The 121896-nt window shown below is 28.6% G+C and overlaps 16 protein-coding genes and 2 long non-coding RNA genes across 25 annotated transcripts; 9 read left to right on the top strand and 9 right to left on the bottom strand.

Moving 5' to 3' along the window:
* Positions 1-1744: 1744 nt before the first annotated feature.
* Positions 1745-10161, bottom strand: Upf1 (Upf1 RNA helicase). Its single transcript, XM_015511646.2, has 16 exons — positions 9477-10161; positions 9279-9392; positions 6689-7011; positions 6033-6620; positions 5768-5927; positions 5495-5689; positions 5351-5439; positions 5025-5283; positions 4750-4963; positions 4457-4683; positions 4150-4383; positions 3826-4093; positions 3542-3709; positions 3037-3197; positions 2783-2968; positions 1745-2705 (listed from the first exon to the last, which is right to left on the bottom strand). Exons 1-16 carry the CDS (start codon positions 9651-9653, stop codon positions 2694-2696), a joined length of 3375 nt encoding a protein of 1124 aa, XP_015367132.2. The 5' UTR covers positions 9654-10161; the 3' UTR covers positions 1745-2693.
* Positions 10162-11683: 1522 nt separating this feature from the next.
* On the bottom strand, positions 11684-14446 carry LOC107163979 (cytoplasmic dynein 1 light intermediate chain 2-like). The gene is made up of 5 exons (XM_015511633.2): positions 14138-14446; positions 13847-14055; positions 13496-13784; positions 13176-13437; positions 11684-12810 (listed from the first exon to the last, which is right to left on the bottom strand). The coding sequence occupies exons 1-5, from the start codon at positions 14139-14141 to the stop codon at positions 12318-12320; spliced, it is 1257 nt and encodes a 418-aa protein (XP_015367119.2). The 5' UTR covers positions 14142-14446; the 3' UTR covers positions 11684-12317.
* A 2254-nt stretch (positions 14447-16700) lies between these two features.
* Positions 16701-19486, bottom strand: LOC149058046 (uncharacterized). Its single transcript, XR_016190587.1, has 3 exons — positions 19344-19486; positions 17257-17357; positions 16701-16838 (listed from the first exon to the last, which is right to left on the bottom strand). It is a non-coding gene; the product is annotated as an uncharacterized LOC149058046 (long non-coding RNA).
* LOC107163985 (uncharacterized) lies at positions 16787-27360 on the top strand. Of its 2 annotated transcripts, XM_015511645.2 has the most exons (15): positions 16787-17194; positions 18255-18440; positions 18560-18772; positions 18872-19685; positions 19775-19894; positions 20064-20187; positions 20627-21000; positions 21079-21299; positions 22009-22131; positions 22198-25104; positions 25308-25433; positions 25499-25679; positions 25758-25942; positions 26020-26160; positions 26973-27360. In XM_015511645.2, exons 1-15 carry the CDS (start codon positions 17180-17182, stop codon positions 27177-27179), a joined length of 5937 nt encoding a protein of 1978 aa, XP_015367131.2. In that variant the 5' UTR covers positions 16787-17179; the 3' UTR covers positions 27180-27360. The 2 variants fall into 2 exon arrangements, with proteins under 2 accessions (XP_015367131.2, XP_089077611.1); XM_089221485.1 differs by lacking the exons at positions 16787-17194; positions 18255-18440; positions 18560-18772 and having other exon boundaries at positions 19551-19685; positions 19758-19894.
* Positions 27361-29261: 1901 nt separating this feature from the next.
* On the top strand, positions 29262-33538 carry LOC107163976 (pre-mRNA splicing factor cwf-19L2). The gene is made up of 9 exons (XM_015511629.2): positions 29262-29469; positions 29547-29756; positions 29818-30510; positions 31572-31838; positions 31935-32000; positions 32098-32292; positions 32353-32469; positions 32553-32891; positions 33351-33538. Exons 1-9 carry the CDS (start codon positions 29410-29412, stop codon positions 33483-33485), a joined length of 2082 nt encoding a protein of 693 aa, XP_015367115.2. The 5' UTR covers positions 29262-29409; the 3' UTR covers positions 33486-33538.
* On the bottom strand, positions 33526-36177 carry Rpn12 (regulatory particle non-ATPase 12). The gene is made up of 7 exons (XM_089219620.1): positions 36017-36177; positions 35807-35938; positions 35003-35075; positions 34467-34569; positions 34206-34398; positions 33933-34118; positions 33526-33857 (listed from the first exon to the last, which is right to left on the bottom strand). The coding sequence occupies exons 2-7, from the start codon at positions 35915-35917 to the stop codon at positions 33720-33722; spliced, it is 804 nt and encodes a 267-aa protein (XP_089075746.1). The 5' UTR covers positions 35918-35938; positions 36017-36177; the 3' UTR covers positions 33526-33719.
* Positions 36178-36420: 243 nt separating this feature from the next.
* Positions 36421-39581, top strand: Polr2F (RNA polymerase II subunit RpII18). Its single transcript, XM_089219619.1, has 4 exons — positions 36421-36584; positions 38603-38669; positions 38873-38964; positions 39230-39581. The coding sequence occupies exons 1-4, from the start codon at positions 36556-36558 to the stop codon at positions 39438-39440; spliced, it is 399 nt and encodes a 132-aa protein (XP_089075745.1). The 5' UTR covers positions 36421-36555; the 3' UTR covers positions 39441-39581.
* A 2527-nt stretch (positions 39582-42108) lies between these two features.
* Positions 42109-51154, bottom strand: e(y)3 (PHD finger protein enhancer of yellow 3). Of its 5 annotated transcripts, none has more exons than XM_089219613.1 (14): positions 50902-51149; positions 50778-50823; positions 47655-50685; positions 47494-47578; positions 47191-47402; positions 47009-47134; positions 46682-46934; positions 46482-46616; positions 46113-46279; positions 45880-46027; positions 45684-45810; positions 45480-45544; positions 45192-45298; positions 42109-42602 (listed from the first exon to the last, which is right to left on the bottom strand). In XM_089219613.1, the coding sequence occupies exons 3-14, from the start codon at positions 50650-50652 to the stop codon at positions 42490-42492; spliced, it is 4536 nt and encodes a 1511-aa protein (XP_089075739.1). In that variant the 5' UTR covers positions 50653-50685; positions 50778-50823; positions 50902-51149; the 3' UTR covers positions 42109-42489. The 5 variants fall into 5 exon arrangements, with proteins under 5 accessions (XP_089075739.1, XP_089075738.1, XP_089075740.1 ...); XM_089219612.1 differs by having other exon boundaries at positions 50782-50823; XM_089219614.1 differs by lacking the exon at positions 45192-45298 and having other exon boundaries at positions 50782-51150.
* Positions 51155-51290: 136 nt separating this feature from the next.
* Positions 51291-54726, top strand: LOC107163960 (eukaryotic translation initiation factor 4E-1B-like). The gene is made up of 5 exons (XM_089219616.1): positions 51291-51452; positions 53442-53644; positions 53816-53993; positions 54091-54233; positions 54534-54726. The coding sequence occupies exons 1-5, from the start codon at positions 51444-51446 to the stop codon at positions 54643-54645; spliced, it is 645 nt and encodes a 214-aa protein (XP_089075742.1). The 5' UTR covers positions 51291-51443; the 3' UTR covers positions 54646-54726.
* Positions 54616-56658, bottom strand: LOC149058044 (uncharacterized). Its single transcript, XR_016190286.1, has 2 exons — positions 56456-56658; positions 54616-54929 (listed from the first exon to the last, which is right to left on the bottom strand). It is a non-coding gene; the product is annotated as an uncharacterized LOC149058044 (long non-coding RNA).
* Positions 56659-56725: 67 nt separating this feature from the next.
* Positions 56726-59526, top strand: LOC107163983 (eukaryotic translation initiation factor 4E-like). Of its 3 annotated transcripts, none has more exons than XM_015511637.2 (5): positions 56726-56978; positions 57122-57302; positions 58562-58724; positions 58789-58922; positions 59005-59526. In XM_015511637.2, exons 2-5 carry the CDS (start codon positions 57142-57144, stop codon positions 59105-59107), a joined length of 561 nt encoding a protein of 186 aa, XP_015367123.1. In that variant the 5' UTR covers positions 56726-56978; positions 57122-57141; the 3' UTR covers positions 59108-59526. The 3 variants fall into 3 exon arrangements, with proteins under 3 accessions (XP_015367123.1, XP_015367122.1, XP_089075743.1); XM_015511636.2 differs by having other exon boundaries at positions 57051-57302; XM_089219617.1 differs by having other exon boundaries at positions 56726-57302.
* Positions 59527-60929: 1403 nt separating this feature from the next.
* On the bottom strand, positions 60930-62248 carry cyp33 (peptidylprolyl isomerase cyclophilin-33). Its single transcript, XM_015511627.2, has 2 exons — positions 61976-62248; positions 60930-61875 (listed from the first exon to the last, which is right to left on the bottom strand). Exons 1-2 carry the CDS (start codon positions 62102-62104, stop codon positions 61108-61110), a joined length of 897 nt encoding a protein of 298 aa, XP_015367113.1. The 5' UTR covers positions 62105-62248; the 3' UTR covers positions 60930-61107.
* Positions 62249-63664: 1416 nt separating this feature from the next.
* Positions 63665-65595, top strand: Bet3 (blocked early in transport 3). The gene is made up of 4 exons (XM_015511628.2): positions 63665-63838; positions 64470-64664; positions 64766-64948; positions 65349-65595. The coding sequence occupies exons 1-4, from the start codon at positions 63800-63802 to the stop codon at positions 65466-65468; spliced, it is 537 nt and encodes a 178-aa protein (XP_015367114.1). The 5' UTR covers positions 63665-63799; the 3' UTR covers positions 65469-65595.
* Positions 65274-85113, bottom strand: barc (RRM1_TatSF1_like and RRM2_TatSF1_like domain-containing protein barc). Its single transcript, XM_089218892.1, has 10 exons — positions 84954-85113; positions 84648-84884; positions 77946-78217; positions 76796-77003; positions 76523-76728; positions 66758-66930; positions 66476-66662; positions 65861-65997; positions 65597-65784; positions 65274-65484 (listed from the first exon to the last, which is right to left on the bottom strand). The coding sequence occupies exons 2-10, from the start codon at positions 84859-84861 to the stop codon at positions 65465-65467; spliced, it is 1605 nt and encodes a 534-aa protein (XP_089075018.1). The 5' UTR covers positions 84862-84884; positions 84954-85113; the 3' UTR covers positions 65274-65464.
* Positions 71019-74935, top strand: LOC149058043 (rheacalcin-2-like). Its single transcript, XM_089218893.1, has 3 exons — positions 71019-71166; positions 71241-71456; positions 74584-74935. The coding sequence occupies exons 1-3, from the start codon at positions 71088-71090 to the stop codon at positions 74838-74840; spliced, it is 552 nt and encodes a 183-aa protein (XP_089075019.1). The 5' UTR covers positions 71019-71087; the 3' UTR covers positions 74841-74935.
* A 6688-nt stretch (positions 85114-91801) lies between the features above and the next one.
* Positions 91802-98383, top strand: LOC107163962 (persulfide dioxygenase ETHE1, mitochondrial). The gene is made up of 8 exons (XM_089218735.1): positions 91802-92310; positions 92534-92689; positions 92766-92910; positions 93006-93191; positions 94699-94881; positions 96516-96632; positions 96706-96788; positions 98115-98383. The coding sequence occupies exons 2-7, from the start codon at positions 92558-92560 to the stop codon at positions 96765-96767; spliced, it is 825 nt and encodes a 274-aa protein (XP_089074861.1). The 5' UTR covers positions 91802-92310; positions 92534-92557; the 3' UTR covers positions 96768-96788; positions 98115-98383.
* Positions 98384-102920: 4537 nt separating this feature from the next.
* LOC107163991 (uncharacterized) lies at positions 102921-107132 on the top strand. Its single transcript, XM_015511652.2, has 5 exons — positions 102921-103763; positions 104353-104515; positions 104835-104949; positions 105329-105435; positions 106658-107132. The coding sequence occupies exons 2-5, from the start codon at positions 104416-104418 to the stop codon at positions 106870-106872; spliced, it is 537 nt and encodes a 178-aa protein (XP_015367138.2). The 5' UTR covers positions 102921-103763; positions 104353-104415; the 3' UTR covers positions 106873-107132.
* On the bottom strand, positions 106914-118795 carry lin-28 (protein lin-28 homolog). The gene is made up of 5 exons (XM_015511651.2): positions 118389-118795; positions 117659-117748; positions 107731-107975; positions 107485-107645; positions 106914-107426 (listed from the first exon to the last, which is right to left on the bottom strand). Exons 2-5 carry the CDS (start codon positions 117711-117713, stop codon positions 107138-107140), a joined length of 750 nt encoding a protein of 249 aa, XP_015367137.1. The 5' UTR covers positions 117714-117748; positions 118389-118795; the 3' UTR covers positions 106914-107137.
* Positions 118796-121896: the final 3101 nt, after the last annotated feature.

Raw genomic sequence — 121896 nt, 5'->3', positions numbered from 1 at the left:
ATCTTATTTTAATTTCAAAACTGAATGTCAACCTCATCTAGAGTTCATTATTTTACATTTGATCAACTGTAAATTGCTTAGAGGTTTTAATTGGAAGTCTAAAAATAATAAAAACCAAACAGTTGCTAAACTTAAGATTTTAAAGAATGTTTGATCCTCATTTCTCTAATTTGTGTATGATTATTAGGTACCTAACTACCTACCTATTATTATGTAACATTATTTTGGGAGTTTTTTAATTACTTTTTTTTATGTTTTATTAGTGTTTAATTATTATTATTTATAGATTATCATTAAACTCTTAAGTACGTAAAATGTAATAATTATATTTATATTATCTATACTATACTTTTATTTAAAATTGTTATTGTCTTAAATTTTAATATTTTAGATCTGTTCCAACCTGTGTTTACTTTTGTTTTAATTTTTGATTATAAAATAATGTATCTATGTGTTTGTTAATTTGTAAAAGTGTAAGATCACAGCCTTTTTAAAATTTATTATCAATAATTTTAGATGGATATGTATGTTTTAAAGTTGTTTTATTTAAAATAAAAATATTTTGCTAGATCCTAAATCAACTATGGTACTATGGTACATAATATTCGAAAATAAAATAACATTATAATATGATTAGCCATTCAGATTTAGCATTGATTAAATATATATGTAATATTCTGTGGATATAGTAAATAACAATATTCAATTTAATTTATATTCTTGGAATTCTTCTTATCGCGGTTTATTGTTATTCTACCGGTTTGTGTATTGTGTACAATTTAGTATTTACCAACGCTATCTATTGTCACATAATCCGTACTAATTTACGGGTTTCCATATTGCGTATAGCTATGGGCTATCTATGTATATTTAATCAATGCCTTAATTTTAAATGGCCTATGATACATTTTAGGTATTTTATTGCTTCAACAACTGTAAGCTTATATTATTATATAGGTAATATTAAATGTAATTATTTAGATATACGTATGAACGGTGTAACATCCATACTAATTATAAAATCAAAACAATTTTGTTCAATTTTTCATAGGTACAATTAAAATTCAATTTTATTCAAAATAAGTCATAACAACCAACCCATAAGATAAGTTACAACGTTTTTGCTAAACATAAAATAAACTTATCACCTAAAATGCGTATAATACACTATTATAATCACATTAATTTATTATAAATGTTTATAACAATAATGTAAATGTATTAGGTACATATCATATATTACATATACCTATCACCAAGTATTATAGAAGTTATCCCCAATAAAAATCTTCATTTACTTTCATAACATTAATTCATTTAAAAATACATCACAAAATGTTATCAATTGATGAATTTTTGAATATATAAATAAAAACCTAAATTGATAAACATTTATATTAATGCTGAATTATGATCTTTTTTTATGCACGAACAACAGTTATATTATAAATGTATAATAATTGAAAGAGAAAAAAAAATTTAATTTTTAACCAAACTTGCTTTAAAATAGGAGAATATTTATGTATCATGAAATTAACTATCAGAGTTTACACTCAATATTTAATATTTATACAATCACCACATAAAATTAATTTCCTTTTGTAAGATTGATTACAAAAGATTTCACTTCATAAAAATTGTGTTAACAACAAATAATCATAAACCTCAGTAATAAATTAGGTAGAGTATGCATTATAATTTAACGTAATTTAGAGAATTCATTTTTTTTATAAAATAAAAAATATTTCATGTATGTTACTTTGACTTAATCATATAATTTTTAGGTGAACCAACAAATAATTGACATCGAAAAATAACATAAAAATAAAATAATTTGAATTGATTACTGATCAATTGACATTTTTAAATAACTCAAGTCAATTCCACAACTGCTTGACATCAAAGTATAATCCCATAATTATGGGATGGAAGATTAGCTCTTAAATACCATGGAAATTAAAAATATACTTTTTCATTTATCTCCAAATAAAGCACAATTTGTTTTGTTATTTTTATAAACATACAAACAAAATAGTCTGCCCATATTTGTTAGTGTTAAAAATTACTGAACACAATTACATTGAACTCAGAAATAAAAATTATTATTATTATTATAAGAAAATGTAGACTAAATTAAAAATTTTATTTTTTTGACATCAAATTTGTGATAAAACTGTTGATACACAATTAAATGTTTGAATAGTTACAGAACTATAATATTTGTTTATTATTGGGTTCATTGTTTTAATTTAAGAACTCCAAATTTTGATAGTAATAGAAAGGCTTGGAACATATCTTTTTGAACTCAAAAAAAAAAAAAGGGCAAGACTGTAAATACATACGTGTCAATAAAAATAAACAAAAAAAAATAAATAAATAAATAAACAAATAAAATAAAATAAATATGTTAAACAAATAACATGCAAAAAACATTGTTTTCTCAAAAACAGTTCAATAGCGTAAATTTTAACATGTATTGTTCACCACATACAATAGTTATATAAAATCAATTGTAAATGTTCATCTAAGCCTTTAGTTTTTTCCCATAAACACTTTATGTGCTAACATTTGTTGGTCATGATGTCTGCATACGACGCTCAATAATAAAAATATTCTTTTTTCTGTTGATATATCAGCACCAACAAGACGTTCCCACGTGCTCATTGGATGTACTTGTCCATTGTAAAATGTTTTCAATATGGTTGCTGTATAATAAAATTAGAATAAAAAATGATCACAAAATAATGATACAATTATCACTGAAAAAGTAGAATTGATTTACCTGAGAGTACAATGTATTTGGTGGATTATAAAATGACGTGACAGTACGGTCACCTTGATATGTTGAATCTTGTGAGAGCAATCCATCCATTTGCGAATGAAACTCACCCATCATGTAACTATCCTGGGATAGATCAGGCTGAGATAGTCCAGGTTGTGAAAGACTGAACCCAGGTTGAGACATGCTCTAAAAAATGCAGTTATACGTTAGAGCACTATAGAATTTTTCGATATTAGACAGTGCAAAATAAATACCTGTGACATGTTTTGACTGTATGGCTGAGAAACATCTTGAGTAATTGCTTGGCTGAGTGGCGAAGCATTGATTCCATTTGATTTTTGATTCTTCTGATTTGGTTTAGACTTCAAACGACCACTAGTCATTGGCAGACGATTGGTGCGTATATTTTGGCGATCTATACAAACATTTATATACAATGAACTAGATGTTAAAATTAGCAATGGATAGGCAAAATATCGGTCCACCATTTTAGGATTTCTAAAGTTAATTAAAGCCAAAGCTACTATACAGTTAAATAAATTTATTTTATACTAATGTTAGTACTAAATTCTCATTGTCATATAAAAATTAAATTATAACACAACACTCAAAGCTAGATCATATTTTGAGCAGTCCAGCCAGATTTTATCTGTTGCTTGGTAACCCATTCATGTCATTACAAGACAAAGATAGGTACAAATAGAATATGAATATTAGTGAATTGAATATATTTAGAAGATACTTATTATATAAACTTACTTTGAACAGATTGTTGATTAAAGAATCTGGGAGCCATTGAATTCATATTCATCACCATGCCAACAGGGATCCCACCAATTTGTGGTTGAGATCTAGAATCTGGTGTGATGAACGTTAATGGATCATGATTACGAGTATATAAATCCAAACCCATTCCAACAGCAGGACCTATGAACACAATATTAAAAAGATTAAAGGTATTAACTATTAACTATTATAAGAAAATAATTTTATAGTTTAAAAGTTCTGAATTTATTATTATAAACATATGATAATAATAGTACCTGGTCCTGGTCTAGGAAAATATTGAGGTGTACCATGATTATTAGGTACATTTCCTTGATTACTACGATCATAAACGCTGCCAGGTATCAAAGCTTCACGAGCATCGTACATATGAGTTGTCATGAAATGTGATCCTGGATTAGCTGCATTCACTAACTGTTTGGGTTTAGACAGTTGAATAAGAGACTCTTTCAAATTATTCAATGGTCCTTCTACCAATACATTATTTGCTTTATAGTAATTCAACAGATGATTCCATAATTGTTGCTAAAATTAATTCTTATCAGTTACAAGGAAAATAATGAGTAAATTATTTTATATACTTTTGATAAAACTTTTGGATTCCCAACAATCAATATTCCATATTTAGCTCTAGTCAGTGCAACATTCAATCGCCTGGGATCGTTGAGAAAACCAATTCCCTGGTGTTCATTGGAACGCACACAAGACATAATAATTAAATCTTTTTCTCGACCCTGAAATGCGTCAACGCTAGCTATTTCGATTTCTTGATATACTTTAGCTGGTAGGGGGGCTTGATATTGCATATATTGTACCTGAAAAAGTATTTTTACAAAATATAAATATTTAATAGATCATTAATAAGCTTATCATATGGGTTTAACTTACCAAGTAGGCACGTTGTCCTTCATATGGTGTGATAATTCCTATTTGATCAGGTTTAACACCACATCTCAAAAATCTAGTGGCAATTTTTTCAACATTAGCAGCTTCTGTTCTATTTAAATATGACGTTCCTGAACCTGCTATTTCTTCTTGGCCTTGTGTCACGTAAAATAACATTGGTTTATCTGCCACCGGCCAGGGAAACTCAATTTTACTTAACTTTCTATCATCTAGATTCACAGGATAATAATAAATTATTACACTGCATACTGTTAATATGAAAAATATGTTATTACCAGCACAAACTCCATTCTGCAATGATCCTTCATAAAAGAAATTTGAAGGGAATCGTGATAGTTCTGGATGCATTCTATACTGAACTTCCAACCGGAATGGACGAATTCCCAAAACTACAAGACGTTCAAAAAGAGATTGACTCAATCCAGCTCTAGCAGCTTTTTTACACATTACCACAGGTCCAAGTTGGCAATGATCTCCAACCAAAATTAACTAAAAATAAAATAATAAATTTAAAATTTAAAAATAAAATAAAATATTATTTTATAATTACCTGTTTTACTCCAAGCACAACCGGTACCATACATTCCGGTTCTGTAGCTTGCATGCTTTCATCTATCAAGATGGAATGAAATTTAAATCGTACTAAACGAGGATCTCCAGCACCAACACAAGTAGTGCAAATTACATCTGCAGCTTTAAGTAATTCTCGTTCAGCTGCTTTCTTCAGAGCACGATATCTCTTTTCATCAGCCATCGACAATTCACCAGTCTCATCTTTCAACTGTTGAAACTTTTGAAGCTCAACATTGCTTTACAAAGAATATAAAATTAGAACATCCAAATTCACAACACTAAAATTATAATAAAATTAATTACCATGACATCTTCCGGACTTGGTTATGAAGAGCTAAAAACGAAACTGGAGAATCAATAGCTTCACGAGATTTTGCACACACACGGACAACCTAAAATAAATTATATTAATAAAAACTTATATCATCTAATACCAAAACTTCATACTTTTAAACCAGTCCTATGAATTTTTTCTGTTAGTTGATCCACTGCAATATTTGAAGGAGCACATACTAACACTGGTCCACCATTAATTTTCACTAATTGATAAACAATTGTAGCGGAAGTCACAGTTTTACCAGTTCCTGGAGGTCCTTGAATTAAAGACAGAGGACGTTGTACAGCATGCTTAACTGCATAAACCTATGATGAACATTAAAATGTAATATTATAGGTATAATCAGAGCAAAAAATTCACATTATCAAGTATTGATTAATTACTTGTGATCTGTTTAAATCTGGTAAGTTTGGTGCCGAGAAATGTTTTGGCATGTGTGACCTGAACATTAAATCATCAAACTCATGTCCAAGCAGTCTATGATATATATATGATGACACTGATGATTCGTCTGTAGCAAATCTTTTCAATGAACACTGCATTCTAAACAATGAAAAATACAAGATTTTATATATACATTATATATTTATTACCATATAAACAATAACTGGCAAATTTTAGCAAGTATTTAATTTCTTCTAAGCTTACCTGTCGAAAGATGTAGATTTCCATATGAAATCTACCACATAATTCGATGTTATTTCAGTTGGTACACCATTGTTAATTTTCAACTCCAAACCAACGTCTTCCCCATAATTGTCAGGTATTTTAATAACATGACCAATTCCAGCCCAAGGATTTTCACCAGTCAATCTCAAACGCAGTTCGTCACCATGCATTAAACGCATATCACCATCAGTCTTTGCTAGATGGAAATAGGCAATAGCCTTTTTATTTAATCCAACATCCCAGCGTACAGTAATGTTTTCTTGAGTCTGGGATTCTTTCAAACGTTTATCATAATCAGCTTCTAATTTTACTAATGGTCCAAAAACGTTTTGATACTGAAATCCATCTTCATATCTGAGCAAAACAATTTGTGGCTCTTCATCTACACCAGGTTTGTCAAGATCATTAATTGTTGCCTCATTATTGTCTTTCCATAGTTCTTCAAGCTTAGCAATTTGAGTAGCACTAACATGTCTAGAACGCAACTGATCAGTTTCATTTGGCACTTTAACAAGCCAAGTCAAAAAACAACGATCAGCAATCAATGGTTTCCATTGTTCTTGATCCCTAATAAGTTGATAATAAATACATTTAAATATTAACTTAGTTTGGTAACATAAAATTATTAGTATTACCAGTTCATATCTTTCAAAGCATTTTGTGTGGAACATGGCTGTCTGCATAACAAAATGACCACAGAGTCTGCTTTGGCAGGTATGAATCCAAGCACAAATACATTTTTTACACCACACGAATAGCACTCCAACACAGTCTCACCTAATGGACCATCTTTATGCAATGTTACCTCTTTATGTTTGGCCCGGACTAAATGATTAATAATATGTGATCCAGAAGTATTCCCACGACCATTACAAAACCATTTCTTGCAAATATTACACATGACTACACATCCAGGATCATGAATACCACAATATTTGCATGCATAATATGGCAATTCCTAAACATTATTAGATAAATATTATTATCAGATTAGGTAATATTATTAGATAGTTACTTATTACTTTGAAATATTTTTTGTTTTCTTAATCTAAGCTAATAATATTAGAAACTCTTGTTTAATTAATACAAAATATATCATATACAGCAAGGCTGGGCATTAACGCGTTAATAAGTTAAAGTTAAGTTAAAAAGTTAAGTTAATTTAACTTTTTAACTTCATAAGTTATTTTTTTTTATGTTTACTAACTTAATTAATAACTTTAGGAGCTTTTGAATTAACTTTTAATTAACTTGAGTTAATTTTACATTTAAACAAGTTAAGTTAATTTAATTTAATTTTGTGAACTATTGTAGGAATACAAATTGCTGGTAGGTACACATTTTATAAGGTTATAAGTATATGCTAACAAAATGTGTACTGTTAGCTTTTGCACACATAAAATAGTAATAGTTCTTTGGTCTAATAACATGAAAAATTTTAGGTACCGATTATTTTAATTTTATCTATAAGCAAACAAGAAACTTTTTTTAACTTAACTTGAATTAAAAAGTTAATATTAAATTTTGGTTAACTCTTAACTTAATTCAATTGATGGAACATTTTGAATTAACTTTTAACAATTAACTTGATTTAGATTTTAATTTAACTTAACTTAACCGAGTTAAAAAAAATCATTAACTTGCCCAGCCTTGATATACAGAGTGTACTAGGAAAGACATAATAGACCTGATAGATGAAATAACTTGTTCTAATTTATATTTTTTTAAATTTTGTTCAATTTTTTTATTTTTTATTCAAAAGACAATTTGTAAATTTAATTTTTAGACAAATCTCAATAGTAAAAACATTTATTTAAGTGAAGACATGAAGTAGTTTATTTTTAAAATATCAATATTTTTGAATAAATTAATTTGAAATGAAATAACTTTTATAAAACTATTCTTTTTGAGAATTTCCTGACATAAGTATATTTCCTAAATTATTTATCATATGTTTAACTAGTATCAAATCTTTTTTTCCATGTATCTCTGTTACACCTGTATATTATACAAAACAATTTTTAAATAATCATCAATAATTCTTATTTTTAAATAGGGCGAATAACTTGTAGGATTTGTATATTGGTTTTATATAGTCACAAAAATAGTAGAAATCAAGACAAATCTGTTTCTTGGTTCCACAGTGCTAGTTGTTAAATATAATTTTGCATATAAATGCTGATCATTATTTTTTTATTTTTAGAGCATATTTCTTCAATTTTATACTTTTTGAGATATATTTTAACTTTATGGGTAATTTAATCAATTGTTTCTCAATAGGTAAATTATATAAATGTATAAATTAAAATACAACCTAATATTAAAATTGTAGCACACGAAACAAATAAAACAAATTCAAAAAAATTATTATTCAGTTAATTAAAATACAAAAAATATTTTAAAAAATGTATTTAGTGACTTTTTTATGGCACAAGTTCTTTATAGTAGAATTTGCTTATAATAATGTAGCACTTTAAATGAGTAATTTTTACAAAATGTATTATTTAGTTCTATATTAAAATGTGATTTTCTGTGAGAATGATAATGAAGTGCATTAGTTATTCATTTGATATTATTTCTAAATTTAATAAATTCCCATACATATATTTTAGTTTAAATTAACATTTTCACTTGTATAATTTAAAAATTAAGTTAAAAGACATTACTCTATTCAAGTTATAATGCATGTTACAGTAAATATCGATGATCAACATCTGCCACCTCGTCCGTTGCCATTAATTGTCAACCAAATATACAATACAGCGACAGAGGAGTAATTGAAAGGTGATGAAGGGGGTAGAACCACCTCAAAACTTTTATTTTTTGCTAAAATTTTATACTTGGTGGGGTAGGTTACTGTATAAAGCTAACAGATTTTGCTAAAAACATATAATCCCCGCCGCCCCCAAACCAAATTCCTAATCACATCACTGTATAGCGATAGCATAATGATCAAACATGAAGCTATATGCACGGAAGCGATTCAATTTTAAGCTGAATAGAGTATAAACAAAACTTTTAAATAAGTATAAAATTAATGTTTACTTCTACACAGCTAATTGGTTCAATTAAATAATATGTAGATAATGATTTTAAACCATGGATAGATTACAGTATATAAAATAACATCAATAAAATCAAGTTTCTTCTGTGTTCAATACTTTAAATTTTTTTAAATACCAATAATAATTTCTCTTAGTTGGTAATAATACTCAAAAATATTACTTTTGTAAAAAACGAATCTTCTTCTTCATCCTCAAACTGCAGTTCACCAATTTTCTTAGTGACTGTAATGACATTAGTGTCATCTTTATCAGTTTTATTGCTCAGCAATTGCATCTGTAAAAAGAAATTTTTAAAAAAAATAAAGCAATTTGTAACAAGATAAAGTTTTTTCATAAATGGGGTGAAAATCGGTCATACTCGATGGTTTGATGATGATGAGTCCAATTGAGACATTGGCGGTTGGCTCTGGGACGGTAATGTGAAGTCGGTAAACTCAAACTCGCTACCCTGGGTATCTGCGCCAATCATATCGCCTTCTTCGGTCTCCAAGAATGTCAAGTTCTGTGAACTCGGTCCATACGTGTCGACACTCATTGTGAATTATTCAGTCGTAGGATAGGTTCAATTTAAATATCGGGGAGAGGTGACCACGAGTTGTGGTTAGGGAAGTAAGGCTGAGGAGCGGAGCTATATGAATCCGGACTTAATAGTTAACATGCCAAACACACTAGGCGCTAAACACAGGGCGAACGCCCCAAGAGTCGCAGACAACACAGCTCACAGGCCACAGGATCGTTTTCGAGTTTTAACTATTCGGAAATTGCGCGCACCGTCAACCGAGGTCGTAGCGAACAAATCGGCGGCAAAACTATTTGAGATAGACACTGCGAAAATAAAAAACTGAATAGATTGAGAACAACGACGCGTTGACAACCCACACGAAATCGAAAATAATAAATAAATAACAATAATAATAATAATAATAATAAAAACACGGCACGAAATCCACAACGGTGAGTTGTATACTTAATACTTATAGTTTATACCTGTGTATCGGCAGGTAACAATATAGCAGCGTTGGAGAAAGAACGATGAAAACACAGCACACGCGCGCTCAAGGACAAAACCACTGATAAAAACCGCCTCATCGACTTCGTGTCTCTCGCGATTCAACTCTTCCACCGGGTACTAGCCGATCATGGAAGAGAAAAACATTATAAAACGCGCGGCGGGCGCGTAAACCACTATTCGGTTCTTTCACTATAATATGGGCTAGAGAACTCGAGTAAAGTAATTTATTGTATTTATTTAATGGTTAATATCGATAACACTCATCATTCAACTTTTATAATACGGTACATTTATTACTTTAAATTATATTTTATTAGCAGAACTATGTGTCTATGTATATTTACCGGTAGGCGGAAAAAAACCCAAACTGAAAAATACACCCCGGAAAAAAACCCACGGAAAAAAAGCCAAAGAAAATAAAAGTGCAATCATTGTAAATTGTAATATTTTATAGGTTAGGGTTTATTTGGGTTTTTTTCCGTTTTTTCCGCGATTCATATTTACCATTTACGTAAACTGCAGCGTCCTAGCATTTTCCTGATTTTTATTTTTATAATAAACAATTCAACAATTGGGACGAAACAACATACGAAAAATTCAAATTTTAAAACAAAACTAATTTTGTTTTTTTTTAGATAAATATTTAATATTGTAAAACCTTTAAATTTGTATTTTCTAAGCATAATAGATAGGTTAGACATTTAAATTGTTCAAATTTATGTATAATATCGCCTATGTATGGTAAAATGTGGGGGGAAATAGTAAGAAAATTTAGATTTTAAAAGATATTCTCAATTATAAATAAGACTATAGACCTACTAATATGTTTAGCTTTGTCTACACAAAAAATTATTCAACCTCACTTCTAAAGAAAACTATATTATTTAAGGCCGTTCTTACAATGTCCGGTCAAGTGTCGGTTAAGACTAACCGGTAGAATTCTATCGGTTAACTCATAATAAATTCTTCCGGTTAGTGTTATCAGGCACTAACCGAGCATTGTAAGAATGACCCTTAGTCATTTAGACAAATAAACACCAATCCTGAAAGCCCACTGACAATAGATTCAGTCTTAATAAAACCTAGTGACCTAAGACTTAAAGGGAAGAGTGTGCAAAATGGTAACTTTAAGGTCTCAAGTGCAGTATATAATAACTAAATCAATTCGCTTTTTCCGAAAATGGTTATCAATAGTGATACATTTTTTAGTTTTTTATTCAATGCACAGTACATGGTATATTATTATTATAAATAACTATGACATAATTAAAGTTTTTATATATGCAGTAGTAGTAATACAGACTTTTTAAAATATAAATTTTTATTTTTTAATAATTCTGCTTATATTTTTATTTTATAATTCTATATAAGTCCGTAAAAATTTAAACAAGGAGGAAACTAAAAATAATTTTTGAATACAATTTTGACATATCCAACTTAAATAATGATAAAAATAATCCAAAATATAAGAAAATCCATTGAAAATAAATAAAAAGTATAGCATACTAACTGATATTTTTTCTTTACAAAGAAAAATGAGGAATCATAGATAATAAGTTTTTGACTAGTGTTATTACCTATAGAAAAAAAATCAAAACAATTTTACATGTCAAAGCAGCTCGTGTCAGCTAAGTCATATACATGCAAGCATGATAAGAACCTTTTTAAGGATATAATTTATATAAAATAAAAATTGGTGAGAAAAAAATTATATTCAGCCCAAAAATAATTATATTGTTAAAATAATATTTATTAAAATTTAAGAACATAAAGTTGCAGTAAAAATATTGGGAAGTAGGTTCATAGAATTTCATATATTCTGTGGTAATGTATACTTTTAAATAAATTTAAGCATATGATATCTCATTAATAAAATAGTTTTAAATAATATTTTTCTTGCTAAAAAAATTGTAATATTAGTATTCTTAACTATACATTTATACATGAAAAATTAAATTGAATACTGATATTACCAAACTGTATTTATATTTTATATTAAAAATTAAAACATAATAATATTATTTTACTAATTATTGTTTATTAAAATATAGAGTTAATATAGGATCCTAATTAAAATCAACTAAAAAAAATAATGGGAAATAAGTAATGAAATGTGTATTAATATGTTGTGTTATGTTAATGTTACAGTTATTTAAAATATTTGGCACGTATATTAATAATAATAATTTATTTTGGAGTACTAGGATCATCATCAATTTGACTTAATTCTGGAGATCCTGTATTATCAACTGGTTTTTTAGAAGGAGTTCTAACTGTTGGGGATTCTTGCTTCTTTTGCAAAAGTGCATTGAAAAAGCTAGCCAAGGCTCTTTCACTACTAGGAGGAGGATTATCTGAAATGCGTTTATTTGCTGATAATGGTTTTGTAAGTTCTATGGATTTCCTGACAACGGGTGTCTGTGGTTGAGTTACATTTTGGTTTAACAGCACAAGTTGTCGGGCCAGAAATGCTTGTTCCTCTTCATCTTGGAGTTCATGTTCTTTGTGTGGTTTTTCATATGGATATGGTATAGCATCACTATAATGCGATTCAGGATTGATTTTTTGCATATTTTCATAAAGCACCTCAATTTTTTTCAAACTATCCCAGCCCGAAGGAACAAACACAGAATCCTTTTCTACGATTAATGCTGGTGTTTTAAATGGAAAACGATAAATTCTGAAAAAATAAATAACTTAAAATGTAAATAAAACATAAGCTGTGAATACACATTGTTTATTTTTATTTTACTTGACTAATAAATTAATTAATAATCACAAATTAATTAACATTTATTTTACTTGTTTTTGTATTAAAAAATAAGGTAATAAATTACGGATGAAAAACAATCATAAGTTAATCAATCTCATACCAATTCAACAGGTGTTATATTTTGATAAGTAAATCATATATACTTAAAAATCAGGATTTTCAATTTATAAAATTAATTAAATAAAAGAGAAAAATATTTATAATAGGGCTATTATTACTTTCGCGACTTGGCTTTTATAAATAAATTAATGTTATATAATATTATATTTTACCTATGCATTAAATATTTATAAAGAAGATCACAGTTTTTATCTTCCATTACAGATACATAGAACAATGCAGCTCCAAATTGTAAACAAAATTTTCGCAAACAACATTGAATGTAATCGAAATGTTCTTCTGAATAGTTATCGATTTCTAAGTTTTTGATGCAATCAGTCATAGTTATAACAACAATTATATCCAATCCAAGATTTTTTGTTAGAACTCCATCATTGAGAAGTCGAACTTTTGTGCTGGATTCATATGACGGATCTAATCATTTAAAAAATACTTGAATACGAATCAAATTTTAATAATATACAATATTTACCATCAAGCAGTGTGTAATCAATGATTCTATCAACACATTTATCTCTGAGATTTTGTGTTTTCTCCATGCTTAAATTTAAACTATCTATATGATCTTGAAGTCTTGCTGACCAGAATTCTAAAGATTCCATAATTTTCCACGGATGCTTTAATGACGCAACCAAAACAATTGTTGTGTCCTCAAAATGTTGTTCATTTAATGCAAACTTCATTAAATATTTTAGAGAACGATCGCCATCTAATGTCCAAACATTTAATTGGGCGTTTTCATCTGTACTGTCATCGCGGACCTAGCAATTCAAATATAATAGAAGCAAATAAATCTGAAATGTAGAAAATAAAACCGTCTTACCTGTATGTATCCATACTCCATACCCCATCCTTGTTTTGAATCTTTTAGACCTTGCAACTTAGTGACTAATGTTGTTTTGCCTGATTTGCTATCACCCAGTAACAACACATTTTTGTTTTCTGGCAATTTTTTTCGACTCTTATTTTGTACATCCAATAGAAGATTATTCCAATGATTTGCATCATTTTCTTCAACTTGAGTGCTAGATTCTTTAATCAATACAATAAGTATAATATTATGTTAAATTTATTTTGTAAACTATCGTTATGCTGCCAAAATTATGAAACTTACCCATATTATATTTGAATGGAATGTGAATACCTAATAATCACCTTACGTAACGTCTAAACTACTCTCAACTGTCTAAACCATTAGGGCCTTAACTAGAATTATAAACAAAGATATGAGAACTGTCGAGAACTGGATAACACATTTAACACAACCTCAATAATTATAACTTTTTAGTTGTTTTTTTTTATCTTAGTGTCGTATCATTAAAAGTCAACGCACAGAATATAAATCCAAGTGATATATTGTGACGTTACGTCTAAACAGTAAATTTATCTCCATAGACGTCCTATGGTTATCCCTGAATAAAGATTCCCGTATATATTTTGTATATTTGTATATTTGCCACTTATCAATTCTGATAAGATAAGCAACCACAATAATGCATACTCTATTGCCTATACATATCTTAAAAGGGTTTTAATAAACATATTATTATGTATTTTTCATATAATATACATAATTCAAAATTCAATACGGATATTAATTAATAACAATAACAATTATCATAGGCGTAGAATGGTGGGGGCTAAGGGGGCTATAGCCCCCCCAGAATTCTACTAAGCCCCCCCAGAAATTTTTGTGTAATAGTTTACTGTCTTATACGTGGGAACTTAAAACATTTTCTATTATTTATTTTGATATCCGAAGAATATTTAATATAATAATTCAAATTTTAAATTATTCATTAATTTATACATTACAATATCATATCGACATTCGACATCAATAACAATAATAATATTTTGTTATATACCTAGATCTATCTTCTATATTATAAATTAATTAATTATAATCATCAGAAGACTATAATGACGTTATCGCCGTTCATCGAAATTTTAAACCTTATAATATAGTAATTAGTAATAATTTCCTATTTAAAATGTTTTTTTTTTAAATATTTAATTCAAATACAAGATATGTATTTGATAATAATATGATGTATGGTATATTATTTATTTATATTTTACTTAATAATGTGCTTCTTTAGTCCTTTTTATATTTTGTTCCTTTATATTTTTCTATAGTTATATTTGTAGAATATAATATATGTTCTGTACCTGAATTCGCATGCAGTTGCGGCAGCGTCGTTGATACCACAAAAAAAAGGCTATAGCCCCCCCCCCCCCCCAAAAAAAAAAAAATCATCACGCTACGCCTATGACAATTATCTATTATTGATATTATGCTATTAAAGTATTAAATATTAATTGTATGGGAAGAAATTAAACAAGTAGGTAATTAAATTGCTTAATCAACATACATTATGCATATTATAATCATATTACGTACGCATCTCATTTCAAAAATAGTTATTAATTATAATAAATATGGTCACTATTATCATTAATCATACATAAAACTATAAAATATAATATAATTATCTTTGAAAAACATAACGCAATGATGCATATTAAAATTTTTTACTATTCTAAAATTACACTGAGTTTAGTGAAAACTATAGATTTAATCTGTACAAAATGATTACAAACATCAAAACCAAAAACATTGTCTATTTTATACACATTTTCATGTTCTGGAATCACTATATTCTGTGTTCTATTGACAACATGTTAACCACTATGTTGCTTTGTTGGGGCCCAAATACGCAAGTCGAAAAGTTGCTTAGAATTATTCCCTAGTAATTACAGGTTATTCAGTGTTCAAACACTTCAAACCATAATCGAGTCATTTTATACTCATCCTCATCCATTGTTAAATATCTAAATAAATATATTTGATACAGGTACTTTTAGATACCTCCTTAGTTCTTAGAAGTTTTTCAAATATAAGGATATAAAATTTCATTCAAGTTATTATAAATATGCATCTATTGTAGTATTGTCCTATTTGAAATAATTTAAAGTTCCATATCTTTTATTTTAGTCGATACAAAAATGCTTAAGAGTCGACAATGGACATGGGAGTGTGTAGCCAGCCGACCACAATATTATGATTGTTATAAGAATAAGATATTATAGTAAGTTATTAATGTTGAATGTTGGGCAACTTGTAAGAAATAATAATTAGCGTTTAAATACAATGAACAGAACAAAACTGTGATAACCGTATTAATATAATTACTAAATACTAATTAGAGGTGGTTTTGGAGACTGGCGAGACTGGAGTAGTCAATACTCCCTCCAGTAAATCAAAAGTCCCTACCTACAGAAAATTTAAGGTGAATTAAAATAAAAGAGCACTTAAACAAGTAATATCAAATAAGTTTAGGCGAGAGGTGAGATTGTTTAAGGCTTTACGGCTTGCGCCTTTATCCTTATTATCATCCACCCAAGATGTAAAGGCACAGTTATTATGCTATTCTAAAAAGTATAAAATGACCGAGTGTCCGAGTTAAAAGCGGGCGCAGTGGGCGCACGCTGAAAAATAATCGAGTGACCGAAATTTTTGGTAAAAACACAACCACGGTTACCTGGGAGCGAGCTCGTCACAATGGCTCACCTCCACCATGGAGGTCACTCGTCTCGGCCAGCAAGGCAGCAAACATGTTGTGAATTTTTAATATGATAAATTGATAACGATTAACGGCCCCCTTCGCCTCGTGCTATCATCGGCATCAGCTGCTGCTGCTGCTGCGGTGGAAGTCGATTTGTTTTTAATAGCAATTTAACGGAATTTCCGTCCGGACGGTGTGACAGACGACGAGACTAATAAATTCCAATTTCCAGTCCGCGCACTGCAACTGCAAACCAGTTACCAGTATTTTAATTGTTGTTATTTACGCCGTCGTTTTATGTTTTATGACTTATGACGATCTCACATGACGACAACGACCGGACCGGCACGGCTGCATCGGAACGAGTTTCGTTCACGATTATTTGAATGCAAGATTAAATAATATTATCATTTTACATTTATCATTATTTTTTTAGTATCATTGTCGTATACGCAGCTACGGTGTTAATTTTTTTTTTAAATTTCGATTTTAATATTTTTTATTTGTTTTTAAATTTTATTTAAACCTCCTTCTTATTATGAGATGAATTTCGCGTGAAACAACCAACATCCTGCTGATCAACCGCAATGGCCAAGTTCGTTGTAAGTATCGTAACCATTTTTTACTCGAGTTTTTCTATATAATTCATATTATATAATCATACCTTGTAACAATGCCAAATGCATTTTATTGTATCTTGGTTCTATTGATCCCACATACAATTTTTTCAATATAAATCCCATTTGATGCGGAATCATATTCCTGCTGTTTAAACAAATTAAAAACAAGTCTCAATTTTTAAAAGCTTATGGATGATAAAAATAGTATCTGTTGAATTATATAATGTTCAAATTGATTGTATTCTTTGTAAAGTTAAGCTAAATTATTTTTATATTTATTATTCAATTAATTTTTAAAAATGATTCATATTTGATACTACCTACTTCTTAAAATAAACTAATAATCTAAAGAACAATTAACATAAATACAATATACATAATATAAATTTGATGATTTCCAGTTAAAAGGGCTAGATGTGTGACATAATAAGTTATTTCTGTACTTTAATGTTCAAAGGTCCAATATATTTATTAAATAGGTAATTTTTAATACTTACGAACAGTAGATTCTATATTGTATTTATAATTCTATAGTTTATGTTAAGCTACTCTATAGAAAATTTATTTTCTCATAACAGTCATAACCATTGATTTCTATACTTCATTAAAAATTACAGTACGTTTAAATTATAATAACTATTGTTTGTAATGTAATAAAATATGTTGAAAATAATCACATTTCATTGTATATCGTCTAATTATAATGAATTCTTGATTACCTGTAATGAGCATCATTATGATCCTAAAGGCCTAAATAAATAAATTAGCCCTAAATAACTAAAATCTTTGGGAAGTACCATTATTTATATCATAATTAATTTTAAACAATATTTACTTTTTTAACAAAAAAATTAGGTGCCTAACTAATTACATGAAATCAAATTAAAAAACATTTAAAATTCTGCACATACCTATATTAATATCAATAATTTATTGAAAAAAAATCACAGATAAATTATGATTTCAAATGATGGCCATGTTCATATTATGTAGATATCTACTTTATTTTATTATAAATTAATTTAAATTTATATTATTTTAGGTTGAATTCTCTCCTCCGGAAAAAATTAAATCAGGGCCATACGATGTTACAGATTCAATCTTAAACTATCGTATGGTATTAGCACCATTTCAAAAACAAACTCAAGTAGAATTCAACAACATCAAATTCAAAGAAATTGCAGTGAGGTTTTTAACAGTTGTCAATCCTCTTGACAGACCTGGACAGGTTAATAATAAATATTGATACTTATCTTAAAATAATTGAATCTACTAATTCTATATTTTTAATTATAATGATAAATATTACCTTCTTAATAATTGCATAAATTTATTAAATAATTACAGTTTGTTTTACCTCCTCCAAGTGATGGTGTTTATTTTGATGTTTATGAATTCACCTTAGAACCTAATTCAGAACGTGAGTTATCAATAACTTGGCAACCATCTCACCATGGAAATATGCGTAAATTAATTAGAATAGAACAAGTCGATAATAATAAAAAATATGATTTTGTTATTTTGGGAAATTGCAATAGTCCTCCATTCAAAAAGTTTAAGGTATGTCTTTAACATATTAGTTCGCAACAGTTAGTTTATGATTGGTGTATTACAAAATTTTTCTAAATTTCTAAATGTTACCATTTAATATATTTCTAGGATGCTAGATCAAAATCAAAAATTTCAAATTTCACTCAAAAGCAATCTAAATTTGGTCTGGAAAAAGCTCGGGAAAAGATACTGCCAAAAAAAACTGAAAATATCAGTTCTAAGAATGAAAAAATTATTCTTGTAAAAAACCCTGCGAATATACCAGAACCCATTAGTGAAGAAACACAGCCTATTAGGCGGCAAACATATTTAGTTGGAGAAAAAGAGAATCTTCCCATTTCAAAAAAGAATATATTAGGTAGGGATACAATACTTAAAAGTCCAGAACGTAGTATTAAACGTCCAGATCAGAGACGTCAAGATCATGTTTTTAATAAACATTTTAATTTAAAGAATCCAAACAATAGTTGTAGCTCAATGAGTGATGATTCACTAGAAAACCCGTCGAACAATATTATCTTGAATATTTCTCAATTAAATGAATTCTGTTTAACACCATTAAAAAGCACTGAGAACTTACTTTCTCCATTCAGTGTCAAGAAACAATTAAATAATTTTGATGGTAGAATGAGTGTTGATGTCACTGATGGACCATTGGATTCTTCTTTATCAAATCCTTCAATGTTTCAACCACAAGATGAGTTGACTGCAGCTTTGACTTATATTCCAGAAAATCAAAAGCCAACTGTGAATCTCTGGGATAAATTTTTAAAATCACCTGAAAATAAATTAACTAACGGTTTTATAAATGATAGATTACCTACTACCAACTCACAACCATTTGTATCTTCGGAAGTTGAATCTATCGACTTTGAACAAAAATGCAAATGGTCACCTACACATCCTGTTCATCGGCGTACAAGTAAAGTTATAAATTATCATAAAATCTATTATAAATAGTAATATTTAAATTTATTAATGTGTCTTTTATTAGTTTTTTTTACGTTACAGTGATTACTTGGAGTGGTACAAATCCAAAAAGACCGTCATTTTCTATTAAGTATTCTTCTCCTTATTATAAATGTAGTCCAAAAACATCAATGACATCTAAGAACAAAGTGAAACAATGCAGTAAGTAAACACTATACATTATTTAGGTTACGGATCAACGATTATGGGTGTGTGTACTTGCTTAAAATCCAATTTATTAAATGATAGATTTATGTTATAGCCTATCCTTGAATAATATTATCTTACTATGTACTGAATAAAACTCATTGAATTATAAACATTGTTAAAGGTACAAATCTACGAACAACACGTTTGAAAACTCCTAAACTAGATAAGTATGATGAATACCTTAAGTGCTTAGCGAATCCACAACTCTTATACCACAATAATGCTGAAGACCCATTTTTAAAAATGTAAGTAAAATCATTAATCTATTATATGTTATGTTCACTACATTACAATAGGATAGAGTATACAATATTTTAAAATGTATGCCTAGTTAATCATTTAAACTGCTTCATTATTTCATTAATTAAATTTTAAATACAGAGATTAAGTTAACACCAAATAGGTTTTTAATATAATTATTATGATTTCAATTTAGAATAATTTGATTAAATTTGACTAGAAATTATTCAACTATAGTGCATTGCATGAATTTCTTTGCATAATTAAATTTAATTCAATCAATAAATGATAAATATCCTTTTTCTTTTTACTATAAATTAATCATTGTATATAGTATTTATTTCAATAATTAATTAAAATACATTATTTCATTACCATTTCATTGATATTATATGGATTAACATTTTCATTGTTTTTGATTAATTAATAATAAATACCATTTAGGTCTGAATATTATGAAGCAGAATGGCTGGACCGACAAGAGTCTGACATGATTCGTTGGTTAAATGCCATGCTCACGCCAACTGAAAAACTGGTAGATGAAGAACAGTCTAGTGACTTAGAGCAAGCAGCTATGGCTTGGGTAGAAGCATCCAAGACATCTCATAAAAATAAACCCATGCAATTTGCCACTCAAAAGGATCTATTTGTTGCACAAATGTACCGGCAATCACCACAACAGTGGAGCGCATTGCGCAAAGCCACGACAAATCTTATTACATCTTCAAATGTAACATCTGTCCTATCAAAATTAACCGTATCAATCGAAAAAGATCTCATTACTTTAAGAGATGATCGTCAAATACATTTGGACTTAAGTGAGATTTGTATATTTATAGTTACCAAGTTTCAAATTTAACTTTTATAATTAAATATAAATATTATTTTCTTTTTAGGTTTAAAGAAAAAAATTATTGATCTGCTTAAATGTTACAATCCATTATGGTTTCGAATTGGTTTGGAAGCTATATATGGTCAAATTGTTCATATAAAACCTGGATCCAATGATTTAGATGGCATTGGCTGGTTTGTTCGTAAAAATCTGTTTAATAACGATTATGTCAAACAGAAATTTACCAAAACCACTGTACTCCAAGTAAACCTGCCTTCATATAATGTAAGAAAAAATATTTGTATCTTCCACTTTTTTTATGCATATATTCTATTGTACTTAAGAAGAAATAAAAAATAAATATTTACAGGTAAAACTAAGTTATCTACAGACTGTCTATTTTTATAAGGCTAATTTATTATTTTTTGTATAAAAATATAATATCTTGCCTTGTATTTTTTAGCTATCTTCTAATAACTTCATGACATTTCAATTTTCAGTATTTTAATTATTTTTTATTATCATGAGTAAGAGCCATTACAACCGATCAGAGATCGGCTACTTGTGAGTTGCATATAGCCCCCATTATAGTATGTCATCTTATGTGGTCCACAATTAAATTTGTATACAAATAAACTAAGATAGTATGGACTGCAAACTAAGATTAAAACATAACTTAATAGTTACTAACTTAAATTAACTAAATTTGATATAATTATACATTTTTATTTGAATTCAACAATGTATATTAAAATGATGTCCAGCAAAAAATGTTATATATAGTTTTTGGCCTTTAGCATCAAAAAGGTTACCAATCCCTGACAACAATTATTGGATTTTTATGTTAACAACGTGTTTATACAGAGATTATGTTTTGTTTTATAAAGTTTTACATTTTATTCCAAATATTTTAAATTGTGAACAGATGGAAATTGTATACAGCATGTCAGCAATTGTTTTGATATTTAATACTATTACTTTTTTTTTACTGTAGGCTGCCATGAAAAAGTTTATTTTAAGAAAGATATTTATGCTCATTTACTTTTTGGACCGTGCTAAAGAGCAACAATTGATCAGACATAATCCGTGCTTGTTCAAAACAGACTCACCATATAAAGTTAGTGATTTGATAATTTTATAAAATCTATTTCAAAAACTAATTGATACTTGTTTTCATTCACAGAGTAGCTATGACTTATTGATGGGATTTTGTGCCGACATGGTAACTGCGCATGGAGACATAGTTCGTCGACTGAGAAGTATTGGTTACAATTTGACACACAAACAAACACATTTGGATGAAGTGAATTATGCAGTTAAGTCTCTAAATGATCTAAGGGATGGTACTAGAATTACTAGGGTTGTGGAAATTTTATTTAAAGGCAATCCTTTGTCACAAAAACTAAGACTTCCGGCTATATCAAAGTTACAAAAAATTCATAATGTTAATTTAGCCTTCACACGGATATCTGAACATATATCCATCGAGGGCAACATAAGTACTCGTGACATTGTGAATGGTCACAGAGAAAAAATTCTATCGTTATTCTGGCAGATTATCTACAAGTATTTAACCCCACGGTACAATAACGCTGCTACGAAAATCCAAAATTGGTGGAGAAATAGCAGTCTGAAACTGGTCATATCCAAAAGAATCCGAGCCAAAACGATTGCCAAGCGTCACTTAGCCGCCTCTAGTATACAAGCTTGCGTTCGAGGCTATTTTACTAGGAAAAAATGGCCTCAATTGCAAGCTGAACTTGTTGAAAACCGTAAGATGTTGCACGCGGCTTCCACTACAATCAAACATTATTTTAAAGAGAAGTTAAAACTATTGACAGAAGAACGAAAACGGTTTATAATTTTAAGGAGAACGGTTGTGTTTGTGCAGAAAAAGTATAGAAACAAAATGGTTATGGTTAAAGAGCAACAGAAATATTTAAAATTGAAACAGTCAGCGATAATCGTCCAAAAGGTGTTTCGAGGATTTTTACTGAGGAAAAACTGGCATGGAATCAAGAACATTCAAATTGCGGAAAAAACGGAACGAATTGCTGCCGTCAATACGATTAAGCGGTTGTTGCGAAAGAACTTGCCACCGACACAAGACCGTTTAACATTTTTGAAGTTAAAACGTACCGTGTTATACATCGAAAGTCGGTACGTTGCAAACAAAATGATGAAACTGCAAACGGAACGTTACACTGCTCTAAAAAGCTCAACGTTATTCGTGCAAAGACTATTTAGGGCCAACGTGGCGATGAAAAAAGAACGGGAAAATTATTTAAAAGCCAAACGGTCGGCTTTGATGGTCCAAAAAGTGTTTCGTGGTTTCGTGACGAGGAAACATTGGCCAGACGCTCGAAACCGTTTGTTGTCGGAAAACGAGAGACGGGTCGGCGCCATAAACACGATCAAGCGGTTGTTACGGAAAAGTCTGCCGCCGACACATGACCGTTTAACATTTTTGAAGTTAAAACGAACCGTGTTGTACACCGAAAGTCGGTACGTTGCAAACAAAATGACGAAACTGCAAAGGGAACGTTACGCCGCTTTAAAAAGCGCTACCGTGTTTGTGCAGAGACGGTTCAGGGCCAACGTGATGGCGGCAAGAGACCGAGAACGCTTTTCGAACTACCAACGGTCGGCCGTGCTGATACAAAAGACGTTCCGGTGTTTCGTGGCCAGAAGGCGTTGGCCGGCGACGCGAGCACGGCTGCTGTTGGAAAAAGAGAGACGCGTCGCGGCCGCGAACACGGTGAAACGAGCGCTGAGGCGGAACCTTCCGACGACCCAAGACCGAGCCGACTTCGTCCGGCTGAGGACCGCAGCTCTATTCGTGCAGCGGGCATGGCGAGCCAAGCATCTGATGATGGTGCAGCGGGAATGGTACACCACATCGCAATACGCCACCGTGTACGTCCAGCGGACGTTTCGGGCGAAGGTCGCTATGAGGTTGGGCCGCCGTGAGTACCTGAAGGCCAAACAGTCGGCGGTGCTCATCCAAAAAGTGTACCGCGGTTACGTGGCCAGGCGTATGTGGCCAGACGTCCGGGACCGGTTGGCCGCTGAACGAACGGAGCGGATCCGGGCCGTCGACGTGATCAAACGGGCCCTGCGACGCTGGTTGCCGTCCACCCGAGACCGTCTGAACTACGAACGGCTGAGACGGTCGGTGGTGGCCGTTCAGAGGCGGTACCGGGCGAACGTCGTTATGCGAACACAGCGTGAAGTGTACCTTATGCTCAGATGCAGCGTGTTGGTGATTCAGCGACAGTTCAGGGCCAACTGCAAAGCGAGACGCGACCGCCACCTGTACATGCGACTCAAGTTCGTCGCTGTCGGACTGCAGGCAGCCGCTCGGGGCCACTTGTTTCGACAGTTGCGGTGGCCAGCACTGATGGTCGAACTGGCCAGCCGTCGCCTGCTGTTGACCCGATGTGCCAACATCGTCAAGCGAACCTTGAAGAGACGGCTGGCCATCGGTGATCGACGACGGTTCCTGGAACTTCGGCGTGCTGCTGTCACAGTCCAGAGTTGGTTCCGCGGTCGTAGGCAAGCCCACGAGTACGCCGAACTGCGTGGCGCCGCCGTGACTGTGCAACAGTGGTTTCGGGCAAACTGGGCTGCAAGACTGCAACGAGCGAAGTACTTGCGCATACGCACTGCGGTGATCGTGCTACAGGCCAACACCAGAGGACATCTGGCACGTGTCAGGTGGCCTGTTGTAAAATGCGGCCTACAAGCGCACAGAGATGTGTTATCCGCGGCCAGCAATACGATCAAAAGGTTTCTGCGCCGGTGCCTGCCAATTACTTGCGAACGTTCAGAGTACTTGCGCCTGAAACAAGCTGTGGTCGCAGTACAGACTCGGTACAGGGCCGTGGTCGCAGCAAGGCGAGGTCGGGGGGAATACCTGCGGCTGAGACAGTGCGCTATCGTGTTACAGAGACGGTACAGGGATCGTAAAGCCATCCGGGCGGCGATCTTGTTGCAGGCGTATGTCCGTGGATGCATAGTCCGCCGCCAGTGGCCGCAACTCAGGCACCAATTGGCAGCCGAACAGAAACTTGAGGCAGACTCAAAATTAGTAAGAGTTCCTTCTTTTGTTGTTTTATTTTTTTTTTCGTATATTGTTTTTTGCAAAACGTAGTCAACTAATTAACTAATCATAGGCGCGAAAAAGGAGGCCAATATAAATATGAGCCTTACCCCCCTCCCCCTAAAAAAAAATAAAATCTCAAACAATGGGACTAGGTAATTAATTATATCATGCTTTTGTGTTATGTGTAGGAGAAATACAAGGCTGCGTCCACTATACAAGCAGCTGTTAGAGGATTTTTAACCCGCCAGAAATTTCCCAGGATCAGAAATGAGCTAATGATAAAGAAACGTGTGTGTGCTGCCACTAAAATACAGGTGTGTTATAGGTATTATATAAATACACAAAGTTCAAAGTTCTAAATTTAGATTGGTTTTTTTAGGCCCTTTGGAGAGGTTACTGTGTTCGAAAAAAATACCAGTGTCGTCGTGATACTATCAGAATGCCCAGAAGAAGTGCCCAGACGTTAGGCAGGAGACACAATGATGTTGTGGACATATTAAAAAAGCAAAAGAGAAATGAATACTCATACAAAGAACTTGCAACAGTCTTTTGGAACTTGGGTGAGTGTGTACTTAAAAGTGTGTTACTCCTAAACCAGTGATCTCTTGTTTATTAAATCCAAATTTTTTGCATTTTAGACACTTGTACGTCGTTATCCAAAGAGCTATGTATGAAAACTGCTGAAGGTGCGATTGTAGATTACATTTTCCGTTTTCTGCAATATTCCAATCAATCACAACCGAGTATTGAAGCCCGTGAACCTGCCATTCGAGTACTCATTAATTTGCTTAGGTACCACGAAACGTCGTGGATCATTTGGACAGTGTGTTAAAATAACTTATTAATTTTATCATGAACATTTAATTAAATAATAGTGAATCATACTTGAATTTGTTTCAGAGAACTGTAAATGCTGACATGGTCAAAGAACTTATCAAAATGATGAAGATGAGCTGTGGAAAGTTTGGTTCAGCAAATAAATTATTTTGTTTGATAGCCACTTTGATATGGATAGTTTTGCAAGACCCCAAAAAGAAACAGGTAAATAATTATACATTCAGTTAACATGCAAACACAATCTTTATTAATCTTGTTAAATTAAAAGAATAATATTTACTATGTATTATATTATATATTATATTATATTATATTATATTATATTATATTTACTATATAATATTTATATGTATGCTTGCATTTTTATAGATATCAACAAGGTGTATTTAATAAATGACCTTTAATCATAGTTTTTTGAAAATTATTATTATATATTAATAAGCAATATTTATTGAAATTAATTTTTTGAAAAACTAAGTTTATATTCTACTTGTGTTTTACTCATATTATATTGATTTTCTGAGGTTTTGACAACCAACCTTGAACCAAAATATTTTTAAAAATAATGAATTATGAACAAGTAATTTATTATAATATAATAAATATTATTAATAATTTTCAAACCAATTTAACTCTTTTTGAGCTATTTATAGCCATGAGAAATTTTTCTGATTTTTTAGTTACACATTTTTAAGTTTTTCTTTTCATAGCTATAACATAGAAATTTCTATAGAAGCTTTTCAACAAGTTATTCTACCTTCATCAAAATAAAAAATTCACAGGAAAGTTATTTTTAATTTTTAATTATATTTATTTCAATGAGATATTTTCGATTTTTATTAATTATTTATATTTGAGTCTCTACTCAAATTTATTTTTCATATTCAATAATTTAATGTCGAATTCAAGTATAACACATCTATTATAATGATATACTCCACAATTACTGTATAGCATAATAGAAGTATAATATACAGATAATACTAGGTAGTAATTTAATTTTTATTGTGTTTTAGTATTTTAAAAGCAATCCAATCGCAGACTTTAAATACATGTTGGAATCACTAAACAGGAGATACAAAACTCACAAAATAGATAAGAAATTAATGGTTTTGCCATCAACACGGCCTACATGGTACATTGGCTCCAAGTGTCAAAAGTGTTTTGAATCTGATCTCTTTGCAACTATTCAGGTCTGCAAAATGTTGAACATTATAAAATAATTGATACTATTTATTTTTTTTACTATTTATTATTAATTATTATTATGTTTAAGATCTTTTATTACTATTAACTGTTGAAACTTTTTAATTGTTTTTTTATTATTTTATAATTTTATCAACTGTGTATTTTATTTTTTTACAATCTTTTGGTGTTTTACCATTAAAAATCACTTTTCTTTATGCCAGCTCATTTATATGATTTTAATGGAATTTTATATACCTACTGTGATTTATTTTTACAATTACATTCAATGATGATCTAAAAAATACCTAAAGATATAGTTCAAATAATTATATGTACCTTATTATGTAAATATAATTGTAAATTTTTTTAAATTCGTGATTTTCCTTTAAAAATCTTAATTTATTTAATTTTTTTATTAATTAATGAGTGTTGTACGATTTACCATAAATTTTGTATAACAATATATTTACAAGTTACAGCCAAAAAATATCCCGTATTTCAAAAAGCAGTTACAAATAAACAAAGATAAAGAAAAAAATATTTTATTTTTGAATTACAAATAGTATGCCATTTTTAATATGGGTACATCTGAAGATTTCTGTGCAAGATTCTTCTAACACTCCTATCAAAAAGTCCCAGGATAGCTGCATGTTTAATTACTAAGATTTCTTATAAGTTTGTCTACCTTTATCAAAAAATAAATTAAATAAATGTCCACCGGAAATTCAAATATTTTAAAAAGTCATAATAATCTATAATATATCAAAATGTCTCCGCTCAGAATTGTTTTTCGTATACAATGATATATCATTGAATTCAAATTTAATTCCATCCATTACAGTAACGTCAGTAACCCACTTGTAACCTACTGTACAGCCGAGCGATATCCACTAATCCACTTTCCTGCTTTTTTTTATTTATTTCTAAGCTCTTATTAAAAGAAAAAAAACAAATATCCGATCAATTACTTGTACTGTCCACTCTAATATACCAACAATTGTAATTGAAATGCATAAAGTTACAAACAAAATAATAATTAATAATTTTAACAAAAACAGACATCGACATAATATAAATTATAACTGGCTTTAGATGTATGGATGTTTATATAATAATATTTATGATAATAACATTATCGACCATCAACAAGGTCCAATCTAACGATTTTATGTGTTACACTGACGACTGATATGTAATACCATTGATTATAAATACTAGTATTTATAATCAATGGTAATACGTTAAACGTTGACAGCACTTTTTATTTTTTTAAGTTGTCTACATCATAAGCCAGGGCTCGTAAGTTCATGCCCTAAAAAATTCCTAAATAAGCATGCATTTATGCACTTAAAATTGGCAAAATATGCTTTGAAATATGCCTTAAAAAGTTAAAAAAATATGCATTTATATTCACTAAATATCTCAAATTATGCACTTAAAAATGCTTACTTAAAATTTTTTTATTTATATTTAATAAATAATAATATTAAAAAAATGTTAATAATATTTACCCATTTAATATGTTAGCTATATAATTTATTGATTTATTTTGCTTCAACATATTGTGGTTATTTATTTATAGACTATAGTGTTTTATAACAAATGTCAAATACTATGGGGAATTGGGGAATCAAATTATCTGAAGGAATATACTTTTCATTCTCTTTCTGTTAAATCCACTGTGGTCCTTAAACTTTGAAGAACAAACCTAAAAAAAATTAAATTATATCTATTCTGTGATTCTGTGAACAAACCAATAACCATTGAGTTTTGCTCTGTGGAACTGGTGGAACGTGGAACCAACCATAGACATGAAAGTTTATATGTCTATACTCTATGGAACCAACTTGATATGGTAATTAATAATTATGTCACTTGATAACCGTTATCATAATCAAAACAAACGATTATTGATAATCATAATCATTTAACATTCTCAATAAGCGATCATCGCTTGTCAGCTCTAGTTGCTGACCACTGCTGGCTCGAACTGTGGAGACATTATTGAATTTTTCTATGCTTAAACTTAACGCCAGTTAAGGATACCTATTCGTTCAATCCGTATTAATATGTCAACTACGTCTAAAATAGTATTTGGATTATCTTGTTTCACATCGGTGGGTATCATTGGGTTTGTTCACTACCAACAACAAGACGATTTGAATAAGTTGCACGAAGGTGTTGTAAAAGATATTGAACGACAAGAAAATAAACGCCGGGAGTTAGAAATTAACTCCGATATTTTAGTGGCCAACAATCTCCAGAATGGGGAAAAAATCGCATAAAAAGGAACACAAAAAATCGACTCACAAAAAAAAAAAACATGTGAGTAATTGTTATAACTATTAGAATTGATTCATAAAATATCTTTTAATCATATTAACATATATTATACTATTTAGAGATCTTCGTCATCCAGTAGTTCATCATCAAACGATGATCAATGGGTTGAAAAACAGCAAAAAGATTCATCTACTTCCACGTCATGTATTGCACCAAGAGAGGAACCTGATAATTGGATGGATTTTGTGTGTAGCACATCTTCAGAAATTGAAAAGAAAATCAGCACAAAGAGCAAAGAACTAGAAGAAGCTAAAGCTAGAATGATTAAGGTATATTAGCCACCAATATTACCTATATTTATTTTATTGATATTTTTTGTTCTTGTTTTAGCCAGGTCAATCAGAACGAGAACTAAATCCATATTGGAAAAATGGAGGAACTGGTCTTCCACCACCAAAGCCATTAAGTGGCCATAAAGGTTTCCTCAAGCCTAAAGTAGATGATGATGATCATCATCTTCATCACCATAAAAGCTACCAGAATACTAATTATTCAAAAACTTCTCATGGTCGTCAATCTTGGAAAAAACACGATCGCAGAGATAATGTTAATGATGGTAAATATACTACTTTAAAACAAGATAATGAAGAAAGATATAAACGGCATAGAGAATTTGATGAAAAAATAGAAGAAAGAGGTAAGCAACATAGAGAATTAAATGAGAGAAAAGAAGAAAGAGATAAACGCCATAGAGATTATGATGATAGGAAAAGGCAACATAAAGAATATAGTAATGAAAGCAAAGGAGAAAGAAATAAACGCTACAGAGAACATGAAGATGATAGAAAAAGTACCAATGATAAATATTCTAAAGAATATGACCATAAAAAAGATAGAAAAAATAAACATGACAAAGACTCTGACAACGAAGAAAAATACACATCAGATGAAGAAAAGACACTGACAAAAAAATATTCAGACAATAATGACAAAACTAAAGAAAGTGATGAAACCCCTTTAACTGAATCTGAATTAAATTTACTAGCTGCAAAACAAATTAAAGCAGAAATTATGGGAAATAAAGTAAGTAAAGTCTTTTTAGAAATTGAAAGCAATTTTTTTTTTTTAGATATTTTAATGAATATAAATACTGAATAAATTATAGGCTAACAATAATGGTAATGGTCCAATATGCGACCTACACACTGATTTAAGGTCCAATCATAAGCGTGCGCCGGTATTCTTGGCAGGGGAGGCAATACATTAGCTAAGGAGGTCCAGACTCCAATCCCCCCACCCAATTTTCCCCAATTGGTAGGTATAATTTTATATTTTGGTGAAGAGGAAAATCTTGGAAGGGAGGCAGCCGCCTCCCATGTGCGCACGCTTATGGGTCCAATACATGACCTATGTCATAAATGCAAAATACAAATAATTTTAACCAACCTTAAATTAACCCAGAACCAAACTATTTTCATTATTTCACATAATGATAGCTGATTATTACAACCGCCGTTAAGATCCGTTTAGGTAAAAAACTCATTATCTTTTCAAATTGATTGTTAAGTCTGGCAACCCCATTTTGTACATCATATGTTACAACTTTTTTTCAGTTTTATCAGAATTTTGTTTTTTAGGATTTCTTAGATATTCCACAGGTAGGCCATTGCATACAACACTATCTTTTACCTTTATACATGTCATCGGATTATCAGCCTTTCAAATATTGAACACATGTAACTTCATTTCTAAAAATGTGCTTTTATAGGTGATCAATAGTAGATGTCAACATGAGTCAAAACATAAAAATTCACATGCATTAAATAAAATTCACAAAACTAACGCACTTGAATGAAATCGGAATTATTTTGACTGAGCACAGTAAATACAAGTATTAATGATTGTTAGTATTGGAGAATGTGAATAAAATGCCCATAATGACAATAACCGCGATAAAGAAATCTATTGATCAACACAATTTTATTGGTAGGTCGAGTAACATTTGTAGATTGCATATTGGATCATTACCATGATAATTATTAATTATGGATTTGTTTTCAGCGTACACACACATTTAAGATATGTTATATTTCCCTCAATAGCATTATACATTTTAAATATTTAATTTTTATTTTTATTCATAGAAACTGGCCGAAGAACTTAAGCAAAAATTAGAATTAGCACGAGAACATACTTCAAAACAGAATTATACCACAAACAAAACAAAACAAAAAGACGATTTTGTATTACTTACTAGGACCTCATCTAAAGGTTATAGTTATCCTGTTAAACAAGCACAAATTGATAAAAATGATGGTAAGAAGAAAAAACGAGAAAAAGTATTGACACATGAAGATGGTAAAAGAGTAAGATACTTTGATGATGATGATAAATATTCATTAAAATCTATGGTGAGTCTTTAATAAAATAGAAAACTGTAGAAATAAAAAACTTGAAAATTATACAATTTGTTTGTACTTACAACTTTTATTATATACTATTTTTAGTTTGAAAAAGAAATGACTAGTACTGCAGAGGATAGTAATATGGAGTTTGTAAATCTATCGAGGAAGGTTAATATTTTATTATTTATATACCTAGTAATTAAAATAAACTGATTGAAAATTTAACGAAACCTTTGGTGATTTCATATTTAATTATAATTTTTAGGTTAATGCTAGGGATGATGAAGATGATGTATTTGTAGATCGTGCATCAGAAAAACGGTCTGCTAAGGCATCCGAGAGGGAAATTAAGAGAGCTATTGGGGAGCACAAACGTACAGAAAAAATTTTAAACTCTTGTCGTTACTGCTTTGATAGTGAAGAAATGTTAAAACATTTATTTATCGCTAAAGGAGAAAAGGTATATTTGCAACGATTATTTTGAACTTTGATTTTTAATTTGTGTATTAATATTTTATAGTGTTATCTGTGCTTGCCATCTTACAAATCTTTGACAGAAGGGCACTGTTTAATTGTACCTATATATCATTATGCGTGTGCAACTGATATTGACGAAGATGTTTGGACTGAAATGCAGGTAAAAAATTATTTACCATTCTAGTCACTAGTTACTGAAGTGTAAAATTATTTAATAATAAAAAAAATGATATATTATATTAGGTATTTCGAAAAGTATTGACTACCATGTTTAAAGATCAAGATGAAGATGTTATATTTTTTGAAAGTGCAATGCGACTAAACAATATGCCTCATATGACATGGAACTGTGTGCCTGTTCCAATTGAAATTGGCGACACTGCTCCTATTTATTTCAAAAAGGCCATCTTAGAATGTGAGACTGAATGGGCTATCAATGTAAAAGTTGTGGACTTGAGTAGTAAAGATGTACGTAGAGCTGTTCCCAAAAGTTTACCCTATTTCGCTGTTGATTTTGGAATGCAAGGAGGATATGCTCATGTCATTGAAGATGAAAAAATTTTTCCTAACAATTTTGCTGAGGTAAAATAATTAAATTGAGAAACAGAACATGTATCAAGAAAAAAAATATCTGGAAATAGATGATACCTTTTTTTAAATAATAAATTAAAACTATCACTCTTTAAAATATGAGATATTTGATATTTAATATTAAAATCTAGTAGCTATAGACTTCTCAAAATTAATCAGCTATGATTGAGTGGTTAAGCTATAGCTACCAAGTAAAGGAAAAAACATTGAAATTCTAAACATTTACACACTTTTTGTAAAAAAAATTGAACTAATATAATTATTGAAAGCTGTGGCTGAAAGTGACAAGTATTAAATTTTTGATGTGACTTAAGCTAGAACTGTTCCTTAAACATAATCTCCAGATATTATTTTTCAGGACTATAATTTAGTATCAATTAAAATTATATTTTGAATGGATTTAGTTTATTTTATATTAATTTAAATTTAAATTTTACTTTATCATCATAGGAAATTATTGGAGGAATGTTGGATTTGGATCACAATGCATGGCGAAAAAGGCAAAAAGAACCAATTGAAGAGCAGTTGCAGAAAACTACAAAATTTTTAGAAATATGGAAAAATTATAATTTTACCAAGACCTAATGTTTGTATTATAAATTTGTGAGAATAAATTGGAAAGTAGTCAAAAAAATTAATACACATTATATTTTTTTTTTACCATATATGTACAAAGAGTATATGATATTATGAGTTATTTTTGTATTTATATATTAAAATACATAAATAATTGGAAAAAAAAATTTTCAAACATTGTTGGTTTTAAAAATTACATTTTTCTTAACTTTATATTTAATTTCAAATATCTATTAAAAATTATTAGACAATAGTTTCTAACTCTTTGGCATAATGAATAGCATAATCAGCAATCTGTAATGCAGGCAAAGGTTCTACCGCTTTCTTCTCTTCTTCAAGGTGGAATACGTAATAACCGTCTTGACCCAAAATCCATTTTTTCTACAATAATAAATATGGATTAATTTTTCTTTTTATTATTGTAATCAATTATTCAGTACGACATCAATAAATTACCTTGTTAGCAAAGTCGTTTGTTTCATTAGTACTGTTGAAGTTTAACATTTTTGTAGCAGAATTTATAGATATTTTTTTGTATGCTTTTTGTAGGCATTCAGCAATTTCATTACGAAGTGTGTTTGACAATATGTTCATAAAAAAATTATACGTATCTGATGGTACATTACTTTTTGCTTGAAATATCTAAAACCAGTTATAAATATTTAAAACCAGTTAATCTATGATATCCAATACTTCCAGTATTTATTTAATGAATTTTAATTTAATTACCTTATTATAACTGCCTTCCATCAAATATTGTTCTAAAGCAACTGGATGCCTAATATATGTATTGGTTTGTATAATATCATATGGGAGAAGCTCCAATTCTGTATGAAATTCAGCTACTCGATTTTGAGACAGTAAGAACAGTAAGTTCAGACCTAACAAATGATATTGATTAGCAGACTCTGGTAATTTGTCCCTAGATAAAAATAGAATCATTTATAAAAATTTAATATTACTTATATTAATCTCCAAAATGTGGCTTACTTGTAGTCCAAATAATAACACTTGAGTTGAGCCATGTACCGTTCAAAAGATGGAATATCATGCATTGCAATACTGCATTGTACTCCCACTTCTAAGATGTCTCCTGTACATAAATATACAATATATCTGGCCATACTAGTTAATTATTAATTATAAATATGAATAATAGTGACAAAGACAATCGATTGACTAAACCAAACTTAAGGTAATTATAGGAAAAATTAACCAAGTCATAGGTTTTATATACTTGAAGGTTAAAACTACAAATTGCTGTTACGAGTCATAATTAAGTTCATTATTTGGTTGTCAGTGAAACTTGAAACGTATAAACAAATAATTTTTAAAATATTCCAATATAATGAAAATATAAAGCACTAAACTTATACTTTAAAGCCAATAGTTAAATCATGAAAAAGTAAGTTACATTCTTAATGTTAATATTTTTTTTTTAAATAATAATTACAGGATCAATGTGTATAATTTTAGTTGGCACCCTCATTATCACTCAAAATCTGAAAAATATAACATAAACTTACTAGCTATCAAGTATTCTTTTTGAGATGCTTCCACATTAGAAGTTGGTAAAAAGGTATGTTTAGTCATTCCAATCTGAAAATAAGAATTAAGTACCTAATTAATCTTACTCTTAAAAACAACTTTCATGTTATTATAAAATTTAATTTATATGGACTTAAAAATATATTCTCGTCTTTAATTTATTACATTATGTAAATTAGACATATACAAATAACTTATTGTATTTGATATATTGTACATAAAATATATGTTTCTTTTAATAAAATATACAGTAGAATCTGTTAATTATGTATTATATAACAATATTCCAAATAATACAATTTCCAACCTTGTATTTAGTTGATTTAAAATATCACGTGCAGTATATTTATGTCATCAGAATATAATTATGCTTGAATTTAACAATCTGATCCTCTATGTTCCTAAAAGATTCTTATAAGTGGTTACTACTGTACATTGGTTCATATATGTGCATACTGTATCTATATACTTGATCACACTATAGTTTTTTATGTTTAATAAGTTTTATATAATTTTTTTTAAATGATTCAAACCGAAAAATGTAAAACAATCGTATAATAAAAATTATAAAAACAATAATGGATCATTTAAGATTTAGATTTGATTATGGCCATCTACATAATATTATCCACAGCAATTTTATAAAATACAATAATCGTATGAATAAAAATGTTTATGAAGGACTAATTGCTATAGTATCAAAATATTCAGAAAGTAAATTAAATTTAAAAAAAAAAAAACTAAACCTAACCCATCGACTCGTTGAAAATGATTCTCCTCACCTTGATTTGCAACAATATATTGTTGCATTGTTTAAAATCTGGTTTTTTTTTATTCCATTCCGTCTTCAACGTTTGGTACAAGTTTTTTATCTCGTCAAAGGAAGACGTCATATTGTCGTATTTCGTGTGGGCCTAGTGACCAATTGTCCAGTAAAAACAAAGAATAAAATGTAAATAAGTTAGTCACTAACAGGATAGACAAAAACTTACCAATTCAAAGAATCCGACAACGATGTTTAACAATCGCAGACGGTTTGATACTAAAAATTAAAAACTTAGATGAAAAACGCAAATATTAAATAACAAATTTAATTTATAGTATATTAATGGACTGTAATGCAATTAGCAATTGTATGTATACAAGGAGCAAAGCAAGCTTTTTTGATATGTCATTCGGGGCGTGTTCTGGAGGCATTGGGCATCTGTGATTTGTGAATTCTCAATTAGACGAGACCAACCAGAAAATAGACTGATAATGTTTTCTACAACGATAGTAGTAGATTACAACCGTGGTAACAGTGTTTATAGGCTTGTTTATCCAGCATGGTCACATGGTATATGGTAATAATAAATAATGATTCGGTCGGTGATGATAGTGTATTAATCTATTGTTTTTTTGGTATTAGACAATAGACATTCATGCCATTCATGGACAGTGGAATGTGTTTTGGACATATGCCTTAACTGTTCATTTAATTTTGATTTTTGAAACGAAACATAATATCGTCTTATACTCTTATTATAATATTATGGCGGATGAAGAATTTGAGCACGACGAGTGAGTACTGCTCTCTTGTTTCTTCTTTTAATTCGCCTTCTCTCCCGACTATTTGGGGTCGGTCACTCTGGTCCTCAATTTCCAGTTATTACGATCCTTAGCATACTCCTCACAAACACCAGTCATTCTCATGTCGCACTCTATAACTTTAAACCATCTCTTTTTCCATCCTTCTCATGTTCTTTGTCACAAAAACTGCCTCAGTTCTCTTCTTTAAACATGTCCTAGCCATTTCAACCTATTCTCGCGCAATTTGTCAACTATTAGAACACTCCTATACTATCTCTTGTTTACTCATTTCTTATTCTGTTCTCTCTTGTCACTCCTCTCATCTACCTTAACATTTTCATATCGGCATCACTCATTTTCCTCTCCATTGTTTTATCTATAGCCCAACATTACGATCCATATATCATCGCCGGCCAGCGCCCTAACTACCTTCTTATAAAATTTACTTTTTAACCTGATTGGGATTCTTCTATCGCATTAAACACCTGATGCTTCTCTCCACTTCATCCATCCACACTTAATCCTATGCATAATATCTTCGTCAAAACCACTATTCTTTTGTAATACGGATCCTAAGTACTTGAAACTATCAACTTCTATTTCGCCCACTATATTCACTGCATGCCTATTCTGATTTACTCTTTGGACTCTAACTTTAGGATGCAAATTGAACTCTATTTTTCTCTCTATACTTTTCCATCCCTTGTCTTACACAAAATATCGGCTCCATTGTCGACTAGCCGGGCATAAAACCAAATTGATTTTTTGAAACCGATTTCTCACCTCTAATCCTTAAATCAATTACCTTTTCCCAAATTTTCTTAATGTGACTCATTAGTTTAATTCCTCTACAGATTCCACATTCTTGTACATCACCTTTTCTTTTAAAAATTGGTATCACCTAACTCTTTCTCCTAGAGTCTGGAATTTTTCCTCCAACTAAAACCTGTTGAAGAACCTCGTCAACCAGTCTACTCCTAATCTCCCTAGCACTTTCCAAGCTTCTACTAGTATTCTATCTGGACCTACTGCTTTTTTCATTTTTCTTTTTTCTAACCACCCTCCACACTTCTTCTTTTCTTATTAGATTTACCATACATTTTATTGCACCCGATCTCCATAGCCATAAGTCTATGCTCTGTTGTCGCACTTTCTCCTAGGATTACTTTGCTATCCTGCCACTTTTAAACATAACATAATGTTCTTCTCTCTTCCTAAAATATGAGTTCTTAATGGCGAAATCAAGTACTTTTCCTCTTGCATATTTTCTGAGACCAAATCCATACCCTCCATGTACTTTATCGTAGACAGTTCAATCACAGCCTACATGACCATTCATATCACCACCAATCACAATCTCTTCTACTCCTGGTATTCTCTGTATTACTTCATCCATCTCTCTCTAAAATTTTACACTGGCTGTCGACCTGATCCAACCTCATATTTCATCTTTTACGACAGGCTAAGGAGCAGTAGAAGTATTCTAACCCTCATTCCACAGGGGTAGCTGCTCTCTTGCTAACTACTGAATAATTTATTTGTGTTGTTTATACATATTATATAACACATTTATACTATGTTTACCTTTTAAAAATGAATTTACTACTTATGTAAAAGCCCATTCAAGTACAACTTTAAAGGAGAATAGTATTTTATAACAAATTGACACAAAAACTTTCAATTTATTTGTTGGCAAACTATTTTTAATCTAAAACATATGATATGTCTAGGAAGTATATTACAATCTGATGTACTGATTTGTATAATTAGTGATTTTGATACATTAAGGGCCAGTTGTATCGTCTACAGTTAAACTTCGATTACGTTTAATCAGCTGATAACAGATATTTAACCGTGCAAATTTGGCCAATTAAACTCCAGTTAACTTTAATCAGAGATGGTACAACTGGCCCTCAAATATTTTTTTCCCGTCATATCTAATTTACTGCTCAACTTGAATCCATATTTTCAATCTATCAATTTCATTAATTTTTATTTATTTATTTTAGTGGTGGCGCAGATGATTTTGATGAAGTTGAAGATGATGCAGATTTAGATGAATTAGATCAACCTGAAGTAATAACTAATTTTTGTATTGCTTTGAATTTTAATTTTTATGAACATTTTGAACCTTGATGCTGATTTTAATTTAAAGATATATGCATTGATTCATTCTTCTTCAAAAAAAATGTTCATTAATACTATTAACAAGTTTTGGCTATACATAGTGTTATAAATTCAATTTTATAATGAATGTGTATGAATTTTAATTTTAACAGGAAAATGAAGATAACATTGATATTTTACCTATTCAAGAAGCTCAAAGTCAAGTTCAAAAGTCTAAACGAATCACAACTAAGTATATGACAAAGTATGTTTTCAAAAATTATATACATATAGTTAAAATCTCACACTTGAAACTGTTTCATACCTTGGCCAGGGTATATATGTACCTTGTACAAATATTTAATATAAAATTATATGATAGTACAACCCAAAAGTTATTGAGGGATACATTCTCATGAAATATAAATAGTTCAAAATGTAATTTTAGTATGGGTCTTATTAATTTGGTTGATTCTGTTAGAAATTGACTTTTAATTTTAAATAATATTCTACATACATATTTATTTTAGGTATGAAAGAGCTCGAGTATTAGGTACAAGGGCCTTGCAGATAGCTATGTGTGCACCTGTCATGGTAGAACTTGAAGGTGAAACTGATCCATTACAAATTGCAATGAAAGAATTGAAGAAACGTAAAATACCTATTATAATTAGAAGGTATTTGCCAGACAATAGTTATGAAGATTGGGGAATTGATGAACTAATAATAGTTGATCAGTAAAATATATTTTATATACTTTACAACTGTACCTAAGACTATTAATAATTTTATAATTACCTAATTTCAATTTAGCTAAAAGTTCCATTGATGTATTTAATGTTTTTATCACTTACTTAATAAATATTTAAATTTCTATAAGAATTGCACATCTAATTTTACCATCCAAATAAGATTTTATTATTTTTAGTTTAGTTTTGGTACCAGTTACAAAATTTATTGGGTGGAGGTTTCCCTTTTTTATTGTTTTGCGTATTACAAAGAAGTTACTTTTATTTATGCATATTTTTATAGTACATAAAAAACACTATAATATTTGGTGTACAAATGTAATGACAGGTGACGTCAATGACTTAAATGATCAATGTTGTTTTAGTGAAAATAAGATATTTAATACTATATTATAGGTTTAAAATCAAAGTAGCAGTATATGCATTAGGGAAAAATTACAAAATTTGTATTCATACTACAATAACCAATATCCTAGTATCACAGAGTGGAGACCTAACACCTAAGTCAACTACTAAAAACAATTAAACAACTTGAATCAGGATTACATGCGTTATGTATAACACCAGAAGAATTCATTGGTGATATAAGTGACAAAATGAGAATTTAATTTTGTATTGTAAAACTGTTAGTAACATTTATTGTGTATAAAGTTAATTATAAAAACAGAATGTTCAATTTCTATACTATGGCCCTGGAAAGAGCACTTCTGGGCGGCGGCTCAAACGTGTCCGTTTCCGCGCATTCCCACCACAAAACCTTCCTGTACGCTGGCACCGCGGAGCTACTTCATTTGGATGCACGAGCAAGAAGTACCCTCTCCTGGGCCATAGTATACAGTGCCGAATCTAGGCATTGGCAAGGTGGGCGTTGGCCAAGGGCGCAGTTTAAAATGATCGCACTAGGGGCGCAATTTTTATACCATTTAAATACTAAAAAATCATTATAAATTTATAACATTGGTAGCCAAGGGCGCACATAAAGCTAGTTACGGCACTGATAGTATAGATATATTTTTAATAGGTATTGAATATTTTTCTTAAGAGGATGTCAGCTCACTATTTGTTGTCTTTCTAGCCACACACAACATAAACATAACATATTTATGTTTTTAAAGTAATCTGAGAGTAAAATCACCCATTACAAAAAAAGATAAAGAATAATATTTTTGAGGGAATAACATATCAATATTATATTTTATTGTTATTAGATTTTGAATTTAACTTTCAAAATAAAAAAAATGTAAAATTGAATGATATTTAAATTTATAATATTATATCATGTTATTAATTATCTGGTGTCTCATATTTTTATTATATTGATCTTTTAATTCTAAAAATAAATTATGCTCTGTATAATGAATTTTAATTAGAGAATATACAATCTATGTGTTACAAAATAATTTTAAAAAACATGAATGGGGCAAGGGAAGAAATTATCCAGTAATCACACTTTCTTTTGATTAAATATACGTAGATATGTATTTTTTAAATTATGACTATAATTATTACTTTTTTTTTGTTAACTGTTAAAAAGATCTCTGTACTAATTTTTATTTGGACGCCGTAGTGGATATGTAGGTATCGTAAGATTAGCTAAGCCAAATATTAGAAGGTTAGCTTTTTCATGAACCATTTTGATTTTTAAGTCAGAATGAAGGGTAAAATTAGAAATATAAAATGGGATAATGGTGATGGAACATAGTATTTGTTTTGTATTTTGCTAAGAAAGGATTTTTTAGCATTACCTCATAGTTGTAGACCATATTATGTCCACTTAGGCTTAATTAAGGATTTGTAAAAGAGCAGTTTTATATTTAATTTGATATGTTTTTTTGATAAAAATATTTTCAGCCACTGGAGACATGCATTTAAAACAAGTTGTTTTTCCTTACATGTTGCGCCCAGATGAGACGCTGATCAATGGAATAATTAATTAAAAATTATAATATCTGGTAAATTATATATATATATATATATTCAAAATAAAAACTAAATTACACAATTTCACTGAAATCTATTAATCTACTTAAAATATTGTAAAGAAAACATAATTTATTATGATTAAATAAGTATATGACATACATATATATATATATATATATTAAAATCATGTAAATTACAATTATATTTTTATAAAAGACATTAATAATCATTATATAAAAAAAACACTATAATCTAACCAAAAGTTAAGTCAGATGTGACCTTTGCTACAAAATATAATATAATATAATAAATTAATTGATATTCAATATTATTCAATCAGTAAAATACAATAAATTACTTAACAATTATACAACACAAATATACAAATTAAAAAATATATATTTAATTAAGTTCTATCAATAAGCAATAACCTAACACTATAAGCGATCAAAATAAATTTTAAAAAAGAATACATTTAAAAATGATTGAGTAGATTTCCAAATAAAACGCATGCTCAAAATTATTATTTATTACCAATTCAATAATAATTAAGGCAATTTATTAACTTAGGGATTTAATTGCAATACATATTAAACAATTTTTTTAGTTTATTATTCTTTTGTGTGCCTAATTATGTGTATAAATTGTGCATATTATGTGCAATGTATTTATTAAATAATACTTAAATACATATTCTTATCAAATACAAATAGTAATATTTTATTCGCCAATAATATATACATCCAATTAAATATTATAAATTTATTAATGGCAACAATTGACAAATACAGTTAGATTTATTCATAACTAATTAATCAATATAAGCAATATTCATCAATAAGTAGCATTTTTTTTTTAATTAGTTTAATCGTAGATTCAATTAATATATTTTACAGTAAAATTTAATTAAAATCGCTTCAATATTTTACTTATTGTTTTTTTCTTTAAAATTTATAACTATTCCTAAAATAGTATGGGTATAATTTTTAACGAAAATAATAAAATAAAACCAATAGGTTTGTAATCAAACATATTTTAATTAACTCATTCATATGTTCAGAGAAAAAAATGTATAGGAAAGTTTTCTATTGTGTTTAAAATATATCTATTATTTTAATTCAGACTTTAATTAAAGATCTAGGCACTGTAGTTAACAATCTAGAAACTGCCTTTTCTTCGCATATAGTACATGTAACAACTTGGTTAATTGATGAACTTTCACTGATGCATTCTAAAATATATATATATAAAATTAATAAAATAACAATGATGAATATGTAGAGTGGGTAACCATGTGTTCTAGAGTTAGCCGTAAAGAAAATAGGAAATCAAGGTAGCCCACCCTATAGAACAATGGTCATAGTTACTATTTAAAACTTCACACAATTGTCGACCCAAATGAAAAAATTCACCATGTTGACTTAACCAAAAACAAATTTATTATCAACATCATATTTTTTTTAACTTTTTTTTTTGTAAGGAGAACTTGCGGCAACATAGGCCATTGGGTGTGGGGTGTTGCGGTAGGGGCTATTTTTGTATATTTGTTTGTAGGTTTTTAAGTGGGTAGGGTTGTAACACGTATTTGGATCATATTTTTAATTATTTTAATTTATATAATAAGAATATTGTTTAGATATAGAATAAATCTTAAAAATATGAAGTAGTCGGCATCGAATTAAGAGTTAAAGGCGTCAGGGGCAAAATAAATTTAAAGCCTCTTTGCTGAATATGTTTTTGGTATAAAAAATATGTCGACACTATTCTTAAAATATGAAAATTATGATGCCAGGAGCAGTTGCCCCTTTAAACATAGCTCTCAAAGTAGCTCAAGTAGACTATATTCTTTTTGAAAAATGTATCTATAAATCTTAAATAGTTCTAAGGTTATAGTTCTAAATCTTAAAGTTCTATAGTTCTGAAGTTTTCATATAATAAAATCGACATGATATTAAAATATTCTATTTTATTATTAGTTTGAATAATGATATAAATAGTATTTGATCAAATAAGCAATTTTTTATGGGGTAGAAATATTATACAAGTCCATCTTAAGCCTTTTGATAACAAAAACATGATTATAAAATTGGCAGAATAGCATCATTTCATAAAATTGTTGGATGATATAGATTTAAATTGTGATTTACAACAAAAAAATTACCTTAAGAGAATGTCACGCCATCATGTATTTTCTCCATCTTACAAGTGCATAACAAATTTTATATTCAGTACATCACATTTAGCTAAATTAGTTTAAAATTTTAGAGGGAATTGATCTCTTTTAAAAATCATAGGTAACATTATATTATCAAGAACATCACAAGTGCTTTTTATTATATTTAAATTTTAAAGCAAGAATGAGTATTTTAAAATTGTTAATTGTTTGTAAATCTTAAAATACTCATAACTTGCTTTAAAATTTAAATATAATAAAATGCACATATGATGTTTTTGACAATAATGCTACCTTTAATTTTTATAAGAGATTAATTCACTCTAAAATTTTAAACTAATTTAGCTAAATGTGATGTACCGAACATAAAATTTGTTATGCACTTGTAAGATGGAGACAACACATGCAAATGTGGCGTCCTCTTAAGATAAATTATAAACTTATTGAGTCTAGAATAGTATGCAAAATTAATAAAACTGTTTAACACAGGATAAATTAAAATTATTAATTACTTGTTAGTTATTAAAAAAATATTACACTAAAACACTTCTATTACTATGAAAAATTGTATGCATGTGTCAAAACTTATGATAACTCATACTCCTTTTATGTTAATAAGGAACCTTGATGGCGATTAGTTTTCGATGACTGGCAGTCAGATAACATCAGTTTGCACTCTGTCCCGACTGTCATGTAGATATATATAAGTCAGCCACCGAAGTATCTTTTAACATAAATGGAGTATCATAGCAAATAAAGCAAACATTTTCCCAGGATATGTCAGACACATTGGTTATTAATGTCATAATTTATTTAATACATTTTAGTAAAACTCACAATACAAGTAACTTTTTGATGTTTGAAGGAAAGTGAATTCTTAAATTCTTAAGAATCTGATCAAGTGAATCAACACAAAGATTTAATAAGCGAAATAAAAAATTCTAATTGAAATGGATTTAAAATTAAAATAGGTAATAATAATTTATAATTAATCAACAATATTATATGTATTATATAAATTTATTATTTAATAACTTTATTCCATGTTTAAATTTAAAGGACGTTAAACTGGTATTTGTTATCTGTCTCAAAATTTGTAATATAGTAAATTTTCGCTCAGCAGATCATATATAGCATCATTAATTAAAAAATTAGAGTGAATCGACCTATTATGAAATATGATGGTAAGAACATTATCTAGGTTTGTATATAGGTTTTTACAATAATTCAGTTTATAAATGAGGTATGAGTATTTTTAATTTATGCTATATTAAGAACACAAAACTTGCTAAAAAATTGATCATCGTAAGAAACCTCCATACAAACACAAATAAAGCACTTACCAATATGGTTTATAATAAATAAATTCTAATTATCAAACTTACGAGGCTACACATGATATGTTGATCATAAATTTATGTTACACACTGGTAAAACAGAGATAACAAATGCCAGTGTTACGACTGTTACATCTTCTTAAGATAGTTTAAATATAATATTTTTTTAAATTTTTTTTTTAAAATGTAGTTTTTTTTTAAATATTATCTTAAAGGTTTTAAATCTCACATAGGTCAACAATGTGTTAAAAATAACATGTATTTGTATTATAATAAAAAGTAATAACAACAATAAGCTTTTGTTATATACCTGGGTGTAAGTATCTATCACAACTGTTACACTGTGTCATGCGCTCGATGTTTTTGATAGGATAGCAACGCATGCAATTAGGGCAGAAATGGCCTTTTTTCCATGACCTGGCCAGAAACAAACCAGAATATCCCATTATGTTAAAATGTATATAATTTGTATTAAAATATAAAATGTGTTAATGATTTAAATAAATTATTTTCACAAGAAAATTGATGAAATGTATGTACACGTAATAAATAATAATAAACAAAATAATTCAAAATAACTGTCAATGTGTTAATATACCTGGAACATGGTGCACACAATGTACGACAATAGACTTTAGAACCAGTTTTTTCAGTTTTCTTAAACTGAAATAAATATATAAAATTTAAATAATAAAAAAATAAAAAAATAAATGTGAGTTTTTACACAATTCCAAATAAAAATATAAAAGATAACTTATCTTAGATAAGGTTTAACAAAATATTAGTTAAATTCAACTATTACCTCGTAAAACCATTTAGAATCACCTGGACCAGGATCAGAAACTCCACACGAACTACACATAGCACATTCTTGACAATGCCAACGACCTTCAGGCACTCTACGTAGTCCTACACAATAAATGTGATATCTAGACAAAAAATAAAATTCAAAGTAGCCATAACTTCAATCATCTGACTCAAAATATATTTTTAATTACCCTCTATCACAAAGGTCGCAGAACAACATTTTATCTTCATCAGCCACTTCTTTACACTGAGCACAAGATTTACATTCATTACATTGCCAATTGTAGCGTTTTATGTAGGGAATCATCTCCAATGTCATATCCAAACATGTTGGATGATCTAAAATTGATAATGTAATAAATACATTTTTAAAACATAAATTTAAAAGAATATTTAATATTTTTATTAAATAAATTGTTCTTACAAATTGTTAAACATTTAGAACAATGAATTAATGGTTCGACCGATCCAATTTTGTTCTTATCTGCAGTACCGAAACATGATTTGCATTCAGCTCCTTTTTTATCACTTGGACCATCCAAACAATTTTTGTCTGATTTGTTGTCAACATCAATTGAATCATCACTATCACTATTAATTAATATTAAACATGAACACTTCATGGCAAAAATGGTTAGTTTGTAAAATACCCTTTCTGATTAAATCTTTGCCAATGAAATTAGCCCTACACCATAGTATACTTAAACCTTGTTTATTTACAAAATATTCATCATGCAATTTGATAGTTTTAGTTATGTTAATTAAGACATACAAATTTAATGATTTAGTTTACCTAGAGTCGTCAGAAGAACTATCTTCAGATTCAGATTGGCTGCTTAAAGAAACAGGAAAGTCTTTATCTACAGATTTCAAAGGACCATACATAACAGTATTCATTGGCAAGTAACGTAGATCTTCACTAGAGTAACTAAAAATTACAAAGTAACTTGAGAAGTTCAAAACAAATTTTAGTTTAGTTACTTTAACTCTTACGTTGCGTAGTAATCACAGAATTGTCCGGGTAGTAGAGCCAATGGATAACTGCCAATTTTAGGTTTAGGCACAGCCATTTTCTTACATTTGTTTTTTGGATAGTGCACAATGAATGTTTGCATATCCATTGAACACTTACGAGACTCTAGACGAGACTTATTTAAATTGGCATTCCAATTGGCTACAGCTTCCATAGCTCTATCACGTAAATCTAACTTTGAACCATCATTGTTTGAACTAATTGTCATCAATGCTTTAGCCATAAAAATAAAATTTATTTTTGATTATGTTTAGTTATTAACTAACAAAACTTCTTTTATACAATACCTCTTTGTCGATTAGTTAATTCTTTGGCATGTTTAAGTCTCATATATTCTCTCAGTTCTTCGTATTTTTCTGGAAAATCTGTATACATGATATCTAATACTTCAGAACTATACAGAACTGTTAAACCTGTTTAACACATTAAAATTAATATATGAAAATATTATTTTGTTTTATAAATATACCAAGATCACATAATGATTCAGCAACTAATCCACTGTCACACAAGAATGTACGTTCTTCAGCTTCGACATTACGACGTTTCAATCCAGGGTATTTTCTTTTGAATGATTTAACACCCAAGAAATTTGATATCTGCTCTTGAATCATATACAACTCACCACCATCCAATGGCCATTGGTATTCAGCAATTTGATCAACAGTTAATGTTTTATTACTATTATAAATAATAAATAAATGGCTACATTAAAATACTATCAGCAATTTTTAAAAGAATAAAATGTATTGTAAAATATAATTAAATTTACCTTTCAAGATCAATGACTTCCATTCTTCCTTTTTTCATTCTAATGCTATCGTTAGTAGCACCACTAATAGATAAATCTTCTTCACCTAAAAATATATATTACCAACATAATATAATATATTAATATCCTTTGTTTTAATTATTTTTAATGTTATAACATACCTAAAAGGAAATTCCTAGCAGTTGTTTGGGATAGACTATTATTACAATCAGCACTCATACGAGTTTCATCATCAAAGTTTTGAGGTGGTGGAAGAGATTTCTTCATCTCAGCTGCTCGAGCCTTTTCCTCTTGCATAAGTCTTTTCTTCTCATGCCACTGCAGTCTTCTTTCTTCTGCTCTTTGCTTCTTTTTCAATTTCTTTTCTTTTAAAATATCATTACGGAGTTTTATTTTTTTTTTCCTTGCCTCCAACTTTCTTTCCCGTTCTTCTTCTTTACGAAGTCGCTCAGCTTCTATCATAGCTACATGTTTGGTTTCTTCTTCATGATTCATTTCTTCATGAAAAGTTTCTCCTTCATCATCTACACGTCTACTAAGTGATGCTGTATCACTATCTGATCCATCGCGTCCACGGCCACCACGTCCTCCTCGTCCTCTTCGCCCTCGACTACCTTTCCCTCTGATACTCTTTCCTCGCTTTGGTGTTGATGCTTCAAATGAATCAAACATTCCTGCCCCTCCACTCATGTCTTCCATATCAAACAATGGAACATGAAAGACAGGTTCATTTTCAGTACAGCCTTCTTGAACTTTTGACTGTTGTTGTTGTTGATATTCTAACAATAATTGCTTTTGTTGAGCCAAAGCTTTTGGTGGTCTACCTCTTTTTTTGGGAGTATTCAAAATCTGTTGTTCTAAGAGAGCAATTTGTTCAGCACTGAGTTTAGGTGCAGGGCGAATAGTAGCAAATTCATTAAAAGATTTAGAAGGTTGAGAAAGAGCATTTTTTAAAGGACTATCCCCCATAGCAATATGTTTATTTGTAATTTTTTTAATCAATTCAGATTTAACATCTGGGCGAACTGTAGTTTCAGATTTAATTTCTGGATTTCCAACTTTGGGCAACTTTAATGTTATTTTACCAAGTTTGGGTGATTCTTGAGGCTTGCAAATAGGAGTAATGGTAACATTAGAATCATTTAAGAATTTTTCTACTTCATTCATTTTAGCTGATCCCCATTTAGGAGGCTCGTCATGTTTACCAACTGTTGTATTTTCATTAATAGAAATAGAGCTACATGCTTCTTTAGACATTTCTGGTATATTACTAACAATTTTATTTTGAGATTTTTTAATTTTACTTGATTGATCTTTAATAGCAAGTTTAATTTCGGCTTCAATTTTATTAACAATAGAGTCTTGCCCTATTTGTGGTAAATTTTCATTTTGTTTAGTTTCTAACACTATTGGATTTTCATTTGAAGAAGGTTGATCATACACTTCCGATGAATTTCCAAGCATTTCAGGTGATTTTTTTGACATAAGAGCTGCTTTTAAAATATCAGACTTAAACATTTGAGAATTTTTTTCTTCATTATCTGGTACTTCCTTTGATAAAATATTTGTTGTAAGGTTGTTTTCATTTTCAACATGTACATCTTTTTTAGAATTTAGATTTGTATTTTCTAAATAAGAAACAGTATCATCTTTCCGAGTATCATTTAATTGTGAATCAAATAATTCATCTTTAATTTTACCAATATTTCCATATTCAATATCAATTTCATTAATGCTTTTATTGTACTTGTCAGTACATGCATAACTGGATTCAACAATAGATTTGTCATCTTTAGGTTCCACAATTATTGGATTAGGGTTTTTATCTTGTGTTTTAAAGTTGCATTGTTTGTCAACTACTAATCTTTCTAAAATAACTCTATAATGGTCATTGGCACTTTCTTTCACAACATTATAATCTATTTCTTTTTCATAAGCACCTTTGCTAAGAGAATTTTTTTCAATCGACTTTTCTTTAATTATACATTTTTGTTCTTCAGTTATTAAATTAACATTTATTTTGTCAAAAGATTTTTTTTCAGGTAATAAACTAGCCATCTCTTTTACATCAGTATTTTCATGTATAACAGTGGCAGTTTGGGTAGATTTTATTTTATCAACATCAAGCAAATTATCTACTTCAGCACTTTTTACAACACTCTTTGGTACACTAATTTTATTTTCAACTAATTTAATACATTTTAATGCAGTAGGTATTTCTTCTTCAACTCTATTAATATTTGAACTTACGGTAGAATTATTTGTTATTTCTTTGGCATAAATGTTGACTTGTTCTACCTGATTTAATCTTATGTCCTCAGTAATATTTTCTATTACATGATCAACCTTTTCTTCAGAACTAGATTCTGTAGGTTTTTCCAAAGTTATGTTAACATTTTCTTCACTAACAGATTTCACTGGGTCTAACCTTGATGTTTCATTTACTTTATCAAATATTTTTGAATCGGTAGGTTCAACTTTAACTTCAACAGTTGATGTAACAAAAGTTGGTCGTTTCAATCGAGGTCGCTTTGGTTGACTATCATTTTCTGAGGATGATCCATCATCATCAATCTTGAAAATATTTTTTTTTAAATGTTCCAATTCTTTTTTTGTTTCTTCACTAAATATATTTTTTATATCTAAAGCATCTGAACTACTGCTGTCCACTTGTTCGTCAGGAACTTGAAGGTTAGGCTTTTTAACAGTTTCTGAAGGACCAACAAATGACTTAATTGTTTCTAGTCGATCAATTGGTTCTTCCGAAGGTAGTGAAACATCAGAGATAGTAGAAACTTTTAAACCAGAATCTTTATTTGATTTAGATAGTTCTGTTGGTTTTACATAAGTGTTAAGTATTTCTGATTGTAGAACAGTGGTTTTAGGTATTTCTGTCGGTGATGCAGTAGATTTAAGTATTTCTGTTGGTGGTACTACAGATTTAGGTATTTCTATTGGGTGAACATTAGATTTAGATGTATCTGTAGGTAGAACATCAGATTTACTGACTTCTGAAGTTGTGGAGGTTAAAGGTTTGGCAACAGGTGAAAATACAGGTCGAACGAGTTTGATTCGTTTAGGATTAGGTTTAGGGTTTAGATTGTCATCCTCAACTTTACGCTTATCAGAGACATCAGTAACAATTTTTTCTTCTTCCATATTGCTTAAAACTTAATAGCGATTTGTAATACTCTAAAATTAAAACAATAAATTAACAAGTTAGATAAAAAATAAAACGTACCTAGTCCTAATAATATTAATTACAATATAGATACATTTATTACCTACCTAAAATCAACAGCACAAGCGAAGTTGGAACATCAGTCTATCCTAAAAGATATATTTAAATTCAACACAAAACAGAATTAATTAATTTCGATAATAACACATGAGAACATTAAAACAGACAGGTTAAAAACACCAAACACGATAATTGCTATATCACTTTTCAGTAGTTGGTTGGATGACTGAGTCGACTGACATTCGAAATTTCACCCAGGTCCAAGCTGAAGTATAGGTAGTCGATAAGTTTAGACTTGTTAATCGGCAGTATTCGTCAAACGCAACTGCACAATATTACCATACTCCACATCCATACTCCAGAGTCGGGACTCCATACTTCCATAGTTGATACTTGATATTTCAACAAATTTCAAGAATGGAGAAATTATGTTTACATCTTTCCGGTGGCTCCTTTTATTGTTTCTTAAATGTTGAAAAATAATGTACATATGGTCAAACTGTTAACGTGGTCTCATTCCTTATCAAACATTAATCACTTTTTTTCTTAAATGAAATGTGATTTATACCTACCCAGAATATAATGAAAACATTTTTCTAGATGTTTTGTTGTCGTTTATTTCGTATGTGGTAATTATAAATTAACAATCCACAGTCCACACCATTTTAGTTTTTCAGTTAACCAAGAACCAGTAAAAAATTAACTCAATATGGTCGAGGTGAGAAACATGTTTTTATTAACTTTACTTCCTTATAAATCATTTTGCTACAGGTACAGTTATAAGGCTTAAATGTATATTTTGAACATCAATACGATTTTAATTGTTTCAGGTGCTTCAACCATAGCTATTACTATTTAATTTATACCCTGTTATTAAAAATATATCATTATATTATTCTGAACTTAAATATTAAGTTACTTATTTTAATAAAATTTTACTATTTGGCGTTATTTTTAGTTGCATGGTGTTATTGACAAAGTTCCACAGGTATATCAGGTTACACCTATCTATCAAAAGATCATGCAAATTTTTCACTTCCCCATTTGATTCCCTGTCATTGACTACACTTCCACTAAAACGGGGTGTCGCATGTAGATGTGTAGAAAATTTGATTTACGTCTGGTTCTCTTGTTCAGAGTCGGACTGGCCCGGACCGCTAGTCCGCAATTGCAAACGGGGCCCCAGCTTAGTTATGGTAATTGGGGGCCCCTAATTTTGTACCTATTAATATTATTATTATTAATTTAGAGTAAATAAATACAAATACGGCCGCCCGCAGGGTTATAAATAGCTTGTAAAGTCAATAACTAAAAATTTTAATGACACATTTTAAAAAAATGATCTATCTTTTGATTATGAATCCAATTCTGAACCAGAACTAAATATTGACCACAGTTTGGAATGCAATACATGTAACAATTGTTTAAGATGTGCTTTTAATATTTTGTATGAAATTGTTCAACAATCAGGATCTTTTAATTATATATACTTGGCATATAAATTTGTTTTGACGTTACCATGTACACAAGTTACATATGAACGAACATTTTCCAAACTTAAAAACATTAAAACTAAATTAAGATCATTAATTTCACAAGATATTATGGAAGCTCTGTTAATGATAAATATTGAAAGAGACTATGTTGTTGATAAGGAAATTGTTGTAGATACTATTGCTAAAAGTTCATCAGAACTATCAAGGTTATTGATTTGAGATGTTATTCAAGTTTAATATATATTGTTCAATTTGTTTTACCTTTCATATATTTAATATTAATTATAATAAATATGAATCTACGACACAATTTGAATCGGTGTTTTTCTTTATAATGTTTGTCGTTTGATGTCACGGTGGTGTATCCAGTGTAGGAGCTACTCCTCAGTGGCGTACATTGGGGGTTGGATTCCTGGATAAGAGGGATTTCTCCTGTCTGATAATAAAAACAGTCCGATGGTTCTGGGAACTATTAGGAACCCCGCAAAAAAAGTCTTAGTATTTGAGAAAAACATTGAAAATAGATTAAAACCAGTAAATATATTGAATGATTACTCAATGGTTGAATTTTAATTAGGTACGTATTTAATTATTTGTGCCTATATAGCTATAGCTATATGATTAATATTTGTATATGATGGCGATTGTATTGAAAAATAAATTTATTATATACATGCAAATTGTATTGCAAGCGTAGCGATATTTTTTTTCTAGTCTACTTTTGGGGGCCCTTTTTTCCAAATCGCGGACTGGGCTTTTTCGAACCAGTCCGACACTACTCTTGTTAGACAGTATATAAAACTAAATTATGACTAAGGCTGCTAGTGGTTTTAATTTCAATGCATAATATATTGAAGTATATGCTAACTTATAAACCAAATCAACTTATCTCTGAAAACACTTTAAAATTTTGATGTTTAGAAAATATTTTGTATTTTGAAAATAAACTTATATTGAATCAATTTTACCCAAAAATAGTTTATTTTAGACATAACATTTTACCTAAGATAAACATTAATTTAGGAAATTGGAGTGAGTACCAGTTTGTAATTAGTAATAAAACTTAACTTTATTTCCAATTTTGAATATTTATATTTTAAAAGTTCTGAAATAAGTAGTTCTTAAGCAGCACTTATTGCTTACTATAATTTATTTTTTCATGTATTATTTGTAATAACTTTTGTATTTTTAAATATGTTATATTTATTTAGGGAGAACCAGTTAATCAGTCAGATGAATTACCAAAAGTTGAAAATGAACAATCAATTGAAACTGAACCAACTGTTGCAGAATTAGTTGTTAAACATCCATTAGAGAATAAATGGACACTTTGGTTCTATGAACAAAAAAGTAAAATTTGGGAAGAAAACATCCATGAAGTTGCTAGTTTTGATACTGTTGAAGATTTTTGGTGGTGAGTTATCTTTATAGGTTAGGTTAAGTTAAGCCTGTTTATACTTTCAACATTTGTCCCTCTCATTCATTTCAAAATATAAAATGTATATGATTACTGATGCTACTTAGTATATAATCGTTCAAACAATTGTGCTTAATAATGACCTACAAATAAAAACTCAACTTTTAGCTTATTCAATCACATAAAACGTCCAAGCCAACTTTCGAACCAATGTGATTATAATTATTTTAAAAATGGAATCAAACCTATGTGGGAAGATGGAAATAATAGTGCTGGCGGTCGTTGGTTATTACAGTTACCACCAGCAAAAAATAACCAACAAGTTGACGAGTACTGGAAAAATATTGTGAGGAATAAACTTTATTTTTCTATTTAATTTTCATTTACAAATACAAAAATATTAATATTAATATATTTATTTTTATTAATTTTATCACTTTAAGATATTGAGTATAATCGGTGAAATATATGACCAAAGTTCTGAAATTAATGGAGCAATAGTTAATGTACGAGCCAAAGCAACTAAAATAGCAGTATGGACAAACAATGCATCAAAAGATAACGGAAGTAACATTATGGCTATAGGGTATGTAACAAAATATAATTTGACATTTGACATTTTCTACTTGCGGTATATTATTACATTAAATGTGGTGTTTACTGATAAAACACATATTATGTTATTTATAACCACTGTTACTTAACAGTACTAAAAAGATATGTAATAAACCTCAAGAAATCTTGAAATTTAAACTAGTAATCTATTACCTACATATTACATATTTTTGCTTTTCTAGTATAAACAATTTAAACAACAAATATTTTATTTGATTATTGAAGAACATTTTTATTGTTAATTTAAAATATTGATTAATTTATATTTTAGAAGGAAAATAAAGGAAGTTTTGGGCGCTCAAAATGAAAAGATGGTTTATGAGTCTCATGCAGATACATCAAATAAACAAGGATCATTTACGAAACACTCATTTATGATATAAATTAGCAAAGTTGAAAAACAAATGTTTAAAAATAAAACGCATTTAAAATAAAAAATTAATATTAAAAATTAAGAAAGCTTATTACTTGAGTTTTTAATTTATTTTTTGTTTAAGCTATATCTCAAATCTTAAAATTATACCATCCTTAGAAGAATAACGAATTCCTTGCTATGCATATTACACAGTAGGACATTTTACGTAAGAGTGGCTTCTTCTAACAGGCAATTTTTCTGTCTTAATCAATTAGCATATATTTTTATACTATCCCAGGCTGCTGATTGTATCTATATTTTAAACAGAAAAAATGTGTACACATTCAGTGTTTAGCTATAAGTAATAAGAATGTTAACAATGTATTTTAAGTAAACTGCAAATCCTGTATAATTATATGAACTAATGAACCCTGACTGACTAATGAGCCCTTACTATAGAAAAATTCCAATTTAATTTAACATCTGTTGAAGATTTTGCAGCGGTTTTATACTGTCATCTACATTTTATTATACACAATTTTCAAAAGCTACAAATACTAAAGTTGTGCATACATTTTTTCTCTATTTAAAGCAAAATATGAGAACCATTCAGTGGTGTACGTAGACCTGAATTTCGGTTTGAGAGGGGGATACCCCCAAGCCTCCTCCACGTCCGTAGGTATGCTACTAGAATAATTACAAAGGCTCAAGAATGATAATTGATTAACAGAAGCCAAACCAGAGTTCTATAGTATGTCAAATTATTTTTTGTTTTTAGTTTTATTTAAATCTTATTTTTCTTATTTTCTTAATGTCTCTCTGTCTTACTAGTGCGTAGCATAGCAAAAACTATTTAGCACAGAGAAAAACTGGGAAGTCTACAATTATAACTATTAAACCAAATTTTTCACCATGAAAAAATGAGAACTTTAACTGTGTCGCAACGTTTTTACTTTTTGAAGACTAATACGTAAAAAGTTATTGAAGTTTGAAAAACTTAAAAATATCAGATTTTTAAAAGTATTTTAACTTTTGTCTTAAAAATTTTATCAAACAAATAAAAATGCTAAGACACAGTAAATATTATGTACCTTCTATATGTTGTTTCTACTAAGAGTGCAGACTAAGTATACCATCAATTATTTCAGCACCCCCCAAATTCACTCCCTATGTGGCTATGTTTATGGGCCGTTGTTTCAATGTCCGGTGAAAGTTAACGCCTTAACGGACACTTCACTGGCGGAATTCTGCATGTAAAAATCGCAGTAACCGTTAACCGGACTTTGTGAGAATCGGCCGGAGTGGTTCTATCCACGCCAAACAGTTTTTACTGTTACGCGCTTGTAAGACAAGTGGCAACACACAGCACGGGTATCACGTCCTTTTAATATTTTTAATGTATTTTTTTAAATAATAAAAATTTATCTTGTTAAATTCATAATGTTATTCGATCCAAGATCCAACTCCGTAGTACTAAGCTACTAAATTCAATGTTCTTACCATCAAGTTTTATAATATTGTAATAGGTCAATTTACTCTAATTTTTAAACTATATAGGTAACGGAGCTAAACGTGATCTGCTGAGCGAACATTTTCTATGTTATGCACTTTTAAGGCAAAGACAACAAATGGTTGTGTAGCGTCCTCTTAAGACGTTCAAATTCACTTCCATCTAACATCTAAGTATCTGACCATTGAGAAAATTGAGTATTGACCAAATGCAAAACAAAAATCGAAAGACAAAATGACAAAGTACTAAAAAAGTGGGGGAAAACCACAGAGAGGCGAGAGGTACCTTTACAGTTTTAATCTTTTAAAAAATAAATACTAAAATATACCTATGATAATAGCAGTCGTTGGGTAATAACTAATAAATATCAATAGGCAACAAATAATGTTGTTAGATAGGTAGTTAGTAGTTACTAATTGTGTTAAACTGTTAAATATGTCGAGAACACGATTTAAGGTATATCTTTAATCGTGGTCGAGAATCATGATTATCAAATATCAATAAACAGTGCTGTCACATGGCATGGTCGCGAAGTCGATTTACCTGAAAATTACGTACTGAATGTCTGAATTTGATATTCAATACGACCGTTTTTCCCAATATATAAAACCGTACTCCATGAGTCTCCAATACTCCATACGTCGTCGTTACTACTTAGTACTTACTATACAAGTTGCTATCCTACACGATACTTCTCAATTTTTTTTTTATAGTTTGTGTTCATTGAATATTAATAAATCCGTCAACCGTCTTGCTTGAATACCAGGTATCCACGTTATGTGATATTTTGAAAATCATTTCGTTGTTAATGGCATTGACGTTGGTAGATTTAGAGCGCTCGTAGAATCTAGGTACGTCGTTTTGATTTTAGTTCCGTGTTATTAAAATAATATGTCGTACATTTAATTTATTTTTAACACCAGCTAACTACGATTCGTTTTCCACTTCGCCGCACATGACGCGTCATATTTTATAGATTACCGTATCGTTACAGACTTAAACATTTTAAAAACAATGGCACTACTTGTTAAAGACGACGTAGGTAACGTCCATTTGTTGAACGATTCGTGGAAGCTATGGTATTGGAGATTCAGCGGAACAGCAGTTCCAGATGTCAATTGGACGGATAACTTGCACGGATTGTGTGAATTTGACAGTGTTGAAAAATTTTGGAGGCAAGTATTTACCAAAAAAAAAAAAAATATATAACAGTTAGAAGCTTGTTAACTATTAACTCACAAGATGTGCTTGAGTATTTGTATTGTTTATAGAAAAATGAATCAGTGTTATGACTTGCCAGTGCTTGGAAAGTTCCTTTAAAAATGAAATTAGTTCACATTCATGTTTATTTTGTTAAAAAAAAACAAATAAAACTTTTCTCGTTCCTGGCTTTAAGTAAAAAGCTAGTTTCTTCTCCCAATTTTACAACATTTTTGTTCCTCAATAATTAAAATTGTATTAATATGATTTATCATAATTTGTAGTAATCATTGTTTAAAAATAGGTACTTGTTTTGTTTTAAAAATGTTTGATTTGTTTATTTTAAACAAGTTTAGACTAGTTAAGAAACAATCAATAAAAGCTTGCCTTAAAAATTATTTAAATTCCTTAAAATTTAGAATATATGAAAAATAAAATAATTAATAAAAATAGAAATAAATAATAAACATTATATTCCTTCACAAGAAAAAAGACATTTGTTCCCATTAAGTTAATGGAAATTGGAATAAATCGTTTTAAAAAGTTCCTTTGAACATGTGTTTCCAAGTACTGTGATTCACATGTAATTATATTTTAGAACAAGCATTAATATAGAGTTTAACAAAAAATGTTTTTCTTTAACTGTGTAGTTATACCTTCAGGCCTGTCAAAACTCAAGGAGAATTCAAGGTACTTAATTTAAATTTAAACTAAAGAAACAATTAAAAATAAAGAATTTGATAAGTATTTTGACAGTTACCTGACAAAGTTAATGATAGGTTGTCAATAACTCAACAATGGTGGTGTCTCCAAGTATCATAATTCCCAGGCCCTGGTCTTACCTAGCCATTAATGCAATATAAAAAATACATTTTTTACCTATACATCAAAATTTGGCTCTTGTAGTTCTGTTTCACTGGTCAGGGTTTAGTACAATGTATTTATTATGTGTTTTATTTAAAATTGATCTATGTCACTATGCCAGTAGCTATTACAACACAAATTATAGGTACTGTACCTACAATCTAAGTGTAACAGATTTTTTTTTCATATTATCTAAGCTAGATATATTATTTACATCCGTCAAAAAAGTAAGACATTAATAATAATCAGATATTATTGAGAAAACAGTTTTATTAGTTGTTTAATATTTTGGGTAAGTATTAAAATAAATTGTATTACACGTTTATCATTTCAACGGGAAACTAATCATAATTTATGTTTTTATTCACAGTATTTTTAATCATATTAAAATACCAAGTATGTTAACAACTGGCTGTGATTACTCTGTATTTAAATCGGATATAAAACCTATGTGGGAAGACCCAACAAACAAAAATGGTGGACGTTGGTTAATAAAGGATAGTGGACTATTAGATCAGTACTGGATGGATATTGTAATAATTGCCTCCTTCATTTCTACTGTATTTATCAAAATTTACTTTATTCGACTTTTTTTAGTTGTTGAGTATGATTGGTGGAATGTATGAACCGTACAATGATAATATTTGCGGTATTGTCTATAATAGGCGTCAATACAGTAAAATATCTGTTTGGATTTCTTCATGTGACACAGATATTGTTAACGATATTGGGTAATGTAATTATGAATAATATTTATATAATGTTATGTACTAACCTAACCGTTACAATAATTTTTGATACATATTATTTTAGCTCAAAACTTAAGCAATACCTCGATACTAAAGAAAAGTTGAAATTTGAAAAACACAGTGAATTTTTAAAGAGAAAAATGAATTCCCACAAAAAATTTGTTTAGGCCAAATGACACAAATATTTAAATATATTATTTTTAAAAAGTATATTAAACACAATCTGTTTTATTCTGATATAAAATTTAAAAAAATGTAACATGTTTTACAATTTAAATGATAAAGGCTATTTATTTACAATTATTATGGTATTAAGTCTAATGGCCTATAAACTATGTTAATACTTCAGCAATGATAAAATTCTATTTGTTATATAAATACAAGAAGTAAAAAGATATTGTTGAAAAATTATTGTTGTTATCCAGATCACATTGTTTTATTTTTTTTTCTTAATAACTAGTCAAATTAAATATATGCGATCATATTGTTTTAAGTATTAATTTAGTTTGTTTTTGACATGTTTCAACTATTATCGAATAATATTTAAGATTAAATATTTTAAGCCAATATTATTCTTATGTATTTATATATTATATAAATACAAAAAAAAATTCTGAATATTTTATGTAACTATTATTTAAACAGATTTTGTTAAAAATAGTTTAACCTTTAATATTGTTACTATTTTATCAAAAATACATAATCGCTGTATCTAAATATTACTCGTGTTTAATTTCCTATCAAATTAATTTGTTCTTGTACGGCTTTGGGCAGGTAAGACCATACAGCTAAATAAACATACTTTACTTCAATTTATTTAGTTATTCCCTATTATTTCCCTCCATTGGCTATTTGGTTCCACTAACTTTGCATCCATTTTTACCTAAACTTCTGCTTTTCTATAGTATCTTATACCAACTGGGTCTTCCTTAACAACGTGTGACCATTAAAGTAGGCCCAGTTTATTTTCCTATGTATTTTTCTTTATGCTATCATCTTTAGTTCTTCAGCTTTTCTCAGGAACAATGTTTAATTCCATATATTATAACTGTGTTAACATTAATTAGTAATAATTACAATCCTTAAAGTTCCTCATAAATGGCGCTTGAGCAAACAAACAAATATTTATTTACAGATTGTTATCATGTTAGTATTTTTGTTTTCATGACATTATCTTAAGTTACTACCTATAGTTTACACAGTTCTTCATTAACTTTGAATGCTAATTTCTTGATATTTATTAGTGTAGCGAGCTGTGACTAAGTCTATTTAAGTTAGTGGTATCATCTGTCTTAGATAATTCCATCTGAATTGACAATAGACATACAGCGCCGTAGCGGTGGGTCAATCTGCCCAGTTAATAATTCTGATAAAAATTTAAGGTTAGCAGCACGTTTACCAGTGAATCAAGTTTGAGGTATTTGATAACAGGTAAATAATTATGGTGAAGACATACAATCTTGAGTACATGACTAACATGTTTTCAAAATGTATTTTGAACTCGCTCAAGTATTATTGCGTTCTGAGCAGTATTAGGGTCCTAGATGACAGAGCCGTATTCAAGAATTAGGCCTAACAAGTGAACAGTACAGGGCCTTAAGTGGAGACACTAGTTTGTACTCTGTTGTCATGCGTTTAATTAAAGTTTAAAGGACAGAGAACAAAACCATCTATGACAGAATTATCAAGTGATTGAAGATTAGTCCCATGAATTACATGTTTAAAACTAATTGGAGATTTAAGATAATATGTAAAATTCATATGATGACATTTAGCAGTGTTAAAATCCGGTCCTAGCTTGTTGAACCATGTTACAAAAATGCATTTAGTAAATCTTGTATGACAATGCAGTCGTTTAGAGAGTCAATATGATTGAAAAGTTTTACATCAACCGCAAACACTAAGAGCTGTACGTGTTTTAAAGAATGGCTAATAAATTATAAATCAATGTTACTGTTCTTTAGTTAATGATAAATTGAAAAACTAGAATTGTTTAACCCAATATTGTATTTAAAAAAAAAAAAAAAACATTTTCATTTTTAAATATATAAAAATATAATTTACAAAACCTATCAATACACGTTGCAAGATAAATTTCAATGCTTGTAAAAAATTCAAAATGAATTTAAAAAAAAAAAAATTATGTCTTCCTAAAATATGAATTTCATTAAGCCAACTGTCCACAAGAACCAATTATAACTTTCTCAGTTGGTAGGCCAGCTTTTGTTCCACATTTCTCTATTTTCTTCATAACATCAATACCACTTAACACATGGCCAAATACAACATGCTTATCGTCTAACCATTCTGTACGAGCCATGCAAATAAAAAATTGTGAACTATTTGTATTTGGACCAGAATTAGCCATAGATAAGACTCCAGGGCCTGTATGTTTAAGTTCAAAATTTTCATCATCAAACTTTTTCCCGTAAATCGACAGTCCACCTGTGCCATTGTTATTAGTTATGTCACCACCTTGACACATAAAATTTGGAATAATCCTATGAACCGTGGTGTTTTGATATCCAAAACCTTTTTCATGAGTACACAAACAACGGAAATTTTCTGCTGTGCGTGGCACAATGTCAGCTCGCAACATGATAATAATTCGACCAGCATCCTTTTTGCCAATTTTAATATCAAGATAAACTTGTGGGTTCTTTGCCTCGTCTTTGGTCTTGTCCTCTTCAATTTTTTTATCGTCTTTTGGTTCCAGTGTCTTACCAGCATACTGTACAAGCCAGTCATCTTCCGACCAAACCGGTCTAGTTGAGCCTCTGTTGATCTTCTGTGGTTTTGCTAAATTCACGCGGATGGTGCGACCAAATATCTCTGCTTCATTCATGTTGTCAATAGAATCTAATGCATCTTCGGGTTGTTCGAATTCAACAAATGCAAATCCCCGGTGTTTCTCAGATTCATAATCTAATGGCATCTATATTCATGATAAATTTAAAAAATGATTTAAGTCGCATTTATTAAAGAAAACCAATGCAGATCTATAGATCAAACTTTATCAAAATATTAAACATTACCTGGACATCGACTATATCACCAAAAGGAATGAATGCAGATCTTAATACTTTTTCGTCTACTTCTTCAGCTAATCCACCAACATAAACGGTGCGCTTCAAATACGACTTGTAAGTATCGGCGTCATTCATCTTGTTAGCAATTATTAATTATCTAACGCGTTCTTATTTTCTAAAATTGTATAACTTAATAACTTACAACTAAACGAACAACAGTCAAAAATAGAAAACTGTCTTCGAAATTGTCTAAGTACTTGGCCGGTATTCTGTAATCAATATCGTTATCATTCATCAAACTAAACAAAATAAATATAACAATAATATTATTAGGTTATGATTATTTAAAAAACATCTAAAATCAGAATAAACACTGGAAAATGCCAAATCGGAATTAATTTTAGATAATAAATATAATAAATCATAAATTTTAAAATATATATTTTTATTTTTCAAAATTCAAACAATTCTAGGGATGCCGGAAAATAATTTTTTTCGTTTTTCTCACGATTATAACCATCCAGATTCCAGGGATTATGGACTATATTTCACACCAACAAGTGGCCAATTTAGACAATAATTCAGCTTGTATAAAAATATTATTAAATAATATTCATATTATTCTATATTTGGATATTTTGATTTTTATTAGGTGATAATATCCATGATTTAAAATACTATTGTCTTTGTATCGTCAGTCATATCACAGAAAATATGTTGTAGACATATCGTGATTATATTAGAACCACGGACTAAGATAGTATGGACTGGTATCGACTACCTTATCAGTGGCCCTCAAATGTTTCTAAAGCCGCCGTAAGGTACAACTAGGGGTAAAAGCGCCATCTACACGTGTGTTATAAAAACACAATAATTTTAATTAGACAACACAATGAATCAAATTTTCAAAATAATAAATATTAATAATATTATACTGCACAAATAATATTATAATTTATAATGTACTCAATACTGACTGACTACGCAAAATTGAAATGTTTACAATTTTTTAAGTAATAACTTCTAATAGATAATAAAAATGTATTTATTGTTATTAATTAAATAAAAAATACCTGAAGGTATACAATCAAAATATTTTAATACCTAGTAGGAATATATTATATGTTATACAGATATAAATAACCTATCTGGTGTTCTTACTCTTTCTATTTTTTCTTTATCTTCAGATAAACATTTAGGTACAGCATAATTTGTAATAAAATCGTCATTGCAAAAATGTTCAGCACATACATAAGTAACCTGACGCAAATAATTTCCATTCACTTTAGAAATAATTTTGTTCCAAGCATCAAAGTCAGAATCGTATACTTTAAATAATGGAACATTGGATGTTTTGTTAAAACTAGTGCACTTAACAACAGAACAACGTCGAGGCATTTTAAAAACTGTATCAACATTTATTAAAAGAGCAACTACGGACAATATTAAAATTTAATATTCATAATGTCGATGAATTTCGGTGACCAAAATTTGTTCAAAATATAAACATCTAAAATCTAAATATACAATATTAGTAACTTTATTTGACACTAGGAGCGCTTTTACCCCTAGTTGTACCTTTCGGCGGCCTCTTAGGACGGGGGAGTGGCGGTGTCGAAACATTTGAGGACCGTTCCTCTACTACTCCCCAACCATGTCGATACCAGTCCATACTATCTTAGTCCGTGATTAGAACTGATAGTAAATTGTCTGCTGATTACATAAAGATTTGAGTTATTCGTAGGAATATATAATTTTCTATTCTGTATTACTAGAACTTATAGTTTTGTGTGAGTTCTTTCCGCCTTTTCACAATTTTCCACTGTGACCATGTCTCGACAGAATACAAGATTAGACGTTAAGAAAGTTGTAAGTATTAGTTGTTTCTTGTGATAGGTACCAAATTATTTTCATTTTAGAATTTGATATTATTTATAATTTATACTAAATTAAAACTTATTACTTATCTTATTGTTAGCTAATATTAGTACTTATAAATTTTTTATAATTTTGGATTGCACATTGCTGCTCAAAAGCCATAAAAAATATCTAAACTATTATGAAATGTCCAAATTGTATTATTTTAACTATTTAATATCAAAAAATGAAAATAATATATTTGTTTTACTTACAATTCAGGCTATTAAATATTTTGTGGGACTTTTTTTGCCTTGCTTATTTTATCTATAAATGATAGTTCTATGATTTTATCATAAGGTCTGGTGACTTAATTTAAATAAAATGATTTAAATGTTTAACTGTTATTATTTTTCCCAACAAAAGAACAAACTTCTAAGTAGTGTTTTAAAGTATAATACATATTTTATTTTACTGATAAAAAAGTTGACATGAAGCCAAAAAAAACTTTGACGTTCAAAGTTCAAATTCTATATTAAATACACAATATCAAATATACACTATTTTAGACAAAAATTAAGTTTATCAATTAATTGTTGTCCCAAATAATGATAAATATCTATTAAATATAAAATTTTTTCAGAACTCAGAGTTGTTTACGTTAACATATGGAGCCATAGTGTCTCAATTGATGAAAGACTATGAAAATGTAGAGGATGTAAACAAACAATTGGATCGAATGGGTTATAATATTGGTGTCCGTATGGTTGAAGATTTTTTAGCCCGTACTAATGCTGGAAGATGTTATGACTTAAGAGAAACCGCAGATAAAATTCAGGTTAGAATTGTGTTTATATTTTAAAACGTTTTATTTCCTAATTTTGTATTTTAAGATTACTAAGCTTTGAAGTGTTCGTATTTATCAATACTTTGTTTTAGTATGCATTTAAAATGTATTTGGGTATAACTCCAGCTTTAACTAATTGGAGTGCTGCTGGAGATGAGTTTTCCCTAACATTTGACACTAATCCACTAACAGAATTTGTGGAACTACCAGATAACTATCAAAATCTCAAATATAGCAATATACTTTGTGGAGCCTTGAGAGGATCGTGTGAAATGGTATTTATGATATTATAATGTTTAAAATAAGCATGTGTGGTACCCATAGTTAAACATAATTATAGGTTAGATACTCGGTAACAGATTTTTAGAATTCTTTAATTTCTTACTGTATAATAAATATAAAAATAAAATAGATTTAAGTATATTTATTATTTGTGACAGTTGAAGAAATCTAATTAAATTATTTCATAATATAATCAAATACTACTTAGAAGATATTTGTAACTTGGTATAAAACATTATGCTTTGTCAGAATTATATTGTAATTATACAAAACAATTTTTCTTTATGTTATTAAACTGTATGAAAATATTCTCTGTAGTTTAATTTTCTTGCGATTTATTATAATAAGTATAAATACAATTAAATGTGTTTTAATTAGTTGTTATATGTTTAGGTACAAATGGATGTGTCTTGTTGGTTTGTGCAAGATCAACTTAAAGGTGATTTGGCCACTGAATTGCGAATAAAGTTCAACAAACGGCTAGAAGACGCTATACCTGCTGGAGAAGACTAAATTGACTCTGACTTATCTGTAAATTAAATAATATTATTATAATATATTATGTTTTATTTTATTTTTTACTTTATAATACTATCTCATATACTTGTTATCATATAAAAATAAATAGTATCTAAAATTACTTTTATTTTCATTATTTGTTGTTAGATTAGTTGATGGCATTTCGTCATCACTTTCACCACCGCTTTTTGTTTTAACTGAGTCACTATCAGACTCATGAGCATCATTCTTTTCTGTACTACCAGTGGCTATTAAATAAGCCTCCCATTTCTTTAAGCGTTCTTCAGTTTCTTCAGGTGTTTCAATGACTCTAAAGTAAAGTAAAAATGTATTAATTATAATTAAAAATGAATTGATTTTAAATTATTTTAATATATTATACACACTTGTATTTAGTTTTTCCATCCCATGTTTCAGCAGTAATCTTTCTTTGTCCAAACCACCGATTATTTAATAGTAGCACGCAAGCATCAGCTGCATCAGGTTCTTTGAAATTAATCTGCGCAACGCCCTCTGGATGTCTCTTAAAATAATAACAGTAAATAGTTGATAATTATATTTATAAATAAAAAGTTTGAAAATATCTCATGTCGTAATCAGAAATAGGGGAACAGCTAGGAATCACAAATATTTTAATACCCCTGCCTGAAATTGTCTTATTTATTTGACCTTGGATACATGATGGCTGATGAGTGCATCTGAAAATGCTTTAGTAAAATTCCAAATTTAGTTTAGCCATTGTAAACCTGTAATCCATAGACATCAGCCACCAGAGGTAAAATAAAAAAAAAATCATTTATTTTCTAGTTTCTGTGGGACCAAGATATCAATATATTATTATACTTCTACATCTTTTTTATTTGATTGGATATAATACATATCACATAAGACAAGTATAATTTGAGTTTTGATAGAACTATTATTAATACATGGAACAAAGTAACATCAACATAACAATTTGAATAAAAAGAAAACTGTTATAATTATTATAATATACTTACATCGTACACAATTACTTTTTTCACAATGCCACACTTTGAACATTCCTCCCTTAGATCTCTTTGATATTCTAAGAGCAATGATACATCATTGTCAAATGTTTCTTTTTCAAACAAATTTTTGACGATCACAACATTTTCATGTTTTCCTCTTCCACCCATTATTTTATCAGGCCTCCAATCAAATAACCTTTAAGAGAAACAGATAAATTTATATTTAAAACATATTATTCATTTTTAATGTAAAATTATTGTTTATCACGTGAAATGGAAAACATTAGGTACTTTTCTTGAATTTTTTTGATTTTTTCCTTATCTTTTCGCTTTTTCTTTTTTGGTTTTAACGATGGGTCGTATTTTTCTCCACGCATTGTAAATTTCGCCTTTTCCACGCATATCTCTTTACCTCGAAATATGTAACCGTCTAACAACTTCAATGCTAGATCCACTGATTCTTTCTAAAAATGAAGAACGGATAATAACAATACAAATCATATTCATAAAAACCGCTGTTATATTAATAGTGAAACAGCGTGTTTTGTTCCTATAGTCATAAGTTATAAGCGGCGTCATTGAAATTTAAAAGTTTAAGGTCGTCCTAAAGAATTTGTCATGTTATTTACTGTCAATAGTGAACGTTTATGATGCCATCGTGTACAAACGCAATGAATAATAAAGTTATTACCCAAGTATTGCGTTCATATACGATGGGATCATAAGGCTAATAAGAATATAATATGAATTATGATTAACATTGGAACTTGTCTAAAATAATAAATAATAACGTCATAGGTAACTTAATATATTGACAGATGACTGGTGGAAATAATTGTAGGCCTGAGATCCGTATGAGGCACTTTATAAAATCAAGAACAAATTTGACCTTGACATTCTATGACAGCCATCGTGCAATTGAAATGGTGTAATGTCAGTATATTATTCCAGTCTATTTAAATACTTATTCGTCGACTGAGCTTTGCCGGAGAAAATTAAAAACATTCAAAGTTCGAATTGGGTAAATGTTTGAGAGTTAAATTGCTGTTTTGAGAGATGACACTAGGCTGAATAGCAAGATCGTGGCAAATAAAATAACGATTTTCCGCTCAAGATAAAAATAGAACACCACTGGGTCATCATATAATTAGGTATAGGTAAATAATATTGTAATTCATCTCAATATAATGGGTAGCCAAGTAGATTATTACTATTAATATAGGTAATCAATAGTTTAATGTACCAAATTTTAATAAAAAATGAATAATACTGTCGGATGAACTTTGATAAAGGCTGAAAAACTTGTTGGGAACTTTTTATTAATTTTTCAATATTTAGATGTATTTTTTCAACATTTGAACTTTTAATACATGAAAAAATAATCATGCCAATATATCTTTAATATTTTTGAACTGTTATTAAAGCAACTTATGAGAACATTGGATTAATTGTCCAAGTTTTTTTACTAAGAAAAAGTTTTTATCGACAATTATTTTAAAAATTACAAAATTGAAAATTTATTATGGACATGAACAGCTAAAAAAGAGTAAAAATATTTTGAAAATTATGCCATGTATGGAAAACTCTTTATGTTACATATGTGATCCACGCGTAAGACACTCCATAATATTTAAATTTGAAAATCTTTTTTTAACACTACCTATTTAAATTGTTAATATTCTTCAAAAACATAATTATTAGTAATAATATAATAATATTTCAATTCATTTTTTTTTTTGTTAAAACAATTTAAATTAACAAACTAAACAATTAATTCTATAATTTATATATCTATATAAGCTTTATAGATGGTAAATATAATTTACCGCGCATTGATGTAAAATATAAATGTTTCATTGTGTTTGTTCGGGACTACCTACGGTACTTTATTAGATACTTAACGTATTTACTATTTAGCAATAATATAATTTTGTATACGGCAACGACTGGACAACGTACTCGTATTAGTAAGACTTAAATTTTCGTGTCGGTCGAATGTATTTTAAATTGTATTAAAACAAAATAATAAATAAAAATAAAATATTTATGTTTTATAAATTATAATAATTTTTTATGCATATTTTTGTGTTTTTATTGGCTAAAAATGCATATTTTAAAAATTTTAACACATATTTTGATTACACATTTTCTATTTTTTTAATGCACGCATATTATTACAGTTGTTTTAAGTGCATAAACATCCGAGCCCTAATTATTACCATTTTTTATTACCACCATGTTTTTCTTTTGCGAAATTTATTCTTAATTCTTTACTCCCAACTTAACAATTTTTTGAAGTAGTTTGATACATAAAATTTGAATTTTACAAAATTTTATTTTTATAGATTAAAATAATTCGAATTATTATTATTTAATAATAATAATTATTATTATTCGAATATAAAGTTAAAAAAATATTATTTTGTAACGAATTAAATCAATGTAGAATAATTTAAAAAATAATTTTCTATAATATTGCATGTTTTATGGACCACTCAGTATAAAAATGAAGTACAAATTAACATATTAAACATTGACATAATAATACCTTTATATCCAGCTCCAACGCCCCGAGGTATAACGAACGAAACGAGACAAGGAACATGTTCTAACTCAGTGGTTCCTAACATTTTTCGGTTCCGGGCCTCTTACCAAAATAACTGACAGCTTACGCCCCACCCTTCCAACAAAAAATGTCATACCTTTATGTATCAGTTTTTTAAATTAAAATAAAACTCTTAATATTTAGTGAATAAATGTTTTATTTGACTCCAATTTAAACTTTAAGAAAGACCTCTACAAAAGAAAGAAGTATAATAATACGCGTCAATTGACACTGGTATATTTTATTTTTTCCATTATTCCGCATTTGAGAGTTCACCTACCCCCTCACAAACCAAAATACCCACTAGGGGGTGGTACCACCCACGTTAGGTATCACTGGTCTAACTCAAAGACCTGTCTGCTCTACACCAGGCTACTCAACAATTAAACTACTATAGAGAGAGACAAAAAAAAAAACATTTGAAAAATCTGAAATCGTCCACGAATTATACTAATATATAAATCATTAATCTAATAATTATATTTATATTCACGTATATAAATACGAATATTTTATAAATATAGTCCTATATAATATTAAGCGCACAAACATCAAGGTTCTCTTACCTGAACGGCTAAACATATGGCAAATAAATTGATTTATTGAAACTTATTTGATTTCTACACCATCAATAGTCAACATGGCTTTTTTAGGTTTTTAATGTTTGCACCCCACAGAGACATAAGAGTATAAATTCCACTATTTGCGCATAAGCAATTATAATTTTTAAATTTAATACCAAGGTACGAAATAACAATGGACACAAAAGTTTTGGAGGAGTGGTAATTTAGATTAAACACGGATTAACAATGAATAGTTTTTGATGAAAATAATTATTTCAGGAAGGGCGTTAACTTGAAAATTATATTGGTTTTTTTTAGGAGTGTCTTGGGGGAAATGTCTGAGAATCTACCGCAACTATCGTCGATAATTGGTATAAATATCAAAAATTTAAATATTTAATATTATTACAAAGGTAAATACCTATATTTATGAAAAACTAACGGTACCTATAGTAAAAATATATTTACGAATTATATTATATAAGGTAATAAAATAGGTAGCCAAGTAGGTATGATCGATTTAACTAATTTTTCAATACGATTATAAATAAGAAAAATTAAAAACCGATTACTTCGTTAACTTAAACATTATAAATAATTGTTATAGGTAAGTAAAGTAGATATAATAATACGTTTAACTTTTTATATTTATTGTAAATTCGATGATATTTAATATCGGTATCGACGAAATAACGATTAATTATACCTTAAAAACTATAACAACTATTTTCAATGTCATGTTATTAAAATTGAGAAATATCTATAGATATTATCAGAACATAAAAACTAATGCCTATATTAAGCTAGAATCGTTAGCCATTATTTTTTTTTATGGATATATTTAATATGCAATATGTGTGATAAATTAAGTTATAAAAAGCAACATTATAAGATTATGTTTTTTGTTTTACTTTTATTTTATTCATACGTTGAAATTATAGTTAAGACCATAATTTGAAAAACTAAGTAACCAACTTCAGTTGTTCGTATAAAAACTTATTTACATAGAATTAGATTCAAAGGAAATTTGAAATTTAGAAAATATAAGAAGTATCAAATATACCAATCTTAAAAAATAAAATAGAGATTTCACCTATAACAATATCAATATATTTTTAGTACTACCTATATGACTTATGAGACATGCTTGTAAAAGAACCTAATTAATAAATAATAATATAAAACAAACATCATAAGCATATAAGTTTCAGAAAGTAACAAAACTAACGAGTTTATTTGAGTTTTATTTGAATTTTTTTTTTAAGAAGTATCAATATTTACTCATTTACTGGAATTCATAGCGCGATGTTTTATAATTGGCTGCATGAACAAAACTCGCCCGAAGGTTGAATGATGAATAAAAAATCGTAATACTGGGGAGTATATAGAAATAACATTTTAGTATTAAAGTGTAGCTGTTCTAGTAAAGATCAAAATTTCTTAACATTTTTTAATGTTGCTTTTTTCAAACAAAATGAATTTTAAAATATTAGTAGAGTTAAAAAATGTTTATCTTTATTTAATTTTAATTGGTATGTTCAAATAACATAAAAAAACTTTCATATTTTCTTAGCTAGTAAGAATACATTTAATTTTTATTTTACAGTTGCATTATGTGCGTGTGAATCAAAATTGATGTACAATTGTCAGAACGGATTTTCAAAATTTGGAAGTAACTGTTATCATTTAAGTAAAGAAACAGCAACGTGGCAAGAAGCTTTTTTTGAATGCAAATATATGGCAAAAGGGAGTAAACTCGTTGTTCTAGCCAAACAAGTGGATGATCATAATATTCGAAAATTTTTAAAATATAGAAAAAATGGTAATATTTTCAATTTGTTGACCAGTTATTATTGTAGATTTTTGTGAGCAATATAAATATTAAATATGTTAAAATAGTTTTAAATACTAGAAATACATAGGTACCCAAGTAATCTTCATAATTTATTCGTTTATATTTACGTATACATACCATACATAAATATTATTATTATTTGTTAGTATAATTTTAGATACACTACCTAAATAATACAAATGAACAAAACAAATTTTATTTTTTAATTTATAATAACCAAGAAGCATTACTTTATACTTGGTGATTATAATAGCTATAAATGTACAGTTAACTAAGACGGCTACTGCAAAATAAATTATTTTAGTCATATATAGGGCTCGGATTTTGTAGCAAATGCTTCTTTTGAGGGGAGTGTGATAGAAAGATAATTATTATATATAAATACGTTTTGAATCGTTCTGATTTTAATGAAGTAAACTTTTTTTTGCTTTTTTCCACAAAATATGCTTTTTATTGCTTTTCCCCCTATTTGGTTATTTTTCTTGATTTTTACATGTTTTTCTTGAAAACTTAACTTATTTCTATTCATATTATACGTCTTGGACTATATTATTATTACCAGAAATTATAAAACCAGTAATAAATACATGACTGATAAAATAACTGTCGTTATTGTGCCGAAATAGTTTTATCTACAATATTAGTAGTAGACAGTAGTCTTTTTCTATGTATAAAAATATATTAGCACCCAATAGAATGAGTTTTAATTAAAGTAACTTGACTAAATATAATATGATTGTAAATTCCTTTTTTAATATTTAATTTTATGTGTAATTGAAATTTTTAGAATTAAATTAATAAATGCTTTTTTGGCTTTTTTGGCTACTTAAAATGCTTTTTTAAGGATTTATTTTGCTACAAAATCCGAGCCCTAGTCATAATGACATGAATGCATAACAAAATATCAATACTCAATATACTAAATTAAATTATGTTTATAAATAATATTTTAATATTTGTAAGTTGAATATCTGAATATTATTCGGCGTATTTAACTTTATAAACTATAGAATAACAAATAATTCAAAAGTTATAACTTATGAGCATAACATTTTAGATGAGCTGAGTAAAGTGGTCAGGGGTACCCCGCAAAACGTTGCCCATTACTCCGTTGATAAAAACATTAAATACTAATAAGTTGTAACTTATAACTAATGAACTACTTTTCCGAAACATTATCTATACATATAATATAGATTCAAATACTCAAAATAATATTTTGCTTTGGAAAATGAAATGAAAAATGTATATATCATTCAAAAAGTAAAACTTAAAAAACAATAATGATAAAAAATTCTAAAAAACGTAAATTATTTTCAGAAATGTTATTTTGAATCTACATCAAATTATATAAAAAGAATATTTTCAAAAAAGTTTTCGTAATACTGCGAGTGTACGCTCCAAAATTAAAATGAAACACCTGGTATCTATATAAATAAAAGTCATATTATAGTCCTATCAATAATCTATGTATGTCTTTTATGCTTCAATACAGTCTGTATTATGAGCATTCCTAAGCTTCTGGATTAAAACACTAGCTATAGATCAACTTCATTTTCCATGAATTTATGTTTTTCACAAGTTAATTTTATCAAAGTTACATTTGATCTTTCTTAAATTTTAAATTTCGTAGGTTATTTCTTTATATTAATTGTAGAATCAGTTGTCAAGGAATGAAATTGTTATAAGGTACTATAAATTAAAAAGATTGACTATTAAATATAAATAGGTAATTTATATTATAACATAAAATATTTTTAGTGTGGATGTATCGTATAGTTCATAAAAACTAGAGTTCGGGATTTCTTGCATTTGCTTTCGCTTGTTTTTTTTTTTATATTTTGTAAATGTTGTGTATATTATTCTAGGTAAACTATACATTTTTTTTTTAGATGGCGAACTAATAATAAGTTTGAATTGGCAATTTTCGCACATTTTATCTTTCGTCATATTTTATAAAAAGTGCATATTTGAGTAATTTTTAGCATTTTATTTTTATTTTTATGCACGGAAGATTATATTTTAATAGGTTAAATTCAAAAAAAATTTAAGAGGACGCAACATATTTAAAAAATAAAAATTGTTGTATAATTTGATTATTTTACGAGTTTAAAAAATAAAAATGAATACCTATAATCACTAAAATGGTAATTGGAATAAAAATCCCCCGACGAACGACTCAAGAAAAAAATCTCTGACACCGGGCAAAAAATCCCCAGACTAAATAAAAAATCTATGAAAATACATTTATGTCATAACAAATGACTAAAAATATTTATGTGTTAAATGACCTAAATACTTAAAAAATGCACATACAACTGTTTAAGACTATTACAATTTTTAGACATACCTACATAGTATAATTATGGTTTTTTCCGATTTATAGAACATATAAAAATTAATTAACAACAAATAATAATTCGTATTTTTTTTTCTCAGTAGTTAAAAACTTAAAAATCCTCATAACTACAAAAATTAAGTGAAACGAATAAAAATTGTAAAAAAAAAAAAATTTAAGATAAAAAGTAGTCATAAAGATTTGCATGTCGATTATAGGCGTTAATATAGCGTTAATTTAAGAAAGCATCGTTTGAATAAAATGCAAAAGTCACCGATATCCAAGTTTTATTTATTATATAGTTAGTTAATTGTTATTTATTACTCTCTATCTCTAACACAAGCTTTTAGCTTAAAAGAGATAGATAATCATGAATAATTTTCATAATTAAATTTTTGTAAGTTATGATGATTTAAAATTTAAAATTTAAAAATTTAAAAAAAATTACATTTGTTAGTTATTTCTGTTTAATATATTATGTATTATACTAAACATATAGGCAAATATCAGGGGATGCTTGAAAAAATATGGATTTTAGCTGTGTGGCACAATGTAGAATCGAAATCCTCCCCCTCAGTAATATTACACTAAATTAAAGTTAAATATTTAAGTCTTAAATAACGTAATAACACAGATAAATTGAAAATAAATAGATGAAATTGAACATTATTTTAAAATGTATAATATTTATTTCAAATATTATAACATAACTATACTTAATCTAAACCTTTTTTTTTTATTATTATTATTATTTAGAAACAAGAGAAAGATGGATAGGAGGTATTTATGATTGGAGTCAAGACCAATGGAAATGGGCTTCATCAGGGCGTAAAATTCGATACAACAGATTTGAAACTATACACCATTTTGATAATGATCGAAATGATCAGTGGCAGTGTTTATCACTGGATCCAAATACTGATTTCAAATGGAATGCAGAAAGCTGCTTGCAAAAAAAAAATTTTATATGTGAAACAAAACCTCAACCAGAGTGTATGGTTAATACAGTTTAGGAACATTAATAAAATATTTATAAAAGAAAATATAAAATTCTAATGTAGTACATATAGGTGTACACATCAAATAAATAATTTTAGTAATATTAAAATGTTTCCTATTTATAATTTTTAAGTTATAAAACTATTACTTATTTAAGAAACCCTAAAATTCTATACTAACTGCAATACAAACTACATGTAACACAATGCATTCTAAATGAGTGTATGTAATAGTAGTTATTACTGTTTTTGTTTGATTACCAAATATTTATTTTTTTGGTAGGATTAAACATTCACTAGCCCAATAATAATAATTAATAAAATAAAATACTACTATTTACAAAATTATATGATTAAATAAAGTTTAATTAATATACACAATTAAGTACAAAATTAATATATTATTATTATTACACCTGCAAAATAACTTAAGATGTAAAAAATCTTCAAGAACTGTATTAACAAAACAGATTTATAATATTTTACTTTGATACTAGCAAATACTAATTACAAGAGAAGAGCCAACATATTTTAATATATACAGGACAATTTTTTTATCATGAACCACTCATTATTTCAAAAAGTATCAATGTTTTTGAAAATATTTTTTTACAAAGTTTCATGTTGTTAAAAAAACAACGTTTTTATGAAAAAATTATATTTTTTAATATTTTTTATCCTTATAATTTTTTAAGTTTTTTACTTTTTTGAATGGCAACCTAGAGTTTTAATTTCATATTCCAAATCAGAATATTTTTCTAAATATTTTGATTCGTAAAAGTCGAATTTTGGACGAGTAGTTTATGAGTTATAAGTATTTAAAGTTTTGATTGGCGGAGTGGAGTGGTACGGGGTTACCCCGCAAAATGTTTGTCCACTATTCCGCTTGTCTAAACTTTAAATACTTATAACTCATAAACTACTCGTCCAAAATTCGATTTTTACGTATCAAAATACTTAGAAAAATATTCTGCTTTGGAATATGAAATTAAAACTCTAAGTTGCCATTCAAAAAAGTAAAAAACTTAAAAAAATTATAAGGATAAAAAATATTAAAAAATATAATTTTTTCATAAAAACATTGTTTTTTAACAATATGAAACTTTGTAAAAAAATATTTTAAAAAACATTGATACTTTTTGAAATAATGAGTGGTTCATGATAAAAAAAATCACCCTGTATTGTCCTCTCAATAATAAATACCTATACATGAACCAGACTTGTATATGTAAATAAAATTTTGGTTCAATAAATCAATTTTTTGCTTAAAAGTTTAATAAAATAGCAATTTTCAATATAACCAATTTAAACACTTATAATATGTTCATAATCAATTATAAATTAAAAATAATTTTCAAAAATGAAATAAATAAAAATTGTGTATTTTAATTAATAAGAAAGTAGGTATTAATGTTATTAAAATATCAATTACTGTAGGATTCTTCAACAATATTTTTAAATTTATATCAATATTGTTTTATATGCAATATCAAGATATCAAAAAAGAAATTTAGGTATCGATATCTTTATAACTAGTAAACAAAATAGCTAGAGCAAATGGTTATAATTTAATTTTGATTATCAGTACATTGTATTTCATATTTCTATTTTCGATATTTAAATTTCTAAAAACATTTTGCAAACATTTAAAACAACCTAATATTTAGATATATTGTTATCAAAAATACTTATAATACCTTTATATATGTACAAAGAGCGTCTCCCTTAAGAATGTCTGTACCTCTCTCAGTATAAAGCTTAATTTTCATTTGACCACTGTCAACATCTTTCATGATCAATCCACATTTTTGCATTAAATCGATAAATTCCTGTTCAGTTATATCTAGTGGTAAGTTTGAGACATAAACTTTTGTATTATGCTCTTCATCGATCTCAAACCAATCTATAAATAAGTAAAAAAATTAATCATTTTCATCAATTAAAAATAAATGTATTTTATTTTTATTTACTTGGTTCAGAAGGTTGCGGGAGTTTCCTTTTTTCAGGTTCATGCTTTACATCTGAAGCATTTAAGGTAGATTCAGATTGATTTTCTTTACTTTGAGCTCCGATAGCATTTGTTTTTAAAGTGTTTGTACTATTTACACTTACAGTAGAACTATCATTTGAATTGAATCCATAGCTAAGTTGGTAATGGGCCATAAAATCATCATCGATCTATCACAATGTTAATAAATATTAAATATACATAATTATTTATAAGATTATAAATTAATAACAATGTATATATAGTTTAGATCTAGCTAAAAATCTCATTATCATTAGATCTTCTATTCATGTACAGTTAAAACATGTTTATGTTTTCTTATTGATTAAATTGTTAACAAATACCAAACAGTGATATAAGTCATTTCTATAGACTTCTTTATTGTGTCGGATCAATATTGCAGACTCTAGTTTGTATAGTCTGGACTCTGGACTATAAAAAGTGAACCATATATTGTATCTAATACTTTATAATTAGAAAATATATTATTTATTTTATTTTATTATAAATAAAGTACATATTATATTGATCTGTATTATTAATTATTATAGTTATTTAAATATCAATAAAAATGTGAGTCTTATGATAAAACTTAATCTAGAAGCAAGGCTTTGTATTAGGTATATAGTTTTAAGAGGACATCGCACCTCCATGTGATGTCTCCGTCGTATACATGTTCTATTTATCAAATTTTTGTTCACTAGTTTCAATAGTGTACTGTTAGTTTTGACATTAGAGTGAATTGACCCATTATCAAACTTCTAGGTAAAAACATTATCTGTGTTATCTCATTGGTTTTTTTGGGATATTTTAATTTTTAAATGAGTTATGTGCATTTTAAATAACTCATACTTTACAAACTCGTAACTCATTTAAAAATTTAAATGACTAAGACGGAGACAACACGTCATGCGAGTATGACGTCCTCTTAATGAAAAGTACACTTAGGTATTCAGGGTTTAGGGAATATTATGGAACCTACAAGTAATCTGTATTCTATATATTTTCAATGTATACAACAGTTTAAAATGTACTACACTAAGTCACTAAATTTAGCCAATTGGAGCTATTAAGAATACACAATGGAGTAAGTCAGAATTATAATAATTTACCTTAGGAAACCATGCGTTTTTTTCTCTATCCCAAATATAAACTGTTCCATCAGCTGGATCAGTATATGTTTGGGTAATACCATCATGTCCATACTTTCCTTTGGTCATATCTTGCCGCTTTACTGTACGCTGAATTCTTCCTTTTTCATCATCATCATCAAATTCTTCTCCGTCATTATTATCATCAAATGCTTTTTCTTCTACCAAACTTATGGTTTCTTTTTTTAGAACTTCCCATTTATTAGTTTTTGGATCCCACAAATAAGATATATCTTAAATAATAATAATTGAATTACAAATAAATATTTAATTGTTTTATCCTATAACGTCACAGAATTTTAGACCTCTTTCAAGAATATCAATAATCCCCAAACATATCTTTTTCCATAATTATCTGTATTATTAAAGTGTCATACTTATAAGTCTGCGACCACTATGATATTAGGCGGTATTTAGCGGTAATGATCACCGCATTATTTAATCCTTGTCTCCACTCCCCAGCCCATAGGCCATAGATAAAGGGTCTATTATTTTATCTATGTCCCGAGCCCCCAACCCATGCAGTGTCCAGTGTTGACAAGCCGTTAGTAACAAATTGCAATTGTCAGGAGAAGGATCTTATGGATGAAAAATTTGAGAAAGTTACCGGGTTTGAGGAGTATGATGAGGTGGTGATGAAATTACGGTAGTGCCGGTATTAATTAATCTAATTAATAAATCACAAGCGTTAGTATGTTTAATGGGCAATTCATATGAAAATAAAATAAATATAAATGGATATAAATATAAATCTGTCTGTTTATACTTTATGCATTCCAATTCCAATTGGTGGACCGATTGTGACAAAATTTGATATAATTATAATAGCAGTATTTATCCAAGCGTGATTATTGGAAAAACATATAAATTACGCATATATTCATGGGCGCAAATTGGGGGGATTATCTCCCCCCCCCCAAAAAAAAAAAATCCACAAATTTAAAATGCTATATTATATGTGTGTACTTTCTTTTTTATATATATTTAAATAATATTGTATATTGTGAGTCATGTTAATTATAAAATAAAAATTATCACTGACATTGTAGAAATAAATATATAATTTTGATCCTAAATTATTAGGAATTATTATTACATTGTCTTATTATTGCTATCACGGTCATGATTTTGATAAATAAAATATATATAATATAAATGTATATTTAGCTACCTACTGCATAATAAATAATAATATGAGATACTCTTTACTAAACGCAGGACACCAGTAATAGGCAATAAGAACACATAATATTTGACATGACGTGTTTATAGTCTATACTATATTAGATTAAAAGTTTATTTTTATTGTTTTAAATTCGGCAAACTAGATCTTTCACTCCGACCATTTACTGCACTTATCTGATTTCTGAATATCTGAATGCATTTATATTTTGGTTACATATTATGATTGCTATCCGCTTGTCGTTTTCATTACAACAGTTAACAATCCACGTTTACATTAGACTATAGTTTATTTTGCATGATCAGTGTATTAAAACTTATTTAAACGTTTTTAAAACTTAACAATGGAAAGTAAAAAGTTATTCAACATTTTCAATGACAAAAATAAATCCACAACTATTTCTACAAGTTCTACGGTTTCTACAAAAATAGATGTTGATCAAAATATATCGGTTTCTATCACTACTGCTACCAATACCAATATTGTCAACAGCGATGATGAATCTATTACCAATAATACCCAAGTGGATCTTTAGATCTTGGAGATTTAAATTCCGGATCTATGAGGCCAATTTTAAAAGTAAGTACATTTTTCAAATTCCCTTTTCTTATTGTATTGGTCATGATTTATATTAATGAAATTATTAACTTTAAGTTGTAATTACTAATTGTGTAAGTAGTTAATTACATCAATGTTTCTAGGTATTTCCTAAAACTTAATTTGGACAACAAAACATATAATTTTCAAGTACCTACTATAAAAAATATCTATGGATTGAGTATAAGCATTAAAAATGATGCCATTTTTTGTTACGCTTGTTGCTTATTTTCATTTTGCTTGACTCTGGCCATGTTAAACAAACATCTATTAGTAATGGATTTAATAATTGGAAAAAAGCAAGTTTTTAATAATAAGTTTAAAGGTTTAGAATTCTATATACAATTAACTTTATAGGTACTCGGTGATCTATATATATATATATTATAATAATTATATAGGCACCTATATCTTCTTCTTCTCAACAGCTTAGCGGTTCATATAGGTCCATCGCTACCACCATTATCTCATAATAGACACCTATATACTATATACATATTATACTTTAATGCAATCTGAGTATACAATGAGTTTTTAATTTATTGTTTTAGTTAAGTGGTTATAAAGATTCAAAGGTGAATGGTACAAAACTTGAATTGCATAATAGTTGTATACATAATTTAACTGCAATGTCTAAATGGTCAGCTCACAGCTCAATGCAAAAAAATGAATCTAACCAAATTATTTCTGCAAGCATGCAACAAATAAAAGAAAACAGAACCTACATGATACAGTTAATTGAAATAACATTGTTTTTAAGTAAACAAGGAATTGCTTTTAGAAGCCATAGAGAAAATGAGCTTTCTATAAACAGAGGTTTGCACTTCTAAATATGTTTAAATATACTTAGGTTTTTTTTAAATTATAAAACACATTTTAGGAAAATTTAAAGAAACTTGCAATATGGTTGTTAAGTTTAATGAAATATTTGCAAATCATTTTTATTCCAAAACCAATTATACAAGTTGGTCTGTGTAGAACACTATTATTGATATATGTGCTAAGAAAATGAATGATTTTATTTGCAATGAAACTAAAGAATGTGGTGTATTTAGTATAATGGTGCATGAAGCAAGGTAAACATTTAACTTAGTGATAGTTTATACATATACCTGATAAAAAACAAATATGTTTATATTTATATACTTTCTAGATCTTTCAATGAAGAGCAGCTATCTTTTTGCATAAGATATACTAAAGATTTAGATATTGTTGAACATTTTTTAACTTTTCTAAATTTATCAAAGAAACAAGATGCTGATTCTTTGAGTACTAATTTGTTTAACTATTTTGATGCAAGTAACATCGCTCAAATACCTATAGTCGCACAATCATACAACAAAGCTAGCGTAATATCAGGCCGATTTAATGGTGTGCAACAAAAAGTAAAGTTGAGACACCCATGTACGAAGTACGATCTATACTCACTGTATGTCACATAGAGTCAATTTAATTGTAATTTACATGTGCAAATTAGTTAAGATAAAGAAAAATATTTTTCATTATTTTAAACGTATCATAATTTTTATATTATATACATTTTTAGGATACCCGGTATGTGTTTAATTGTCTTGAATCCATATATAGAGTATATCTGAAATGGTTGAGGTAACTAGTAATGCGTTTTCAGTGTGATGACCCAATGAAGATTTTTTTTAAATTCTTTTTTAATCTTCAAAATCTGGGTTTATTCATCTTATTTTTAGAGCATTATCTTAAATGTGAAAATTAACACCCAAATTTTATTTTTTGCAAAATTCTCATACGAATCGAGGTGTCACACCGTTTTTACGCTTGTCACGCGTTTTTCATGCTCGAATCGCCGACTGAAAAAATAAATGGTGTGACACATCGATTTGTATGAGAAAACTACAAAGTTAACATTAGTGTTAGTTATTTTCTGTCATTTACCATAAGTACAAAATGAAATGTTTATCTTATCAAGTCAAAATAATTATGTTACTACGATATCCAAAAACTGGAATTTCAGTATAAATAGGAACATTAATAGTTAGTTTCGTTTATCTCTAACTTGTGACTTATGACATTGCGGATAAAGTTACCATATTTTATTACTTGTACGGCTGTACATCTAAAACACATACCCAACTTAAATTCGATCATTTACAACTCTGCCAACACTAGTTTTGTTATTATTTTATCATTTTTATTAGTTGACAATGTAAAATAATGCACTACTTAATCATGTATGTTAAATGACAATAAATAACTATGACCAATGTAGTTTTACATTGTAGTTTTCTCATACGAATCGATGTGTTACATCATTTTTTTTTTAGTTGGTGATTCGAGCGTGAAAAACGTGCGACAAGCGTAAAAATGATGTGACACCTCGATTTGTTTGAGAATTTTGAAAAATACAATTTGGATGTTAATTTTCACAATTAAGATAATATTCTAAAAATAAGATGAATAAACCCAGAATTTGAAAATTCAAAAAAATCTTCATTGGGTCATCACACTGAGTACGCATATACTAGTTACCTCAACCATTTTAGAAACACTCTGTATAATCATTTTTGTATGCCAACAAACAACTTCAAATTTAAAGAAATCCAAAAACAACTAGTTTTGAAAAAAATATCTATCACAGCAATTAGTGATGCACATTGTCATTAGAATTACAGTCATAAATTGTACTTCAGTTAAACATAATTTTAAAGCAATAATTGAAGCATTAAAAGATAAAATTGAGAATTCTAATGATCGAGATGTTTCCCAGGCCTTAGGTAAATTTTAAAATATAACCCCCCCCCCCCCCCGGGTCTGCTTGCCTTTAATATAATCAATCCCCCCTCCAAGTCAAAGGTTGAAATTGAGCCTATGCATATTATATTATAACGCATTTAAATAAAGGATAAACAGACAACAGAGATATAGAGAGATAGCTATAAACATACAGGGTGATTCTTTTATCAAACAACAGATATAAGAATAAGATCCTAAACATTTTAATTCTATAAAAAATGAAGTACCTGCAAATGCGTTACTAGAACTTTCAATTCTAACAACTATTGATAGAAACACACTTGCATATGAATTACTACAATTTGCTTTACAGTTTAATTCTATTACTAAAACGTTTGAAACTACTTTTATACATTTAACTGAAGACTCCCAATTTCCTATTTATGAACATGAACTAGATTTAGATGAAGACCAAGCATCTGTAATTGATCCATCCAATAATTGTAAAACATGCAATAACTGTTTACAATGTGCTTTCAATGTGTTATATAATATAGTTCAACAGTCTGGTTGTTTTAACAATATATATTATGCATATAAATTTGTATTAACTTTGCCATGTACCCAAGAAGTTACTAGTGAAAGAACCTTTTCCAAATTAAAAAATATTAAAACAAAACTGAGATCGACTATTTTCCAAGATACAATGGAAGCATTATTATTAATGAATATAGAAAGAAATGTTGAAATTGATAAAGAAAGTGTTATTAATTGTATTGCAAAGAGTTCTAATGAACTTTCAAAACTTTTGTTAAATTGAATTGTAATTTATTTAAGTTTTTTAATTATTTACATTTAAATGTTTATTATCATATTATGTACATATTATGTATTGTTTCATATTTGTTTAAGTCAAACAAGTTACTATAAATAAAAGTATGTGTGTAAATATTACACTTTTATCTAAAATGTTTATCATTATAATGTGTTTTTTTTTTATTCCATATAATTGTTATCTTATTTAAATACAAAAATGGAGAAGTAGAGAACGGACTAACAATTTATAGTCCAACCTTAGTAAGGCCGAAAGGGCCCTTTCATCAGATCGCAGACTGGGCCTTTTGTTGCCAGTCCGTCCCTGTAAATACCATTCAATTGAATATTTAAAATTAAATTGTCAAAATTATATTGATAAAATGAAGAAAATTACATAATGATATACGAAATTGAATATTGCTATAAGATTATAATATATTTTAACTGCTATCTATCATTATGTATAAAAATATAATGCTAGCATCATCAATGGAAATGAATTTAACACACAGTATGAAGCATATAAGAGGTAGGATTTTTAACGGGCTACAAATTGCACGGGTTCAGCTAGTATTCTATAATACATCAATACATTTTTTATAATTTTACAATAGCGAATAATAAGCAGAAATATTTTTATATTTTTTCGCGTAATATCAATATATTATACCTATATATACAATTAATTAATGGTTTTTTAATTTGAATGAGGGCCGCATGCCCACCAGTCGCGTGTTGGACACCTCTAGTATAAAATATGTAGTTATCTGGGTAATTTTTTTTTTTTTTTGATATTGACAAAATCATCAATAACAAATTATTGGTTTGATATTGTAATCTAACGCAACAACAATTTTAAGTGTACAAGTTAAAAAGCAGTATTCAATTAAGAGGACGCTACACCCACATGTGTTGTATCCGTCTTACAAGTGCGTAACATTGCAAAAACTGTTTCGCGTGGGAAAGAACCGAGAAAGATACAGTTATAATTAAGAAACGAAATTTTCACCACATAAAAAGGAGAATTAGGTCTGTGCAATATCGTTTTTATTTTTTCGATATCACTCATACAAAAAAAATTCTTATTGTTTTATAATACATTAATTTTGCTTTTTAAGCATGAATAACTTTGATTGCAGTTCTGATATCGAAAAAATAAAAACGATATTGCACAGACAAAATTCTCCTTTTTATGTGGTGAAAAATTTTGTTTCTTAGTTATAACTGTAGCTTTCTCGGTTCTTTCCCAAGCGAAACAGTTTTTGCAATGTTACACACTTGTAAGACGGAGACAACACATGCAGGTGTAGCGTCCTCTTAACTCAATTAATTGTTTAATGTAAATAGGACATAAATACTTGTTTGTTGATCAGTATATTTGTATGTTTTACAAGTTTCGTCATATTCATAGTTTTCAAAGCCTTTTTCTGCCCAAGTGCTTTTTTCTTTATTCCAAGTATACTCTTTCTTAGTATTTGGATCTGTGTAAAAACATACACCATCTATATATTTATAGTTACTGTCATCTGAGTTTGGAATATCTGGTGGAACTGATGTTGAAATTGGTTCCATATTGATTTTATTAACTACAAGTTCTTAAATTATAGACATAAAATAAATATTAAACCTTTATTATTAAAAAATTTAAATATTTGAATACTTACAAACTTCCGTGATGCAAAATTGGAAATGTATAATAATTAAGTAACTTACTGTACAATATCATATGAATACAAATACTAAATAGCTAGGTAATTGAGTACCCCATACATTTTTAAAATTCAAGCTCCAAGCAGCTCCTCGCATATTATATTCACGATTTAAGATAATATCACAGATTATATAAACTGTGATAATATGGTTTCCATCAACTTGTGATAAGAAAACCAGTACCAGGCCTATGCCACGGATAATAGATATCTATTATCCGTGGGCCTATGCAACCTCCCCAGCCACTAAACACAAATCTCAGTTAGTTGTAGTCTGGTAGCGCGCTCTAGTAGTAATTTGTGTTTTAATATTTTATTGCTCATTTAAAGATAGATACAACATAAATAAATATTTTTTTTTATTTTTTAATAATACTTTTAATAAAAGTCTAAAATATTTAACCCTAAAAATAATTATAGGTAAAAGTATAAAACATTAAAACCTTCAAATTAAAAAATATTATTAAATAATTAAAAATACAAAATAATAAAATTAGGAAGTATAGGCATAGATCTACGTTTAAAGTTTTAAATATGTCTAAATATTAATGAGATTAAAATATTTTGTTTTAAGTTTACAACCAACAATAATGAAAAAATAAAATAAAGCGGGTAAGTCATGTATGTCGCTCTGCTGTACAGTAGGTTACAAGTGGGTTACTGTAATGGATGGAATTAAATTTGAATCCAATGATATTATATCATTGTATACGAAAAACGATTCTGAGCGAAGATGATTTATCTGTCTAGGATATATTATCTATAGATTATTAAAAATTTTCAAATCTTAGATTTAAAAAGAAAAATTTATATGAATTTCTAGTTTGAAATGATTTGCGAATTTTCGTGATTTTTACATATGTTGTCAAAATTCAAACTTTGAATGCTTGTAAAAAAAAAATTGTGACCACGCATTTATTTTATTTTTCAATTTCTATTGTAAAAATATATTATGAGCCTTGTATTAAATTTTCAAATCTTAGATATAAAAGGAAAATTTTTTATGAATTTCTAGCTTAAAATAATTTCTGAATTTTCGTGATTTTTACATAATATGTTGTCAAAACTCAAACTTTGAATGCTTAAAAAAAAAAATTGTGACTATGTATTCCTTTTATTTTGCAACTGCTATTGTAAAAATAAGTTAGGAGCCTTGTATTAAATTTTCAAATCTTAGAATTAAAAAGGAAAACTTTTATGAATTTCTATCTAAGATAATTTGAACATTGCCGTAATTTTTACGTACTTAGTCAAAATTTGAATTTAAATGCTTATAAAAAAAAATTGTGACTATACATTTCTTTTACTTTTCAATTGCTATTGTTAAAATATATAATGAGCCTTGTATTAAATTTTCAAATCTTAGAATTAAAAAGGAAAACTTTTATGAATTTCTATCTAAGATAATTTGAACATTGCCGTAATTTTTACGTACTTAGTCAAAATTTGAATTTAAATGCTTATAAAAAAAAATTGTGACTATACATTTCTTTTACTTTTCAATTGCTATTGTTAAAATATATAATGAGCCTTGTATTAAATTTTCAAATCTTAGATATAAAAAGAAAATTTTTTATGAATTTCTAGCATAAAATAATTTATGAATTTTCGTGATTTTTACATAATATATTGTCAAAATTCAAACTTTGAATGCTTATAAAATAAAATTGTAACTATGTATTTATTTTATTTTTCAACTGCTATTGTAAAAATATATTAGGAGACTTGTATTAAATTTTGAAATCTTAGAATTAAAAAGAAAAACTTTTATGAATTTCTATCTAAGATAATTTGAACATTGCCGTAATTTTTACGTATTTAGTCAAAATTTGAACTGTAAATGCTTATAAAAAAAAATCGTGCCTACGAATTTTTAATATTTTTTAACTGCAATTGTTAAAATGTGCTAGAAGCCTTGTATTAAATTTTCAAGCTTTTCTATCGAACAAATAAATTTTTATCGATATTTATAGAAAAAAAAACTAAAAAAGTTGAAAAATTAAAATGTCAGTAAACAGCTCAAAACAAATCTAAATATTTTGAAAATTTTATCAAATATATAAAATTCCTATATAAACATTCAGTCAAGTATCTGCGGTAATTTGTTTTAGAGTTACACCAAAATAAGGAAATCGCTAAAAATGAAAATCCAATGTTGTAAAAATTTAAATTTTAAAAGCTCAGAAAATTTAATTTGAATTTCCGGTGGAATTTTTATTTGTGATAAAGATTTAAAAACTTGTGAGGAATCTTGTATTAAATTTTTAAATCTTAGATTTAAAAAGAACATTTTTTATGAATTTCTACCTTAAAATAATTTGTGAATTTTCGTGATTTTTACGTATTTTGTCAAAATTCAAACTTTGAATGCTTATAAAAAAAAATTGTGACTATGAATTTCTTTTATTCTTCAACTGCTATTGTAACAATATGTTAAGAGTCTTGTATTAAATTTTCAAGCTTTTCTGCCTAACAAATAAATTTTTATCGATATTAATTTAAAAAAAACTAATAATGATCGAAAATTTCAAATGCCTATGAATAGTTCAACTTAAGTCGAAATTTTTTGAAAATTGCATGGTGTATAGAATATACTTATATAAACATTCGGTGAAAATTGCATGTATCGATTGTCATTTGTTTTAAAGTTACATCAAAAACCAAAATAGATTTTGTCGAAAAATCTCGTCGAAAATTTCCCGTTTTTCCCTTAATTTTTAGTTTGTTTTTCTCGATTATTTAGAAAAGTATTAAGAATTTTTTACTTTTGACCCCCTCCCCCCCCCCCCAAAGTACCAACTAGATTCACTTTCTGATCGAACGAGGTACTGAAGTCAAAAATCGAAGCATTTTTACTGCCCCAAAACGTGATGACAGACACACAAAAAAAAAAAAACACACATCTTGGTAAAATCAATACATTCATCGCTCCGCTCAGAATCTAAAATTTTAGATAAAAGCATAAGTTTGAATAAATTGCATTTCATTAATTTAGATCTTTCATCTTTAGATATTATTATATTATATATTATTTTAATTTAAACTATAAATTTTAAATCTATATTGTAAATGTATATTATATTGAATATTATTATACTTATGAAATGTATACACAGTACCTATATGGCTATATGTTTATACCTCACTGTATATTTAAATTTAAATTAGAATTGTATTCCATAAAATTAAGATTATTATTATTGTTACTATAAATTTAAAATACTAAATGTAAGTAAAATAAACTAAATACTAAAAGTATTGTTCAAACACAAACGACTTTGTGTCATTATAAAGTTATAGGTATAAAGTTATATACTACAATACTAGTATGTACATTTTTGCTTACTTTTGATGTTTTATTAGGTTTTATATCTATAATATCTTCCTTTTTAACTTATTTTTTTGAAAAATGAACTTGATTTATTCTAACCTTAATTTTCAAAATTTTACCAACAACTACACCTCAACTTAGAAAACGGTTTTGAGTTACGCGAAATGTAGGTAGGAACTTTTACATTTGCACATAAAACAATTTCGTGTCATTTTAATAAATATAAATACTGTAGTATAAATAGTATAATAAGCGCACATCATTACAATACATAAAAAAAGTATTAAAATAAAACTAAATTGCTATTAGCCACCACTTATACTTTTAGACCTAGACCAGCGGGCTGGTCGGAGAGACGACGTTGAGGAAATAGACAGAGAGCAGGCAGCCTACTCCTCAGGAACGATCTGAGAAGGGCTATTCTAGTTGCTCATAGTCAGGGATTGGGATGACTTATAGCACCTAAAATTATTAAAATAAGCGCTTAAAAAAGCTCTTAAAAACATCATTATAAGCACTCATTTGAGTTAAGTAGTAAGTTAGCTAAAATGACTACGCTGAATTGTCATCGATCTGGTCGTTCACCTCAACCGGCTCCGATACAGACATAGATTAAGATCTTGGTATGTTAGTCCGTGGATATCGACGACTAAACGGCTTCACCACCACAAATTAAAATAATTGCGAAATCCCACACCACAAAAATAGCCACTTGCTTTCCTCGCAATCCACAAAAATGAGGTATTATTTTACACAATCTTTTGCAGACTATTAGAAGAAAACTGGCATTTATGCAGATTAGTCCTCAAACGAGTTGATTTTTGAAATTTATTTCAGAAACCTATGTATTTTAATGAGTTAAGAAGTTTTTATAATGATGCACTCAGAATTTGTCGGTTGGGCCTAGTTTTATACTTAAACATTTTTTAAGTTCATTATTTTGCGTATATCCATTGCGTTTTTTTAAAATTAATTTATTACCTACTAGCAATGTTATTATAATAAGATAAAAAGTAAATTCGATACACAATTTCTGATTTCACCAAAATGTTAAAGATAAAAAAGTCTCGCATATAGTCACATTTACAACAAAAGTTCAAAAATGTTAATTTTGCACCCCGTCAGTGGCATTGAGTAAGTTACTGTATTGTTCACGAGTTAAAGTTTATTTAAATTATAAAATATTATGGAATTCTAAAAACTATTCTGAGAAAATCGTATGATATATTTATATTACTGTTTTACTAACTAATTTGAACGCTTATATGAAGTGAAACTTCTTTCGTAGTTTTTGGTGATATCTAACTTTTCTGAAAATGAACAATATGACAATAAGGACTTACATGAACTGATAGGTATGATTTTACTGATTTTATAGTTTCATGTTCGTGATATAAAAAATAAAGTCGAGATGCGTTAAATTTCATATGACTTCAATATAAAAAAAAAAGTTGGTCCACTCTCTCGCCTATTTTCTAGTAAACAGATTTTTAATATTCTCATGACTTGACAGTGGCAAGCGAGGTCAACGATACTAAATTGAACTCGTCTTCAAGTTTATTGATGCCTACCTGAAGTAATTACTATAACGGACTATCGATCTGTAATCCAAGATTGATCTAACAAGGGAATAATATAGACATATAGAATATAGATCAACTAAACAAAATGTTGAGTTTAATTCAGTAGTATGACGTCAGTAGTATAAATCCTAAAATCCTTAAAGCCTTGAGGAAATTGGAAAATATATAATCTATATGGAATTTAAAGAATGAAGTTGGTGAGTACATGATTCTTATGATCTTTAGTCTATTTGGCCCGCTTTAAAAGTGTCACTTTACTGTCTTCATTGAGAGTTAGGCGTTAGACCAAATGTGTTCACCTGATAATAAAACCATTTAATGTCGATTGAAAGACATGGCAATCGCTTCTCGAAGATGTCCCGACACAGTGGCGGCGCCAGGGGTGTGCCAGGGTGGGCCCATAAAAAGTCTCGCCCCCCCCCCTGTGGCCCACCCCAAAAATTAAATTTAATCATACTAGAATACTAAAAAATATCTCATGAATAAATCAAAATATGAAAATATAAAGTCATAATAGATGGCGTGAACAATATTTTGAATGGGTTAAAAACTATGCATAGTGTTTTCAAGCCTCATAAATAACGTGTATTTTCCAGCGGCTGAATACGAAAATAATAAGTTATACTTACTAGTTATTATATATATATATATATAAATATCAAGTCAACAATTTGGCCCCCCCCTAAAATATTTGGGCCCCAGCCTGGCCCACCTGGTATTGAAATTCTGGCGCCGCCACTGCCCCGACAAAGAGCTTAGCAGCGTCGGTAAAAAGTTAAATACGACAAGAAGGAGATTTAAGAAAAACTGTATTAATACTAATATAGTAATATTAAGTCTATAGCGATATAGTTTTGATATTTATAATTATTATAAATTTAATTAACATATGTTTATAATAAATTAAAATAATCGTATTTATGTTTTCTTTTCGTTGTCATGGAAATTTCGTGTCGTGAGCATAATTTAGTTATATTTCTTTCGGTGTTGTATCTTCCCTGAAGAAATGAAACTTTAATAATTGGAAATTTTTCATGATTTCTACAAATTTATTATTTAAAATTCAAATTCTTAAAAAAAGTATGTCTTGACTATGTACCTATCTCTAATATAAAATAATGTATCTCCATCATTATTTAATAGGTATAATGACAATGTAGGTATATGGGGAACGATAATCAGAGAACCTTATTGTATAAATTTTCAAGCTCTTAAGACCAAGTAAAAATATTTTATCGACAAGATAATACAAAAAAATATTTTGAAATAATTCTATATAGGTACAATAATAGAAGTAATAAATAATTATAGTATCATTGATTATATTATGCATATATTTTCAAAATATAAAGTCATAAATAATTAATAATATCTATATAATCAATGATAGTATATAATAACTATAAATGTAGTATAAATTACGTTCAGAAAATGACAATATAAACACTAGTTGAAAGTATCAGCAATCTGTGGAAGTGTGGACTACAGTAATTTGTTTTTGAAAACTGGTCGAAAACTGGTTGGTATGGTTAAAATAAAAGTTAGATTGGTAATTTATACATTTTCGTTCGCCAATTATAGTATATTATACAAACGTATTATTATGTAGATAATCTATATTATAAATTCTTAGGTACCTATACAATATTAATTATTATGTAAGTAATCGTAATCATGAAAAATTTATATATATATATCCAAAATACTTCCCGCCATAAATTAAAATCAAATTCCAAAAAAATGATATCTACATCTTATACGACTATACGAAATACAGATTACAAGATGTCAAATGTGTGGTTATTTTTTTTAGTTGTTTACTTATTCCTTTATTATCTCGTGTTTGTACCTACTTAGTACTTATAGTACAATAATTAATGTTATGTTAGTATTACAATTATTATTTGAGTTTTTATACTGTATACATTTATTATTCATTGTTCATTGATCTTTTGAATTTGTATTTTTATTGTTGATCGCCTGTTTTATGATATAATTTCTTCATTTAAACTAATTTATTTTATGAGATCGCAGAACACATTACTTAGATTATATTATTTGTTCTACATTATATTATTATGACTAGAGGTTATAGTTTACTACAGTCTACAAGTGTTGTTTATTGTTATCATAGTAAATACAGATCTAAAATTCTGAAATGATTTCCTTTTTATATAAGCTACTGAATAAGTTAATAGCATACAATGACAATCAAAAGTACATTCACAACTATCATAGCTTGAGAACAATAAAGTTGACATTATTATGTTTGTACACCAAAGAAATCTTTATTTTGGGAAAGCCTGAAAAAGTTTAAACGTCTGTTTACTGGATACCTTATTAACTTCTTATACAGTTATAATGATATAACAATATTCTAGTCTACTATAAGATTAAGGTAAGTACCGACATAAATATATTTTAATTGCTATATTTTTGATAAAGAAGATTTTGAACGCAGAATACATCTGAATTGAATTAGCAATAATGATAAAATTTGTCCTTGGCCTTATATATCATATAATATGATTATTCTTTATCTATTATAGCTGGCACTTTGACATGTTAGTCATTTTTGACTAAAACTCACTGGTCACTAACTATAATTATTTATTTTATAGAAAAAATATTTCACTGGTGAAATTATGATAGCAGCTAATTGTTTTAGCCAACTTTTTAGACAACAGCGTAGTCGTGGACATTTTTTTGGTGGATTTTCAAAAGTTACCATGATGAGCAACTCTAGACTTGCTCAAGATACATTTGTGTTTCGACAGGTTATTTCTGTTTTTATATTTTATTTACCTATAAACATTTTATACTTACAATAATTTTATTTTTTATTTTACATAGTTTTTTGATCAAGAATCTTGGACATATACTTATCTATTGGCTGATTATGTAGCAAAAGAAGCAATAATTATTGATCCAGTCCTTGAACAAGTAAACCGCGATCATTCAATACTTAAGCGACTTGGTTTAAATCTTTTATACTGTGGTATGTATTTTTTGTTACTTAAATATAATATCTTTGTTGGTTTAATGTTTGAATTTGTATGTATAATTTACCATACGCACTTAATTTTGTTTTAGCCAATACTCACGTACATGCTGATCATATTACTGGAACTGGTGAACTGAAGAAGTTAATACCAACATGCGAAAGTATTATTTCTCTATGTAGTGGAGCTCAAGCAGATAAATATGTAAAATCAGGAGATGAAATACAGTTTGGAAGATACTCTGTTGAAGTTAGACAAACTCCAGGGCATACTAATGGTAAATACAATTTTGTATTATATAATATTTGATAGTGTGTGGGTAAAATGGATTAAATTGAATTGTATTGAATTGTAAGTTGTAAGATTATTTTCTTTAACTATCTATAACTTTTAATGAATTAAATATAAGTAATATACATAGTTAAATGAATATAATTCAGTGTATAATTTTTGTATACTAGTATTATATAATAGAGATAAGGAGACAAAACTATGTTTGCAAAAAATTTCAACAGAATAACCTTACAATAAACTGCCTCTGGTGGGCATAATATACAAACTCATTAAATTATTTTAGAATTTAAAATAAATATTCAATTGTTTTGGTCATAACGTATACAATTTAATTTGATTGGTAAGATCACATATTTATGATGTGTATGTTATACAATTTTGGTTGTATTAATTGAGATATTGATTTTTTTTTACAATACAGGACATAGGTACTGTCATTAATGTTTTTCTAAAAATATCTTCTTATGAACCACAAATAATTCTCTATAATAATACAAAAGTAATAAATTGTATAATTTATCATTGCCCTGAAATCACATACAGTCTAAAACTCAGTGTCTTTTGTAGTTTTACTGCAGTTATAGCTCAACACTTTTAGTATGTAGAATTGTCTATTAATTTGAAAATATACTTTTATAAGTTCAATAAAAACAATAATTATAGGTACCTACCTAGGTAATAAAACAGATTTTTTTTATTGTAATGTGTTAAAGAATAATACAAACTTTAAATATGTGAATAAATCATTACTATTTGTAAATAATTGTGGTGATCGGTGAACATTAGGTGGATATGACAAAAGTTAATAATAAATAGAGATTCTTTGTAACGATACATATTATAATATAGTATACACTACATTGTAAAACTGACTATAGAAAGTAAAAATAAAAATAAAAAATATCAAAATATCAAAACTTTAATTATATTATAATTACATTTTATAAATAATTGCTAATAAATACTTAAAATGAGTACATAAATAGTACCTAAATAAGTATATGTAGTGTATACTGCTCTTCAAAAATATTAATGAATTAATGAAAGAATACAGAGTAGTGTGAAAAATGTATTATTAATTAGTTTTATAAATGCCATTCAAATAGCTTATATTTTTTATCAATTTAATACAAGTATCATCAATGTAGTTTTTAAACTATATAGTCAACATTTTAATAATAAATCATGTAAATCAGATAAGGATTCAAGAAAATAATATAAATGCAATTTTAAACTTAACTAGTTATTAAGTAATTATGTTTATAATTTATCAATAATTAGGATAGTTTTTTAAGTTCTGTAAAAATGGAAGTTTTTTTAAACTATGTTTTTAATTTAAGTATATGCTAAATAAAATTGTATATATTTTTACTTATTATTTCACAAATTCTTAATTTTATGTAATTTGCATTCTCCTAGTTTGATTAAAAACTAACATTGTGTATTATACACTAACCTAATGTTATCTTAATTATGTTTCTGCTGTTTAGGTTGTATTACATTTGTTTGTCACGATGAAGCAATAGCCTTAACTGGAGATTGCTTATTGATTGGTGGTTGTGGACGCACTGACTTTCAAGAAGGAGATCCTGAAACGTTATACTCTTCTGTTCATGAACAAATATTTTCGTTACCCGATTATTATAAAGTATATCCAGCGCATGACTATACGGGTATGTTCTAAAACTAATGTTCTGTATATTTTCAACACTTAAATTAATGGATAGATAGCTTTTGTATTTAAAACATAAATTCGCTATAAATTAATATTCGTATTTTATAAAAAGTTTAGTATGCCTAATATTAATCAAACCCAGTCTCTACATCCTAATGTTTCATGAACTAATTTCATAATTGGATATTACAAGTAGAATATTATTTTTACTTAGAACTAGTGAAATAATGTCGTGTGTGATGAAAAATCTAATTACTATTAGAGCCAGGCCTAGAAGCTTAACTACTTTAAATAAAAGTACATTATTATGTGTAATTAAAAATGACTTAAATGTAAAACAATGCAGTCTTGGCTATCTCCCAATATGCAGTCTACCAAAACAAGCATGTTGTACCATAGTAGTAATTTTAAGTATAAGTATTAAGATATTACTAATTATCCAAAAAGCATAATTTCATATCTCTAAGGAAGGCAAAAAAATATTATCAGTTTTATATAATCCTCGTCACTAACATTCAGCTAAATAATACCTCTCTAATGGGTCTTGATTAAAAATTTAAAAAAAGTTGTTTCACCTCAAATGACATTAAACAAACTAACCTGTTGTTACATGATAAAATATAATATATTGTTATAAAAAATTAAGATAAAACATATAAATTGATAGGTAATAAACTAATATATATTAATGATGGAGGATTCCCAGCTATAGGTAGAACCAGAGGCAGATTTCCCATTAGGCACTGTTGGCAGCTGTCTAGAGCGGAAAATTTAGAGGAGGTGGTAAATGTTGAAGTGTTTTATTAAAAAACATAGAAAGTGTAAAAAAAAATATTGTTAGATCAATTACTTTTTATATACCAATAATTATTAATAATGTGCATATTTTTATATTTTATATTTTTATAGATCGTATATGGGCATATGATATACAATATATTTATCTATTTTGGTTCATTATAATTTACAGTCATTATAAATAAAGTAAATCCCTGTGTATAAAACTGTTTTTGTTAATACTATATTTTACATGTTGGTATAGTCCTCCCAGAGCCGCATCGCCTAAAAGTTAAGTTTAGATGTAGTACCTATAGATAATATTAAGATGTTTAAGTTGAATATCTAATTTGTATCCTATAAATAAAGATTTTTTTCATACAAAATATTGTAAACTACTGTGTTTTACTTAATGTTCTTAACAATAGTTATAGTTTTGTTTTATTATTTATGGTTTATAATTAATAAAAATGATCGTTGTACGTTTTTTCAAAGTAGGCTAAATAACAAAAAGGCGAAAAAAATAGTCTAAAAATTCAAATGGATATCCACACTATTGTCTATATATTTAATATTTAGAGTAGGTATTTTGGAGGGGTATTGTAACTTGTTCACCTATTAAAGGGCCGGCAAATTGTTGGTGTCTATAAGATAAATCCGCCTCTAGGTAAAACACAAAATGAATGTAGACTGCGAATTGGGAGACAACCATACTTTGTTAAGAGATATAAATAATAGGTAATATAAAACAAGGATGGCAATATATTCATCAAAATAAAAATATGAATGCCATCAATATCCGGTTCTTAGTACCTATTATATTATGATGTATACCTTCATTAACGTTTATTTCAGGTCAGACCGTTTCAACAATTGGAGAAGAAAAGACTTATAATCCACGACTCACAAAGTCTTTAGATGAATTTATTGAAGTGATGAACAATTTAAATTTAGCATATCCTAATAAAATTGGTTAGTAACAAATATATAATATATTCAATTTTCATATTTTTTCAATGGGTATATGATAGTATTTTATTTTCAGATGTTAGTTTACCAATTAATTTGAAATGTGGTATTCAAGACGAATTGAAGAACAATGATTGACAATTTTATCTTACTATGATGGTATAAAATATTGAATTTGTTATTATATTTAAAATTAAATAATTAAGTTAAAACAATCCTGTTCTATTTGTTCATAATTAAGTTAAAATCACATGCTAAATATTTAATACTTATTCTGCTATACTAGGAACCACAGTTTAAATTAAAAAAATTAATTCAAACATTTATAAAATATTTACAAATTAAGTTTTAGATTCTGAGTGGGCAAGGAATGTATATTGATTTTACAGTGATGTGTGTTTTTTTGTGTCTGTGTACACGATGAGTTGTTGAAATAGTGCTTTGATTTTCAGTTTCAGTAGCTTTTTATCCATTACTACTGATTCTACTGTACAGCAGAGCGACATCAACTTACCCGCTTTTTTTTAATGAACTTATCAATACTTAAAATTATTTATATATTTTTGTTTGAAATGAAGACTTTAACTTAAATATTAAAAAATATTATCAATTTTTAAAATTAATTAGAATTAAAAATTTTAAACTTTCAAGTTTTATTTATGCATTGACAATATTTCCAAACAAAGTACATCAATTCTAACAATAATACAACAGCCAATCTATACATAAAGTAATTCTTATAAAAATGTTTCAATAGAATGTAATGAAGCCGTTAATAATGGCTCATTTAGTTGATGCTTTCATTCAGTATAAAATTACAAAAAAAAAACACGTTATAAACACTTGAAGTGTACCTAATGAAAATAATAGAATATTACTTAATACTTATAAAACGTATATTTTTATTGACATTTCCATAAAACAAATGTCTAAATTAGAGCTTTTACTCTAAACGGCGAGACATCGCAAGTGGGTGGTGAAAAACGATCGTTTGTTGCCGCGCGTTCCCAATTTCCGCCATTTTACCAGCGTGATGAGCGCCGTCGCTCACCCACGCTTCAATGCCGTTGTTCACGAGTGCTGCAACCCTCCATGAGCTCGATAAATTGGATCTTAGCCCCCTACCCCACGGTACTCAAATTGTAATATTTTCTCAAAATGGTTTGAAATAAAATAATATTATACCCCTTGTATCACATTTTTAATGATATTTCCATTTTTCATGTTCAACGTGATGAAGAAATAAATTTAGAAACTATTGCAAACCAATTTATTTACAATTCTAAAGTGTGGAAAAATACATTTTCTACATAAAAGATGTAATTATCAAAATTAAATTGGCATCTAATTAATTTTTGTCTTGTAGTTTTTTTTTGATTAAAATTTAAATTGCTAATATTTTTAAAATTTTATACCATATAAAACAACATATATATATATTAGTGATTGCTTAACAATCTATTGAATGAAAATTAAATTATTTAGGTAAAACTGTACACGTGTCTATAAAAAAGTGAGCCCTCTCTAGATATTTTCTAAACCTGGTGCAGTGGTGCCTCTGCACGAGTGCGAGACGACGATGGGAGTTGTGGAGCGCGTTCGTCTGGATGTACCACCGAATTGCGTTTGCTGCTATCCAAATGGATTATAATTTATAATGTACTGACCCGGTGCAATGAACCGCCCACACCGCGGTTTCTACTGCGCTGCACAATGTACTCTGTTCAAATAAATGTCGCAATAAAAATGAATAATGATTGTCGTCGGTAACAAGTTGTCATCTGTGCAACAATCAGACCACAGAATAGATTAAATTAATCTATTCTGTGATCATACGCTCCTCGCTCCTGCACACCAAGCCTACGCGCGTGATCAGTGTGTGTTGGCGCTGCGACAGATCTTACTAAATGTCCAGTTGTCTGATGCAAATTGCGCAGGTAATATAGACAAAGGGTGACCAAAATTCTATTTATAACATACAAATTACTAATGACAATTTAATGTTTAATGTGTATATTAAGCGAAAATTCCTCGAATAATAATTAATAATCATGCGACATAAAATGTCAATACGACGGCATAAAAAAGAATAATAATGATAAAAAATTATGATACGGGCGTCCCCACAATGGTATAATACGACAAAAAATAATATAATTAAACTATATAATGATAACGGCACTTAAATGATTTAAATACCTCATAGAACACAATATATAAACATAGGCGCCGACTCCGCGGGGGCAAAGGGGGCGATCGCCCCCGTACATTGATTTAACGGGGGCAAAAGTATTATTTCGCCCGCGTGCCCCGTTGTGTACAATAATAATTATTTGGTTAAATACCAGATTATAACATGAAAATATTGATTAGAACATCGACGATTGTATATTTCTATATTACCTAAATATGATCTATAAATACTATAGATCGCTTGACGCTCACTACTATTTGGTTTTATATTTTGTCTAAAAATACATCTGTCAATTTTTCCCGAAATATAGAGACGGAACTGATTTTATTACCATTATAGTATATAAACTAAAAATTTTCAATTCAAATAATATTATTTATAAATTATAAACAAATATATTTATAGCACCCTAGAGGAGTATTAAAATAGAGTTAAGGGACAATTTGGTAATTACTCCTCCCGGTAAGCAAACTACAGCATACTATAGAATTTTTTTTCACTTAATAGAAGAGTTTGCCCCCGCGCTAATATCTAAAAGTCGGCGCCTCTGTATATAAAAATAAAAATTATGAGTACCTATATAAAGTTTACAAATACAATGATACCATCGGACCGACGGACATCACACACGGACTAACCTCCAAGACGGCTTTGAATAGACAAATCGACACGTCCGTGATGCTGAATTGGGCGAACCGTGTGGCTTCTGGACCTCAACGCAGTTGGCGAGCAGATAGGTAGCACACAAATCAGAGCTACCGTGAAATACGTATTACAGGACTTCGACGCAACACGTGGTTAACTATATAAACAGCTGACCAGACTCGGGATGTGCGGATTTAAAACTCACGCCAACGAAGTGTATCATAATGTATGTCGATAAGTGGTAAGTGACAAAATGTTGCCCACGGTGACGTTAAATCAAACGACAGCTGTACGCAAGCCGGAATGTCCGGCAACCACAAAACTATATTATGGCGCACACGATGTGACAACAGTCGTCAGTCACGTCGCCAACTCGACAAACGCTAGATAAAAACGGAAGACACAGCCGCCTTCACACGTGAAAAGTCGGCATTTCGGCAAAAAAGTGATGTTGCGGTGAATCAAAATCGTCGATAGTTCAAGCGATAACGTCGCACGGCGTAGGGGCAAAGGAACTCAATTGTTAGAGCGCGCCGATTATAACGCGTACTGAGTGTCCGGATTGAACAGTGTGCTTTGACACAAGTTGGCCGTCGACCACCAACTACCTACTATGATGTTCTTATTTTGATTAGGAAGAGTAAAGATTTTATTATTTAAAATCTGTACACCTAATATTATTGTTATACCTATTGCTCCACTCCGGCCCTAACCAGCTGTTAAGACCGATTAAAAAAGAACACGAAGAACCTGAGATAGGGCATGGCATAATATTGTTTGTTTTTTTTGTGATAGCTATACCTACTAATTAGGCAGGTTTAACTCTCTCTAAACATTAAATATTGAAAAACAAACCGGCTGTCGGTCGAAGTCAACTCCTGCAGCAGTGCGTTTACATCAAATATAGTAGTCCTAAATGAGAATATGTTAAACATTTTATGCTTTTAAAATGCGTAGATTGTAGACAATACTTAGGCGGGAAGTCGACTGCTATAAAACCGAAGACTATAAATTATAATTATTTAATGTCAATTATGCACAGTGGCTCCCAGGCAGGTCATAGCAAATAATGCAACTGCATGTGTTTTCGAGGGGGGTGGCTGTATATTACTGCTGGTTTCATGATAGAAAAGTTTATAAATTTTAAACATAAACTATAATCTATAATAATTTATTTCCTTGAACTAGTTATAGTTATGAATAAGTGAAAATATTTTTTATAAATAAACAATTGGATGGGTGGGTGACTAACTTTATGAACTACATGCGCTCTTAAATTACCTCTGTGCATTATCACTGATTATGTATAACTGTGCTATCGGGAACAATATAATTTGTACGAAATAAAGGATGTTTAAAAGAACTTTATCTTAACTTAAAAATTCCAAAAATTAGAAGTTGAATAAATGTATATTATTCATTTATTCGAGAAAATAATGTTCTAAACTTCTTATCAGTATTATAGGTATGCTATTATTTTTGAATGAGATTTTTGGAAACTTCAGTAGATATATTTATTTTTGTTTTTTGAGGAGACGTATAAAACTATAAATCGATACATTTGTTAGGCGTCAAAAGTTTTGGTGGAAGTGGTGGTTTAGTGATTGTACAGCTGTTTTAGGATTATTATCAACAACATGAGACGTGATTTTATAGAAATGCTTGGAAATAAATTTGGGGTTTTGTCTTCTTAAAGAACATAAATGGTTTCTTCTTGATTTTTTTTTTAAAAAGTACAGAAAAATAATTTGTAGGTAACTACTGGTTTTGCTTGTTGTTTATCAAAACGAACTGTCGGTTATTATGGATAGAGTATACTATAGTATAGTATAGTATAGAGTATAATATAAAGGTGTTATGAGAGTCAGAGTGATTTCTTTGAAATTTTTTTTTAGATGATTGGATTACTTATATTTAAATGATTTTTGTCAGAGGAGTATCAAAATTGCTGCCTTAATATTATTGTTACTAAGTACTATAGCACAACACTATTTTGATATTAGGGCGCAAAGATTTGAAAGAACTAGAAAGGATTAAGGAATAGTTAAAACGGTGATTGGAGAATTCTTGGAGTTGAGGAGATTTAAAAAGATGATTATACGATATATTAATGTGTTAATAAGTGATATAGGTATATACATATATAGAGATGGGTACCTATTAGTAGTTAAAATCAATATATCGATAATGTCAGTGCTCCAGGGTGCTTTCGGAACGATGTAGGTCCAGTGGTTGACTTGAAAATTAAGTTGTAGAGGTACTCTATAGCTACTTTTAAAATGTAGTGTCCCTAGCATTTTAAATTTTTAATAAAACTTACATAATCATGGCGGTGGGGGTTAAAAGTTTACATAACAATCCGTCCCATGCGTTCCCTTTAAAATAGAAGTAGGGGTACGCTAGCGTATCCAAAAAATTAGTCGAGGTACTCAGTCCCTCCGCAATTTTATCGATTAGATTTTTTTCTATACGTGTTAAGTAGGTGGTCGTAAGTATCTTATATATTTTGCGTTTTTTAAAAATAATATAACTGAAGTATACTAAGTAACTTAATGTAATGTTCCTATTGAATAGGTAATTTGTAAATGTGCTTTAGAGAAACAATTATTATTTAAAGCACACAATATACTAAAAGAGTGATCATAAAAAAGTTTTTCGAATGGACCGATACTTTGTTGAGGGCCGGTAGAAATTTAAAATCTCGGTGGGCCGAAAAGTCTCTATCCGGCGCTGTACCTACTAATGTCTGAAATGATTACTGAAATAAGTACTTTTTCTAGTAATAATAATGTTTAGAAAATAATCTCCTAGTTCAGGGGTCGGGAACCTGCGACTCTTTAACACGTAAACTGTAGCTCTTTGGAAAATCCATTCATATATTAAGAACCAAAAACATAAAATGTTTTTAAAAGTGGCAAATACTGAACTACTTACGACTACAAAAAATAAAATTAAAATAAAAGTAGTTTGATTCCTGGACCGAACAATATACCTGTGTGGCTCCATGGACATCATTATGGTTTAGTAAGTTTTTAAAAAGAATGGCTCTTACCTACGAAAAGGTTCCTGTCCCGCTATAATAGCTAATCTTCTTCACAATTACGAGTGCAGTTATTACAAACCATGATAAACGACTTAGAGTATCGACTTAGATATAGTTCCAGACGTTCCAGTTTCCTTCACTTAAATTAACTCGATAACGTATTAGGATGATTTAAAAATGCTTCTGCAATTTATTATATAAATGAAAAAGGCAAACATTTACTATTAGATAACAGATATCTTGGGTAGTATTTGGAATACTTTTTTAACGTCCGTCGTCCAATCACATTTTAAAAATAATTGCATTCTTTTCTATTCTAGAACTTGCTTTTGTAATTGTATATAATATGTATATTTCTAGACAAAATATTTTATAATAATATATTATTTTGTTTTCTACTGTTTTCAGGGGAACAGTAATGTTATTTTCTAATTTTGCAGCAACGAGCCAGCGATAGTAATAATAGATATAATTATGACTTCAGGATTTCATGTAATAAGTAATTAACTAATGGGTATCTGTATGTCTGTAATATATAAATATCTAACCCCCTTCCCAGAAATAGATTCTAGTTGCGCCTTTGAATTGAAAATATTATTATTATTGTTATTTAAATCTAATAAAAAAATCACTTAATCTACTAAAAACGGTATTCGATAAATATTTGGAAAACTTGTTTTGACGGAATATGTATTCGAAATACTTTTAAAATGTATTTTACCTAAGTCTGCGGAACTGCGGATACTCATTATACTACCTATATTTCATACATTTTATAAAAAAAGGTATGAACAAATTCATATGGCGTTGTAAATTTTAATTTGTGTCTTAATTGGAATTTGTATTTATTCATTACATTAATTGTATTACAAATTATTATTACATACGATTTATTTTATTATGCATATGAATCGTTCTCAACTTTAAATTGTAAATAAAATATATTTTTTGTAATAATTTTTTATTGTCTGTGAATTATTTTTTTGTTTTCTCACGCCCTCGCGCTATCACTAAAACTCACTGAATCATAAATACTATCGATATTATTTAATTAATAATTTATTTTGTACTTGTTATGATAATAATAACAACTAATGTAATATTTTCATGGGAGATATTTCTATTAGGGGTAATTTTAAACGGAGACATTTTGTACTGGAGATATCTTGTCAGAGATATTTTTTCGAAGATATATATTTTGACCGGTCACCATAAGGAAACATCACTAAAATGCACTTTTGAATATTTTTAGGTAGGTACATTTAATAAATATGGTTAAATTATTTTATCATGACAAATAGTTTACAAAAACGTATGATTATGTTAAAAGTTTGAGACCTGCTAAGAAAAAATGATCAGTATAATAATTTATGGTCTTATAGAACTATAAAAAATCGAAATTGTAATTAAATTTAAGCAGTTATACATTAAATTACGTAGTTATTGAAATGAATAGACTGTAAAACCCTAAACTATATACAGTTAAAATAAGTCTAATAATGCGTACATGTAGGATTTATGTAGGTATTCTATACACCTAATTTACTAATTGTATTATGCTAATGTACTCACTGTGTAATCATTTTTATATCAACCTATCTTTCATTATTTTAAAATGTTAATTAAACTAATTACTGAAGTCGGTAAGTACCTACTTAAGTCTTAACTGTCTATGTTTTGTATACCCACCCGTTTATTATATGGAGTAATTTCATTATTAATATAATTAATGATCGCCGTTCATTATTGTATGTTGTTTTAATTGTGTTACCTATAATGAGTTCACCACCACCATTAAAATTATTCAACTCCCCTATATTGTCATCTATTTTTTTATGTAGGCATTTTGTATTTAGCTAGCAGACAGCACGGAAACATACGTGTTTATAGTTAGTTAGCTGACCATGGATGATGAAAATGGTTCTTTCAGCGGGTTCAACATTTCTAAAAACATGTCAATATTGTTTACCTCGCTGGTGGATATAATTTTTAAACGTCTTGATGGTAATTAATAATTAGATATCATTATAATCTCGTTAGCGACGATAAGATTTTTTTATGCAAGTATATCAACATAGTATTATGTTTCCCATATAATAATAGGCAATAGTATACTGATGCAGTGGTGCCCTATTGCAAAACACAAAAACGCAGTTAAATTGTTTTGTAAACCAACTATTTTTTACTAGGATAAATCCTGAGCAATTGCAACGAAATAGTTAGTTTTTTTACACTTGCAAGATACAGCTAGTAAAATTTAGTATCTACAGAATATATAGGAACAAATTTACAAGGTTAAGATGTATGTTAAATTTGATTTCAGAACAAGAAAATTTTGATAGAACTTATAAATTTAACACAAGTTGTACCTCAGAAATGCAGTGTGATGCCACAGAAATGTTCTGCAATGCAACAACAAATCGATGCCAATGTTCTCTGTAATTTGAAATTATTATAAAAATTAAGTATATACACCAGTAATGAGTAAAAAAAGGTAAAAAGTCCAAGAAAAAAAAGTAAATTACTATTATTACATACACATATTAATGAACTTGTTTTAACAAAATTATAATGACGATTCATTTCACTATTTAATTGCATATTTTGACAAAGATTAAATTAAAAAAACTCTGTATCAATTATCATGTACTATTTTAAATTTATCTATCAACTTAAGGTGTGTGATTTTAAACAAAAAAAATAGTCTTTTTCGTCTTATAATTAATACAAAGTGGGCTTTTTACTTTATTTATGTCATAAACCTTCATTATTATTTACACAATAAATTGTTTTATTTGAATTATTTAATGTGAACAGCTTTCACTTTTGGAATAAAACTGTTGGAATATGCGAATATCAGCATAAATATATGATCAAGTGGTTAGAAGAAAATGGTAAAAAAATGGACGATGATCCACTTTTAAGTAAGCAATATATAAATTGTTTTTAATTATTATAAGTTTGTTGTCCACAATACACATTTCCAACTCAAACGTAATAATTTATAGTAATTTGTAATATAATTATTCATTATAAGCATACTCACCCCCCCCTTTTCTTCTTAAATAATGTAGTTATTCAAAATCTGAGGTTAAAATTCTTGAGATTTTTTTAGTACCTACCTACTTAAGGAGTGACCTGTGGAGATACAAATTTCTGTATTTAAAATGAGAACCCCCTTTCCTCCTGTTCAACTGTTATAGTTATTCAGTAGATAATTTTTCTGAACAATTTTACATACCTACCAGAATCAAAATTCATTCAAGTAGTGTTTGAGTTATTTAACTTAGAACTGTGTTCTAAGGATAAAGTGTTTATGGTACCTAATAGGTTTATAAGATATGGGAACTATGGTAATTTGAATATTTTAGTCATTAATATTAATTTATCAACATTAATGATTTTTATATAATATGGCTTAGATTTTTTCAGTATTCGGGACTCGGGTAAAAAAATATAGGCAGCTTGCTGTTAAAATATTTTTATTCTGCAAAGAAAATTGAGGAATCATAGATATGTTTTTTTTTATAATATTCTGATTTGCGTTTCAGGCAATGTTTTCTAAAATTGGGTTAAAAAACAAAAATCAGATATGTTTAAAGGTTTAAACACACAGCAATGTAAAATCTATACATTCATATCAGTCAGCTTAGAATAATAGAATCTAAAATTGTATTATTTGTTAAGTTCTGAAGTAATTATTCTGGTGAATGGTGATTGATGAATATAATATACAAAAGTGATAATATTAGTAATATTGTCATTCACCACAAGTTTAATAAGCACAATTTAACTTAAAAAAATAAACAACAATAACTCTATTGGGGCTATTATTTACAATGATTAATCCCCTTCCCGCTCCTCTAGATAGCAAAATATGCATCGTGGACACGTCTATAATTAATGTGGTCAAATTTTATCAAAAATATAAAACCAGGGAAATTGTTTCTGCTACAAAGCTTTAGATGTATTTTGTCATTGAGTTAGTCACCCTAAATATAAACAAAAACCTTTTCTGAGCAAAGGACGTGAGTGGATCTGCACCTAAGATATATAGTTTGTGTTACATAATCAAATTAAGATATTTGTTTTAAAAAGAAAAAATTGTTTTTTGTAGCACTTTAATTAATCGTTTAACTTTTTTAGAGCAATCAGATCCCTTAGAATCGGAGTCAAGATATAATATTCCATTGAATGTAACAATAATAATGGTTATAGGTGCCATGTGCTACTTGTTTTGTGTAGCTTACATCTGTTTTGGTCAAGATAAAATCGATGAAGACAAAAGTTTGTATACAGCGTTACGTAAACAAAAGGAACAGTCATGTAAAATTCAAACATCTATTATAGAGCACATATGATTACAAATTTTAAGATGGGTGTAATAATAGTTAAAAACATATTATTTGATATGAATATAATAATTTAATTTGTTGACATTTTACCAACATTAAAAATTTATTTTAGAAAAAATAGTTTACAAAATTGTACTTATATTAGTCTTTTTTTTAAGGAATAGGTATCTTAAAACTCCAATGTTTAAAAAAAAAATATTGCAATTTTCCATGCAATTAAAATTAATTATTATAATAAATGATTTTTATTAGTCTTTTGTACTCAATTATCTTAATCTTGTTTGTTGTTAATTTCATCTCCATTCTGATTGGGTAAAATTGTTGATTGCTGTTCATCAACATTGCCATCTTCTGGTTTTGACTTAGGTCTTGGTTTTTGTCGTTCTGATTTTTTTCGCGGATTTTTGATGAACTTATTAATCACAGGCTCTTTGCTCTGAATCTGAGTGCAATCAGCTATAAGGTGGTTTGGATCCTTACAACTATGACAGCGTTTGGGCTGAGGACTCAATGTGCACTTGGCAGCAATATGATTGGCAAAATCTCCACAGTTATAACATCTATTACAAATAATTGAAATTTAAAAATGATACATTTTACATTTTATAAGTTACCTACCTCATTTTTTTTTGAGGAAATGTTTTTCTTGAACCTTTACAGTATTGACCCCTTGGTCCTGTGACAAGAGTAGCTTCTAAACCCTTATCTGATTCATGACAAGTAAACTCCACGTGTTCGTTCTCTCTAAGAGATCTAAATCCATCTTTTTTAATTACTCTCTAAAAAAAAATTGAGTTTAATGGTATAAAATAAATGTTATATGAATATATTATATTAAACACGGTATTGTGCATTTTATTATACCTGATGAACAAAAACATCTTTACCACCGTCGTCAGGAGTGACAAATCCGAATCCTTTTTTTGAATTGAACCATTTGCAGATACCTTGGCGAACTCCTTCGGGTAATTCTTCATTTTCCGGTCTTAAGTTTTCAGCATCATTGGACGAGAGACTATCATTTCCATTTTTGTTCGGTTTTTCATTTGTTTCCACCGAATCTTTGAGGTTTATGAATTTGGAATTGACTTTATTGTCCTCTGAGTGTACTACATTTTTAAAGAAAATTAATTAATTATATTTATTTATAACAAAAAAAAAAGGTTTATTCATTCACTTAAAATATCAAATATATAGATAATAAATATAGATCAATAAATAATTTATTTGTGAATAATTACATAATTTCTAATAAAGACTTAACTAATAAATAATAATTTTAAACATCAGTTGAAGATTTGTAAAATATAATGTGTCCTGTTCGAATTTTGACTAAATACATAAAAATTACGGCAATGTTAAAATTATCTTAGATAGAAATTCATAAAAGTTTTTCTTTTTAATTCTAAGATTTGAAAATTTAATACAAGGCTCCTAACATATTATTACAATAGCAGTTGAAATATTAAAGAAATACAGTGACAATTTTTTTTTACGAGTATTCAAAGTTTGAATTTTGATAACATACGTAAAAATCACAAAAATTCGCAAATCATTTTAAGCTAGAAATTCATAAAAAATGTTCTTTTTAAATCTAAGAATTGATAATTATTTTTAATAATCTATAGTTAATATATCCTAGACAGATAAACCGTCTCCGCTCAGAATCTTTTTTCGTAAACAATGATCTAATATCACTGGATTCAAATTAAATTCCATACATCACAGTAACCCACTTGTAACCAACTGTACAACAGAGCGACATCCACGACTTAACCTATTTTTTATTTTTATTTCATTGTTTTACAGAATTCCACTTTTGTTAAATTATCATAAATAATAATTATCATATATATATATATATATATATATATATAATTATATATCATCGGTAATTACTAATAATTATCATTATTGTCTGGTTACTTATTCACACCTTCACGGGACACATATTTTATATAATACATGATGTGTATATTATATTATATAGTTTGTCTACTCGCTAAAAATTCGGTTATATAATTGCCCGAAGAGATATTTTGTTTTTGATTTATTGACTATTTTAAGTGTTTTATATAGAGAAACCGTATATATTTTCACTATTTTGTATTAATGTATAATTTTTAAACACCATCAAAATAACTTTACCAGTTAAATATTATTTTGATTATACATTTAAAATTTTAAAATTGATAGAAGATACAGTAATACCAGTTTGTTCTTTGGTAATACGTCAACAAAGTAACAATAATATTATTATTTATTACGAATTTATGAACATTGATCAATATTGATGCTACTTAGCCACAACAATTTTAAACGTAAGCAAGTAATGGCCGGTATAGCTAGTATAATAAGTTTAAAATACGAACAATCGTATTCAAAAAATAAAATAAAAGCTTGTAAGTATACACATTTTTTATGATGGTATTGAGATTAAAGTAATTTATTTTACTGTTAAGTATTATAATATCTACTACAGTAGGTTAAATTCATATTTATGGAACATTTACATTTGAAAATGTCATCGTGTACCACTGTACCTATATAAAATACAATAATATACTTTAACAGTTTTATGTACCAATACCCACAAATAATATTTTTAAATTACAACAAAATAACTAAAATCGTTATTCTTGATTTTAAAATGTAATTTCGTCCAAATTTGAACTTAAAATAAATTTAAAAACTATAAATAGTAATAAACTGAGTTTATATATTTGTTTGGTTAAATAATGAACTATAATTACGTGAAACCTTATTTTAAATTTTCAATTATTATTTCTAATTCAATCAAAATTCTTATATCGCACACTCTCATATTAATATATTGTGAATTTACGCTCATTTTTTTTTTAAATTTCTATTTAGCAACAACTTATGATGAACCTTGACACCTTATATTAAATTTTCAAGTTTTTTAAACGAGCAAATTGTTTTTTCTTTTTTTTAATTAAAAAAAAATAATCAGAATCAAAAATGTTATACACCTATCAATAGCTCAACATGAGTGAAAATATTTTGAAAATTGCATGTATAAACTGTAAATTTGTTTAGGGTTACACTAAAAACAAACACTGATCCAGTGGCGCATTTAGCCTCCCCCCGCCTAAATGTATGATTGGTACGGGCGTAACTAATTAGAATTTAAGAGGGAGTACGCCACTGCATTGATCTATCTCTAATTCACCAACTAGATTCACTTTCTCATTGACAAAGGTATTGAAGTTAAACATCGAAGCAATATATTTCGAATACTCATCGTGTTGCCAGACACAAACAAAATATTAAAAAAACCACATCGTGTACAATCTAAACATTCATTGCTCTAGAATCTAAAATGTTCCAGACGAAAACAAATTTTTTTTTTTTTAAATCATAGTTATTATTATAGTTAATTTAATGTTTCAACCTACCAAATGTTGTTAAAAAATTATAAGTTTACAACAAATAGAAACTAAATAATAATAATAATAATACACGTTTCATCGATTAAATAATTTTGTCATTTCCATGTGTTATTTTCTTTTCTTTTTTTAATCAGATTATTGAAAATTAATTTGGTTATTATAGACCTGATGATAGTTGGCATATTCAATTAAATCGTAGCTAATACAATTATTTATTTACGGTATACCTATTAGCTATTGAGTATTGACGTAGAGCTTATACAGTAACTAGTAACAACTATACACCGGATGTAAATTTATGATTTCAAATAATAATATGTGCAATGTTTTAATTTGTATAGTTTATATATAATGTTTATCATACTAAATGTTATGTTTCATTTATATAGATAAAGTTAAAAAAAAAAATACATCGATTATTGAAAAAAATCACGTTACATATTATACTAAAATATGCATAATAAATAAATATATAATATACGTATTTGTATTGTAATCTTCGGTACTTCAACTTGAGTACTAGTCAATGAAATATAATATGAAGTATGATATAGCTAGGCTACATAATGACATGTGCAACTAGACGTACGATGATGAATTTCTATGATATAGTAGTATATAGTAGTAATATTATTTTAGTCGCATCAAATCGTCCAATGCCCACTGCTGTGAACGGATCCAATTTCAGAAACAAAACGTTTAAGTATCAGAAGAATGAAGATTGTGATGGAGTGGCGAAGTGCAAGAATACTTCGTAATGCGTTTTATTTCAACGGTAACTATTCAACATCTCGAAAAGTAGCTATCAACTTAATGTTTTGTATATCATTTTGAAGTCGTTAGGTAGGTTTAGGCATATATAAATAACAATACTTTTGAAAAAAAAAAACGAATAAAAACAAGAAAAAAACTAATAAAACTCAGAAGCAGAATATTTTTCCGAGAATTACGAATAATACAAAGTTAATCAAAAATAATTATTTATTTCTATTGACATGTCACAGTTTATATGAGCACAGTGGAGTGGCTAAATAGTAAAACTATAAGATACTTTTTAAAATGTTGATCTATTACTCCGCTCGTATAAAATTTTAAATACTTATAAGTTATAACAAGGGCAGAGGACTTGTAGCATTTGCATATTTTTTTTGCACAGTCACAAAAATAGCAGAGTGCGAAACAAATACGTTTCATGCTTCCACAAAGCTAGTTTTGAAATTTTATTAAGCATATAAATGCATATTTTACGTTTTTTTGGTTTGTAGGGCATATTTTACACTTTTGTACGCTATTTTATATTTTTTGAGACATATTTTACTTGATTGTGCATATTATGGGGTTTTTTAGTGCATAATAAGTGCTTGCATATTTAGAGCTTTTTTAGAGCTACAAGTCCTCTGCCCTAGGGTGGGCAGCTGCCCCTCCTGCGGGCTGCTTTTTTTCTCCCAAATATAGTTTAAAAAAAAAATATTATAATATAATTTTATATTACAATGAGTTAATGAATAATATATTGTAAATATTGAGTATACGGTGTACGATAATTTGTGTTGTCAAAGGTCCAACTTTGTTCAAGCCACAAGCGATACCGCGTTGATAATGTGTGTTAATAGATACGCGGAAATAATACTAATATCCAAAATAATATTCAATTATATATTATAATATACAGTATACATATAACCTATATATAATATACTTATGGTGACCAGATATTAAAAAAGAAAAAACAGTACATAATAATATAGGCTATTGTATATTATGTCTATATAATCATATATTATATCAATATAAATACCTAATAATATAACATCAATTTAAACTCATTTATTTATTTTTAAACATAAATATGCATCACAGATTTTTAATCTTACTTAGAGTGAAAAATAAAATAAGTGTTTTTACTATATATAACTAAACTCATGTGACTTTCAAGAAAAACAAAACTTATATGTAATAAATAATAATAAATACTTAATAAAAAAAACTGTGATAATAGATTGTTATTATTATATTCATCGAGATCTATCTCGATGTTATTATTTTTATATTATTCATGAAGACTAGTCTTCATGATATTATTATTAGATAAAATAGTAATAGATTGAATAGTAAACGCATATTATGAATTATGCAAGTTACCACTAGATGCGAGAGATATTTAAAAATAAGTTGTAGTATATTGCTTAATATTTTATTCTATAAAAGATCGAAACAAGTATACCTATAACATAAATGTATGTAATCTTTAGACTTCAGTATGCGATTTGTGTACTTTGTGAACGTATGTCCTCAAAATTTTTAATCAATCATCACGATTAACCGTAACATTAAATCGATTATCGCGCTATTAGCTAGCAGCATATAGCAGGTAAGCAAACCAATATTATCAGATCTGAACTATATGTACCTATAATCCCAAATCGTAGGAATTAAACTTAAGAACTATTACGAGTCGTTTCTCCGGGCTGAAATAACCATTGTCGCGCACCTCTAAGTCCATTCTTAGTTACATACACACTTTTTTTAAGTAGAATAAATGATTCCACCTTTAAAGTTCAAAGCAAATTACATGTTTTTCGTTAAAAAACGTATAACAACCAAAGAGTAACAAGACATGGCATAGGTAAAACGTGTAATCTACCGGGCATTAAAACTATTTAAAGGTTTAGTGTGTATATTTATTTCTCTAATTGTTTTTTTCAATTAACGTTATCAACGTTATCGTACATTATCACCGTATATTTGGTCACAAAAGGCGTATTGTACGTTACCTAATAATAGTAGATCATGCGCTTTACCAATGCCCAAGGCATCAAGAGATCACTTGCTGCATTAAAAAATTGATATCAGAACATAAGTTGTTAGGCCTACGCATAGCCACAGCTAGGGAGGTACTCTAAAGTTTTTGGAGTCCAAACTCTATAATTCAGCACCCCCTGGCTACTGTTTAGAATATCAACAATGTGAAAAAAGCTTTTTTATTTTTTGTAAGATTATTTTTTATTTAAAAAAAATCCTTTCCTAACATAAACAAGTTATTTCAAATAGCAGTTACAATTACATGTGAATGCAGTTTTTAAATTATACAACGAATTGAAAATTTGTAGAGGACAAGCATGTATTATACATTTATAATTAGGTTTATGATATGTTACATTTGTTACAGCGCGGTGGTTTACGGACTTGTCAATTTTAAATATTAAGAGATGTTGCAAACATCAAAAATAAACAATGTTGGATAAGTAGGTACCTAAAGCACAAAAATAAGGAAAATAAGTTTAAAATAATACATTATTATGTAACTACAACTGAAAAATAATTCCAGCATATACATTGAAACTTAATTTAACAATATAATTTTTAGAATCAAATCAAATTAGATCCAAAATGATTTAATTCTATTTAACGAATTTCTTCATAATACGATTTTTTTTTGTTTGTTACCTTTTCATGAAAATTTGTAATTATTTAAGTTTCAGTAAGTATTATAACATTGGAACTTAGGACCTCTTAAGATAAGAACAAACCAATGGCTTATAAATACCTACTGAACTCTCGATAATTCTAAAAACGCCATAAATCAAACTGAACGGTTGGTCGACTACAAAAAGTGTCCATTATTTGAAGAAAATGCGTGTGTTTCAGTAACTAATAAAATGTGAGAAAGTGGTCCAAAACATCTATAATTTGTATTTATTACAAATTTGTACTATAAGTCATGGTTCAACCAAGTACTGGTATAATCATATTAATTACCTAGTATATAAGAATGTATAATATTTTAATTTTAAATTTTAACATCGAAAAATAACGACGGCGATGGTTATTGCTAAGGTTTTTGGAATATATTGTTTTGAGCTAATACTTTTTAACCTAGTCTAATGTCTATCTTCCGAATTGTAGTAGGTACTTAGACTTAGATGTCCTACGCAGTAACATCGCTAATTATCTCTGCAGGGTGCCATGGTACGTTTTCAGTTACACATATAATGTAATATTATTCAGGTAGAATATTTTAATTCTATCTTTAAATTGAATAAAACTTTATAATTCAATTATTCTATTTTAACGATAACCTAACCATAATATATCATTTTATATATAACCATTAAAAATTGTGTTAATAATATTTATCTAAATTATATGTGTAGTATACGAGTATACTATATATAAGTATGTCATGCTACGTGATCAAAAAGGATGATTCAACGAGAGATCGATGACGAATTACACGGCTGTGTGGAATTCAGGATTCTTGGAACAAATGTTTCTTATTCCATCATGAAAACACACACGCACGAAATTCGTACAAATAAATAATTCAAACGATTATTTTTATATAGTGCCTACAACCCGGCCTATACTGTAAAATATAATATAATAATGGTAGTACCTATATCCTGGCTAACTATAATACATGTCAACGTCGCATAGCATTATTCGAAATCGAATACAATAATCGTAAAGGTCGATATATTAACAAAAAAAAATATATATATAATATATACGTAGTATAGCGTACACCCTTAGTATGAGTAAATTATATGGAAGAAGGTTTTGGCAACATGGCATTGGAACACGGAGACTGTACATAATATTATATACCTATATAATTCTGTATAGGACATAGGTATACGTTTTAAACACGAACCATCTGCATTTTACCATCCCGTTTACCTGCACAGTTCTGATTTTCCACCCTTAACAGTCGACAGCGCAAACCCTTAGGAAGGAGAAAAACATTTTTAGAAACGCCAGCTGCAACACACTTTTATACATATTTTTCGTGCACCGACATCGGTGGGTATAATACATATATACATATATATACACGCATGAACATATGAAAACGGACTATAAGAAGTGTATTATATAATATAATATACGATGTGATCTTCGATATCTCAGGTACTATTTGCTATATATAATACGTTTGTACCTATAATGGTATATATATATATATATATATAAAACTAAACGTCACGTTAACGTTTTCTTTTATTGTTGGCGTTCTATAATTTATTGTCACCTGCCTAAAATAAAAATCTTCCCCTGATAATCTTGCCTTTAATACATATAGGTAGGTACCCTAAAACGAATTTAATTTTATCTTTAAATACAGCGTTTTCTCAAATGGGAATACCGACCTTGAAAATAATGTAATACATTTAATATAGTATCGTAAAATATTCAATGAAATAAATATGATCGGTATGAACAATGAACATTATTATTAGTCACTATTAATATTGGACCAGGGTCGGATTAAGATTTTTAGTACTCCTAAACAGATTTTCCAATATCAATCATTATTTGACACAGAATTAATATTTTTGCACGATTTAAAATTTATTGATTACAATATTATGCATTGTGAATATTTTTTTAGATATAGCTGAAAAGATTGGCGTCCCAATTTTAATGTGCTTAATAATACGCCCTACAGCTCCGAGAGTTAATCTGGTTTTATGTTTTGTTTATCATAAATCAAACTGCGCATTGTAAAGATTTAAAGAGTAATTTATTAGTACTAAGGTAGAGACTAGGCTATTATTGGTACCTATAGTTACCTAGAGTTCACTTATACAAGAGTGGATATTTGGGATTTAAGGCTTATAAACCCTTAATTATAAGATTCTTGCGCAATGCAATATGTATGCACCCGAACATGTGCAATAATACGACAGAAAGACTAATCGTGACAAAAATAATTTGCTGTATTTTTTGGATTCTTCAAAATTATGATTATGAACAATATTTTTTTTACTGTATATACATATACGTGCACTATGCCCACTACAGTGTTATATTATATTAAGTATTCATTATTTACGTATTCTAAAAAGCGATTCTAATTTAACTAATTTAAGGCTATACTCGGATGAGTCGGATGGATATAAAAATGTTACAAAGCACATTTTACAAATTTACTACTACTGTTATTTGGTACATTTGTCAAACATGTGCTTGTACGAGAAATTTATTATTACTATTATATATACGTGATGAACCTGAATTTAAAATTTATAACACAAATAGAGAAAATATTTGTATCAAACACAAATAAATATATTAGGCACACTTACAATTTTATATAAAAATTGGTATAATCGTAGCAAATTCGACTTAAAAGATAGAGTGTCGAGAACACCTGCAATCTATATATCATATAACCTTAAAGTATAAGTGGTGTTTTCTAAATGCATTTATTTAAGGTATATTTTGTAGGATTACACATTTTAATCATGATTATTATTATAATAAAGTATAGGCCAACTTAACGTTTACTCTATATGTGATTATAATTCGTCAGGAATTTACCGATCACATTTCACCATATAAAATAAAATGATATATTATATTATATTGTAAAGTATTATAAAATATTATGTTAAAATATATATATAGTGATAAATGAATGTATACATAAATAGTATAATATAAATTAAAATAACACGTAATAGTAGAATATTTAGAACCACTAGAACCACCAAAACAGAAAATATGTAACATTGCCAACATGGGTACTATTCAAATATTCAATAATATTTTATTATTGACACATGCATTTATGATAAGATAAAACTGAAATCGCCGGATTTATACTTTACAATACTAAAAGAACGATAGATCCTGTCGTAAACAAACAGCCTAAAAATAGCTTATTGCGCTGTTTTGAAAACTACGTCTTGACTGTAAACGAATCGTACTTATAAGTTATAATAGTAGTCTGTGTTTAGCACACACATCGGTATATCGCGTTTTATCGTAAAAAATATAATATTTCCTGTAAACCTATCTAATAATAAGTGAATAATCATTACAGAGTTAACTTTTAAATTATAGTAGTTTCCAAACTTAACGAACGCTCGATCATTGGTAATTGAATAATTTGGTACATAGCAGCGGCGTAGCCAGGATTTTTTTTCGGGGGGGGGGGGGGGGCTGATCAATTTTTTACACAGCGGTGCATTAAATACCTATTAGCACGGCCGAAGCTATAGAAAACTAACAAAATAAAGATGACAATTTAAAATTAGTAAAATACAATTTAAGACTTTTTGAGTGAATATTGTAGACCATTGAAATAATTTTTAAATTTTATTAACATTTCGGGGGGGGGGCTGCAGCCCCCTCAGCCCTACCCCTGGCTACGCCACTGGTACTTAGGTATACCTCATAGTATAAAGAAGTAATTATAAACCGGCAAAGTACGTCGAGTGAACATTATGATATAGGTAAAAGGTATGCTATGTATATTGTAAAGAAATATTATCTAGTTTCGTTTAAAACGTAGGTGCATACGCCTATTTGTTTGTTTTTTGGTCTGAAACGTAAAATCATAAGCCCAGTATCTTGTATCTACAATGACTCACCACCGTTAGAAGGTGCCGTCGATAGTTGATTGTTTTCGGTATTGTTTTCACTCATTTCGGTGCAGGTTCGTGGCTTGAAGCGTTCGGCACCTGCAAGAAAAACATACAAATCAAGAAAATAATATATTATAATATCTCAAACCTGCACATGCGTTATTTAAAGATATTTTAGGTAGGTTCGAGTAAATGAGTATACTTATAAAGGTGAAGTGCGAGATACGACTGATACGAGACACCACTACGGCGTGCGTGATACATGTAAATGTAGAAGTTGAATGTAGATAGATCACACGCAGGTATATATAGATAAACGTAAAGCTGAGTATTATCTATGATCACACATAAAATAATATAAAATATCGCAGACTGAATAGTTTAGTATGTCATCGGTGGCTAGGAAAAACGAGAAAAATCACAACACCAATATATGGGTCCTCGGATCACGATGTCACAGCGATATATAATTAATAATATTATGATAGGATAAAACCGTCAGCATACGATGAACATTGAACACGCGTGCGGCGTTGTGGTATTGTACAAAGTATAATAAATCTAAAATTAATATAATAGGTAGGTAGGTATACATAATATTATGGGAGCTTTGTGCGCCCAATATAGTTGGATATTTTACACCCACGTACATAATATTATAGAAAATAAATATTTAAATGCCATCGATTGATGCTTTACTATTAGTAGTAGTTATTAATGTATAAATATTAATTACCTAGTATATTGTCAATAATATTAACCGTCGTCCGTTATGGTACCGGTGCAATATTGTGGTGGTCGAAGAAAAAAACCTCCGTCGGATAACACTCGTGTCACAGTTCTAAGTAATTAAATTTTGTTTTAAAGTCACTACTGATATAATATTATGTATCAAAATCACTGCAGTTGAATACTAAACGCATTGAAAAAATGTATTACGGTGCGCACGTGAAGTACTAGTGAGCTGCGTGCGCGCGCGAATGAGTGCGTTCGTGTACTACGCCGAGGCCTGGTGCACGTTTTCGTCGTTCTGCTGGTTCGTCCAGTGGCGGCGGCGGCGGCGGCGGCGGCGGCGGTATGGTAAAAATGTTGTGGCCTTCACGAAAAACGCGTCGTGTTAGGTTAGGGTGCGTGAGCGCGCGCCACTCGGGGTGGCGTATAATAATATAATACAATATATAATAATATTATATGTGACGCGTAAATGGTAATATATATATTATTATTATTATGGTATTGTGCGGCGTGCGACGGACAGGGCATTTTTCCCGGCGAGAGAGTGTGGGGAGGCGAGAAAGCCGGCGCGACGTATCCCCCAACCGAAAAATGGACGGGCACTGCGCATGCGCCCCGAACCGCAAATCACTCCCATCCGGCGGGGGCCGGTCACAGCAGCGGCAACATCAGCAGCAGCCGCCGCAGCATTGCCTTATGGTATATATAATACATACTGAATTATGTACATATGATATATACATCGCGTTGTCGTTCATAATAGCCGTGATAGTAATATACACATTATATATTATGTACGTGCGTGTGAGCGCTGTGCAGTGGTGGCGCTTGCGGGGTGCTGTCACACCGGAGCCGGACTACGGCGGTCGTCGCTGGAAATCGCAGAACCGGCGTGCGGTGTCGTCGCGTATTATCAACACGCGGTAGGTACTAAAGGTACACGCACTGTTGACTTGGGCCCCGGTTCCTACGCTTTGAACATTATTTTCCCTCCCATTTTCGTTCACAAGATTCTTCGCCGCTGCCCATACGTGGCAGTCGTGGTTGCGCCGCACAATATTCTTTTGCCGCGTCAACGGCGTGGCACCGCCGCATCCCTCTTTCCCATTACCGGCACCCTACCCCCTCCACAAACGGTGTTGTGTACGTGCAGCGTGTCCTAGGTTAGGGAGAGCATACATACGTGGACGGGTCGGGGGAAATGGAGAACGGCGCCGACTAATGCGGTAATACGAACAATAATCCGATGCCGAACCGACCGGAGACTGAACTGCACGATGCGCGCGATGTGTGTAATATGTATATAATATTCCGGACGAGAGATGTTCATGAGCAGCACAATAGTAATAAACCATGACCCGCTCGTTTTCGAACTGAATGCAGAGAATGTATAGTGTGTAGAGCTGCTGCATCAGTCTCGTTTTGATTTTGGGTGGCTGATGCAGTAGACCGAAAATGCGCGCTAAAACACACGCTTCACCCTTCACCCATCACACCACACCGGCGACGGGGTTGGAAAACCATCGTCATTTATGATGACGAGTGTGTCCGCTAAAATAATATTACTACATAATATGTAATATATTTCAAAAGCAATAGTTGTGCGCTGCGTGTGTAACTACGAGTATATATTAACCTATATAAATTGCATACGACTGCATATTATGCTGCTGAGCAGCTGAGCTGCTGCAGCAATACCGCCAATACCCATTAGGTATATAATACTTTGTATGATCCCGTAAATATGAAGTATTTTTTATAATTTTCAGCGTGTATACCAATTTAATAATATATATTATAAAATACTACTCATCCCTGCGTTTTTGAACCTTGCACAGCAGCCATATACCCCCAGAAAGCCATAATAACCATTAAAATGTTCAAACAGTTAATATATTTCCTATTTTTTATAACTACTCAAACTTGTATATTATATACAAATATTAATATATTAATTATACATAATAATATATTAATTCATATTATAAATAGCCACATAGACTTATATTTGTGCAAAAGCTTTCGAATCATTTCATTCGTATAGTTATATCGTTGTACACTCGTATAACGAATAATAAATTGATTCCTATATAATATGCAGATCGTTTTTATCCAATGATCGATGCACCACTTAATATTTAGCCTATAACAGTATAATATATAACTTTATACTTTATTTTCATTAAAAATCGATATAAATGGAGTAATTAATCATTGCAGCTTATTATACAGATCACATAATATAATATATATTGTACCATCATAATTTATGACCCAACACAGTTACTCAGAACCTAGGACCTTTAAAAAAAAACTTATACAGAACTCATAAGTCATAATAGTATACCTCGAATACCAGGATACTGAAATATTATCTCGTGTTTGTTTAACTATATTTAGTAGAAATAGATCATGCCACCTTGAATCTGAATATCATATAGGAGATTATTTTTAATTTCATATTTTTATAATTTTGCTGTCGACAAACATTAAATAATAACCCTGTAGATTGGCAGAGGAGTCATCAGATAAACTCCGTGGATAAGGTATAAAAATATGATGATTGTTTGGGATATAGTAACAGTAAGCACACTACCCTGATTAAAAAAAAACCTGGAAGTTTGTTATGATTTCGATTATTAATAGCTGATAATGTTATTATTATATTATTATGTTGTACATATTATAACCTATATATATATACACCAACTTAGATAAGATACTCTAATATATTAAAAGTATATACTATATACTATATAATATATATCAAATATATTATAAGTCTATATGCCTTAATCTATAATAGGTACACAATAACCATTAACCAATGCAAATATAGAAAAAAAGCATAAACTATTATAGATAAATTATTATTCGTTTAAATGATGCTTACTTAAATGCCTAAATAAAATGTTATATTATATGAGGCAATCACTCCTTCACCCATCAATTTATATTACCTACTGGCTACTAGAAAATGACAAGATTAAAAAAATATATGTTTATAGTATTTTATTTTCAAGTTAATGCTTTTGCCACCTAATGGTCACCATTTTTGATAATTTTATGTGTACAAAATCCGGACTATGAAGTATTTCTGAATTCCATAATAATATATAGGTATATATACAATGTATTAGGTATATAATATGACGTATGTATATTGTAACTATATAAGGTGGTAAAGCGCAGTTGTATCATGCTAGTTGCTAATACTACGCCTGCTCCAGATGGATATGAAGGCGGCTATTGGAACAACCGAATTTACAAAAGAAAAAAATATATACACTTATATATATCATAATTTGATGATAAATACCTAGCTATTTATCATTTAATCACTATACCTACGAATAAAAAATAGCAAAATATGTACATATATATTATACCTATACAGGCTATATAAACCATTTAAAATTTTTTTTTTACTGTCGACTGCAGAAAGTACGTAGAAAACAGTATGTGTAGGTAATATTAACATATTGTATTCGTAAATATTAACGCGTTTA

This window comes from Diuraphis noxia, unplaced genomic scaffold (genome assembly GCF_037042655.1).
Source record: "Diuraphis noxia isolate RWA-SAM2 unplaced genomic scaffold, SU_Dnox_SAM2 contig0002, whole genome shotgun sequence".
NCBI lineage: Eukaryota > Metazoa > Arthropoda > Insecta > Hemiptera > Aphididae > Diuraphis > Diuraphis noxia.
The sequence above is the reverse complement of the archived record's forward strand: the minus strand, read 5'-3'. Positions and strand labels throughout refer to the sequence as shown.

Coding starts and splice junctions, on each gene's coding strand:
- lin-28 (XM_015511651.2), bottom strand. CDS start 117,713: ATGAGTGAAAACAATACCGAAAACAATCAACTATCGACGGCACCTTCT. Junction 107,976..117,658: donor GACGGCACCTTCTAACGGTG/GTGAGTCATTGT, acceptor TTAAAAATGTAG/TACACTCAGAGGACAATAAA. Junction 107,646..107,730: donor AAGATGTTTTTGTTCATCAG/GTATAATAAAAT, acceptor ATTTTTTTTTAG/AGAGTAATTAAAAAAGATGG.
- LOC107163979 (XM_015511633.2), bottom strand. Junction 13,785..13,846: donor TGGAGTATGGATACATACAG/GTAAGACGGTTT, acceptor TTGAATTGCTAG/GTCCGCGATGACAGTACAGA. Junction 12,811..13,175: donor TATAAATATTTAATGCATAG/GTAAAATATAAT, acceptor TTATTTTTTCAG/AATTTATCGTTTTCCATTTA.
- Rpn12 (XM_089219620.1), bottom strand. CDS start 35,917: ATGACGTCTTCCTTTGACGAGATAAAAAACTTGTACCAAACGTTGAAG. Junction 34,570..35,002: donor AAAAGAATACTTGATAGCTA/GTAAGTTTATGT, acceptor ATTTATGTACAG/GAGACATCTTAGAAGTGGGA. Junction 34,399..34,466: donor TGTTATTATTTGGACTACAA/GTAAGCCACATT, acceptor ATTTTTATCTAG/GGACAAATTACCAGAGTCTG.
- LOC107163985 (XM_015511645.2), top strand. Junction 19,895..20,063: donor GAACAAAGTGAAACAATGCA/GTAAGTAAACAC, acceptor ACATTGTTAAAG/GTACAAATCTACGAACAACA. Junction 25,105..25,307: donor TTGAGGCAGACTCAAAATTA/GTAAGAGTTCCT, acceptor TGTTATGTGTAG/GAGAAATACAAGGCTGCGTC.
- cyp33 (XM_015511627.2), bottom strand. CDS start 62,104: ATGAATGACGCCGATACTTACAAGTCGTATTTGAAGCGCACCGTTTAT. Junction 61,876..61,975: donor GTGATATAGTCGATGTCCAG/GTAATGTTTAAT, acceptor TCATGAATATAG/ATGCCATTAGATTATGAATC.
- LOC107163960 (XM_089219616.1), top strand. Junction 53,645..53,815: donor ACTGTTGAAGATTTTTGGTG/GTGAGTTATCTT, acceptor CTCAACTTTTAG/CTTATTCAATCACATAAAAC. Junction 53,994..54,090: donor ACGAGTACTGGAAAAATATT/GTGAGGAATAAA, acceptor TATCACTTTAAG/ATATTGAGTATAATCGGTGA.
- LOC107163976 (XM_015511629.2), top strand. CDS start 29,410: ATGGGGAAAAAATCGCATAAAAAGGAACACAAAAAATCGACTCACAAA. Junction 29,470..29,546: donor CTCACAAAAAAAAAAAACAT/GTGAGTAATTGT, acceptor TATACTATTTAG/AGATCTTCGTCATCCAGTAG. Junction 31,839..31,934: donor AATATTCATTAAAATCTATG/GTGAGTCTTTAA, acceptor TACTATTTTTAG/TTTGAAAAAGAAATGACTAG.
- Upf1 (XM_015511646.2), bottom strand. CDS start 9,653: ATGAGTGTCGACACGTATGGACCGAGTTCACAGAACTTGACATTCTTG. Junction 5,928..6,032: donor AAATCTACATCTTTCGACAG/GTAAGCTTAGAA, acceptor TTCATTGTTTAG/AATGCAGTGTTCATTGAAAA. Junction 5,440..5,494: donor TTCATAGGACTGGTTTAAAA/GTATGAAGTTTT, acceptor AATTTATTTTAG/GTTGTCCGTGTGTGTGCAAA.
- LOC149058043 (XM_089218893.1), top strand. CDS start 71,088: ATGTTGCTTTTTTCAAACAAAATGAATTTTAAAATATTAGTAGAGTTA. Junction 71,167..71,240: donor TCTTTATTTAATTTTAATTG/GTATGTTCAAAT, acceptor TTTATTTTACAG/TTGCATTATGTGCGTGTGAA. Junction 71,457..74,583: donor TTTAAAATATAGAAAAAATG/GTAATATTTTCA, acceptor ATTATTATTTAG/AAACAAGAGAAAGATGGATA.
- LOC107163983 (XM_015511637.2), top strand. CDS start 57,142: ATGGCACTACTTGTTAAAGACGACGTAGGTAACGTCCATTTGTTGAAC. Junction 57,303..58,561: donor AGTGTTGAAAAATTTTGGAG/GCAAGTATTTAC, acceptor TTTTATTCACAG/TATTTTTAATCATATTAAAA. Junction 58,725..58,788: donor ATCAGTACTGGATGGATATT/GTAATAATTGCC, acceptor GACTTTTTTTAG/TTGTTGAGTATGATTGGTGG.
- Polr2F (XM_089219619.1), top strand. CDS start 36,556: ATGGCGGATGAAGAATTTGAGCACGACGA. Junction 36,585..38,602: donor GAAGAATTTGAGCACGACGA/GTGAGTACTGCT, acceptor TATTTATTTTAG/TGGTGGCGCAGATGATTTTG. Junction 38,965..39,229: donor ACAACTAAGTATATGACAAA/GTATGTTTTCAA, acceptor TATTTATTTTAG/GTATGAAAGAGCTCGAGTAT.
- barc (XM_089218892.1), bottom strand. CDS start 84,861: ATGGAACCAATTTCAACATCAGTTCCACCAGATATTCCAAACTCAGAT. Junction 66,663..66,757: donor ATCAAAAAAATTCAAGAAAA/GTACCTAATGTT, acceptor TTTCTCTTAAAG/GTTATTTGATTGGAGGCCTG. Junction 65,485..65,596: donor AACAAATAATGAAAATAAAA/GTAATTTTAGAT, acceptor TTTAATTTACAG/ATAAGTCAGAGTCAATTTAG.
- LOC107163962 (XM_089218735.1), top strand. CDS start 92,558: ATGATAGCAGCTAATTGTTTTAGCCAACTTTTTAGACAACAGCGTAGT. Junction 92,690..92,765: donor ATACATTTGTGTTTCGACAG/GTTATTTCTGTT, acceptor TATTTTACATAG/TTTTTTGATCAAGAATCTTG. Junction 96,633..96,705: donor AGCATATCCTAATAAAATTG/GTTAGTAACAAA, acceptor TTTTATTTTCAG/ATGTTAGTTTACCAATTAAT.
- LOC107163991 (XM_015511652.2), top strand. CDS start 104,416: ATGGATGATGAAAATGGTTCTTTCAGCGGGTTCAACATTTCTAAAAAC. Junction 104,516..104,834: donor AATTTTTAAACGTCTTGATG/GTAATTAATAAT, acceptor ATTTGATTTCAG/AACAAGAAAATTTTGATAGA. Junction 104,950..105,328: donor AATCGATGCCAATGTTCTCT/GTAATTTGAAAT, acceptor TAATGTGAACAG/CTTTCACTTTTGGAATAAAA.
- Bet3 (XM_015511628.2), top strand. CDS start 63,800: ATGTCTCGACAGAATACAAGATTAGACGTTAAGAAAGTT. Junction 63,839..64,469: donor GATTAGACGTTAAGAAAGTT/GTAAGTATTAGT, acceptor AAATTTTTTCAG/AACTCAGAGTTGTTTACGTT. Junction 64,949..65,348: donor TGAGAGGATCGTGTGAAATG/GTATTTATGATA, acceptor TTATATGTTTAG/GTACAAATGGATGTGTCTTG.